The sequence below is a fragment of the Gymnoscopelus braueri genome (genome assembly GCF_963280865.1).
Source record: "Gymnoscopelus braueri genome assembly, chromosome: 11".
Classification (NCBI taxonomy): Eukaryota; Metazoa; Chordata; class Actinopteri; order Myctophiformes; family Myctophidae; genus Gymnoscopelus; species Gymnoscopelus braueri.
In genome coordinates this window covers 7,104,214-7,220,267 of record NC_137613.1, presented here as the reverse complement: position 1 = coordinate 7,220,267, position 116,054 = coordinate 7,104,214, and the positions used below count along the sequence as shown (strand labels likewise).

Sequence of the window (116,054 nt, the reverse complement as noted above, 5' to 3'; positions counted from 1 at the left end):
CACACACACACACACACACACACACACACACACATACAATGTCAATGTTCTCTCCCCATCACGGTGAAATAACACGGATTACAAGTCCGTAAATACACAATATTTTCGAGCTGCGTTCGCTTCCAGCGTTCGCGCGTCTTACTTGTTATATTGTGGTATTGCTACTTTTGAGTACTTCTGAGTACTTCTTCCACCACTGTGTGTGTGTGTCTGTGTGTGTGTGTGTGTGTGTGTGTGTGTGTGTGCGTGCGTGCGTGCGTGCGTGCGTGCGTGTGTGTGTCATGTGATTTAACACCCTCCATACAGCAGATCTGTAGACACACTGGACTCTAAGGTGTACATTAGCTCACACCCTTCCAGTTGGCTTGTAGATCTAAGAGGGGGAAGGAGGGGACAGAGGAGGTTGTTCTTGGATCCGTTTCTGGATGCCACCCAGGAACTGGAACTCTCTGGTCCTTCCACATTAAACAGGAGAGCTACTGTGTGTGTGTGTGTGTGTGTGTGTGTGTGTGTGTGTGTGTGTGTGTGTGTGTGTGTGTGTGTGTGTGTGTGTGTGTGTGTGTGTGTGTGTGTGTGTGTGTGTGTGTGTGTGTGTGTCGGAAATGAACCCTCTGCCATGGTAACCATTGCCAGGTCTATACGGACCCTTAATACACACATGATCACCGTTAATTTAAGCTCAAATATGGCTGAACCCATTAAGATGCATCTGTGTCATTTTAAGATTTATTTGGCTATTTCTTTTTTATCAAGAAAATTTGAATATATATATTTTTAAAGGGAACATATTTGACTCATATATTTGCTTCTGGGGGTCCCTATTACAAAATATTTTGAGATGAGCTTCATATTCATATTAACACTGAGAATTTTACAATGTGACTATTTCACCTCTAACAGCTATGTGGGCGTGGCCAAAAAAACACAAGTGACGGTTTTGTATTCAAACTTAATATTTAGTGACTTGTTGGACTGGGCTGTATTTTTATGTCAAGGCCTCCACAACATGAAAATAATGAAAAACAAATAAGAATGCACGCAGATGCAAGTTTATTTATATAGAACATTTCAATATGACAGGCAGAGACTCAATGTGCTTCATTTATGCATTTATTGTCAACTATATATGTTTTTGGTGAACTATCCCTTTAAGGCTTAAAGGGATAGTTCACCAAAATAAATATATATTTTTTCCTATTGATTAGTCACCCCATGGAGACTTGAATTCATGTTTTAGTTTTTGTCGCATTCCTAAGCCAATAATTTGATGACCAGTGGACCGGTAGGCAGCGGTTCCGGTAGGAGACACAAAGGAGATTCTTTGTGTCTCCTACCAGAACCGAACCGCTGCCGGTTCCGCCAGGAGCCGTAGAAAGTACTCATTATACAGTTCCCAAAAGTCGTTTTGGGGGTGAACTATCCCTTTAAAGCTTATCAAAACCCCTATCATAACTCTATCCATAATTGAACAACCTGTGCTGTGTGTTAACCCATTCAGACCGGGAACGCATCTGTGTCATTTTTTGATTTCTTTGGCTATTCAAAAATATCAGATATACAAGCTCATGACGCAGCACTCGTTGCCGTGCTACGAGCTTGTCAATCTGCTATTTTTGAAAAATTGTCAAAATTTGTGCAAATCTTTGAATATATATACAAAAAAATGTTAACTCAAATCTTTGCTTCTGGGCTGCATGGGGATTCTACATGGGAACAGTTTTCTGAAAAAATGTTCCATGTCAGGGACCACCCAAAATGATGTTGTATTTGGCCAGTGGACCCCAGAATATGTTGTTCCAGGGACCCCCTAGAAGAAGCACAGATCGGAGTTAAAAGAATGTTCGCTTTAAAACATATATGGGGTAGAGTGGCCGTATATGAGGGTAGAGCGGCCGTATATGAGGGTAGAGTGGCCGTATATGAGGGTAGAGTGGCCGGGTAGAGTGAACTGGAAACCGCAAGGTTCCCAGTTCGATCCCGGGCTGCCTGGGGCGCTCCCCCAGAGTTAGCGTGGAAGTGTCCTTGAGCAAGACGCTGAACCCCTAACTGCTCCCGATGAGCAGGTTGGTGCCTTGCATGGTTTCCTCCGCCATCGGTGTGTGAATGTGTGTGTGAATGGGTGAATGGCACAATCAATGTAAAGCGCTTTGGATAAAAGCTCTATATAAATGCACCATTTACCATTTATATACATATATATATTCAAAGATTTGCAACAAATTTTCCACGATTTAAAAAAAAAAATTGCAGATCTGCAAGCTCATACCGAAATCTTTAAAATGACCACAGATGCGTTCCCGGTCTTAGTGGGTTAAGGGTGTGTGTAGAGAGCTGGCCCCTCGTATACAGAGGGTTCATTCCACAAACACACAGTAGCTCCCCTGTTTAATACAAGGAAAGGGACCAGAGAGTTCTCCTGGCTGGGTGGCATCCAGAAGCAGCTCCAAGAACAACCTCTGTCCCCCTCCGACCCTCTCTCTCTCTCTCTTAGATCTACTGTATACATACAACCTTATAACTGGAGAGGTGTGAGCGGCTAATCAGTGGTGGAAAAAGTACTCAAATGTTTTTACTTAAATAAAAGTATAAATACTGCAGAAATGTAGAAATATACTCTGTTACAAGTAAAAGTCCGGAATTTACTTGAGTAAAAGTACAAAAGTGTTGGTATCAAAATGCACTTAAAAGTACCAAAAGTAGAAAGTACTCATTATGCAGAATGTCCCGTTTCATAAGTCATCAAATTTCTAAAATATTGTTTCAAATGCATTTTAAACAAATGCTATTTGAAAATAGCAGATCTACAATCTCACAATGCGACGCATTGTGAGATTGTAGATCGGCTGTACATTTTTAATTCTGGACTTTTATTTGCAACAGAGTATTTCTTTACTGCAGTATTGATACTTTTTACTTAAAGGGATATTTCACTTTCAGAAAAACTTTTGGTCATTTTATCATCTACTCAAGCCTTTGTGAGCCCCCCAGACAGTTTTTAAGTTGCTCGATTCAGTATTTAGATATTTGATTTTCATTTTATCAGACACGCCCCCTTCCTATACAAACCCATTGTAACTACAAACTCCATTTTAACCATGTTAGATTCATCAAAAATACCCATCCTTGGTTCTAGTGAATCACCCTGCCCTCCTAATGCGTGAGGGGGCCGTGTTTTTCCGAGATTCTTTTTCATTTATTATTATTTTTTTTTTATTGTATTACATTTTTTTCATTTTCCCAAAAAAATATAAAAAATAAATGAAAAAAGTAATCGAAAAAACACGGCCCCCTCGCGTATTGGGGGGGCGGTAGGAGACGGGTGAACCAAGGACGGGTGTTTTTGATGAATCTAACATGTTAAAAATGGAGTTTGAAGTTACAATGGGTTTGTATAGGAAGGGGGCGTGTCTGATAAAATGAATATCTAATATCTAAATATTGAATCGAGCAACTTAAAAACTGTCTGCTGGGCTCACAAAAGCCTGAGTAGACGATACAATCACCAAACGTTTTTTTGAAAGTGAAATATCCCTTTAAGTAAAAAATTTGCTTTCTTTTTTCACTGCCTGATCGTCCATGCATTGTGTGATCCATATCTTTCAGCTCACGTTGTATCCTCTGTGCTTTGTTGTTGTTGTTTTTTACAGACGTCCCGTGCGGTGACCCCCCGTCCTTCCCTAACACCCGCCTGCAGGGTCACTCGGGGTTCCAGATGGGGGACGAGCTGCTGTACGTGTGTGTGCCAGGCTACCTGATGCCCGGCGGGCACAGCGCCTTCAGCCTGCTGTGTGACAGCTGTGGAGAGTGGTACGGACTGGTGCAACTCTGCGTCAGAGGTATACGAGGGGCATTAAAGTGTATATGTGTGTGTTAGGGGTGTGGCGATATATCGCGATACGTTTTCGTGGCGATATATATAGTTTTTTTTCTTCTTTTACAATAATAATAATCAGGCATGCAAAAACAGCCCCGGGGTGAAAAGGGTGACACATTTTTTTTCGGGTCAGGTGTCACACTATTGCCCTATTTGGATTCAAAACGGCTATTGTAGCTGAAAAGCTACAAGTTCGCATGTCTGAATAATGCAAAAACAGAATTATTTGTTTGCATTTGCTTTTTATATATATTTTTCATAATAAAAAAGTGCGTATCGTATCGAAATCATATCGAAGTTGTGAGCCAAATATCGTATTGTATCGTTTGGTGAAATTAGTGTATCGGCACACCCCTAGTGAGTGTGCGTGTGTGTGTGTTTGTGTGCGTGTGCGTGTGTGCGTGCGCGCGCGTGTGTGTGTAAAGGTTATTATAGTTAACGAAAACTAACAAAATAACTAAAACTAAAATTGAACGCCTATACCTGGGCACCAGGTAGGCGTTCGCAGCGCGAGGCGTTGTACGCTTGTAGATCTGCTATTTTAGGCTAATGTTCCCCCCATCACACAAAGATTTGGGCGGACCCCCTGTGGTTACTCTGAGGACCCCCTAGGGGTCACGGACCCCCCCGTCGAAGACCCCTGCTTATTAGGCAGGATGCCTCGAGGTCACTTCCTTGTCCTTGTCTGTGTAGTTTGGCCTTAATTCCTGGCTTTAGCAAAACAGTCTTTGGTTGTAAAGCTGGGATAAAAATGGCTGCCATGACACCTCAGTGCAACATGCCATGGTGTGGCCCACTTCATGGGGGGGGGGGGTTGTGGTAACCTAAGCTCTTGTGGAACTCGTTTGTTTCTGCTACTGTGGCGGTCAGCGTATTAATTCACATATTTCAAGTGTGGTCATTATCACAAAGTGACAAATCTTGCTGCGCAGACACAAACAACAAGATATCAAAGAGATTCCAGTCACAACAGAATGTGCATCGTCACGCTATGAGCTTGTAGATTTGCTATTTTTGGTGCGCGACACCGGCGTGCAACTACGTTTAAGTCAGGTTTAACTATTAAGATATTATTATTATTATTATTATTATTATTATTATTATTATTATTATTATTATTATTATTATTATTATTATTATAATTATTATTATTAACACAGTGGCCCACGTGGGGCGCTAAAACGAAACTTTGACATCACCCAAGGAGTTTCTGAGAAAAAGAGGCTGGATGTGGCTCCATGTCAAAAATCCTTCCGGTCGGCGTTTTCAATGTTATCTCCTTGACTAAAAGCTTAATATCTCCATTTCTTTTTAACGTGGTGGAAACGAGCCGTTTTCGATCGGCGATCACGCTGCAATGGAGGATCGCGTTGGAAATATTATTGTTCCAGGCGTTAGTCGGGACCCTCCGCCGTCTCGCACGCACGCTTTGTTTACATGCACTTCCGCGTCGGGCTTCTACAGCACGAAACGTATAACGCAAGTGGATGGAAGAAATGCAGGCACTCAACGTATAATATTTTAATAAACCTCTGGCACCCAATGTGTTAATAATTATAACTGATCAAATGTCTTGCTGTGCCTCCACACAGATGAGACTGAGACTCACGTGGACTATGAGGACAAGTTCACCGACACCTACGGCGAGGAGGAGGGGCCAGAGGAGGCTCAGGGCGAGGTGTACGAGGAGGAGGGGCCAGAGGAGGCTCAGGGCGAGGTGTACGAGGAGGCGCAAGGAGGAGCAGTAGACCCGGAGGAGCCCAGGGCTGAGGAGCAGCAGCAGGAGGAGGCCGTCTTCCACGTGGTGAAAGGAGGAGAGGAGGAGGAGGAGGAGGGAGCAGAGGAGTCACTGGCGGAGGAGGAGGAGGAGGGCATGGTGGCAGAAGGAGAGGCGGTGGAGGGGGAGCAGGAGGTGGAGGAGGTGGCAGGGACTGCTCCTGCGGCGGTGACAGATCAGCCCGTCTCGCTGCTCTCCCAGAAACACCTCTTCTGGTTCCCCTCCGAAGCCTTCCAGGAGGAGGGGCATCCTGGCCCCACCCAGCCGCCGGCCACGCCCACCACCACCACGCCCCCTGAGGGCGAGAACCGCGTCAGGGCGTCAGGTGGCCAATCGGAGGAGAGTAAAGAGTACGACCAAGGCCAAGGAGGCCAATACCAGCACCCCGCCGAGCTGGACGACCACGTCGGGCGAGAGCGAGACGACGACGACCGCGACGACAGCCGCCCCGACGACAGCCGCCCCGACGACCTGGACGAGCACAACGACAACGACAGCCACTACGACGACCGGGACGTCTACGGCGACAGTCGCCATGACGACGACCGCGCGGCCGGCGGCCGGGACGACGAGCACGACGACACGAGTCGCCACGAGGACGACGAGCGGGACGACGACGATCACGTGAAACACTACGTCGTCCCGTCTCAACGCGAAGAAGAGGAGCCGCCGCGCCGCCGCTACGAAGACAGCGACGAAGGCCACGACGACCACTACGACATGGGCGAGCACGAGGACGAGCGGCGGCGCGATCGCGAACGCGACGATCGAGACGGAGGTAGGCCTGTCACAATGATTACATAATCGTCTAATCGATATTATTTGAGATAATCGCAATTATTTTTCCATAATCGTTTCCATGTTGAAAAAATTTCATACATTTTCGGCCTCATCGATTTCTGCTATGTATAAAATTATTAAATATGTCGATAATTTATTTGTATATTTAATTATTTGTCATATCTACCCTGTACATTTTTTGATTACGAGGCCTACAAGGTAAACAGAAAAAAATGTGTTATTCATAATTATGTTCCAGTGTTCAATGGCCAAGCAAACACACAATTAAATCGTTAATCGCAATTATTTGTGAGACAATTAATCATCAACTTGTAATGGTGACAGGCCTAGACGGAGGTCACGATGACCACGACCACGACCATGACCACGACAGCCACGACCACGACGATGCCGCCGAAGACCAGAGCGAGCAGGTCGTCCACGAGGAGCGTCCCGCCGGGCCAGAGGAGCGTCCAGACCACGACGACCGCCACGGCGGCGAAGAGCATTACGACGAGGACGAACACCACGACGACCGACACAGCCACGATCACGACCGCGACCACGATGACCACGATGACCACGATGACCACGATGACCACGACGACCACGATGACCACGATGACCGTCGACATCGTGTGGTCCTTCCTACGGCCACCGACCAACCCCAGAACGTGACCCGTGACGCGGGGCAGACCGCGGCCACCACGGACGACACCTGGCTGGACGGTTACCCCGTCATCACGGACGAGGCCGAGAAAGGCGGCTCTACGGAGGAGGAGGAGGAGGAGGGGCCGACGGCAGAGGACCACCAGGAGGAAGGGGGCGTGGTCGTGGTCGTCAGGGGGACGGACAGCCCCAACGAGGTGGAGGTGAGCCGCCCCGCCCCCTACACCACCAGCCTCCCGGACATCTCGTCCACCCCGGGACCAATCACAGAACAGGGGCGGGGCGAGGAGGAGGCATGGCCCGGCCTTATTATGCCCACCGCCGGCCCAGAGTCGACCTCCGAGTCGCCCTCGTACCCTGACGACACGGGCGACTACGACGTGTACCCCGCCGCGCCCTCCACCCGCTCCTGGGAGGAGGACGACCCGACCGAGCGCCCCTTTATCCTGGACCGCCACGGCCATGCCCCCGCCGCTGCCCCCACGACCGAGTACGACCCCGCCGACGTCGTCATGACGGGGCCGTGGGGAGGCAGCAGCGGCGCCGCCGCCGCCGATGGTCAGCACAACCTGACCGGGCTGGCCGGGGAGAGGGGCGAGGTGGAGGGGGAGCAGGGGGAGGCTCCTCCCCCGCCCACCGCCTCGGGCCGCGGGCCCACGGTGGCGGCGGTCATCGTGGCGGTGTGTGCGGTGGCCGCGGCGGCCGCTGTGGGCGCCTGGTGCTACCGGCGGAGGCAGCAGAAGCTCCGTGTACGAGATGAACGGGAAGGGCGGCGGCCAGCAGAGTCAGAGTAGACACGGTGCCCAGCAGATAGAGATGCAGCAGAAAGTGTAAGAGACGTTGGACGAGAGAGCATGAGAGAGAGAGAGAGAGAGAGAGAGAGAGAGAGAGAGAGAGAGAGTGTGAGTGAGTGAGTGAGTGAGTGAGTGAGTGAGTGAGTGAGTGAGTGAGTGAGTGAGTGAGAGAGAGAGAGAGAGAGATGGACAATGAAGGGCTGCAGAGACACTGGGGTTGACCACAGGATGGAGATGAGGGATGTGGATTTTGAAAGAACTTTGATGAACGGGGGGGCATAGCGAAGCCCCTCATGATCTCACCGGACACTTATACAGATCTGAAGACTTTGGATAGGTATGAACAGATGTGCCCGTGAAGACTTAGCATAGCATGTAGCATAGGTACGTACGTACACGTCTAACACCTTTGACAAGATGGCCACCGCGGTTCCCCGCCCACTGAGGTTGCGTTTAGAGGCGATATCGCCTGTTTTTGCTTCTACCTGTCCTATCCAAACAACTGTTTCATATCTCCAATACTATCGGGGTGGGAAGGTCAGGTGATGATGTGGTCATTTGGTGAACTATAGGCTCACATCCACGACGAGGGGGGGGGGGGGGGGGGGTTTGGACATACTGTACGGGATAACCACAGCAGAAGATAATTTCTGCCTAAAAACAAAGTGGAGACTTCAGCCTCTAAAAGCCCTGGGACATGGTGGACATAGATTCTTTTGTTATTTCGTCTTTGTCTTTGTTACGATGTTGTCCAGTGCTCTGTCCATTGAGTTAATCTGTGTTGTTGCTGTTGTTGATGATGATTTCCTGTCTGCAAATTAATCACCTGCGGGCGGTTTTGTGTTTTCGAGATTATGTAGATTTGTTTTTCTTTTCTTTTTTTTCCAACTCCACGACAAAGAGTGCTGAAGTTTTCAGAACACTTCCGATTATTATCACAGTTACATTCCGGGCCTGTTGCCCAGGAAACCAACGACCCGGCTTCTTCTGTCAAACTAGCACGAGAGAGAGAGAGAGAGAGAGAGAGAGAGAGAGAGAGAGAGAGAGAGAGAGAGAGAGAGGAGAGAGAGAGAGAGAGAGAGAGAGAGAGAGAGAGAGAGAGAGAGAGAGAGAGAGAGAGAGAGAGAGAGAGAGAGAGAGAGAGAGAGAGAGAGAGAGAGATGGGGGGGGAGAGAATAGGGAAAGATGCAAGCGAGAGAGAGAGGGGTGAGGGATGGCGAGGGAGCCATTTTAAGACTTCCTGACTGTAACCATGGGTTGTGTTGGTTTTGACAGTTGGCTGGTGAGACGAGGAGGGGGGGGGGGGGCAGGGTCCAGACTGCAGACTCAGCCCCTGTGTGCACGAGCATGTGTGTGTGTGTGTGTGTGTGTGTGTGTGTGTGTGTGTGTGTGTGTGTGCGCGTGCGTGCGTGCGTCTGTGTGCGTGTGTGTGTGTGTGTGTGTGTGTGTGTGTATGTGTGTGTGTGTGTGTGTGCGTGTGTGTGTGTGTCTCACGCCAGTGTGAGCTGCCAGTCAGCGGTGGGACGTTGTTTGAAGGTTTGTGGTGAGGAGTCAGGAGTCTGCACTGAGCGCTGAGCGATGCCCATGGCACTCACACTCAGCACAGATCAAACCATCCAACGCTGCCTCGGCAACCCAGAGAAAGATAGCGTTAGATCTAGATGTTACGGACAGACACACGCCCACAGTTTGACTCATAATCTGAACGAGCGGCGTACGTACAGTAGGAACTGCTGTCGCGTCAACTTGAGCCATTTTGTGTGTTCAGGTCGTTTCCAATTGAGTTTTTATTGATACTTTAACCCATTAAGACCGGGAACGCATCTGTGTCATTTTAGATTTCTTTGGGCTATTCAAAAATAGCAGATTTACAAGCTCGTAGATCTGCTATTTTTTAGAAAAAAAAATACATTTGTGCAAATCTACAAATGTCTTCTAAATCCTAACAGTTTTTTTAATTGATTTATGTAGCTATAATATCAGTGGTCCTCAAACCCTTTTCATGTCAAGGACCCCCAAAATGATATGTATTTGGCCGCGGACCCCCATCTCAAAATATGTTGTTCCAGGGACCCCCCCAGAAGCAAAGATGTGGCTTTAAAAAATATATGTATTCAAAGATTTGCTCTCATTTTCACGATAAAAAAAACATTGCCAAAGAAATCTAAAAATGACACAGATGCGTTCCCGGATTATATGGGTTAATACATCAAAGGTGGTTTGATTACATTTAACTTTAGTGAATGAGAGATGTGTGTATGTAGGTCTGTATTCATATCTGGTGGCGTTTCCATAGCATCCTCTACCGTTTTCATTCTAATGTACACAAACAGATATTTGACAAGTACGGTCACTTATTTAAACTGAGAATCAATTGCAATAACAGCATCTAGTGAAGGTAAGTATTTCCATGTGGCCTGTTGTTCTTACAGGTTGAAGTTACAGTACTGTATAAAGATGACGTAATGCCAAAACTTTTGCAGATTCAACGGTTACTAACATTTCTTTCCTTAAAAGTGGGTGATGGCTGGAAGACAAGGACAAACTGTGCCAGACTGATGTTTGTTTGCTTTTCTTATACATTTCCTACTGACACCATAGCATAAACATTGAGTTTTTTTCTGTGTTGTTTTGTAAATCCGTTTTAGCATTGTATATTTCATAGCATCACGTTTCAAGGTTTTAGTGGGATTTTTCTTTTTCTTTTCTTTTCTTTTGTTGTTGAAGGGGTGGGAGCAGTAAGCTTCGGTCAATGCTGTTTCCAGCATTATATTCAAAATAACAAAGCAATAGAAAACAATGATACCATAAACAAGAACAGAAAAACAATATCCGCCAAACCAATTGCAGTTTTACATCCCTGTCTGTTCAGACTGATAGTAGTGAAGACTTTAATAATAGTTTAAAGGGATAGTTCACCCCATGGTGACTTGAATTCATGGACATTTTTTTTGTTTGTCACATTCCTAAGCCAATTATAATAATGACCAGTGGACCGGAAGGCAGCGTCTCCTACCGAAACCGCTGCCGGTCATCAAATAATTGGCTTAGGGATGCAACAAAAAAATACCCATGATTTCAAGTCTACATGGGGTGACTAATCAATAGGGGGGAAAAAAGTCATTTTGGGGGTGAACTATTCCTTTAAGTGCTTTGTGAAGTCACAGTGACCTTGACTTTTGACCACCAAATTCTAATCAGTTCATCCTGGAGTCCAAGTGGACTGGTTTGTGCCAGATGCCATGACTTTGCCTCCAGGCGTTGATTTCACAAGATATGAGATATGAGACTACTGGGGGCAGATGTGAGGTCATATTGACCCTTGACCTTTTGACCACCAAAATCTTCATGTCATCATTTTATTTGGCAAAACAAAACAAAACAATGTGGTCTGTGAGAGGTCACACTGATCTTGACCTTTTGTCAAGTTTCGTTGACTGTTTCAAACTTAGAAGAAATTCCTTCAAGGTGTTGGTGAGATCTCACCTTCACAAAGCACGAGAAGGACAGACGGACAGACAAATACCTTCTCTCAACTGAAACCGAATTGACCCAAACTCTGCACATGTATGTGGGGGGGGGGGGGGATCGCTCAAATTCGGTTGAACTTTGTCTGTAAATATGAATCTCTGAGAATGTATTAACCAGTTGTAAATATCATAACCAGTGAATGAGCAACAGAACAAAACTCCCTTTCTCTTTTAGCAGTCGGTCGCTCTTGGGACGATATCAGACGATATACCTCTCCAGGTATCACACAGGATCAGCAGATCTCTGCTCTATTCGACATATATATCCCCCCGTATCATGATTAACACACTTATAGCTTTCTGCTTGACTGGGATGAAGCCATGAAAGACGCTATTGTCGAGGAGTGAACGATCTTGGCCTCCATGCACCACTATGCCAGCTTTGATGTAGCACTGCAGCGGTGTGTGTAGGGAAACATCTCAAACTAGGGCATGATGGTTGGAACTTGGAAAGACTTGGGTTTGGAAAAAAAACGAAAAAAAAAAACCCTTGCAGACACGTTGGTGTTTGCAGGTAAACTGGGCTGCTGCCACGCAAACACACTGGAATATCTCACTGTCTGGTTCACCACCGTCTCAAGCAACGTGCTGTGTGTGTGTGTGAGATGTTAGGATGAAAGTGTGTATTGTATGTGTTTCCTCCAGGTCATAATAAACTCCTAAAATCCGTGCCGCCGTGTCGCTTATTGTGCCAGATCTATATCGATGCAGATCAATGATCTGCATCGATATGGTGGAAAAAGTACTCAAATTCTTTACTTAAGTAAAAGTACCAATACTGCATTATAGAAATACTCTGTTACAAGTAAAAGTCCAGAATTAAAAATGCACTTGAGTAAAAGTACAAAAGTATTGGTATCAAAATGTACTTAAAGTACCAAAAGTAAAAGTACTAAAATATTTGAAAATAGCCGATCTACAAGCTCACAACGCGTCGCATTGCGACGCGTTGTGAGCTTGTAGATCTGCTATTTTCAAATAGCCTATGTATAAAATAGGGCTAAAGTGGTTAATGTATGTATCATAATATCATAATTTATATCTGAGAAGTAACTAGTAAGTAAAGTTTTCAAATAATTGTAGTGGAGTAAAAGTACAATATTTGCCTCAGAGATGTAGTGGAGTAGAAGTAAAAGTATTGGAAATTGGAAATACTCAAGTAAAGTACAAATACCTCAAAATTGTACTTAAGTACATTACTTAAGTAAATGTACTTAGTTACTTTACACCACTGCAGATCATGGACCGCTGTGGCTAGCGCTGTTGCTGCCTCACAGCAAGAAGGTCCTGGGTTTGACCCTGTCACTGTGTGGAGTTTAGATGTTCTCACTGCATTCATGTGGGTTAGGGACAATCTGACCTTGAGTACCTACCAATGCATCATCTGGTGACATCTAAAATGCAATCTAGAGAGGCTAGAACAGTGGAGAAAGCCTCTGTTGACAAGTCTATGCCTACTGCTTTGAAAACCAATACTGATACCATCCCAAAATGAAAGATTGCTCTACATCTCTTGTTTCCAGCCGGTTCAAACCCTTACATTGAATTTAGATGTCAACCGACGTATTGGTAGGCAGAGATCTCCAATACTGTATGTCTGGCTACGCAAGACTAGGGATATTATGCCAGTGCCCTTTCCCCCAATTGTTATTACTCCACATGTTGCCCCATACAGTATAAACTACGGCCACCGTCACTGCTGTCAAACCCATTCTGCGTAATGACTACTTTCTACTTTAAGTACATTTTGATACCAATACTTTTGTACTTTTACTCAAGTAACTTTTGAATACCGGACTTTCGCTTGTAACAGAGTACTTCTACACTGCAGTATTGATACTTTTACTTAAGTAAAAAATGTGAGTACTTTTCCCACCATTGCCTGTGTGAGAAAAAGACAGTAGACAAAGAGAAAGTGACTGACTGACTTTTGTCACGTTGTGACTTTGACCTGCGACCTCCACACTTCTGACAATCAGCACTTTACCCCCAAAAAAAACCTGGTGAACTTTGACCCCTGAGGTCACCAGCCCTTTTGTCAATGAAGTTCTCAAACAAAGAAACAATGTTCTGAAAAGTCAACCAATTTCAGCCCGGCATCCCGCCATGGCATTATAGGGGAACACCCCCCCCCCCGCCCCCAAAAAAAAGTGAATAGCCGATCCACAAGCACACAACGTGTAGCATTGTGAGCTTGTAGATCAGCTATATTACCTATTCGTTAGACGACAAAGTACTTAAGGACTTAAGTGGCTAACTAACTAACGAGAGATGGAAATGAAAGGAAGGGAAGAACAGGAAAAAAGTTTGAGGACAGACGAGAGAGGAACCAGGGCATCAGAGAGAGAGAGAGAGAGAGAGAGAGAGAGAGAGAGAGAGAGAGAGAGAGAGAGAGAGAGAGCATGCCTTTAGACAATGTTCCCCTGTGGGTTTTTGACACGGCGGTGTGACAAACTGCACAGACACTCAATGTTCAAACATTATTAAATGAGCCAGTGTTTTCTCTGGCTGCGCTCAGCACCGATCCAGGCCCGCTCAGGTTTCACCAGACGGACCCACCAGGCCAAACCCCCCCCCCCCTCCCTCTCTAGGATAGATTTATAAGCCACTGAAGGTTTTATAAATCAATTGGTGTGGACCGAAATGAATTCATTCCTGCTGAGTAACTTTCACTGATACAATACATGCTAATAGACTGCAATGGGCCGTGCTGGAGAGACAGCCATCTCATCACAACATCCTCTTGTCTCTCCTACACTGTCTCCCTCTCAGCTTTCCGTCTGTCTGTCTCTCTCGTACACTGTCTGTCTCTCAGCTTTCTGTCTGTCTGTCTGTCTCTCCTACACTGTCTCCCTCTCAGCTTTCTGTCTGTCTGTCTCTCCTACACTGTCTGTCTCTCAGCTTTCTGTCTGTCTGTCTGTCTCTCCTACACTGTCTCCCTCTCAGCTTTCTGTATGTCTGTCTCTCCTACACTGTCTCCCTCTCAGCTTTCTGTATGTCTGTCTCTCCTACACTGTCTCCCTCTCAGCTTTCTGTCTGTCTGTCTCTCCTACACTGTCTCCCTCTCAGCTTTCATACTGTCTGTCTCTCAGCTTTCCTACTGTCTGTCTCTCCTACGCTGTCTCCCTCTCAGATGGGTAAAATCTTTAACGGTTCTTATTTATTGATGATGGCATGGCATACAGGTTATGGATTTGATGTGGTGGATTGATGGAAACAGTGATTTTAAGGTCAAATAACGCATTAAGGGGAACTCAGGAATAACTAAACTAAACTAAACAGGTAAACAAAAAAAACTCACTTAGAAGTCCTGCTTTTTAAAGGCCCCACTGCAATCAAGTGCAGGTGGTGCTGATCACAATAACATTCAGGTGTGTAGGGTAATTAAATCCTCAGCCCAGAGCTTCTCCTACCTAGGACTGGACAAGAGGGGATTTTCTACAAACAGCATGGGGTAAAACATTGATCTAAATCCATTGAACTATTACAGTGTTATAAATATTAGTGTGGTTCATGTTTATATCACATTACAGTGTGATAAATGTAATAGTGTGTATTAGTGTATTAATGTGTATTAATTGATGTAATCGTGTGTTCATGTTTATATCACAGCAGCACTTGCAAAGATCTGACTTCGTGCATCGGTTTTTATTCAACGGCCTTTTGTCGCCCTCGTGTGGACAAAAGTGGAAGTCGTCAATAAATCCAGTGTTCACTCAGTTAAATAAAATATTAAAAACGAGGTGACAGCGCAGGCGCAGTGGTTCTCAAACTTTTTCATCAAGGACCCCCAACACATGATATGTATTTGGCCGCGGACCCCCATATCAAAATATGCTGTTCTAGGGACCCCCCAGAAGCAAAGGTTTGAGTTACAAATGTTCGCTTTAAAATATAAATATATATATTCAAAGATTTGCACAAATGTTCACGATTTATTTTTTTTTTGCAGATATACAAGCTCATAGTGCCGTGCTATGGGCTTGTATATCTGCTATTTCTCAATAGCCAAAGTATAAAATGTGGTTAAAATGATTGTGAAGCTAACTACTTTAGCTGGGGACCCCCTGCATCCTCCCAAGGACCCCTGGTGGTCCCCGGAGGCTCGGACCCCACTTTGAGAACCAGTGGTCTATACAATATAAGCTATTAGAATCTACAAGCTCACAATGAGATGCATTGTGAGCTTTTAGATCTGCTATTTTGGGCACACCGTAAAACAGAGCATAAAATAAACAATACAGCCATTTATTTTGAAAAACAGCTGGAGCGCTCGCGCTGCGTTCAGTGTGAAGCGCGACACTAAATGTACCTTTATTTTGAAAAGAAAGCGGAAGTGCTCACGTGATTGATCGCGTGTCACTTGACGCACCCTGAGTCAGGACGCCTCTATTTCTATTCTACGCTCTTTGTCGCCCTCAGGTGGACACAATCAGCAACAGGCCTACAACCACACAACTTCTAACTGGTGATAAAGTTGTTTTGTTTGTTTTGACTTAAATTAATTTCATTTGAAGGTTAAAGAAAGTTATATTTTAAAATAGGGTTAGCTTTAAAATATCTATAAGACAGCCCACTCAATGTACCCATTGAAATAACTTTAAAAGGCCAATATATAATCCATGAATGATTATTTCATTATTTCATTCCATAGGGTTATATAGTTCATATATTATAGCCCACCCAGTGCAATTTACCTGTTGAAATATCTTTAAAGAAGCCACTATAATAAATTTTTCCACCTGCCACCAGTTTCTGCCTCAAAATGACTTGATTTCATTCTTGAGGGTTATGTTTGAAAACATTATAAGCACCAAACATAGCTGTAAATCCTGGTTGGGGTTAGAAGTTAATACTTACCTTTACTTACTTAACCTAAGTATTTTTAAAGAAAATACTCCAGTGGCCTACTTTATCAAAAGTACAATTTTGACTGACCAACTTTCATTTAGTTGAGTAATGTTTGACCAGGAGTATCTATACTTTGACTCAAGTATACAGTAGGCCTACTGGGTTGAGTATAACCTACTTTCCAGTTCCATCACTTTCTAAGCAAACGAAAATTAAAGTGTTGAATTGATTTGGGGTGAGATTTGGGAGGCAGGCACCTTGGCAGCGAGTGCTGCAGCTATGAGCTTGTAGATCTGCAATTTTTTTTAAATCATGAAAATATGTGCAAATCTATATATATATTTTTTTAAAGCGAAAAATGTTTTCCAAATCCTAACAGTATGTTGCTATATCAGTGGTGCTCCAACTTTTTCATGTCAAGGACCCCCAAAATGATATGTATTTTGTCCGCGGACCCCCTTTCTCAAAATATTTTGTTATAGGGTTAAAAATGCTCACGTTAAAAATGCTCACTTTAAAAAAACGGATTTTATAAAAATTTATCTCGATAAAAAAGTGCTATTTTTGAATAGCCAAAGAAATCTTAAATGACACAGATGTGTTCCCGGATTGAATGGGTTGATGGGTTAATGACCCTGGCAACTGTATTCTGGGTCATTTCTTGTACTGAACCTGAACCATGAGGTCACACCTCTCTGCTCCTGTTATTAATTGTGATGATCATAAAGATACAGTATATAAACCAACACATGGGAATGGCTGATTTTACATGCATGCATGCTGAAAATAGCAGATCTCCAAGCTCACAACGCGTCGCAGCGTGACACGTTGTGAGCTTGTAGATCGGCTATTTTCAGAGCGTAACACCCGAGCGCAACCAAACATAAAATGACTTGTCTTTTAGTTCTATTGGATCTCTTCTCACTAACATTTTAGTCTAGTTTTCATTTGTTTACAAAAGTGTCAATATATTTAGTCTCAGTTTTAGTCATAGTATCGTAACTTGGTTTTTATCTAGTTTTCGTCAGTGAAAAAAAGGTAGTCGACGAACACTTTTCGTCATAGTTTTAGTCGACGAAATCAACACTGCTGCAAACAAATCATATGTTGTCAAAGATATCAGACCAATGAACCTTTTTATGTCACGTATCATGTCAGAGCAAACTCTGAGATTCTCGAAAATGAAGAAATTCAGATGCTGTTGTGGGACTGGTAGGGTGAAGGGTGGCCAGACATGATCAGGAAGGAGAGGGCCCGACCAAAGGGAATTAAAACAAATTAACCAGGGTATAAATTGTTGGTGGGTTGTCAAGTTCCCTTGTAACATAGGGCTTATTATTGGAACTCTCTGGGTGTGTGTGAGTGTTGTTCTTCAGGTATAAAATTCTTTGTGTTTGAACACTAGGACAACGCTCCGCTTCTACATGGTGCAGGCTGCACTGAAATGCTGCTAAACGGTAAGCAAATATAATTCCTTTTGGGCACACCTGCTATAATACATCATGACAGTTGCAGACAGTTCGTTCTGTGGTTAAACCACACAGTCACATTGTGAACGAGTGAGTCTGGGTATTTTTTTTAGAACATTTCCTTTCTGTAACTGCAGCTGCAGAAATGAGAACTGTCTCTAAATGTGTTGTTCAGGTTCATATTCAGGTCGGATACTGTGGAAGCTGAGTGATTTTAATTCAGCCATAAGATATATAACCAAGTGTGCCTTATATATATTATTATTATTATGTATTATTTCTCTATATCTACATGTATGTAAGCATGCACTAGGCTTTGAAGCATTAGCTGAGCTGATTAATGTGGTTTGAACACATGGTCTAGCATAGTTATGTGCATCCAAAGAGCAGACTTGTGGATCTATGTATTTGATGTTATCAGGTGTATGGGTTTTACACGTCTAGCCTGTTCCAAAAATAGGTAATTATTAGAATCTGCACTAAACCCAATGACATGCTTTATGAGGGTGGGCCAGGAAACAATCTCTGCTCTAAGGGCAAGGCCTCCCTAAGGAGCTGGAGCCGGTGTTGAAAACTATGACGAAAAATATTCATCGACTACCTTTTCTCACTGACGAAAACTAAATAAAAACTAAATGAAAACTAAGCTATGATGACTAAAACTAAGACTAAATATATTGACAATTTCGTCAACAAATAAAAACTAGACTAAGTTAGACTATGTTAGGGAGAGACGAGTGGAGAACAGATCCAGTAGAACTAAAAGACATTTTGTGCTTGGATGCGCTCAGGTGTTGCGCTCTGAAAATAGCAGATCTACAAGCTCACAACGCGTTGCAGCGCAACGCGTTGTGAGCTTGTAGATCGGCGATTTTCAGCATGCAACCAGTGTAAAATCGGCCATTATGACGTCATCAAGGCACCGCCAAAATACATTTTAGTCGACTAAATCAACTGTAGATTTAGTCGACTAAAATCTTATGATATTTAGTCGACTAAAACTAGACAAAAACTAAAAAAATTCAGGTGACTGAAACATGACCAAAAACTAAATGGAATTTTGTTCAAAAGACTATGACTAAAACTAAATCAAAATTTGCTGTCAAAATCAACACTGGCTGGAGGGAGGTACCATAGTTAGCAGGATGAGTACGAGACCTATTGTAACTTGTCCGTTCTTCAGCTCCCCTTAATTAGGAGGATGTGGAATTCAATGGGTTACAGAATACTGTTGTGCTGAATAGACAGGACGTGTTGACAAGTCTGTAATGTCAAGGCCCATTTCTTGTGTTTCAAATATGACGCAGTATGATGCTCAAAGGGCGTATTATAAAGGCATGTATACTTCCTGATGTGGAACTCACTTTGATGCAAAGTCTGCACCTTGAATCAACTCACTGCAGCCACTTGAATGAACCCATGTTTCAGCGAGGATCCTTCGTCTCTGTACTGGTTTCCTGAAATCACTTCTCTTCAATATTTGGTTGAACCCGATCTGCTCGCCTGTAACAGAAAGGATCATCTTTCCCATTGCTTCTTCTGGGGCATGTGAACCTGGCTGGACTGAATCAACCCAGTGGTACCCATAGCATAGAGAGAGGTAAGCGAAGCCTTTTTCATTAAGAATCTGCTGTGACTTCATGTGACTGATCTGTCCGTTTAGGTTTGTGGTGACGAGCAGACTGTGGTGGAAAGTGACTAAGTACTTGTACTCAATACTGTACTTAAGTACAATTTTGAGGTATTTGTAGTTTAATTGAGTATTTCCAATTTTCAGAACTTTTACTTCTACTCCACTACATCTCAGAGGCAAATATTGTACTTTTACTCCAATACAATTATTTGAAAACTTTATTTACTAGTTACTTTGCAGATATAAATGATTATATTATAAAACATACATTAGCCACTTTAGCCCTGTTTTATATATAGGCTATTTGAAAATAGCAGATCTACAAGCTCACAACGCGTCGCATCCCGACGGGTTGTGAGCTTGTAGATCAGCTATTTTCAAACATTTCAGTACTTTTACTTTTGGTACTTTAAGTACATTTTGATACCAATGCTTTTGTACTGTACATTTTGATACCGATGCTTTTTGTACTTTTACTCAAGTAAATTTTGAACACCAGACTTTGGCCAACTCACACTGGTATTTTCTCCTGCAGGGCCGCACGCACGCACGCACACGCACGCCCACACACATTCTCACGCACACTTATACACGCACGCACGCACACGCACGCACACACACATTCTCACGCACACTTATGCACGCACGCACGCACGCACGCACGCACGCACGCACGCACGCACGCACGCTCACTTATTATACTGCCCACACCGGCCATCGCTCCCTCTCTCACACACACCTCTCTCTCACACACACACACACACACACACACACACACACACACACACACACACACACACACACACACACACACACACACACACACACACACACACACACACACACACACACACACACACACACACCTGCCCTGGGGTTCTTTTCACCCTCCCTTCTCTTCACCTCTGTGCCACAGTCACATGACACTCTGTGCAGGGTGGCCGACTTTTTCACTACGTTCTGTAATTATTAGTGACTACTGTGTACTTCTAGATTTCCTCGGTGGCTTATGTGTATTTATAACTTCACGTTCACGCCTACTAATCACCGGTTGAGGTGATAGGCACTGCTGGGCCTTTTTTTTCCTTTTCATACTGCTAAAGTGCTAAAATGTTTGAAAATAGCAGATCTACAAGCTCACAACGCGACGCATCGCAGTGCAGTGTGTGCTTGTAATGTCCAGTTTTACACTGTGGAGTCCTTAGTGTCTATTCAATAAGAGAGAGATTGAGTTGTTGTAAATGAGAATTTTATCGAATAAAACATTTTATTATTCAATAAACATATTTGGCAATTAGACTCCGTTAACATTTAACGTACATATGCAACGTACATATGAGATATGCTGAATAGGGAGAACCCCCCCCCCCCCCCCCCCCCCGGAGTCTAGACAGTGCAGAGAACCCCCTTTCTTCTTAACTCTAGACGATTGAGGCATGGTGGAGTTTGGGGATGGAGGTGGGTTGCTTGTTGCATGCTGGAAAGAGAATGACATGTCAGAGGCAGTGATATTTAATCAATCAGGCAGTCTGCCTGATTGGCTGACTGCAGATTGGCTAGAAGTGCACACACTTAGCTGTGAATGACAACTCAGAGATCTTCTTTATTGAATTTGCGATTAGAGCTACATTAGGGCACGGGTTGCCCTGTGACACTGATGTTGAAGCGAGATGAGTTGCCTTGTTAGATGTGACTATAACTGAAAATAATAACAATACAATTGTGGAAGAATATCCTTTAATTCATTATTTTAACCTACAGTACATGTAGCCAAATGCAATTTAAGTTTTACATGTTTTGCTTTGTCACATTGTAGCACAGTTAAAGGGTGCATGAAACCCTAGGCTGATTTTGTAGTTTGTTTTCCCATACAGATTAAAAACTATAGCAGATTAAAAACATTGGCAGGGCCAATAAGCGTTGCACATGCAGCTAATAATGCAACTAGGAAAGTGTGGCCCTTGGAGCACATATCTCCATCAGGCCGGGTTGCCTACCCAGGGCTGTAACAGTTGAGGGGTGCAGCCGTCATGCAAGACATGAGGAATCTTCCGGGTAAGAAGAGTTTGTACACCCCCTGCCAGCAGAAGCGAAAGCTATTTTGGAGGTGAGCTCTAAAGAGGCCCCTCAACAATCAAAGGCAAACAATATGGAGTATCAAACCCCTGTTTGGAGATTTTATATTTAACCAGTATTGGATGGAGATGAGCTTGTGAGCACTGCCTGCTAAAAAATACTGAACTGTAAGTTCCTATACTGTTTGTAACCTGCCTGCACGATCCGCCTGGACTCGTGTCTTTCCAGCGATACACCTGGTGAAACAGGATCCTAAGTCTACAGGTATCCACTTCAGCTGCTAAATGGTAAGCACACACCGTGACAGTTGCAGACAGTTTGTTCTGTGGTTAAACATGAAGAATGAACTTGGCTCTCTCACACTGTGGCATTGTGACAGAGTGACTCTGGGTATTTCGGCGTTTCCTTTCTGTAACTGCAGCTGCAGAAATGAGAACTGTCTCTAAATGTGTTGTTTGCTGTCGGGGAGAAACCTCTTTCGTGACCTCTAGGTAAGCGAAGCCTTTTTCATAAAAAATCTGCTGTGACTTCATGTGACTGATCTGTCTGTTTAGGTTTGTGGTGACGAGGGTATGCTGCCTAAAATACGCAACTAAACAGAGGGAGTGTACCAGGATTCTTTTCTTTTTCTTTTTTTCAAGTTTATTTCGTGGTTGTTTACTTATAGTGGGAATTGAGCCTGTTTATTTCTGTGTTTTAGTTGTAGTCTGAATATTGTTAGACAGGGACTCCGACATTCGCCGTTTAGCGGGGGGGGGCCTTAGTTGGCTGGCCCCTGGCTTTGCCAATAGTGAACAATGGTTTCACTGGCAGTACAGCTGTTTGGGATCTCCCTCTTCCTCACCGCACTGGGTTATACCGGGGGCCAGTCATTCCAGTATACCTGTGGTGTAACCAGTGGAGTAAAGTAACTAAATATATTTACTTAAGTACTGTACAAAGTACATTTTGAGGTATTTGTACTTTACTTGTGTATTTCCAATTTCCAATACTTTTACCTCTACTCCACTACATCTCAGAAGCAAATATTGTACTTTTACTCCAGTACTACAATTATTTGAAAACTTTAGTTACTAGTTACTTTGAAGATTTTGTTTACAAAACACACATTAACCTCTTCAGCCGTATATACATATCGGCCATTTGAAAATAGCAGATCTACAAGCTCACAATGCGTCGCGATGCGGCGCATTGTGACACACATTTAATCATTTATTTATGTCCACAAAACAATACAAGGACACAAATATTACAAGGTGCTGTCAAAAATGTACAGTCAGCAAATCATGGACAAATACTCCCACACCCTTTAGGGGTACAAATAACAGCGTCTTCGCCATATTTGGCGGCTACCGATAGTAGAAGAGATTCCACAGAATTTTGCAAGCCGTTTAGCTGCTTTTTTTGGCATCCCAAGTTGTTGGAAGCCTCTTAAAACCAACCTATGTACATGTCCTAGGCTGCCAAAGATAAACACAAATAGATTGCACCTATAACCTAGCTCTGTGATGGTATGGAGGAGCGGCTGGTATTTAATGACTTTGGTCATAAAAGCTTCCTCTACTGGGAACTGATCTGTTTCCTTCATTGACAACAGCAACATCTGGTGCTCACATTATTGTTTCAAACAATGTGAGCATGATGATAGAAAGTGTGTGTGTGTGTGTGTGTGTGTGTGTGTGTGTGTGTGCGTGTGCGTGTGTGCGCGCGCGCGCGAGAGTGAACATGAGGGGGAGGACCCTTTTTGCATTCCAAGGTTGAACCGTAAATGACCCCATGCCTGTTGCCCCTCTTCAAGCCCCTACAGATGCTATAAAACTCTTCTCTTTAGATTTATCACTGGTCTAATCTCAATGAAAACAAGGTCTGCTGGTCCTCTCTCTGTGGAACCAGACCAACACTGTTCTTGTATGTCCAAATCTGTTACTTTTCAGGAAATGGGGGGAAAAAATAGAATTTGTGTTTCAATGTACAGTAGTTATAATTTAATTTAATTTAGTCATGATAATATATAATATTAGAGAAACAACTAAATGTATCAGACAGACAGACAGACAGACAGACAGACAGACAGACAGACAGACAGACAGACAAAAACACAAACATCAATATTGATTAAAAACAATATTCCTAAAATGTCCTGATGATATGGGGGAGTCTATAATATGTAAAGTGCATTGTAGGTGATTTATTCCATGAATGTGGGGCACAAACAACTAAAAGCGATCTTTATTCAGAGTTGGAAGTTGACCAGAGGAACATGATGTCATCATGAACTCTGGTCTGCTTATTTTAGAAAGAAGAGGAAGTCCGCACACTGTTGACGCTCCAGCGACCACAATTTTCACAGCACACAACGTTTCAACCCCTTCGGGTCTTCATCAGGTATATGTTTATTTTAGCTACGGTCGTGCAGCTTAATTCCCTGACTTAATGCACTGTCACTTGACTTAATGCACTGTCACTTGACTTAATGCACTGTTACTTGACTTAATGCACTGTCACTTGACTTAATGCACTGTCACTTGACTTAATGCACTGTCACTAGACTTAATGCACTGTCACTAGACTTAATGCACTGTCACTAGACTGAATGCACTGTCACTAGACGTAATGCACTGTCACTTGACTTAATGCACTGTCACTAGACTTAATGCACTGTCACTAGACTGAATGCACTGTCACTAGACTGAATGCACTGTCACTAGACTGAATGCACTGTCACTTGACTTAATGCACTGTCACTTGACTTAATGCACTGTCACTTGACTTAATGCACTGTCACTTGACTTAATGCACTGTCACTTGACTTAATGCACTGTCACTAGACTTAATGCACTGTCACTAGACTTAATGCACTGTCACTTGACTTAATGCACTGTCACTTGACTTAATACACTGTCACTTGACTTAATACACTGTCACTTGACTTAATACACTGTCACTTGACTTAATACACTGTCACTTGACTTAATGCACTGTCACTTGACTTAATGCACTGTCATTTGACTTAATGCACTGTCACTTGACTTAATACACTGTCACTTGACTTCCTGTTCTTGTGAAGTAGGCTATACGTCAGGGGTGATGCAACTTTGACGATGTAGAGGGCCACTATATTTCCACACTCACTCCAGAGGGCCACAGTGCATGTACTGTCGGGCCAATCTGGGAACCCAGAACCAAATGAGAAGGAAAAACAGCGCCCTCTGCTGTTTGTACTATCTCACTTGGCTCTGGGACAATGACGACGTAGCACCCGTGCGCAAGGAAACCGGGGTTTTGGTCTGCCTTCAGCGTTTCACTTCCGGTGGTGCGACTATGTTTTCATTCCCACTAACAATATGTCTACACGGAACACTAACACCACTTCTCCCAGAGAACATGGATCGTTTTGGTTATAAGCCCACTTGTTTCTATGATAAAAGAGCAAGTTAAAATGTGAATATCTTTTCGTGGTTTTGTCTGCTCCGCGGACGCTATTGTTAAATTAGTTTCGGTTGGTTTCGAGTGGGGAATGATCGGCGGACACGTAAATCCCGCCCACTACATTTGATTGGGTAAAGCGCGGCCTGCTTCCTGATCTGAAGGCACGCCCACTTGTAGCCCAGTGTGTACACGTTATGACGAACCTTCACGACATATTCCAACGCAGAGCAGAATCTGTTCTTGAGAGATTACTGTCGGGCAGACTTATCTCCGTATTTTAACTTTTTTATCGTAATTAATGCTGTACTTCACCATTCTATGTCACACAAAAATAGCATATCTACAAGCTCAAAACGCGTCGCAGTGCGACACGTTTTGAGCTTGTAAATCTGCTATTTTTGCTATTTTTGAACCAAGTACAAGTTTTCTAAGTATTGAGGGTTTACTGTAAGTGGTTAACTGTGTTAAGATGAATCCAACACAACGCTACACAAGTCTATGAGAAGCTTCCTATTATGAAATCTATGAAAAAGTTTAATCATGCAGCACGATTAATATTTATACAATATGTAGTGGGGGTCCCTGCTTCATCTCTCTCTCAGCTAAGGGGTCCCTGCTTCATCTCTCTCTCAGCTAAGGGGGTCCCTGCTTCATCTCTCTCTCAGCTAAGGGGGTCCCTGCTTCATCTCTCTCAGCTAAGGGGGTCCCTGCTTCATCTCTCTCTCAGCTAAGGGGGTCCCTGCTTCATCTCTCTCTCAGCTAAGGGGTCCCTGCTTCATCTCTCTCTCAGCTAAGGGGGTCCCTGCTTCATGTCTCTCTCAGCTAAGGGGGTCCCTGCTTCATCTCTCTCTCAGCTAAGGGGTCCCTGCTTCATCTCTCTCTCAGCTAAGGGGGTCCCTGCTTCATGTCTCTCTCAGCTAAGGGGGTCCCTGCTTCATGTCTCTCTCAGCTAAGGGGGTCCCTGCTTCATCTCTCTCTCAGCTAAGGGGGTCCCTGCTTCATGTCTCTCTCAGCTAAGGGGGTCCCTGCTTCATCTCTCTCAGCTAAGGGGGTCCCTGCTTCATCTCTCTCTCAGCTAAGGGGGTCCCTGCTTCATCTCTCTCTCAGCTAAGGGGTCCCTGCTTCATCTCTCTCTCAGCTAAGGGGTCCCTGCTTCATCTCTATCAGCTAAGGGGGTCCCTGCTTCATCTCTCTCTCAGCTAAGGGGGTCCCTGCTTCATCTCTCTCTCAGCTAAGGGGGTCCCTGCTTCATCTCTCTCAACTAAGGGGGTCCCTGCTTCATCTCTATCAGCTAAGGGGGTCCCTGCTTCATCTCTCTCAGCTATGGGGGTCCCTGCTTCATCTCTATCAGCTATGGGGGTCCCTGCTTCATCTCTATCAGCTATGGGGGTCCCTAGTTGGCCTGAAAAACGTTGAAGGGGGCAGTGGTGTAAAGTAACTAAGTACATAATACTCAAGTAGGCTACTGTACTTAAGATTTTTACTTTCTTCAGTATTTACAATTTTCAATAGTTTTACTTCTACTCCACTTCATCTCTGAGGGAAATATTGTGCTTTTACTCCACTACAATTACATACCACTACAAAACTTTAGTTACTAGTTACTTGATTAACACATTTAAACCACTTCAGCCCTATTTATATTCCGGCCATTTGAAAATAGCAGATCTACAAGCTCACAATGAGTGGTGCGTGCTACCATTGTGAGCTTGTAGATCAGCTATTTTCAAAATATTTTAAATACATTTTGAACCTCTACATTCTGCACAATGTAGTTAGTACTTTCTACTTTTACATTTTGATACCAAGTAGACTCTCATACATAATCCTCCAAAAATAATATACATAGATATAGATAATAAACATAATACAAAAGAAAAACTGCCTTGTTGACTATCTATTTTGTACTTTTCCTGAGGTATATTCTGAATTCCGGACTTTTACTTGCAACAGAGTAGCTATTTCTACATTGTGGTATTGATACTTTTACTCAAGTAAAACAAAAAAGTTAATAGTACTTTTTCCAACACTAGGAGGTGGGGGGAGAGGGGGGGCACAGCCAGGCTCCTCCTCGATCGATCCCTCCTCCTTCTCAAGTCATAAAAAACAGTCAAACCGTTACGTTTGTTTACAGTAATGTATTCTGGATACATGATGGTCCGTTTGAGTTTATAGAGAGCAAAAGGAACGAGCAGTATTATGGTATTAGTTTGATCAGTGCAAATCGTTTAAAAGAGTTTCATCTGATCAGCTTCATGTCGGATCCTTTTAGAAAGTAGCTACTTTCTCCCCCGGATCACTTTGGTTGGATTTCTGCAGCATGTCTTTTCCAGAGCTGTTATCAGGTAGGCCAACAGATACGATATGTACATAAGATATATACAAAATAATAAGATACAATCTGGAGAGACTGGGAGACTCCTGTTGAACAAACACTCTATATCAGTGGACCCCCAAAATTATATGTATTTGGCAGCGGACCCCCATCTCAACGTTTTGTTCCAGGGACCCCCAGAAGCAAAATATTTGACACATTTCACACATTTTCCACAATGTTTAGAACAATAGCAGATCTACAAGCTCTTATATCTGCTATTCTTGAATAGACAAAGTATACAATAATGGTTTGAGTGGTTAAAATGATTGATGACGCATTCACTTTCGCAGGGGACCCCCTGGTACCCCGCCAAGGACCCCTGGGGGTCCCCGGACCCCACTTTGAGAACATTACTATCAGAATATCTTTAACCTTTTAACAAAAAAACAAAATTTGTTTTAAACAATACATATCACTTACCTTAAATGCCCTGCTAAAGTAGACAAAATAGCCAACGTTTTTTTAGCTTGTAGATCTGTTATTTCTGAATTTGAATCCTTAAAAGTAACAGTTATGGACATGTGAGGCTTCTATCTGACAGACAGCAACAGATGTGCATTCCATTAGAAAGGTTTCACGTCTCTGTTGGTTTATGAGGAGATACTGCCACCCCATGGACATAATGAGTAATAGCAGGCACACATTGCCTTTCATAGCAGTTAATAACTATCACTTTGTTCATATGATCCAAAACCAGTGGTGTAAAGTAACTTTAGTACTCAAGTACCCAATTTTCGGGTATCTTTTTTTATACTTTACTGGAGTATTTCCAATTTTCAGTACATTTACGCCACTACATCTCGGAGGAAAATATTGTACTTTTTACTCCACTACAATTATTTGAAAACCTAGTTACTAGTGTAGGAGCAAGTAAGGTTTAAAACAGCGCAGAGGCTGTAATGGTAGAAACCGTAGACACATCTGGATATTCTGTTAGGGAGGACCACAGATGTGCGAGGCAGACAGACAGAGAGGAGAGTATTGCACAATTGAGGAGAAGGAAGAGAGGACAGATGAACATTCCAAAGTAGGTGGAGAGAACACACTAATCTTTCCCATGGTTGTGAAGGAGAGAGGGGGCAAGGGGTTGGATGAGGACAAGTGAAAAGCCCATACTAGCATGAATGAAATAATAGCAGAAGTGGGGGTAAAACTAGGGGAGAGGTGGGTTTGATGTCAAGCGAAGCCGTCCAAAATGTCAAGGAGAGATTAGCCAAAAGATTAAGATAAATATTTTTCAATAAGAGAGAGATTTAGTTGTTGTAAATGAGAATTTTATTGAATAAACCATTTTGGCGATTAGACGTGTGGGCGCTAGAGGTCCTTGATCACCACTTCGGGTGGGTAGGCATAAGAACGTGCGTCCAGTCGTGAAGGTTACATCATACAAAGGTTTATTTAGAAGAGAAGTTACAGTCTCAGAAGGTTAGCAGGCAGCATAAGCAGCTATCATGTGGTCCCAAATCTCTCTCTCCTCTCTCCTCTGCGTGGCCCTTATTGCGAACGCGGAAGGAGGCCCCGACCAAGTGGAGCTTACTATATCATCGTGCTTGCGTTGTGTGTGTGTCTGTCCCATATTTATGGTCTTTCCGTCTGTGTTCACGCTCTCATTCTCTCATTGGCTCGCGCCCCCATGTGACTCGAAACTCCGTGCTGAAATGCCAGCAGCTGCACTGCCTGTATACAGCCGGCAGAGTGCGGCAGAGTGCACTACTACAGTGTGGTTGAAATATGGCAGCCACAGTCAATCTGCGTTCGCCTCCAGCGTTCGCGCGTCGTACTTGTATATCTTTCTTACCACAATTATGTTTCCCCATTGTTTCTAACTCTGGGCATACAGTACGCTATCATAAGGAATGTTTTGGTGCTCCCCCAAACCATCTCTTCCTGCCCAACACAATTTGGTGTTCCAATCTCACTGCCCCAATCTCAGCCTTCATATCATTTAAGGCAGGGGAGATTGTCTGTGCTGTTTAACCCTTAATTCTCCCACAGACGCCGTTAACATCTATCGTACATATGCATCGTACATATGTATAAGATATGCTTGATAGGGAGAACCCCCCCCTGTACATAAGTATGAGATATGTTTAATAGGGAGTATCCCCGGAGTCTAGACGCTGGTGGTGGCAGTGCAGGGAACCTCCTTCCTTCTTAACTCTAGTCTAGACGATTGAGACATGGTGGAGTTTGGGGATGGAGGTGGGTTGCTTGTTGCATGCTGGAAAGAGAATGACCAGTGTCAGAGGCAGTGATATTTAAAGGCGGAGTCCAACTGCCTGATTGGCTGACTGCAGATTGGCAGATTGACTGCAGATTGGCAGATTGGCAGATTGGCTAGAAGTGGTGCACGCACATTTGTGTGCTTTCTGTGTTCCACTGAGAGTTAGGAAAGAACAAATGTGAGAGAGAATTCGGACCACATAATAGCTGCTTATGCTGCCTGCTTATCTTCTGATGCCGTGAACTTTTCTTCTATAATAAACCTTTGTATGATGTAACTTTCACGACTGGACGTACGTTCTTATACCAACACACCTGAAGTGATGATAATGGAGTACCTCTAATTACCTACACTAGTTAATTTGCAGATTTTGATTATTTTTACAAAACCAATTCAGACCTATATATTCTTTGGCAATTTTAAGATAGCAGATCTGCAAGCTCACAACGCATCACAAAGCGACACATTGTGAGCTTGTAGATCAGCTATTTTCAAAAGATTTGTATTCATTAATTTTAAAACTTACTTGAAACGGGACCTTCTGCAAAATGAGTACTTTTACTTTTGGTAGGCTACTTTAAGTACATTTTGATACCAATACTTTCGTACTTTTACTCGAGTAGCCTACATTTTTAATTCCGGACTTTTCCTTGTAACAAGACTGTTTCTACATTTCAGTATTGATACTTTTTCCACCACTGGTTTTAAATGTCACTGACTGTCAGTCACACGTGCGCGTTTGTTTTGTTTTTCCCCCCGTTCTGCAGGTCTGCTGTGTGGAGTGTCACCATGTCAGTGATTTCAAGCGACGTCTGATCTGTCAGAAACATCACCTGGTATGTAACAACAACTATTAATACAGAACATTATATCTATATGATCTGTCAGAAACATCAGCGTGTATGTATGTGATAATAACTATTAATACAGAACATTATATCTATATGATCTGTAAGAGACATCAACGGGTATGTATGCAATAATAACAATTAATAGAGGACATCATTATCTGGAGACAAACTGAGTTTGTATGTTTTTAGCAAAGGGTTCTGCTGAGTGAACTGAAGCTCTATTCTGGAGCAGCACTGTAAAATGCAAGGTCTATTTGAATAAAATGCTGTATCTAACTATAAGTAATATGTAGTGTAGTGTATTTAGTGTATTTTGCATCCTATGAACACACATCTATGTAGAGCAGTGGTTTTCAACCACTTCAGGCCACGACCCCCCAAAATAATCACATTTGAACTGGGGACCCCACAAAATAATCACATTTGAACTGGGGACCCGACCCCACCCTGACAAGCACTTGGAATTGTAGTTCAGGCATTACATTTAGTTTGACTCGGTTCCACTGATAAATATGCGAGGCGCTGTGAGCTTGTAGATCAGCTTTTTTCAAAAATGTTGCCTCTTTTTTTGAAGTATTAGAAGTCCTTAAATTGTCACTTTACTGTCATCTTGGGACCCCCAAAGAAATCATGTGGGGATCCCCCTGGGGGTCCCGACCCACAGGTTGAGAACCACTGATGTAGAGAAGTGTAGTGAGCATCCATTTGAACGCATGTGATCAGGAGGGTTTAGACTTAGGTCATTGGAGTGCTAATACTTAGTACAAAAATAGCCATGCAATATCATACATGTGACATAAATGCAGAATATACACAGACACCAAAGGTGGGTGGGTGGGTGTGTGTGTGTGTGTGTGTGCGCCGCGCTCGAACATAATTCGACCCTCTGCCTTGAGTCGCACTCAATATGGAACGCAGTGGGGGTAACATGCGTCTCGTCTGCCCTTTTCAGTGGTGGAGAACGCTGGATTTGGATTTAAAAATGTTATCAGTGTTCTAGAACCATGTTACAAAGTGCCATGCAGTGTGTTGCCTGCGATGTATGAGAAATGAAGGCAAGAGAAGAGTTACTGAAGGGCTGAGCCATGTAGAATTGATTGATTGCCTTAACTAGAACAGTGTGCTCCTCCTCAGAGTCTAGCCAGGGCCCGCAAACTTTAGGAAAAAAATCTGAACCTGTTAACTAACCTTCTTAAAGAAGAAACTGAAAATGTCAATGACAGTTGATGAAACCCAAAGTTTATATTATTTGTATTAATATGTTAAACGTTTTATTATTCTATATTCTCATTTGTTATTTATAATTATTATTCAAGTTATCTATTGAGAAACAAATGTTTTTCTTTACAAATTAAGAGTCGATAGCCTTGTAAGAGCCATTTGGGCCATTTCTATGATTGTTGTTAATTGATGATGTCACCGCAGTGCTTGCTCAAGGCCAAGTTGCCTAGGTACTTAACAGGGCTGTACTCAGCAGCAGGTGTTGCCAGTGGCAGAGGCAAACAGTTTTCGGCTGTGTTACATGAGAGCTAGAGGTCTGTGTGCGTTAGACTGTTTATTGATTTATGTATTTATTTAACGTATGCTAAAGTGATTGGCACGACTACGCTACCAAGAATAAATATATCTTGTTTATGAACTCAATGGACACTTGTGGACATCATTTTGTATGGAGCACACGTCAGAACTCCCTCGGCAACCAGTGTAGTGCCAAAAGTATAGGACTCTTGACACGACACTTAATAGTACACCCAAGTATAGGACTTGGGCGCTACAAGCCTAATAATTTAAATCAAATAAAACCTGTACTACTGTCTGTCTCTCCTACACTGTCTCCCTGTTAGCTGTCCTACTGTCTGTCTCTCCTACACTGTCTCCCTGTTAGCTGTCCTACTGTCTGTCTCTCCTACACTGTTTCCCTGTTAGCTGTCCTACTGTCTGTCTCTCCTACACTGTCTCCCTGTTAGCTGTCCTACTGTCTGTCTCTCCTACACTGTTTCCCTGTTAGCTGTCCTACTGTCTGTCTCTCCTACACTGTCTCCCTGTTAGCTGTCCTACTGTCTGTCTCTCCTACACTGTCTCCCTGTTAGCTGTCCTACTGTCTGTCTCTCCTACACTGTCTCACTGTTAGCTGTCCTACTGTCTGTCTCTCCTACACTGTCTCCCTGTTAGCTGTCCTACTGTCTGTCTCTCCTACACTGTTTCCCTGTTAGCTGTCCTACTGTCTGTCTCTCCTACACTGTCTCCCTGTTAGCTGTCCTACTGTCTGTCTCTCCTACACTGTCTCCCTGTTAGCTGTCCTACTGTCTGTCTCTCCTACACTGTCTCCCTGTTAGCTGTCCTACTGTCTGTCTCTCCTACACTGTTTCCCTGTTAGCTGTCCTACTGTCTGTCTCTCCTACACTGTCTCCCTGTTAGCTGTCCTACTGTCTGTCTCTCCTACACTGTTTCCATGTTAGCTGTCCTACTGCCTGTCTCTCCTACACTGTTTCCATGTTAGCTGTCCTACTGCCTGTCTCTCCTACACTGTTTCCATGTTAGCTGTCCTACTGTCTGTCTCTCCTACACGTCTCCTTCTCCTTGAGAAAGAGAGCAAAAATGATTTTTAACTCCCTGTACAGATTGTTCAAACCGATATTGCACAATGTACTGTATACAAGGTCTGTACATTATGACTTATTGTATGTTTTATTATTATGTTGATGTTTCTATTGCTGCTATAGTATTTAGCGATGCTGTCAGGCAAAAACCTCATATCTCCATATTATATATATTAAATTATTTTTCGTAAATGAATGCCCTACTTCATCATACTCCAGTGTCACACAGAAGTAGCAAAACAGACCAAACTACAACACACAAAGCGTCATCGTGACATAGTGTTTAAATGTGTATTTCAGTACAGTAGAGTTTAAAAGTCTAATTGTTGTATTTCTGTCTTCCTCCCGCCTATCTCTGTTGTTCTCTTAGGTGGTTAAAGTTCGCCATCTAGTGGACAATTTGTGGAATCTCAGACTGTAAATCACAGGTATGTTCTTAATGCTACATTTGGATATTTGTACAAATCCTCTTCATACAAGCCTGGTCAGTTAATGTGTGTGTGTTCCATCTAATGTAACATTATGCACAGTAGCAGTATTTAACCCATTTTGGGCGGGAACCCCTTTTTGTAACTATACCCTTCAGGTTGGGAACCCCTTTTGGGGTTCCTGTTGCTATGTACAGTATATACTGTAGCAACATACATTTTTAATTTTGAAATTTTGAATAAATATTTCAGGTTATTCAGAAAACTTAGGTCAGGATTTAGAAGGCGTTTTTAGAATCGGCCTCAGGTCTAAATGGGTTAATGAGAATGGCTTTACTTTCATTGACCTATGTGTGTCTGTTAATCCAAAACAAATCCTGACATCCCTATGTTGGGCCTGTCATTATAGGTGCAAACCTTCAAACGTAGGTGCGTAACTTAACAACTAAAGCTAGTGTTTAGTCTCTTCCCACCCAAAGCTTTAAGAGAATCAAGCTGAGATGTAATAACACCGTCTGTTTGTACCAGGAATCAGCCATGGGGAAACAACGAAAGATAAGGAAACGTATATTGGCTACTCTGGAGTGGCTGGATGAAGATGAGTTCATTAGGTTCAAGTGGCATCTGCAACAGCCTGGTAACGTTGAAGGCCTCCGGCCGATCCCAAGGAGCCATCTGGACGCTGACAGGATGAAGACTCTTGCTATCATCATCCAGTTCTACTCCAGTAAAGCAGCTCATATCGTGGTGAATGTTTTGAAGAAGATCAACAGGGAGGATCTACTGGAGAGGTTTTTAAATCTACCCAACGTACATAAGGTATGTGCACTGTCCAGAAAATAAACGCAATGGTTGTTGTGTCTGAAAGTGTAGTCACTAGTTCAGTAAACACACTGATGTTCACGAGCACAACTCTGCATCACACACGCACATCCATCCACGCACGCACGCACGCACGCACACACACACACACACACACACACACACACACACACACACACACACACACACACACACACACACACACACACACACACACACACACTAAAGCAGATAAAAGGTTAAAACATGGAGGAAATTGAAAGGAGTAAAAGTAGGCAAATGGTGAAGAAATGCAAAAAAATACCAAACACACAATTATAGGGGTGTGACAACTTCTTGGTATAAGGCAATAAACACTATGACGGGTTGGCATAGAACATAAAAAATATCTATAACATAAATAAATAGTAAAGCTAAATAATGCCAAGACAAGAATATAACAAAACAAATAAAACGACTGCATCAACAATAAAACTAAACAGTAGTGGCAGTCGGTGTAATTAAGTAGGTGAATAAGTATACATTATATATTCACACATTAAGGAAGGCTCAACACCTGGAAGCGGGGGTCACTATAGAATGGGACATAAAGGACATCAAACCGAGGGTCAGACACACAGCAGATATGTCCTCAACTTAACATCTAAAATGAACACCCACTAGACTAGAGCATTACACATAACAGTTACAACCTGTCGTACCAGAGACCAGAGGAAAAGCTGCATGTTAAATGAAGCTTTTATAGTGAACCATACAATTTGGAAACAAGGAAGTAGAAGGTGCTATAATAGACTGTCTAGCCATACTCACAAGGGACATTTCCTTATTGGCTGACAAAGTAATGGAGCTCAGGTAATGGTTAATGTTCTGAGCTCATCTAATCCCCGCCCATCTGGGGAATTGTGTTTTTGGCATTGAACATTGGAACATATGAATAAAAACGTAATTTCTGTTCTTCGCAATGAAAAATAGCACTGAGCAAATATGACAGATCACTTAAATATACAAAGAAATGATTGACATTTAATCATTGTATACTTTCAAAACATGTAAAAAATGCTGAAATAACTGATCTACAAGCTTGTTAAGGTCCTTACACACCGGGGCGATTTTTTTAATGCGAATAATACGTTTTTTTTAAAAACCTTATAAAGTCAATGCAAGCGTCCACACCAGTTTCGCGGAGCGAAAAAAGCGTCTTTTAATTATTCGGAACGAGTCCGAATTTTGCGTATATTCGCATATTCGCCGGTGTGTAACCGCCTTTAAGCTGCTATTTCTGCTATTTTTGGAAAATGTTTGAAAATATATGATAATTTTTCAACACAGAAACGATTATGACGATTATACAAAATGATTGCGATTATCTCAAATCATTTTGATTAGACAGCAGTGACAACACACATAAATGTGCGTAGGGAGGAAATAATTGTCATAAATAATTACTAAATTGGCAAGAAAAAGGGGATAAAAAAGCATGGTGTCTGTACGTTTCAATAATTGTATGGCCTTCTGTTATAGCAACTGATCCAGGGACCTGCTTTGTCCTCATCAGTGGACGGTTCCTCCTACATAGAGGGTAAGTTTTAGTTTCAGAGTCAGAAACACTATTCCCAGAATTTTATGACCTGCTAATGTCATTTTCTCCGGAATCCTCTGAGTATAGGCTTAATGCCTGGAGAGCAGACTTACAGGAGGACCTAACAGTGGAGCAATGGAGTACAGCTTGTAAACTGGCTCAATCCCAGACTGGGAATACACGCCTAAAACTCCTTCAATACAATTGGCTTATGAGAGTGTACATCACACCTGTGAAGCTTAATAAGTTTAATAACAATATTCCGGACCTATGCACCAGATGCGGTGAAGATAGAGGCACATTGTTCCACTGTTTATGGTCATGCCCAAGATTGATGGACTTTTGGAGGGAGATTGGGCAGGAAATACAAAGGATACTTTTAATTAACATTGTACCAGAACCTAAGTTCTTTCTGCTAGGCCTCTATCCAGTTGGACAAAGAATAAAGCGCAATGAGAGAATATTCATAGATATTTGTCTTTTACAAGCTAAAAGAGTAATTGCATTGACCTGGAAGAGGCCGGATAGACCAAGCATTGCACAGTGGTTCAGGGAATTGTCTTTATGCCTACCTCTAGAAAAAATCACATACATACTTAAGGACAAACAAGAGATGTTTCAGGAGGTGTGGGGTCGTTTCATACAATATATGGAAAACAATAATCTGCCGCATTTAATGGAAGAATCTGGAGAGGAGTAGTGCTGATGCCTATGTATGTTTTTTTCCCCATTGATTGTCTTGTATGATTTAATGTAATTGTCCATTTTTGTTTTCTGTTGTGTTTGTAATATAATGTTGAAATATTTTGTGTAAAGAAAGAAAAAACACTATTCCCATATTGGGCACATTGAGGCACATCCCAGGCACCGCCAACTCAGCGTATAAGTAAGGCAAGGCAAGGCAAGTGCATTGTATAGCACATCTAAACAACAAGGCAATTCATTGTGCTTTACACAACAACATGGTTTGGTTAACTAAAACCTGCAATAAGTACTGGGAGCTGACTGGGAGGTAGGTGTGGCGCTCCACATCAGCAATCCATCTCCTGGGGGTCTTACGAGTTGAAAAGGGGATAGACGGACGGACGGACGGGGGCACGGTGGCACAGTCGGTAGCGCTGTCGGTAGCACTGTCGCCTCACAGCTAGAAGGTCCTGGGTTCGATTCCCGCCGGGGACGCTGTGGGTGCTGGGGGCGTGTCTTCTCCTCCTCGTCATCAGCGCCCATACCCTAGGTGGGGTTGGCGAAAGGGCCTACTCTGTGTGGAGTTTGCATGTTCTCCCCGTGTCTCCGAGGGCTCCTAAAAACATGTAGTAATCCTGGTCGCTATACCACCTCCCCCATGACAGCCGGGGCGCCTGATGGAAGGGAAAGGAACTGGTTGGAATAACGTGTTCCTTCCACAAGCTACGTCCAACCGGGGAAACTCCCCCCTGTCAGGTGATAAGAAGGTCAGTTGGCTCTCATGCATTGAAGGAGGCATGAGCTCGGCTCTGGGCTCCCTAGGCTGGCGGGGGGAGTGTAGTGCCCAGGATCACTTAGATAATTGGCACCGGGTGAAAAAACGTTGCAAAACCTGGGATAAACACCCTCGTTCTCAGCCAATACCGACAATAAGCCACTCTGATCTACTAACATATTCGTTTTTTGAAAATGAAGTGCTCCAGTAAAGTAAAAAAAATTACTTAAAGGTAGGGTAAGTGATATTTTTTGGTTAAAACAAAAAGTATGTATGCAGTCCCTTGATGGCTCTCTCATTGTACACACTGTTAACGCATTCTCTGCCAGGTATTCATTAATGAATTAATCCGCTGCTGCCAGCGTTTTTTACCTTTTATATTGACGATCTTTGGAGAGACGCACGCGGAAGCCACGATGTACACACGTAAGTAAACAAATGCTGGGGGTGGGGGAGGGTCTCGTCTATCCACCGGAACAATCATTTTGTAACCGCGATTGGCCATTTTGTTGCGATCGGCCGTTGAATAAGGCCCATTTCCACCAAAAAAAGAAGAAATTTGGAGCTAGATGTGTTTTTCTACAACTCATAACATAGGAGTGGACGGAAGTGACATTTTTTGGGATGTTGTCACATCTGTTCGTACCTTCTCTCAGAGTCGAGGGATCGTTCCCAAGTTGTGTTAGAGCGCCCTCTTGTGGAATAAAACAAAAAAATCTCTGTCAATGGCGTTCAACGGTTGGATTTGAAATGACGGAGATCTCCGTCAATGCCAGGGAATGTGTTAAGAAAATCTCTCCTATGGACATTTTGTTTTCCACTAATTTATGTAAGCAGTCAGTTCAGTTGTTTGATCTTCTCCATCATGCTCTCTGTGTGTTGACAGACTTAAGGAAAGAGAAAGAGCTCATTGCTGAAACGTTGCATGGACTCGAACCAAAAGCTCCTCCTCAACCTGCAGATGCCCTGGCTGTTTCTGAGGTGACCAACAACATCCAAGTAAGCCCCATGCATCCATCCACATCTGGCGGTCAAGCCCGGGTGTTACGACCCTTGACGTCTAGGGTAAGAGTCGTACCATAATTGACGGAAACAACAACATTTGCAAAAAAGTGAATTTGTTAACCAAAATAATTAATGATAGCTGTATGGTACAATGGCTTTGAAATAAGGACTTAAGAATAATAGAATGAATGAATAACCAAACGACAGAACACAACAAAGGAATTAAAGCAGACTATCCGATAACAGAAGATAACTATAACTTAAACAAAAGAAGGACTTCCCGAAGGGATTTTCAAAGCACCATAGTCGTTTGGTAGGTATTAGGTTGAGGGGGAAGGAGGAACAGAACTCCGCTCGCACGTAGATAGTGCTGGTGTTTCCCCCGCCGGCTGTCAGATGCAGACTGAGCTTTTATGGACGAGCACCGGCCGCTCATGGAAAGTAAATCAGCCTAATCCCAAAATACAAATAATAATAATAACCATAACGGCCACCGGCCGTAACACTGGGCAAGTGCACTCATCTCTGATGCCCTGGACAAGCCATTTAATGCTAATTGAGCCACCAACTAACCAACCGTGTCACCCGCAGGTCACTCCAGATGCCTCCATGGACCTCACAGTTACAAACACACACGTATGGCGCTACCTTAAACTTGAAGGAAGAGAGCCAGTCATTGGTCAGCATACTCTCTCATTTAACTTTGTCTTGAAATATCTGGTTTATAACGACAACCACAGTTCTAATAACACTAAATATATACTGTACACCGGCCTATGCATACAGTGTGCCCATTAGGCTTGTATGCCCCCACAAATGTAGACCAATTAGAGCAAACTACACAGATAAGCTGAAGCTGCTACACCAATCACAACGACAAACATTTTGCCGTTTTCTCTAGAGACCCAGAGAAGTCACACTGTTGTCACAGTTATTAGACCCTGTGTCTTGTTTTGGTTCAGTTAACGTGTGATGAGCATTCACTATCATCTACTTCTTGCCGTTGTTGTGTTCACTGTGTGACATGTTCTGTGACACTGTCTGTCGTCCAGGTTTGAGTATGATGACAGAGTACCGGTCGCCAGACGGCCTCAACTATTTCAATTGTCGTTGCTGTTCGGAAGTCATCGCCAGTGCCCTATACTTGTGTAACTGTCACCTCAAATCCGCCAGTCACCGCTACAAGTACATAGTGAGTATGGGAGCCTGTGGTGGCTAGGAAATGCTTTCTAATGCTTAACTCAGGGGTGTTCAACAGGGGGTCCGGGACCCCGGGGGGGTCCTCAGAGATACTGCAGGGGGGGCCGCCAAATCTTTGTGTGATAGGAACTTTAATTTTTTTTTTTTTACATTAACCACCTGAACCCCCACATCCCTATTCTTTCATTTCCATTCGTTCGCAGTGCTCGCAGAAACCAGGCTGCAGGCCCATGGTCGCGTGTAGCAAGCCCAGGCATCTTAACCCTTGCATTGTGTTAGAAACCTGCATCCACTTGTGGTTTGTCAAATTGGTAAAATTTGACCCGTGATTTTACTTAGCCCAAAAAATATTTATTTTCATTTATTATTTTCTCCTAGCTCATAGCTGACTTGTTATGCATTCATATCCATGTAAATACTTTTTAAAATAGTATGTTGGGTTAGGGTTTCATCTTTCAATATATCTCGTTTTCAATTATAAAAACTAGTCCCGACCTTGACCTTCCAACCTCACGACCCACCTGCTGTCAAATAGAAGCCTTTCTTCTCAGTGGTGGGACCGTCATTGGGCCGCCTGTACTGTGGGTAACCATGGCCATCATGAGGCAGTCGAGTGTTGTCACTGGGCTGCTGTCCTTGAAATATGTTCATTAGTACGCCGTCACTCTTTGAGTTTGCCGTATTTGTGATAAAGAGGTCAAACTTCCTGTATCTGGTTGCTATGGCAACCTGCCAGATCAGGCTGAGGGTCTGGCAAATCAGAGAATCAATCAGGCCGAGAGTCTGATCACCGATCGAGGTGGGGTAAGAAGCCTAAATATTAGCCAGAGCACTGATCAACAGACTGTGGCAAGTTTGGAGGCAAGTGGTACGTACTTTTACCCCCGACAAACTTTTGGAGGTCATTTCAATTATAGTAGTAGGATGTTAAAATTCACTTATTACATTTCCTATAATGAAGACAATGGATAATGATGTTATCTGGCTATAATAGACTAACATTAGAACACACTTAACGAAAAACTTAACTTTGAAAAATGTTAATATTATGTATATATTATTAATTATTAGTGACAATTTTTGACCCGCATACCATAAACGGTAAAATGTCATTTATATTTCATAAACTAAAACTTTATTTTACTTTACAAATGCTAATTGAGGACAAGTCTCTCTCACTCTCAAACATGTAAACATTGAATATTGACAATTTGGGGGTAATTGAGCCACACTTCTTTGCTGGGTCATTTCGGACCCTAACACCAAAAGTGTCACTTTTTTTTATAGAGACCATCAGAATGAATTAAAATGATGATAAATAATTTTGTTAAGTTAAAATGGCTATTTCTGAGGGTATCATGAAGCCTCGTTCCAATAAAGAAATGTAAAGGGTACTTTTTACCTATTTGAACTTGAAAATGGGTCAAAAATGATCCTAACACAATGGAAGGGTTAAGCAGCGAGTATGGGTGTCGAAGCCCGACATTTTGTTTCCACAGGGGCACAGCTTTTGGCCGGGCTTCTTCGACCCGCTGGCTGTGGGGGAGACGCTCTTAGCCGCTGCGTTCTGGGAGGAAGGTGGGCTAGACATTTTGTAACACGGTTCGACTTCTGAGGTACAAACGTGTGAGTTTTTATTTCGGTTTGCCGTTCGCGGCTCAAACTGGGAAATGTGTAATTAATTCAGCTTATATTTCGCTTGAATTATTACTTTTTTGTATGTTCTTCTGAGGCTTAACACAGTGTTTGTTCTTAGCTTTTGAGGCTAAACACAACATAACAACATAAGCCTAACCCCCAAATCTCTGAGTGCACAATCGGTAACGCTCTTGAGTCCAAGATTTGACACTTGTCTCAAGTCGAGCTGTTAAGCTAGACGATGTCCGTCTGAGAGATAAGGTATGCTCTGTGATTAAGAGAAGGGAAGTGTGAATGACGCGGCTGGCACTCATCAGTGCTTATAAAGGCACGCAGGGGGTGGTACCTGCTGATGACGCCAGCCATAGATATATATAAAGGCTAGATGACTCACCCGCGCTGCTGGCCAATGGAGTACGACGTTGCCACATGGCGGCCATCTTGCGACAGTCATTCATAACATTATGTTTATGGTGCATGTACTATTGAAATAACCATAGCGTGCTCAATTTTCAAACTGTAACCAAATGTTTTTTGTTAAAAGGTTAAAGCACTTTATTCTTATAGTCATTTTTGCGTTTGTTCAGTAACAGGGGTCTCTCCAGCTCTTTAATAAACAGAAAATACATTTTCAGGTAGGTGACAACATTTCAGCCAATCAGGAGAGAGTACCCATTTATCGCCTTCATTCTTATAGTGTTCCTGTTCCAATGTTGTCTGCTCATTTCTTTGTCATCATTTCCAATTTCACTTAATCTGCATCCTGACTGAGTTCTCTATCCTGAAAATTACTCTTCTGTTTATCAAAGAGCTGGAGAGACACGGAGACTCCTGTTACTGAACATACACTCTATAGCAATGAGTACTATAAGAATATAGAGCTTTTTAACACTTATTTTAACCAAATAAAAATAACTTACCCTACCTTTTAATGGACAAATACTAATTTCTCTACACTGCTTTTCACCAGATGACCGGCAGCGTCACTTTTAAGGACGTTACTGCAGGACTAGTCCTTATGAACAATGAAGCCTTTCTGCCTGTTTAGTACCTCCATTGAGGCCAGCCTAGACCTCTCCATTAACAATATATACATGTCTTATGATGTTACCACCTATTTACTGTAACTGTGTATTGTGTTATTACTGTACATAGTATATGCTTTCTGAATATAAATGGTTGAATTCCAAGAACAGCATTTTCTCATTCAGCCTGCTACTCTGTCTGAGGTTGATTTGTGCCCACTTACAACTGTGTCTGAATGAGTAACAAGAAAAACACTCATTTGTATATAGGTATATTATATTGATTCAAACCTATAAACAGTGACTTACTCACAGGGGCGTCAGCGTCACAGGGGGGGTGTAAGTGGGACTGAGTTACTAGGGCCCCAGGTAAGGGGGGCCTAATTTTTTTTTTTAAACTTATTTTTTAAAGAGAAAAAATCATTGGGGGGCCCACAGTGAATCTTTGTCCCCAGGGCCCAGAATTTGGTGCTACGCCCCTGCTTACTCCACATGCATAGGCGGCGGGTGAGCTTGACAATTGGGAAGGCTGGGGGTCGGCCGCGCGGCCGTTTCTGGGCGGATTGTGTTAGTTTCTTTTTGGTTTTTGGTTACTTTATTTCGGTTTTAGGCTTAGGGTTAGGTTATTTAATTCAAATTTTGTTGTTATTTAATTCAATTTTACTGATTTATTATCAAAAAAGTAACTAAATAATGCTGCGCACATATATTATATATAATTTGCACAATTCCTAGAATTTCCCAGCATAACATTTGGGAAGGCTTAGCCTACCCTAGCCTTCATTACCCACCGCCTATGTCCACATGTTTGTTTGTTTGTTTGTTTTGCAGAAAATGGCACATCCTCATACAGTCCAGTATTGGCCAAGCAGTGTGAACCCTAATGTACTAATGTACAGTAGACAGCTGAGATACCTGGCCCAACTGCTGGAGAAAGAAGAGGGATGTGGAAGACTGACGGTAATTGTTTTTTACCTTAAATGTTTTACCAGCATCTTTTAATAAATCTCGGATTAACCACTTAAAGCCAGGGCAACAGATCATTTAAAATGCTGGCTATTCAAATAATGACAAAACGGAACGCATCCGTGTCATTTTAAGAGGTCTTTGGCTATTCAAAAATAGCCGATATACAAGCTCATAGCGCGGCACTCGGTGCCGCGCTATGAGCTTGTAGCTTGTAGATCTGCTAGATCAAACCCATAATATTCCCAAATTTTTCTTTGATACTTAACTCATTCACTGCCAGAATAAATAAATAAATCATCCCCTGCCAGCGTTTTTTGATTTTCTTACCTTTTCAAGTAGTCACAGAATATTTATCTCCAGTATGATCGATCCCCTGATGGTTGCTAATCACTGAGGGTTTCACTGTGCTTCTGTAATAAAAAAGAAAAAATTTCATCGCGACCTCCCGTTCGCTTGTTATACGCCGTTGAAAATAGTATGAAGTGAATGGAGCAGTAAATCTTGGGATCACGTTATCTCCTGGTTCTGTGTGAGAATTAAAAAAATTAATAATACTACTAATAATAAATTGTTCTCATAAAAAACACAAAGTCGTCAAAGTCTTCCTTGGCGGTGAATGAGTTAAAGATCATCTATGCAGGCATTAATTTCACTGAACCCCGTCTGTGACGTAACTCCCCCTGTAAAAGACGATGGAAGCTTATTCAGTCCAATAAGGGTCTTTTATTTAACTCAGTAACAGGTTAACACAGGTCTCAAATAAATCAAATAAGTCTCTCCATCTCTGCAAGCGACAGGTCCAACTCTTGTCTCAAAACCGATTTTATTATGCCCAACATCATTGTATGAAAATGGCAAGTATCGCCCAGGCCTAAAATATATATATATATATATATATATAATATATATATATATAATCACATACCATGCACAAAGCACCTTCAAGCACCTCTAAGTGATATACTTTGCTCTTTTTCTCACTATTGTTGCTATTCTTTATTATTGCTTTGTTGTTGTGTTAGTGCCGCTACAATCATTTTACTTTTGTGTACTTGTATAAGAAGTAACAATAGAAATATTCAATCTTCTAAGCAGGATTCTGAAAAGCTTGAACAGTATTGGAAATGGAGGGGAATTGTTCACTTTTATAGCCAACCTAGTTTTCTGCTTTGTGCAGAGTTAAACAACGGTTACTAAGCCCAAATGAAAGGGCAGAGAGAGGAGTGGAGTCTAAGGCATTACTCGTACCAAATGTCTTTTAAGGTGGTTTATTTTACTAATCACACATACAATACATTTAGGTAAATAGTTAGGTAATAAAACCTGGTAAGAGAGAAAGCAAGCACAGAACATTCACAGTATTAAGATATGACTTCATCCCATTATGAACACATCAAACATACAATCATTTACAATGCTTTACTTACTATTGACTTTCCACTCTCTTCCAGATGATCAATGGGTCACTCAAGAACCCATATTCGAGGGACAACCCATGGCCAGTTACTTATCGAATCTGAAGTTTGTTCCTAGACAGGCTCCTTTATAAACTTCTCACACAGTGCCCTCCTTCAGGGAGGTTCAAGCAACCGGAAGTTCTGTTTACCCACAAAGCCTTGCGATTGCCTGCCGCTTCCTGTCACACTCTCTTCAGAGCTCCCCCGCTCGGAGTTGCTATCTCTTTTGTTTAGAAACCCACCACCTGATAGCGAGACCTGTTCCCTATCTTCCACACAAAGGCCTATTGTCTCTGGTATGCAAGAAGTCTTTGAAGCTCAGGAGCACAGCAGGGAGCCTGCCTCTGCCCACTCTGTACCACTAGGCTCAACTCAAACAGTACATGTTTGCTAACTCCTGCAGGACAATAAAAGCACATTGCTGTTGCACCAATAATAATACAGTTATCTTTCATAATCATGGATTATTCCACACCTGCCACCTGTGATAACTGAACCCTGTTCAGTTCTCTCACAACCAACCTCTACTACCACCATTCACTGTGAGCTTTTTTGGCTTCTTAAATCATGGCTTAGGTCAGTATTTGGCGAAAGTATGGCGGAAAAGTTCGATTTCATCTCTGTAAACTGCTCTGATCCCACACTCATACAGGTTACATTCTCAACACAATTTTCACTCATTGTCTTTAAGTGGCTTCAATCCCATATTTTGGAATAATTTACAGTTCAACTTAACTTTCTCAATTTGTAATCTTTAAACTTTTTTAGGAATTCAAATTGTTTGGAAAACTTTTCTTCTCCCACTTTTTTCCCTAGTAAGTCAATGTCCTATTTAGGGCATGTTGCCATGACAATTGACATAGTAACTTGGTTAAAGGGTTTAAAAGATTTTAAAATGGCTGATCTACAATCTTACCTTTAAGAAACTTCACTCTGCATTTAAACCGCTAGCCCACATCCCAAAATGCTTTTTATACAATCAACAAATAATCAATTCAAAAAGGCCTGATTGCTCAGATCATGAGTCCACATCAGTACTGAATAATTTTGTTGTTATGGAAGAACCTCCAAATTATTGTTGCATTTTGACTTAGTGGCATATTGTCGGCAGTAAATTAATACATTTCATTATGCAAGTTATTTCTTCTGGTAATATCGTAAACACTACAAATGATACATTCATTTACACAATATCTCTCGAAATTCCTAAGTAAACAGTCGCTCAAATAAGACATTTCGATTTTTTAGACACCACGTTGGCATCTTTTTCGCTTATTGTCCGCACTGCGTACCACTGTCCACAGCTAATAACTGGATAGACCTGTTAGTCAAGCCTATTGCAAAGGCCTAAACCCTTGTCTAGCCAGTCACAGCTGCCATGCCGCTTTCTCATGGACCTTTCCATCTGCACTGCTTCCTTACTCTGAGGGTGGCAGTGCAAATGTCAGTTCGTTCGCCAGCGTCACTTTGCTGGCACCACCAGCCACCAGTGGAACTGCTTTTTTAGCAACATCCAACTGGGGGCTCTTCTCGGCCGCTGCCAAGAAAGAGCGTGGGGCTTTGCTCCACCTGGTGGCCCTCTTCCCCTCCTTCGAGGGTGGAGAAGGGATTGTTAGTGTATCTTTAATCTTCACCTTTTTTCTTCTAGTTATTCCAGCCCCACCAGGACGAAGCATTCTCTTTGCCTGGATCCTGGCGGTAAGAACTGAAATGACCTGACGTAGCACTCCGCCCCTCTCTTTCCGAGCGGGCGCTCGCAGGGACCACACCCACTCAGACTTCCTTCTGAGTGGTTTTGGGGGTGCTGGGTAGGCGCCCAGCCCCCGATCTCGGACAGACCCGACTGGTCTGCTTTCGGCCTTCTGCCTGCCACCTTTCTTAGACGGGCCCTTGGAGCGAACGCCACCCTTGCCAGGCGACTCGGATCCCTTCTTCTCCGTGTTGAGTGGGCTGGCGGCGACGTCCGTCGCAGCAGCGGCGTCTACTGACGCCCTCGCCGGCTTCTCTCCTGGTTCAGCGACCTCCAGTGACTGGCTCCCCTCTGCGTCGAGTGGATTGGTGAAGACTTTCACCGCCGTGGCGACGTCCATTGAAGCTGCCTCCCTGGCGGTCTGCTCATCTGCGACGTTGGCTCCCTCTGGTCGATCCCCCTCGGCTTCCTCCGCAGGCGTCTCGTCCCCAGGTCCAGCTCCATCGATCACCAGTGGCACCTTTGCAGCTGCTCTCTCGATCGCAGCGTGGAATGGGGTCTCTCCTGGTTCAGTGACCTCCAGTCGCTGGCACCCCTCTGTGTTGAGTGGGCTGGCGGCGACGTCCGTCGCAGAAGTGGCGTCCTCTGACACCCTCGGAGCAGCGTGGAAAGGGGTCTCTGCGTTGTCCCTTGCAGTAGTGATGCCATCTGGTTTCACTCTGAGGACTGCTGGCCCAGCTGATCCATCTGTAGGTGTGACATTCCTACCCCCCTCTGCAGCGTCCGGCTTATCTGTATCTGAAGGGGTTACAGTCTCACCTCCTTCAGCTGCTTTGTCCTTTACGACCGGCTCTGCTGCTATCTCTGTGGGGTTAGACAATGGCTCTTCCCTCACAGCAGGGGGATGTTCACTCACTGGGGGCTGTGTGAAGTGGGACCCTCTCTCATCCTGGAGTGATCTCTCCACCTCAACCCAGACCAGCTTCAATGTCTCGATATACTCTAGGACACAGGCATCCAGTATCCTGCAGATCTCAGATGAATCCTTGCCAACTTCTTCTAGTATGGCGATAGAACTAGTAGCAATCTCAAGGAATCTAGCTAAATCGGCTTTTAGCTCCCTTCCCGCTGCACCTATCTCATCTGTTGATAGATAACTAACAATATAGAGTGTGTACTCTGCTGCCATCTCAAAGTCTGACTGCGCTTCCCACACCCTTTCCACTAAATCAGCTAAATCTGCCATTTTCCCCCTTTTACCTTGCCTTCTTGGCTTATAGGACTTTAGGTATAGGCTTTTTCAGTTAGTCTAAATTCAATAGGCTCTGACAGCAATCGTCAGTTATTTTAAGCAAGTAACAGTGTTGTTTCAGCCTTTAGCTATATAACAACAATAATTAATTAACACTGTGTTTAACCTGTAAAATAGCACCCACCCTATCAGCATTCCACGCAAGAAGCCTTTTAATGGTCTACTTACATTAGTTAATTTTGTTAATTAATACTGGATAGGATATATTTTGCTCTACCAATGTACATTCTAGTATTTAACCCACAATGATTACCATTGATCCATTATTATTGTAAACTAATCATCTAGTTACTCATACTTTTAGATCTATCATAAAGTTTAGTTAAACATTGAATTACACTGGTAGTAACCTCCCCCACCCCTTATCAGTATACAATGGCTTTTTAACTTCCAATGATAAGATAACCTCACATTCACTGTCTGTTAGTCTAATTCTTTAGCTACATTGCAGTGTCTGGTCACTCATAAAGCCTAGTTAAACCATGAATACTCTCTTAATGTTTGTTTAATCAGCTTAAAGCAAGCATCTCATTGCTATGATTAGATTATTAACCAAACCTAACTACTCCTCATCTCAAGGTGTGTTAGTATTGGCTGTTAGCTTAGCACTGTATGCTAGACAATAGAATAGTTAGCTTAGCACTGTAAGCTAGCGGTGGCTGTTACCTGAGCTAACTAGCCTCTCCTGTGCTAATATAACCCCCTTAGTAACCCGCGCTAGCTTTGCTACACTAACGGTATCTCAGACAATAGAATTGTTAGCTTAGCACTGTAAGCTAGTGACGCTAATGGTAGCTCTCAAGTCGGATAGCTTTAGCTTCTAAACCCCCTCTGGTACGCTAATCAAACTTTTAACGGTAGCCTAGCTACATAACCTGTGGTTAGCTTCTAGCCCCTGCCTCCTAGCTCCTTATTCTTAGCTCAGTCAATAGAATTGTTAGCACGCAGCGTTTAACAAGCTACAGTCTCTGTTCTCCACGGTTTTCGCAAACTGTGGGGCTTCGTTCATAGCAACCTGAGTGAGTCTTTTTCCCGGAAGGTTCCTCAGTAGGCCCGTACGGTATTCAATGCCTCGGTCCTCGCGCCATGCTAGGCCGCCGGCTCCGTGTATCCCCTTTCGCCTCCGTGGATTCGACCTTCTGCAGGCTGTGGTTTTTGGAGACCCTTTGTCCCCACACCGACTCTTTTCGGCGCTGATTTCCACTCTAACATTAGTTCATTACGCCAGTGTTAGTGCTGTTAACCTATTTTAACCTGTCCCATAACCAGGTCTAATAGATACTTTATTTCGTTACAACTCACTTCTCATCTTAAAGAGACAGTGCGTCTTTACTCCTAAGGCTATAGGAGATTTTTATGCTATGTTATCTCACTAGATAACACACATTAAATCCAGCCTCTAATGGTTTTCACCATCAGACTATTGGCAGGATCATACAATTATGTGATCCGCTTACAGGACTGACCTAATACCTTTCTAGAATCACATAGGCTCCAAGGGTTCATAATTGTTTAATTACTCTGTAACACTCAATTACTATGTAATTTTACTTTAATTACTGCGTAACACTTAAACTCGAAAGAAATCTAGTAGTTTAATGACTTGGTAATTTGACTTTAATTACTGCGTAACACTTAAACTCGAAAGATATCTAGTAGTTTAATGACTAGGTAATTAATACTTAAACTCTGAAGGCCTTATTAAAAACCAGCATAGTTTAATAAATGCGTAATTAAACGCTTTAAACTCAGTAAAGCCTCCCACAGAGGCATTAATAGTTTAATAACTCTGTAATAAGCGGAGTTCAAACACAGTGTCATTCGCTTATTAACTCTAAGATGCCCCCCACGAGGACACTACAGCCTTATTACCGTGTAACAAGCAGAGTTCCAATTACTAAACTCAGATAAGTTTCCCTGAGACTATCAATAGTTTATTACTGTGTTATACCACGTATAACACGGTTAATCAATTTAAACTCATAGATGTCTCTCTTAAGAGACACTACAGTTTAATCACTTAAACTCTAGCTAATCTCCTCCGGAGATTACGATAGTTTTATTACTGTTCACTTTTATAGCCAACCTAGTTTTCTGCTTTGTGCAGAGTTAAACAACGGTTACTAAGCCCAAATGAAAGGGCAGAGAGAGGAGTGGAGTCTAAGGCATTACTCGTACCAAATGTCTTTTAAGGTGGTTTATTTTACTAATCACACATACAATACATTTAGGTAAATAGTTAGGTAATAAAACCTGGTAAGAGAGAAAGCAAGCACAGAACATTCACAGTATTAAGATATGACTTCATCCCATTATGAACACATCAAACATACAATCATTTACAATGCTTTACTTACTATTGACTTTCCACTCTCTTCCAGATGATCAATGGGTCACTCAAGAACCCATATTCGAGGGACAACCCATGGCCAGTTACTTATCGAATCTGAAGTTTGTTCCTAGACAGGCTCCTTTATAAACTTCTCACACAGTGCCCTCCTTCAGGGAGGTTCAAGCAACCGGAAGTTCTGTTTACCCACAAAGCCTTGCGATTGCCTGCCGCTTCCTGTCACACTCTCTTCAGAGCTCCCCCGCTCGGAGTTGCTATCTCTTTTGTTTAGAAACCCACCACCTGATAGCGAGACCTGTTCCCTATCTTCCACACAAAGGCCTATTGTCTCTGGTATGCAAGAAGTCTTTGAAGCTCAGGAGCACAGCAGGGAGCCTGCCTCTGCCCACTCTGTACCACTAGGCTCAACTCAAACAGTACATGTTTGCTAACTCCTGCAGGACAATAAAAGCACATTGCTGTTGCACCAATAATAATACAGTTATCTTTCATAATCATGGATTATTCCACAGGAATAGTTATAATCTTCTAACTTGTGCTATTTGGCCATTTGAAAGGTATTTGGCCATTTGAAAAGGTATTAAATGAGAAGTCATTTGCATAATAATGTGTGCTAATTTAAAGGTGGAGGCGATGGATGGTGTTTCCAAAGGCAACTCTGTCACAGCCACATCACACACTGATGGTAAAACTACGACAACCTCTGATGCGCCTGCAAAGAAAATCTCTCCTATGCACATTTTGTTTTCCACAAATGTATGTAAGCAGTCAGTTCAGTTGAACTTCTCCATTATGCTCTGTGTGTGTTGACAGACTTTAGGAAAGAGAAAGAGCTCGTTGCTGAACAGGAAACGTTGCATGGACTCGAACCAAAAGCTCCTCCTCAACCTGTTTCTGAGGTGAACAACAACATCCAAGTCAGCCCCACGCATCCATCCACATCTGGCGGTCAAGCCCGGGCAAGTGCACTCATCTCTGATGCCCTGGACAAGCCATTTAATGCTAATCTCCATCCGTCCCAAATAAAGCCACCAACTAACCAACTGTGTCACCCGCAGGTCACTCCAGATGCCTCCATGGACCTCACCGTTACAAACACAGACGTATGGCGCTACCTTAAACTTGAAGGAAGAGAGCCAGTCATCGGTCAGCATACTCTCTCATTTAACTTTGTCTTGAAATATCTGGTTTACAGTTCTAATAACACTAAATATATACACCGGCCTATGCATACAGTATGCCCATTAGGCTTGTATGCCCCCACAAATGTAGACCAATTAGAGCAAACTACACAGCTAAGCTGAAGCTGCTACACCAATCACAACGACAAACATTTTGCCCTTTTCTCTAGAGACCCAGAGAAGTCACACTGTTGTCACAGTTATTAGACCCTGTGTCTTGTTTTGGTTCAGTTAACGTGTGCTGAGCATTCACTATCATCTACTTCTTGCCGTTGTTGTGTTCACTGTGTGACATGTTCTGTGACACTGTCTGTCGTCCAGGTTTGAGTATGATGACAGAGTACCGGTCGCCAGACGGCCTCAACTATTCATTTTGTGATTGCTGTTTGGTAGTCATCAACACTCAGTTTCGCTGTCACCTCACATCCGCCAGTCACCGCTACAACTACATAGTGAGTATGGGAGCCTGTGGTTCATTGTTGATTTCGTCGACAAAAACTATGACGAAAAATGTTCGTCAACTACCTTTTTTCACTGACGAAAACGAAATAAAAGCTAAGCTATGATGATGACTAAAACTAAGACTAAATATACTGACAATTTCATCAACAAATAAAAACTAGACTAAAATGCTAGGGAGGAACTAGTGGAGAAGACATCCAGTAACAAAAGTCATTTATGTTTGGTTGCGCTCGGGTGTTGCACTCTAAAAATAGCAGACCTACAAGCTCAGATCAACAACGCGTCGCACTGTGACACGCGATGTGACCCTGGGGGGGGGGGGGGGGGGTTGGGGGGGGATACTGCAGAGATACTGCAGGGGGGTGTGATAAGACCTTTGTTTTTCTATTTTTACATTAACCACCTGAACCCTTCACATCCCTATTCTGGAGGGAACATTAGACGCGTTGTGAGCTTGTAGATCGGCTATTTTTTGCTGTAGAGTCTAGACTGTAGAGGGGAAAAAAGAGCGGACCAAGTACAGAGCCAAAGGTCAAGTTTACAATGTATATTGAGTTTTAAGTGGTTAAATGAAAACACACATTTAACATGAATCCAGTAGTATGTAGTGGAGGTCCCTGCTTCATCTCTCTCTCTCAGCTAAGGAGTCATTGGCCTGACTTAACTTATACAGTCTCTCGATCTACAAGCTCACAACATGTCACAATGCCATGCTTTGGACCAGTGTTTATTTTAGTAGCATTTTCTCATTCAGCCTGATACTCTGTCTGAGGTTGATTTGTGCCCACTTACAACTGTGTCTGAATGAGTAACAAGAAAAACACTCATTTGTATATAGATATGATTGATTCAAACAAACCTCTAAACAGTGACTTACTCCACATGTTTGTTTGTTTGTTTGTTTTGCAGAAAATGGAGCATCCTCATATAGTCCATAATTGGCCAAGCAGTGTGAACCCTAATATGTTCATTAGAGACCTGAGAGACCTGGCCCAACAGGTGGAGAAAGAAGAGGGATGTGGAAGATTGAAGGTAATTGTTTTTAACCTTCAATGTTTTACCAGCATCTTTTAATAAATCTCGGATTAACCACTTAAAGCCAGGGCAACAGATCATTTAAAATGCTGGCTATTCAAATAATGACCCCCCCAAAAAAAACAGTACTTAGTACTATGTTACAATTTGGCATTCTCATAAACAATAAATATGTTTTATAAATGTTGTCTTCATATCCCCTGACCACCAGACTGAGCAGCTTTACTCTGTGAAGCAAGCATGACACATGTGTGGCACAAGGGCTTTGCACAGTGGTCCCTGGTGCTCTGCACAGTGGTCCCTGGTGCTCTGCACAGTGGTCCCTGGTGCTCTGCATGTACGTGACCATGGGTCATAAGGGCCACCTGGGCATTGTGAAGCTAAAACCTGGTGTGCTGTAGGAATGGGACGATATGAAAATGTCATGTCACGATTAGTGTGACCAAAATAATTGCGATTCACGATATTATCGCGATAATCAAAATATGCTTAAAACTCTTAAAATGTCACTTTTGTTAACCACTTGAACCCCAGCATCCATGGTCTGGAGTGGAACATTTGCCAAAAATAGCAGATCTACAAGCTCACAACGCGTTGTGGGATTGTAGATAGGCTATTATTGGAGATTTGGTAGAGATTGAAAAAAAGACTAACAAGTACGTTCTTTACAGGTGCATTTGACCAATTCTAGAGGGTTTAAGTGGTACAGGATATGCAGCTCTGCAAAGGTGAATTGATCCCAGTGTATGACGGAGGACAATTTCACGATAAATTTAAATTTCTGCGATAGGATTATTGTGAGCGTTCTTTATCACGATAAACGATAATGACGATTTTCGTCCCATCCCTAGTGTGGTGGCCGGGTGATAGACAGTAGACATTGAGGCCCTGTTCAAGGACTGCTACGCCTGTCTAACATGATGCTGTGATATTGTCGCACCAAGCACAGGCCCTTGAGTTTTGAAATGGAGCCGTTGTTTGATTAGAGCAGACATTATCATTAAATCGATCATTTTAATGTTTCACTTTTGGCGTCTGGGTAAAACCCATAATATTCCCAAACACAAGAGGTTCTGTTTTTCTTTGATACTTAAAGATCGTCTATGAAGATGGTAAAACTACGGCAACCTCTGATGCGCCTGCAACCAACGCAGAACTTGCCATCAGGTCCAAAACTACTGCAACCACATCCAGACCTGTAGACCCACGTCGTGCTGCAACCATCTCCACCGCAACCACTTACATGACCGCAATGCCACCAGTCCGCTACATGACCGCAATGCAACCAGTCCGCTACACGACCGCTACAATCATGCCGAGCCTACGCACATCATCCCACCAATACAGAGGCTCCAACTACAGTCTCCAAGCCTACTACTCGAAACCGACTCCAGCCATCTCCAAATCCATAGCAACCATCTCCAAACCTGCTACGTCCATGATCCCCTCCAAACCAAATACATGTCCAGCCACCTCCGAATCTCAGTTAGATCTCTGGGAAGATCTGGACGCTGCCTTAGAAAGTGGAGCTGCTTTTGAAGCCACGAGGGTTTCGGGTAAAGCTACCGCCACAAGCCAGTCATCCGCAAGCCAGTCCCCGAAAGCTAACGCCAATTCCCCTTTGAAAGCAGATGACGCAAGCAAAACAACAGATGTTTCTGTTGAAAGGAATGGAGACCTCAAAATGACTGTCATGTGCGAGACTCGTGCTGAATCAACTGAACTGTCCAAATCTACTGGAGCCAAGTCACACCTGACCCAGACGTCTAAACCAAGTACCAATCCATCCGTCTCTGAAGCTCCCTGGGAGGCTCGCCGGGAAGAACCTGAGCCTGCCGTCGAAGCTACGAGCGCTTCAGGTGAGTTGCTGCAATTTCAGCCAATCAGGGGAGAGTACCTATTTATCAGCTTCAATTTGATAGTGTTCCAAGTTCCAGTTAGTTGCTCATTTCGTTGTCTCATGACTTGTGTGAGTGTGCGAGTTCTCTCTCCTGATTGGATAGAATTGGTATCCCGACCGGCAAATGCATTTTCTGTTTACTGAAGAGCTGGAGAGACAGGAAGGCCCCTGTTACTAAACAACCATTCTATAGCAATAAGTACTATCAGAATAAAAAACTATGGCCCGGGCGCCTAGGCTCCAATGTAGGCTGACAGCGTGTCGCTGGTGCGAGTCCTGATCCCGACGGCCTTTGCTGCGTGTCACTCCCCATCTCTCTCTGCCCGTTTCCTGTCTAAACTTCACTTCACTTTAATCAATAAAGGCATAAAAAGCTCAAAAATAAATATTTTAAAAAAGGAATAAAAAACTATTTAATAACACTTATTTTAACAAAAAAAAATCACTTACTCTACCTTTAATCATCTTACTTGTTGAAATTGTCTTGACAAATCCTTCAGACTAAGCTGAGTATCAGTGTTGGGCTTGTTACTCTTTTATTCATTTAGTTATTACTCCTTGCCAACAGTACACACACACACACACACACACACACACACACACACACACACACACACACACACACACACACACACACACACACACACACACACACACACACACACACACACAGAGAGAGAGCCATATAAAATATCTTTGTATACAAATGTGATTCAGCAAGTTATAGGGCATCGTACCTGATATTGATGGCTGGTTGACACTTCATACCTTTTTGTTTTAGGAGGAATGTCCCACACAATGGATTCTTTGATTGAGCTGAGAAATGTTGCTGTGGCTACGAGGGTTTCGGGCAAAGCTACCGCCACAAGCCAGTCATCCACAAGCCAGTCCCCGAAAGCTACTGCCAATTCCCCTTTGAAAGCAGGTGAATTAACCGAACTGTCCAAATCTACTGGAGCCATGTCACACTTGAGTCCGACTACCTCGGTTGCAACTCCAGCCACGTCTGAATCCACCTCAACCGTCTCCAAATGTACTACATCTACGACCACCTCTAAACCAAGTACAACGGTCTGCCATTCCACTGCAGTCATGTACATACATACAACTCCAAACATCTCCAAATCCTCAAAATCCTTCGTAACCATCTCCAAACCCTCTTTATCTACGAGCAACTCTAAACCAAGTACAACGGTCTGCCATTCCACTACAGTCATGTCCAAGCCTACTGCGACCTCCACAAATACAACTCCAGACATCTCCGAATCCTCAAAATCCATCGCAACCATCTCCAAACCCTCTTCATCTACAACCACCTCTAAACCAAGTACAAATCCAGCTGGGAAGAATCTGAGCCTGCCGTCGAAGCTACGAGCGTTTCAGGTGAGTTGCTGCAATTTCAGCCAATCAGGGGAGAGTAGGCCTACCTATTTATCAGCTTAAATTATAGTGTTCTAGTTGGTTGCTGATTGAGTTGAAATTGAGCTCAGAAATGGTGCTGTGGCCCAGAGGAATGCAGAGTTGTTCTTACGTGTAAGTTAAATACATCTTCAACAATACACTAGTTCGGGGATCTTCAAATGGGGGTCCGGGACCCCTAGGGAATCCTCAGAGTTTCTACGGTGGGCTGCCAAATCTTTGTGTGATAGGATACTTTTTTTGCATGAACCACTTGAACCCTAGTATCCCTATTCTGAGGAGAACTTTTGCACGAGGCGTTGTGAGCTTGTAGATCTGCTATTTTCGGCAAAGAGGTTTGGTATAGAGAGTGAAAGGTTAAGTTAAAGAGGTGGTGCCATGGTTTTGCACTTTTTCTGTTTTTCATGTGTCTATGAGGTTGATAGAACTTCATTAAGCCCCCTGGTGTTGTTTTTATGGTGTTTTATGTCTTCTCTGACTATTTTTAGTTTCTTCCTGGAGGCTGAAACCTTGAGGGTCAAAAGTGCCAATAGAAAAACAGCGCTTTAGTGACACAGTAAAATTATACCCTCCCCCTCATTATCATAACACAACAGGTGTGGGCATGGGGAGGAGGAGGGACTAGGACAGGTGGGTGGTGCTAAGGTGGTGGAGGAGGTGCTAAGGTGAGAACCAGGTATACTTAATGAACTGGAGGCGTGTCCACAGAAAAACTATTTTAACGCTTTCTGTACACCTTTTTGAAAAAAAATCTTCCTCCTAGTATAACCATAATACCTGATGATTATGTTCTTTTGGGGGGGGGGGAAATCACTGAAAATCACGGCACCCCGTCTCTAAGCATTGACATTTTAAGTGGTTAAATGTCTGAAAATACACATTAACATGAATCCTACACAACACTGATGACAGTGCTGTCAAACAAGTCAATGAAGTGTTCTATGAAACCTATGAAAAAGTTAAATCTGCAACACAATTTTATACAAATATGTAGTGGGGGGGGTCCCTGATTCGTCTTTCTCTCAGCTAAGGGGTCCTTGGCCTGAAAACGTTGAAGACCTCTGCACTAGTGGCAGCGACTCACCGCTTTATTGTTTTTGATGGATTGTTTCCTTCAGCCCAGGGTCGTTCTCAGGCGCTTGCGGTCACAGACGCCACCAGCCACTCGGGGACCCTCGCAGTCGCCCACACCCCACCACCAGTCTGCGTCCAGCACAGCCACACATGGTAGGCTTGCAGGCAAACAGGTGGAATCAAGAATCAAGCTATTTGTGGGGTATTTTCTCAATCTCGATTGTTTTTCTGTCGTTTTAAAGCTACTGCTGAGCCCCCTGGTGGTGAAATGACAGAACATCATCCCACCAATACAGAGCCTCCAACTACAGTCTCCAAGCTGGAAGAAGGTGTGTGTGTGTGTGTGTGTGTGTGTGTGTGTGTGTGTGTGTGTGTGTGTGTGTGTGTGTGTGTGTGTGTGTGTGTGTGTGTGTGTGTGTGTGTGTGTGTGTGTGTGTGTGTGTGTGTGTGTGTGTGTGTGTGTGTGTGTGTGTGTGTGTGTGGTTAAACATCTCTGTAAATGTCCATGTCTTAAGTTTATACATCTGCATACAGTACCATTTTTTTCTTTCCTTCTTTTCACAGCAAAGCATCCAGTCATGTCTTGTGTACTGAGCTGCCAGGTGAATATTAATTCTATTCTCACCACCATAATCTTGGCATCATTACCACACTGTCCTTGCTTCTCTTCTCTATGAAGTATATCTAAGGTAATATTGTACAGATGACGCTTACTTTGACTCGATCAGGTCTGCGGTGTCATATTCAATACTACATTACAATATTTTGCTCACGCGAAAGAAGGGAAACACCAGCAGGTGAGCCATATTTTCATATGTTCACAAGTTAAACTATTAATGAATTGACCTGACCAGAACTTGCTGAAATGTGTCCCAAAAAAACGCCTGTCTGTCTGTCTGTCTGTCTGTCTGTCTGTCTGTCTGTCTGTCTGTCTGTCTGTCCACAGAAAATGAAGACTATCTTTGTGACAGAAGGTACTACAGTAAACCCTGTTATCTCATGGTCTGTTGTTGTCCACATGTACTGTATGTGACATTAATGCATCTTGTTTATTCTTAACCCTCTGTTCTACAATCACAGCAGATGAACTGGAGTATGAACCAGGTATGATTTATTATCATTCTACTTGTTTAATATGTTGGGTTATCAGAGATGCTGTGGAGAGGAATTCCAAATGAGATCTTGTAAACCAGACAATCGTGTTGTAAAGCTTAATTGAAGGTTTCTTTCATTTTTAGGGTCCTTCAGTAGTATATTGATGAATGAATGCCAGTACATCAAGAAAAAGCAGCGGGCTGAACCAGTCATCGGTGAGTTGGGCTGCATTATGTGTTATCTGTATAATCACTATGTACGGGAAAAAAAACAGAAGTCCATGAAAATTAGAAAAATGCTTTTTTTTAAAGGTGGGTTTTTAGTCCATTTTTAAAAGCATCAGTGGACTGTGGTGCTGTCAGGTGGTCAGGGAGGGCATTCCACAGACATGGGGTTGTGTAACAGAAGGCCCGGTCACCCATGGTGCGGAGTTTGGTGTCAGGGACAACGAGTAGGTTGGTGTTGTTGGAGCGGAGGCTTCGGGTGGCGGGTTTTGGGGTGAGGAGTTCTTTGAGGTAGGCGGAGGGGGGGGGGGCGTAAATGCACTGATTGGTGAGAAGGGAAATCTTGTATTCGGTCCTGAAGGAGATGGGGAGCCAGTGAAGTGAGCGGAGGATGGGTGTGATATGATCATATTTTCGCACTCTGGTCAGGACCCTAGCAGCGCTGTTTCGGATGTATCGGAGCCTTTGGAGGCTCTTGCTAGGGATCCCGATGAGTAGTGCATTTCAGTAATCCAGCCTGGAGGAGATAAAGGCGTATCTGCAAATGACTCTTGTCCGTCAATAATAATGAATGGAGCATTTTTCTTTTGGAACAGGTCTTCTTCATATTGTGACATGTGTCTGCACCCGAGCTAGCAGGATGCCTCGGTACATGTGCCTGGTTTGTAAGTGTACGTTCCCTGCCTCCGACTTCAAAGCCCACCTGTGTGATCCAAGACACATCAAACACACTCTGGTGAGTCATTTTGTTTCTGTTCATGTTTGGTTGCACTTGTGCGATGCCCATCACAAAGCATGCCTCTTCGGAACGGGCCGGTTCTAGAGAACCACCCATCATCCGATCCGACTTCTCACTCTACACTGCATTTCCTTGGTTCCATCCTCAGAAATATACCCGGCCAAGAGTTTATGGGCGCATAAAGTACTGGCCCACTACCATGGAGTCTAAAGGGCTTAAATCCACCACAGTGGATCCGGTTTGGCCCACCGTCTATCTATACCAGTGTTGATTTTGACAGCAGATTTAGTTTTAGCCATAGTCGTTTGAATAGAATTCCATTTAGTTTTAGTCAGATTTCAGTCTTCGTCTAGTTTTAGTCGACTAAATATAAGATTATAGGCTACTAAATCTACAGTTGATTTAGTCGACTAAAATGCATTTTGGCGGTGCCTTGATGGCGTCGTAATGGCTGATTTTATTTTCAGAGCGCAACACCCGAGCACAACCAAACATAAAATGTATTGTCTTCTAGTTCTACAGGAGCTCTTGTCCACTAGTCCCTCCCTAACATTAGCCTCGTTTTTATTTGTTATATAATATATTTAGTCATTGTAGCTTAGTTTTTATTTTGTTTTTATTTTGTTTTCGTCAGTGAAAAAAGGTAGTCGACGAACATTTTTCGTCATAGTTTTAGTCGACAAAATCCACACTGATCTATACAAACACAATTGGCCATGTTCAGGGGAGGGAAGGCGGTCACTGCACGGACCCTTACTGGCTGGGAATGTTGAACGGACTGGAGTAGTTGGACATTAGGCAGGTGTTGCTTCTCTGACACTCCGCTCACATCTCCGGGATCTCCTCCGCCACTCATGTTGAGTGTTGGTCTCCCCTAACAATTAAGGGAATGCTTAATTTTACTATTATATACAGTATATATATCCTCCTATATTAAAATTGCTGTGGGTCGACCATGTACAGTGGACGTCACAACAGCAGTCGCAAATTCTACAAATACTTCAGTCAGACAATGTCATTCAACGGTCCAATGCTTACTCTATTGGTTACAGAGCCTCATACCACAAACCGAGCATGGATTTATCAGTGGTAAAATAAGACCATAATATTTGTTCTATTTCATTGGGTTTGTGCTGTAGATGCACCAGAATCCTGCACGACTGCCATTTGCCTGGAAGCTGAACGAGTGTGATTGGGAATCGTTGGCCTGGCAGGAGGAGAATGCTCAAGGACCTGGACACATGGTGGTCAAGGTACAATGGCAAACAAAGTACATTGAAAGTCATTGATCCTTATGTAAGGTTGTGCTATAAGGAGTGTGATGTATTGGAGCCTGTGCTGTAAAACATATTATTATTATTACTATTATTATTATGAACTAGCCTACTCGTGAACAATGCATGTCGGGTACGAAGCAAGCACGAATGCATCCCCACTCAGTTATGCAATACCCGTTGTACCCGTCTGTCTGTCTGTCTGTCTGTGCCCATATATGGAGATTTCTGTACCTGTCTGACTGTGCTCCTTGAAGTTGTGTGTCAGGCAGGCATGCCCAAATATGGAGTCCAGTCCATCATATTGATGACGTCAGGCAGGGTACTCCATATATGAGCATTTGCGTATTATTCGATATTTTTAGACAACCGTCAATGCGACTGACTTCCCACTCGGCACATCACTCCCTCGGGTCCTTGGCAACACGCATGCAGAGTGTGAAGTCGCTCGCTAGGGCGGATCTCGAGATAACGCTGGTGACATTCGCACGCGCAGAGATTTTATGATTCATAGAAGGATCATTTCATTTATTCATTTACTTGTTTATTTTCAGATAATTGATCTCCCGAGCAGGATCTTTTGCCTGTTCAGTGACAACTATGAGCATGGTGAGTACTGGATCGTCATCATATGCATTATCAGAGAGTGACTATCTGAGGCCCACCGCCACTGTCCACTGAACCAGTGGTTCTCAACCTGTGGGCCGTGACGGTATTTCAAGTGGGCCCCAAATAATTGGCAAAACACAAAGATTTTAATGATAATATAACTATTAATATTTATATTACAAACAAATGTGTTAAAAAAAAATTAGAGAGCAAAAAACCTTGACAAAATATTTTTCATTGTGATTTGGCACAAACATGGGGATGAATTAATTCTACTATTATGCCACCAAAATGTGGAACGTCCTACCAGCAGCCATCAAAAAGTCTGACTCCCTACCTTCCTTCAAAACCACCATAAAAGAGCACCTGTCTGTAATTTACAACTGGACCTAGACAAGTCTTCTAGCAAGGAATTACCCCCTGACAGTTTTTCCTGTAAATATACTTGTCTTTTACTGCTCCTAGTATTGAGGATTTCTGGTATTGTATGTCTTTTTTATGTCTTGATGAATTGAACACATACTGTATGTACCACAAAGGAAACAAGCCACAGGACTTTTTGTGTTATCCTAGAATTATTGTAGAACTGTACCTCTTCCACTTTTTGCAAACTGTTAATACAGTATTCAATCAATCAATACCAATAAATAAGAACTTAGACGTTAGTTCCATTGAGCCAAGCCAGAACACAATGGATTGATTGATCATATTGGCTGCTGTGTTTAAATGGGTGTTCCACGGAAATCCAGAAAAGGTTGAGAACCACTCTCCTGTAATAGCATATGACTAATGGTTTCTAATGATTTGTTGACAGCCTGCAAGGTTCTTGAGGAGTACTTCTGCAAAGACTGGCAACACGAAGGTTAGTTCATTTATGCACTTCAGCTCATAACCATTTATTAACCATTTACCATTTATTGCAATGGTATTGCATTCAGTTTGACGGTGTGACTCTGTTCATGTGATATTACAGATTACCTGCGCAAGCGTGACACAGATCTGAAATTACAACCCCCCCCCCGAGCAGAGCATGAAATACAGTTATTACGTGAACATAACATTGAACCTTCAATGCATAATTAAACTACCACATATCATAGTCATAGCACAAATCCATAGAATCACAGTACAATCCACAGAATCATCCTATTAACAATATGAACTAAATGCCACAGGGAGGAGGAACTGACAGCTGAACAACCGCTTTGACAGCGAAGCACGTAGAATGAACAGAGAACAGAGGCTGCTTAAATGAACCGCCTGAGTTGCTCTGTGGGAATGAGGGCGTGAGTGAGTTGGCTTGTAGCCAATGAGAATGAAGTGAGGTTGAACGTACTGACTTGTGGGAGCCTGGGAGTACGTATGAATTAGCTTGTTAACGTATTAATGGGGGGGTCCGGGGAAAGTGAGATAGCATGTAAACCTTCTGACTTCCGTGCCTACATGAACTATCGCTACGCTGAATTTATTTTTAATATAACAGTTCATTAGCTTAGTAAGGTTTGTGTTTCATCATCACATGTTCTGTTTTTGTGTGTATGCATATAGTTCCAAACATCATCACACTTGATGAGCTGCAGGGCAGCCACACATCTCCTCAGCTGGGTGAGTATTGCCGCCACGTAACGGGATGTCCACACCAAGCACGATCAATATAATTATACCTATAACTATAATCATAACTACAGTATTACTATTACTAAAACTAGAAAAGAGTGCTTTGTGATATGTTTTGGTTAAAACGAAAAGGGCTATCAAATTTTAAAATTCATCACAATAAATCATGATTCATCACCATTCGTACTATGCCCAAATCAATATGCCCAATTTCTCTGTATATTTGTTTTGGTAATGGAAAGATACATTTCTCTCTCTCTCTCACTCACACATTAGACGTACTGTATTTCTAACCTCTGGTGGACTTTGTGCAAATTGACTTTGTGCGTGTCTTCTTTCCCTACCAGGTCTGCAGTTCATGGTTCATTACAAAACCGACAGAGGGCCGTCGGGATCCTTATGTTTACTCTGTGAGAGGATGCTGAATGAACTTGAGTTCTCCTCCCACGTATTCAGCTTTGAACACATCAAAGTGTTTCTGGTGAGTTCAATAACGTCCTCAAATGGCCACGTTTCTCCTTTTGTGACAAACGGTGCTAGAGATGAATTCCACAACGATGAAATCCCTTGTCAAAGGTTTTGACTTGGCCTCGCTTATCTGTCTTGTTATCGGCCTGCCCCCCCTAACCCCCTGTTCACCAGATGACCAAATCACATCTTCATGTGTCTGTTTGAAGGATTTCAAGCAGACACATAGTTATATTATAAATGATTATGTTATGTTATATTATAACATAAAGCACTAGTCCGAGGACACACTTTCGGCTTTTGTACGTGATGAAGAAAACTTCCCTCATTGTTTTTGTTTTTTTTGTTAGTTGAGGCCTTCATCTCCTTATAGATATTAAGGTGGGATCAAGTCATATGACATGATCTGACTCATTCAGGAAGGCAGACATAATGGCCAAGAAGTCTATCTGACTGTAACATGCTGTATAAATTCACTCCACGTCAGATAAGGGTCAACATTAATTGCACAAATTCATCCCTGAGCTTGTACCCCACACACACACACACACACACACACACACACACACACACACACACACACACACACACACACACACACACACACACACACACACACACACACACACACAGAGTATGTAACTGCAGTTCATCATCAGTCAACTTTGTAATATGACTCCTCATAGACTCTTATGTTGGCAATTATGGTTTTAAAATACTTGATCCCTGGGGTTGGGGTGTGTGTGTGTGTGTGTGTGTGTGTGTGTGTGTGTGTGTGTGTGTGTGTGTGTGTGTGTGTGTGTGTGTGTGTGTGTGTGTGTGTGTGTGTGTGTGTGTGTGTGTGTGTGTGTGTGTGTGTGTGTGTGTGTGTGTGTGTGTGTGTGTGTGTGTGTGTGTGTGTGTGTGTGTGTGTGTTGCAGCAAAAAGCCCACCCTGGCTCCCTGGACTCTGAAGCAAAGAAAACCCCTGTTTGGAAGTTGCTGGACTTGGCAAAGCAGGCAGCAGAGATCCACTCCACTGGCTGTATTCAGGTACATTCTGCACATCACAAAATCTCCTCCAAACTCCATGTGTACAGTGGTTAGTGGCAGTGGTGTAAAGTAACTAAGTACATTTACTCAAGTACTGTACTTAAGTACAATATTGAGGTGTTTTTACTTTATGGGAGTATTTCCAATTTTCAGTACTTCTACTCCCCTACATTTCAGAGGCAAATATTATACTTTTACTCCACTACAAATATTTGAAAACTTTAGTTAGTAGTAACTTTTTTTTATTTTGATTATTATTACAAAACTTCAGCCCTATTTACATTTCATCCATTTGAAAATAGCCAATGTGCCACGATTTATATAGAAATACTTTTGTACTTTTACTCAAGTACATTTTTAATTCCGGACTTTACTCATTTTATCTAGTATTTTTACATTGCAGTATTGATACTTTTACTTAAGTAAGAAATGTGAATAGTTTTTCCACCACTGGTTAGTGGGACAGAGTCTGTCTCACCCTCGTGAGCCAGATATTAGATATATCATGAATTAAATTCAGAAATCTGTTCCATTTCAACATACTGGACACAAACATCTCTCTATTTTCTGTCTTACAGAAAGTGACATATCACAGCCCCATCTGGCCACCGTATGGAAATGGTGAGTTAATCACTTCTTCCTGCATGGGTCCACAATAAAAGTGTTTCGGGTTCAGAAGTTCTGAATGGTTTCTGTGACAGGCCACGCCCTCTGGCCCAGGGCCACAAATATGCATATATTGAATGCAACTAATTTTACATTAGGGATTTAAGTCTAAATGCACTGAAGTTACATTGTAGACAGTTTTAAATCAGATCACAAAAATCACCTCCAGTGATGCTATTATTATTTATTTTGTGAATTTATTTTAAAGTGAGTGCAACTAGCAGATGGTGTACGTTTCCCTCCCTATAGAGTCTCTCATGGTGTACAGCATTGGTTCTCAAAGTGGGGTCCGTGGACCCCCAGGGGTCCTTGGAGGGGGTCCCCAGCTAAATTAGTTAATATAATGTCACAATCATTTTAACCACTTTAACCATATTTTATAGTTTGGCTATTCAAAAATAGCAGATATACAAGCTCAATGCTATTTTTTGAAAGTTTGAGAACCACTGGTGTACAGTACTGTCTATATATCATTTATGATGGACGTTGGTGTCTTAGCTACACATACGTATGTGTTCCAGCTGTCAAGACGCTGAAAGGGATAAAGAAGAGAGAGGGACATGGGCAGCTTGTCCCTGTTTTACCGGTGGGAGAGAAACTGGGTAAGACAAGTCAAAGGTTTTGGTCTGGTAAATAAAATAAACGGTGCATTTATATACTGTAGCGCCTTTATCCAAGGAACTTTACAATGTGCATTGCATTCACCCATTCACACACATTCACACACATTCACACCCATTCACACACACACACACACACACACACACATTCACACACCGATGGCGGAGGAAACCATGCAAGGCACCAACCTGCTCATCGGGAGCAGTTAGGGGTTTGGTATCTTGCTCAAGGGCTAACAATTTCAGATGACTAAAATAGGACTAAAACTAAATGATGTGTTATACAAAAGACTAAATCAGAATTTGCTGTCAAAATTAACACAGTTTTAAAGAAAATGAAAAATGATGGAAAATCTACTTGGGCAAAGAGTTATGAGCCAAAATATAAAGCCTTCTAGTATAGTGATGGGTTTGACTTCCTTGGCCTAACATTCAGCATGAACAAGCAATTTGGCACTCATCGGTCCAGTAGTTTACAAGATCAGGGGGGAGAGGGGCAAAAACATAGTAGGCATCCCAGGGATGGAAGATAAAAACAGGACTTAAGCTAATCAGAACCCTGCTTTTATTATGCCTTATTTACATAATTTTTTTCTTTTTTTTGTACCTCATGTTGTTTCTCAGTCCCTACAGAAACTCAGAAGGAGATTGACAAAGGCACAAGTCCTGAAATGACCAAGAAGCCAGAGAGAGAAGCTGACAATGTGAACGACCGCACTCCACGGCCCATTGCAGTGCCTGAGAAAGATTCCCGTTTCCATATACACGACGGGAAGTGTCCCGCTCAGAACACCTCAGATACAGGCATGAGTGTGGCCATAGAGACTCTGAAACAAAGTCCTGAAAAGAAAAAGAAAAAGGCAAAGAAACATGTCCAGAGTGGGTCAAGAGTAGGCCAGATACCGACAAATACCAGGAAATGGGGGCGGCTGCCAAGTCGACAGGGAGAAGACAGCATTCTGAGAGACAGGAGGACAAGGCCGGGAAAAGAACCGGTGACGCGGCAGAAGAGGCCGAAGCGGAAAGGGGCAGGACTAGTGAGGACGCCACGTCAAGGGTCGGGAGAGACCTCGGGTCTGAAACGGAGAGCAGGACACCCGGGAAAAGGCAGAGCGGCGAACAAGTCGGGCCAGAGGCAGAGGAGGGCAAAAAGACAACGTGAGAAGACCCGAAGGACGAAGACCCGAAAGAGGTCCATAGAAGAAGGAGACGGAGCAGGAGACATAAGCAGTGTTAACCAAACAGCGGAGGCTTTGAGTCATGTGGCAGCAGAGACAAACTCACGTGATCAATGTGTAAAGCATAAAGGTGCGAATCTGCAGAGTAACGTGATTAATGGTTCTACAATTATCTCTATTGATAGTTCATATAGTTCATGACACAAATGATCAATACAACACATTTCTTGCACGCCCCACAGATTAGGGGTACAACAGTTAATCGAACCAATTGATTTAATCGTTTACTAAAAACATTTTTATTGAATAAAATCATTGATTTTGGGGTGAGGACATGTCTATATAGCTGACAATTGTCAGGACAGTAAGTTAAGTTAAAGTGGTAGTTTGGGATTTTATTTGATTGATTTTTGTCAGGTCCCCGAAATGACCTAGAAGCCAGAGAGAGAAGCTGACAATGTGAATGATCGCACTCCACAGCCCATCGCAGTCTCTAGAAGTGACAAACAAGACATGAAGCTAATCTGATGAAGCCGGCTTTTAATGTGCCTCTTTTGCTTTTTCGGTCAGTTGCCTGTATCATGTATGTATGCCTTGTGTTGTTTCTCAGGGGGCGCGACTAGCAAGGACGCCATGCCACGGGTCAGGAGAGACCGTGATGCAGAAACGCAGAGCCGTGCCGCCAGAAAAAGGCAGAGGAGTGAACACACCAGGCCAGAGGCGGGGGGGAAACGCAGACGCAGACGATGCCCGAAAGCTACGGCCAAATCCCCTTTGAGAGCAGACGGCACAAGCAAAACCACAGCCAACTCCAAAGCCACAGCACACATCCCTGTTTCAACTCCACCCATGTTCAAATCCACCACAACCATCTCTAAACCCACTACGTCTATGACCACCTCTAAACCAAATACGACTTCAGCCTTCTCTGAATCAATGAAAAGTCTGGACTCTGCCCTCGTAACTGAAGCTGCTTCTGATCCTACGAGCGATTCTGGTGAAGCTGCCACCACCTCCAGCAGCCAGACTGTCACAGAGCCAGAGGCCTGTGATACTGCAGCGCCCCCTACAGACCAAGTCACTGTCACAGAGCCAGAGGCCTGTGATACTACAGCGCCCCCTACAGACCAAGTCACTGTCACAGAGCCAGAGGCCTGTGATACTACAGCTGCCCCTACAGACCAAGTCACTGTCACAGAGCCAGAGGCCTGTGATACTACAGCTGCCCCTACAGACCAAGTCACTGTCACAGAGCCAGAGGCCTGTGATACTGCAGCGCCCCCTACAGACCAAGTCACTGTCACAGAGCCAGAGGCCTGTGATACTACAGCGCCCCCTACAGACCAAGTCACTGTCACAGAGCCAGAGGCCTGTGATACTGCAGCGCCCCCTACAGACCAAGTCGCCTCCAAAACGTCAACCCGTCCTGCATCTACCTGTGAGAGCAGCCCAGTGGAAACATCCGAATCCACCGGGCGATCCGAATCCACAACAAATAGACCAGCAGTGGGTGCGTATAACCTTTTTTATCCTTGGCATCCATATATTGTTCATGTCATTATAGGCAAAATTGTTAATAAATATTAAAAATTGCCCATCTACAAGCCCACAACGCATCACAATGAGAGACTTTGGGCTTAAAGGGATAGTTCACCCCCAAAATTACTTTTTTCCTATCGCTTAGTCACCCCATGGAGACTTGAATTCATGGATATTTTTTAGTTTTTGTCGCATTCCTAAGCCAATTATTTCATCAATGGCAGCGGTTGCGGTAGGAGACACAAAGAGTCTCCTTTGTGTCTCCTACCGGAACCGCTGCCTACTGGTCCGTTGGTTATCAAATTATTAGCCTAGGAATGCGACACAAACAAACAAAATATCCATTCACTCAAGTCTCCATGGGGTGACTAATCGATTGAAAGTTTTTTTTTGGGGTGAACTATCCAATTTAAGTTGTTAAATTGTCACCTGGCAATTTTGTTGCTATACTTGCCTTAGCGTTCCTTTAATCAGACCACTGGCTTGTGAACCTTTCCAGGTGTAAAGTTCATGGTTTCAGTCCAGCATGAGGAAAGGTCTACATGGTTCTGTCTATCGTGCAAGACCAAGCTGTTTTGCTACAGACAACACATGTCTGATCCCACACACGAGTTAAACTACGTGGTGAGTGATGAAATCATCTATATATGCTGCAGTGTTTTAGGAAACTGGTTGGTTTTCTGCATGTTAACTGTATGTTCTTCTGAATGATGCATTTTAGAGGATCATGTGCCCAGAGTTGACCTCAGATCTATCAGAAACGGAGTTCCAGAAGATTGTCACTGACTTGGCCAAGAGAGAGACGGGCAACGTGCCGAAGGTGATTGATATAGCTACATGAATTATTATTATTAATTTGTTTCTACATTTTTTTCAGAAAACTTTAATTTAGAAGGTGATATTGAAACTGGATTGTCAGAATAGTCACTCACATAATGTGCATTGTGGTCATTTAAAGTGAATTGAGTTATAGTTAAATTACTATAACAACTCATTTTTCTGGGGACCCCCTGGAACACGCTCAACCTCTGGGGTTCCCCAGACCCCAAATTGAAAACCACCAACCCTACATCACTCTACTACACAGGCACACACACACACACACACACACACACACACACACACACACACACACACACACACACACACACACACACACACACACACACACACACACACACACGTATAACTTCAGCCAGTATGAATGGGCCATGTTTTTTTTAAATGTGATTGTCTCTTATCTTTGCATAGATTGTGGAAATGAGTTATGAAGAATACGAAGAGATGTCTACTGCAAATACACCAACAGGTAAAACCCTGAGCACTTGCTGTGTACTTTGTCTGCCCAAGAGGACAAACCTTAAAGGCAGGGAAAGCATAACAATGTGGAAAACAGTTATAATTTGGCATTCACTGAAATAATAATTCAGTCTGATAACATACATTTAAAGCATTTTATGTATAATTGTGTGAATACTACATTAGATTTTTGGCATTCAGGCTAGCTATATATAACTCCCTGCTCAGCACATTAGAAGACCATTTAAGAGAAGGGAGCAAAGTATTCTCCTTTGTTTTCCTTTTAGTCTTAGATATCGTTAACTATAATAACCTTGGTCTGCAACGGTGTTTAACACATTGCTGTGCTTTTTGATTATTGTGATCTTTCTCCTTTAGCCCTCCTTTATCCCCTCCTGAGACAGCAGAGAAGGTCACAGGCTTCACCTTCTGCAACTCATCCTCAACATGAACCTTCACATCACCCTGATGGTAAATAAATGTACCAACCATCCTCACTGTTTGTAAAAACATCAGCTGAATTCAGCCTTGAACAAACCAAGACAACAACTTTGTATGCAGGCAAACAGCTAGAAGACCTCTCAGAGGACCTGCGGCCCTAAGGGGTGTAAGCAGGGCCCAAAATGTTACCTTTAAGTAAAATAAATGTCCACTTGTCTAAAAGAATACAAATAAAAATCCCTATGGAAAACTACACATAAATGAAGAATGTAAGATTTGATGGAAATTGTGTAAACAAATTACAGACCAATCATATTACTGTACATGTGAAAGACAATCTAAAATGGCTTTCGCAACCATTATCGAAAAGTAATTCCTTGTGAAACAGAGGCTGGCTGCTTTTCAGCCAATGTGGGGTTCACTGACTGAATCAGCATGAATGCAACACGTTTAGCTCTGGACCAGCTAAGGTATGTGGCACTAAGGTCTTTAAGGAATAGGCTAATGGGTGCAAACTGCAACGCAAGTTTTTTGGTTGTCAGCAGTGTTGATTTTGACAGCAAATTTTGATTTAGTTTTAGTCGTAGTCTTTTGAATACAATTCTGTCTTGTTTTAGTCATATTTTAGGCCCCTGAAATGTTTTACTTTTAGTCAAGTTTTAGTCGACAAAAATCTACTGTTGATTTAGTCGCCCAAAAAATACTTTTTGGCAGGCTGATGGCATCGAAATGATTTTCACTTAGCTGCATGCCGAAAATAGCCGATCTACAAGCTCACTGTGAGCTTGTAGATCTGCTATTTTCGGCCTGTGACACGCGCACCCATGATGACTTGTCTTAGTTCTACTGGATCTCTTCTCCACTATAGTCCGTCCCAAACATTTTAGTCTAGTTTTTAAGTCTATATTAAGCCTTAGTTTTAGTCATCGTACCTTCATTTTTATTTAGTTTTCGTAAGTCATAGTTTTAGTCGACGAAATCAACACTAGTTGTCATGTCAGCCCGTATTATCATGTTATCAGTTTCTCCATCTCCATCCGTTTCTGACCATGTTTATTTGCATTCAAACCACGAACCATCACTTCCCTCCATAGGTAATGCAACTCATCAAAGCCCAGATAGTTTGGCCACTGACTCCGAATCCTCACCAATGCACATCTTACCCACTGACACCCAGCCAGAGGGTCCACAGAGCTGTGACGTTAAGCTAGAGAGTTCTGAGGACCCCAGAACACAGCCAGGTTCTCCTCAGGACTCTGTCAAGCAGGAGAACCTTCAGGATTCCAAGGAATGGCAGCAGACTCCTCAGTACTCTGGTACAAGTCAGAAAGCACCTCTGGACCCTGGAATTCAACCACAGGACCCAGAACCGATGGAGGGAAGAAGCATCAAACTAGAGGAAACACAGAAGTCACTGGAACATCCAGATAGACGGCCGTTCTTGGACCCAGACAGTGGACACCAGCAGCCTGTGGTGCAACCGCTGCACCGAAGCCATTCATCAGGTATGTGTGGATTGAGTCATTGCCAGTGGTGGGAAAAGTAGTGAAACGTCTATAGTCCTTGGAAAACCATAAACCATAAACCCACGTAGGCCTACATCTAAATTAGTTGCCATATTTGTTATTGTTTTCTCCCCTGTGGGACTAACAAAGATCTCCCTGTCCCTTGCCTGTCACTTAAAGGGGAAAGGATTGCCAGCCGTGTGTCCTGTTACCTTGATGTGAAGCTGTCAAAAGCTGAGAGAACGCAAGTCGTAGGTGAGTGTATGTTTGCCCTTATGCACATTATGCACAAATGAAACATCCTTTGTTGTGTTGAGATTTGGTTGCAGGGATGTCAAAAAGGATTTGCAAGTATAAACAAGTCCAAGGGCCTTATCTTCCATCCTGCACTATCCCTCGGCACTAGCTGCTACCCGTTAATTACGCACAAGGCAGCTGGCGCTGTCCTAGTGTTGATTTCGTCGACTAAAACGATGACAAAAAATGTTCGTCGACTACCTTTTTTCACAGACGAAAACTAAATAAAAACTAAATAAAAACTAAGCTATGATGACTAAAACTAAGACTAAATATATTGACAATTTCATCAACAAATAAAAACTAGACTAAAATGTTAGTGAGGGATCTAGTGGAGAAGAGATCCAGTAGAACTAAAAGACAAGTCATTTTATGCTTGGTTGCGCTCGGGTGTTGCGCTCTGAAAATAGCAGATCTACAAGCCCACAACGTGATGCGACTGCGAACGCTGCGACGCGTTGTGGGCTTGTAGATCAGCTATTTTCAGCATGCAACTAAATGTAAAATCAGCCATAACGACGCCATCAAGGCACCGCCAAAATACATTTTAGTCGACTAAATCAACTGTAGTTTTAGTCGACTATATCTTATGATATTTATTCGACTAAAACTAGACAAAAACTAAAACATTTCAGATGACTAAAATATGACTAAAACTAAATGGAATTTTATTCAAAAGACTATGACTAAAACTAAATCAAAATTTGCTGTTAAAATCAACACTGCGCTGTCCCCAAACGGTATTCTGTGTATGAAATAGAATTGTATTCCAATGCAATGTCGCTCTTCCATGGGCAGAGAGGGAGAGAGCGTAAGATCACATCGGGGATAATGGCTTGCCTTCTCATAAAGGCAATGGCATCTGGCACATGATTGTTTTTTATGAATGTAACGCCCAAACCACACCTATGCATAATGTAACGGGTAGCGCAGGTGTTTTAGGGATAAGGCTGGTGTCGGAAGATAGCAACTTGGCCACGGAAACGCCCCTTTGCACCATGCTAAATCCCCAAATAGTGGGTACGGTGTCTTGGGCGCAAAATAGGGCCCCAGGTATTTTAGCCTCAAGTATCAATTATGTATTGCATCACAAGTCTCATCAAGTAAGTCCCAAGTCAATGAGCCAAAGTCAAGTGTTTTTTTTTTACCCTGTCAATCAAGTCACACACCCACAAGTGAATTAAAGTCTTCATTCAAGTCATCATAAAGGCTGATGTCAATGTTAATGTATTGTGAAACTGGCTTAGGCAATTGTTGATTATATATAAAAGATCCTGTTTCCATGCCAGTATGAAACATTACCAATAGATTAACGGCTTTCAATGCAAGGGAGAAAGGGTCTTTAGTCACTTAAGACTAGAGTCCTTACCTCAAACTCTGTGTGTGTGTGTGTGCATACACAAGGTCTGTGGTCGGTGTTGGAGTGCCAGTGTGAAGACCTATTGGAGAGACTGGTCCCATTCTACTTGTGTCGTAGCTGTAGATGTGTTGTCCAACAACAACACATCTGTTCACACATCATCAACACCGATCACCAGCACAAGTACATGGTCAGTGTCCTCTCTGGTACTTCTCACATATGACCATTTTTACTACAGTAACACATTTTTAGCTGACCTTATATTAGAAGAAAGCCTATGCACCTGCTTGGTGTAATATTTGGTTTTAATGTATATATTTTAAACCTTTTTATTTTATTATATTTATGTGTACCTTGTTGTTGTCTATGTCATGTCTGTATAACCATTGTTGTAAATGTTCCTTTTGTACACAGGGCGCCATTGAAAAAGAGACCCTGGTCTCAATGGATTTCCCTGAAATAAACGTTTCAATCAATCAATCAGTATGTCTTGATAACCGTTAACAGAACTTGCCCTAAACAGCACTTTTCTAAACTTTCACTGACCCACGACCTTTCAGAAGCTATATCTACTACCATGTCAGGCCTGACCACAGACAGGTTCACATCCTCTCCTGTCGGTGAAGAGCAACTAGCAGTTAGGGGCCCCGTCACAGTTTCCTGCTTACAGTCTCCTACTTATATACAGGTGTTTCCTGCTTACAGTCTCCTACTTATATACAGGTGTTTCCTGCTTTGATAAAAGATGTCTGCAGTCAGATATGTGTTTGTTGTGGTTCTCAGCCTTTTCTGGTTCATGGCCGAGGAACTCAAAATCTTGAAAGCATTCGCGGCCTGGACTCCTTATTTGAGCATGCCAAACACGCGACTCTACACATGGGCATAAAAGGGACACAGACAGACAGACAGACAGACAAATAAATACCCATATATGGGCATAAAAGGGACACCGGTAGACAGACGGGTACGACAGGTATTGAATAACCGGGTGGGACATGCATTTAGTGCTGTCAAACAGGTCTAATGAAGCTATTTATATTTTTAATATGCAAATAATGTGCATACTTGTATTCAATATGGGGGTCCCTGCTTTGTCTATCTCTCATCTAAGGGGGTGCTTAGCCTGACAAAATGTTCCAAGACCCCTGTTTATTTCACCTTTTATAATGCTTTGCAACTTTGTCTGTGATTCAAGTCTCTTGTCTTGGTCATGTCTAAACTCACCAAGAGGTTGGTTAAATATATTTACATAACATTGTCAGAAAAAGAAAATCTAGGGGGCACGGTGGCACAGTCGGTAGCACTGTTGCCTCACAGCTAGAAGGTCCTGGGTTCGATTCCCGCCGGGGAGGCTGTGAGCGCTGGGGGCGTGTCTTCTCCTCTGCGTCATCAGCTCCCATACCCTAGGTGGGGTTGGCGAAATGGCCTACTCTGTGTGGAGTTTGCATGTTCTCCCTGTGTCTCCCAGGCTAGTTAATACCCTCACAAAAACATGTAGTAATCCTGGTCGCTATACTGCCTCCCCCTGGTCAGCCGGGGCGCCTGATGGAGGGGAAAGGAACTGGTTGGAATAACGTGTTCCTTCCACGCGCTACGTCCTACCGGAGAAACTCCCCCCTGTCAGGTGATAAGAAGGTCAGTTGGCTCTCATACATTGAAGGAGGCATGAGCTCGGCCCTGGGCTCCTTAGGGTGGTGGGGGGAGTGTAGCGCCCAGGATCACTTAGATAATTGGCACCGGGTGAAAAACAAAAGGGTTACAAAATCGTGGGATAAAAATGTTAAGAAAATCTTAAAATGTATTCATTATTATGCAAATTAACGAACAAGGCGATAAGCATATTGGAATATTTGTTTTATTATTCAAATAATGCAGTGGCTGTGTTGCTACAGTCTGAAATGTCTGCTGTTATGTTTGTGTTTAGTGGGAGACGCACCCCGGTTTAATGTCTGGAATCAGGGATCAGTTGGATGGGAAACAGAAGATGGATGGCTTTCAAATGGCCGTCAACATGGTCGCCAAACTGGAACAATGGGATGCTGAGGTAACCAGTCTGATTGATTAACCACGAAGTTAATCTCTGCTGTGGGTTCTCCGTTGTGCTACAGGTGGTGGTGAAACTGTAATAGAGCTATACAGATTCAAATGGCAAAAATGCCACCTGAGATTTAAAATGTCCCTGAAATCAGAAGAGAGGCAAACATTTTTGTTTTTTTCTAAATTTCACACAGAACCAGGAGATAACGCGATCCAAAGATTTACTGCTCCATTCACTTCCTGGTTAAAATATTAGGGAAATATTCGGACTCTCTGCTCCTGTGTTTTTATGTGTATTTTTGAGCGAAACATGCTATTTTCAACTGGGTATAACAAGCGAACGGGAATCGCGATGACATTTTTTTTTTCACGGAAGCATAGTGAAACCCTCCGTGATTAGCAACCATCAGGGGATCGATTATACTGGAGTTAAATATTCTGTGACTATTTGAAAAGGTAAGAAAATGGTGAAATCCTGGCACTCTGGGCCTTTTTTTTTTTTTTTTTTGGGCAGTGAATGAGTTAGTAAACATTGTCATAAATACAACTATATATGATACTATATGCTTTAATATTTTTGTTTGACTTACCTATTGTAATGTTTTCTCTTGTAAAGGTTAGAGTGCTTGACAAGAACTCATATCATCGAGTCCGAGTGGCTCCTTTCAGTGAAGGTACAGAAGTTCTTCATCTGTTTTTGTGTCCTCAGCCACTTTCTTTCTTCTTTTTTTCTAATGAACCATATCGGTGTCATTACATCTATTGTCTATTCACAACTATGGTCCTTGAATGTGTGTAACTGTAGTGGATTGATTGTTGTCTGCAGGCATCCACATACTGGAGGACATCTTGAAACAGCAGAATCTGACCTCCTCCTGTCCACAACCACCAGGTGAGAACCTCTCCCATCTAACAGACAAGCTTTATCTTCCACTAAAACAATGTTAGAATGAGATGGACAACATGTCGTCGTTCTGCCTTCTGTTGAACAGACCAGCAGAGTTCACAAGACCCTCCTCACACAGAGGAGTTATCCAGGCCACCAGAGGCAGACAAGAGCAGAGATGAAGAAGGTATACAAGGACCAAACATCACACACAAAATACAGATACATATATGTCCCAGCTAGTGACAGTGTTCATAATCTTATTATCATTGTTTCCAATTCAGACGTGACGGACAACAAAGAAAACGTACGCTTGACAAAGAGTTTGATTGAGACTATTCCGATCAATTTGTCCATAGTGAAGACTGAGCCGGTCCCAGAGCCTCTCTCAACCCTGAACGCTCACGACTCAAACATAACAGGTGTGTGAGGTCAACATTACTCATTACAGTGTTGGGCAAGTTACTTTAAAATAGTAACTTAGTAGTTCAGATTGGACCCCTGATAGCAGACTCCAGCTTGGGCGTGGTCTATTCAACACATTCAATCCGGGAACGCATCTGTGTCATTTTAGATTTCTTTGGCTATTAAAAAATAGCAGATATACAAGCTCATAGAATGCCGTGCTATGGACCCGAATGGAAACAAGACCACAAGGACTTTTTTGGACTGACTTTTTTGGACGGACCTTTTAGACAAACTATTATGAATGTAATTGTGCTGTTTACATTTTTTGCCTAATAAAATATTCAATCAATCAATCAATCAATCTATGAGCTTGTAGATCTGCTATTTTCGAAAGTAAATTGATTTTCTTTTACAGATCTTTGAATATATATATATATTTTTTTTTACCGAGTGCCGTGCTATGAGCTTGTATATCTGCTACTTTTGAAAATCTTTAAAATGTGTGCAAATCTTTGAATATATATATATTTTTTAACATTTGTAACTTAAATCTTTGCTTCTGGGGGGGTCCCTGGAACAAAACTTTTTTTTGGTATTTATACAGTGGCAGAAATTTGTAACAGATCATGTAAATGTCCTCTGCATTCGTAGCTGTATCGAATGAATGTCTGACATGCTTGTGAATTACATTTTGTCTCTGGGTGTGAGACAGTCTGGTATGTACTGTAACTTATATGTATCCTAATATATTTGTCCCCCTTCCCCCCTCCCTCCAGAAATGGCAAAAGCAGTTAAACGTGGTTTGGATGACGTGACATCGAATGGAGATTCAGAGACGGTCAAACGGAGAAGAATTTCAACGTCTCCCGATGGCAGTGGCACGTGTGATGGCCGCTCAGGTCCTTATTTGAACGTCTCATCGACTGCCAGTCCGTGTCCCTCTCTCCTAAACCAAGTGAAAGTAGAACCCAGTGAGTGTTCCACTCCCCTAAAACAAGTGGACACAGTGAAAGTAGAACCCAGTCCGTGTCCCTCTCCCCAACACCAAGTGACCAGAGTGAAAGTAAAACCCACACTAGTTTCTCAAGTGCTGCACTGTGAGCCCTCACAGATGCAGCCTGAGACAGAATTAGAGCTGAACCTTGAAGCCTCAGCTGTATCTACTGAGCCGTCAACCACTTCTTGGTTCACAGGTTCTTCACTGGCCGAACGTGAGTCACAGCCTGACCTTCACGCCACCCTGTCTGGTGCCGAACAAGCCCAAGAACCGCCCTCTAGTGAACCGATAACACCCATCTCATCGACTGCCAGTCAGTGTCCCACTCCCCTAAACCAAGTGGACCCAGTGAAAGTAGAAAGCAGTCAGTGTCCCTCTCCCCTAAACCAAGTGAAAGTAGAACTCAACCAGTGTCTCTCTCCCCTAAACCAAGTGAAAGTAGAAACCAGTCAGTGTCCCTCTCCCCAACACCAAGTGGCCATATTGAAAGTAGAACCCACACTAGTTTCTCATGTGCCGCACTGTGAGCCCTCACAAATGCAGCGTGAGACAGAATTAGAGCTGAACCTTCCCACAAATCCGGCCTCAGCTGTATCTACTGAGCCGTCAACCACTCCTTGGTTCACAGGTTCTTCCCTGGCCCAACGTGAGTCACCTGACCTTCACGCCACCCTGTCTGGTGCCGAACAACCCCAAGAACTGCCCTCTAGTGAACCGATAACAACACCCATCGACATGGACAAGTTTAGACAATTAATATCTTTGGTGCGAGCCAAGCAATTAGAGAGGGCTATCTATCCCGCTAGCCAGCAACGTTCCGATTCCGGCATCAACCGGCTCACCTTATCGTCGGTGAGCCCCTGTAACCCCCTGACAGCTGCAGGCCATTATGGCACCCCAGTTGATCCTTACGGTCAAGTCACCCAGAACTCTTATTTCACACGCGGATGTTCGTCCGGAACTGGGCCTGCGGGTATTCACCAAGCTCCAGACCAGCACTCTGTGTTCTCAGAGAATGTAAACTACACGGATGGCTCTACTGGAGGATTGAACCCAAACCAGACCCCCCTCCCTCAGCAGGGGACGGGACAGGATGTGATTCCTGTAACAGAATTGACTGTTCACCAGCCACAGTCTAATCATGCCCTGCTGTATAGTAACCTTCTGTAGTTCACTTTACTCTCCTCTCGTCTCAACATTTGGTACTTTATTCCACTTCCTCTGAACCTAACCTCTGTAGAACTTTAGATACTGTATAATGTCAGCCTCAGTGTCCACATTCGGACACATTTTTTCTGTCTCCTCGCCTCCCGTCCTCCAGCCGTGAGTGACCCCGGAAATCGATTGCATCATCACGAGTCGTAATTTAGCTTTTCAAAGGAGCCAGGAGAGAGGAGGCTCTGCAATGGCTCTTAATGTGTTATTGGAGTGGTAATGGAGTACGGACATGTTGTTTTAATCCATTAAGACAGGGAATTCATCTGTGTCACTATAGATTTATTTGGCTATTAAAAAATAGCAGATCTATCAGCTGCGCTATGAGCTTGTAAATCAGATTTATTTTTAAAGAATCGTGAACATTTGTGTGAATCTTCGAATATATATTTTTTTAAATATATATATTTTTTAAAGCGAACTCCAATATTTGCTTCTGGGGGGGTCCCTGGAACAAGATATTTTGAGATGGGGTGCACGGCCAAATACATATAATTTTGGGGGTCCTTGACATGGAAAAGTTGGAGCACCACTGATATAGCAACATACTGTTAGGATTTAGAAAACATTAAAGATGTTCGCTTTAAAAATATGTATATTTTCAAAGATTAGCACACATGTTCACGATTTTTCCAAAAATAGCAGATCTACAAGCTCGGCACTCGGTGCCGCGCTATGAGCTTGTAGATCTGCTATTTTTGGAATAGCCAAAGAAATCTTAAAATGACACGGATGCGTTCCCCGGATTGAATGGGTTGAGCAACGACCCACTTGCTGGTTATGTTTGGGGTCATGTCCTGTTATTGTGTTTGTGTTACACTAATGTGTTTTAATGTGTGGTTTACATTGAGGACATGTTACATTGAGGACGTGTTACATTGAGGAAGTGTTACATTGAGGAAGTGTTACATTGAGGAAGTGTTACATTGAGGACGTGTTACATTGAGGACGTGTTACATAGAGGAAGTGTTACATAGAGGAAGTGTTACATTGAGGAAGTGTTACATTGAGGAAGTGTTACATTGAGGAAGTGTTACATAGAGGAAGTGTTACATAGGGGAAGTGTTACATTGGGGAAGTGTTACATTGAGGAAGTGTTACATAGAGGAAGTGTTACATAGAGGAAGTGTTACATTGAGGAAGCTGAAAAGCAGGGTTGAAATCAAGGGTATTATTTGTTTATTTTTCACATAGGGACATAACTACTTTGTTTTATGTTATACTGAGCCTGAGTTACTGAGTTATTATCACAGCATATGTGAATGTATTATGTTTAATATTGTGTATACTTTTTATACTTTATATCTCAGAACTACTTTATTTTTTATATATTTCTTTGTATTTTCATACCTTTTTTTCCTTAATAAAAATGGGCGCTACGCGTGACTATTGCTGGTATTCAGGCAGTACTACTCTAGTTTGATGAGTGTGTGTGCTGGTGTTCACATTGTAGAAAAACTAACTTTTTGTGTTTTTTCTTTTTTTGTAAATGTACACCCTGCTTGATCAGTGTCACACAAAAGCATCAAAAGTAAGAGATCTACTTGTAGATCTGCTACTTTTGACACTTTGAATCCTGAAAAGTAACAGTTTTGGACATAAACGATATTTGATGAGTGTGTGTGCTGGTACTCAGGGCAACAGGATTATGGGTCTGAATTTTGACATTGAAGTTTTTGAATATTTTTTATATTCAATTCATTAATTGTCCCTTTTTAAATTAAATGTTATATTTGGCTTGTGTGAGGAAAATTATGAGGGGTCCTTAGGTCTTCAACTAAGATGGATTGGTAGAATGAAGCACTCTCAAACTTGAAGTAAGTTATACTGTATCAGAAAAGGGTTTATTACAGCAAGTTAGCAAGCTTCAGCGTTACAGCAAACAATGTTGACGCGCTAATCTTCTCCCTAGCTCCAAACCATATATATCTTTTGTCATCCCCACCTCCTCCTCTCATTAGTTATTTTCCATTATCTCATTCTCACTGTCTCTAATTATGATTGAGTTATTATTGCCAATGTTCGTTCTCCTCTGTTGTCCCAGAGGGTCACAGAGGAGAACACAACATGTTATTGCCAGGCTCTTTCCCGTACTGTTCCCGAGGTCACCATAACTTCTCCTAATTGTTAAATCAATACTCTTATTTCTGTGCCCCCTCCCATGTGCTTTCTCCTCACTCTTCCTATGGCAGGGGGTTAGTAGGGCAGGGTGCTCGCTGGCTGCTCCTAACGGCCTTGGCTCTTTATGTTACCACAGTTACCACAATTATGTTTCCCCAGTGTCTCTAACTCTGGGCATACGCTATCATTAGGAATGTTTTGCTGTTTTACACCCTAAACCATCTCTTCTTAATTAATACAATTTGGTGTTCCAAACTTAATGTCCCCATCTCTCCATTTCTTCAATTCTTCCAGTACCTTCCATTTCTTCCTTTACCTTCTATAAGGCCCGGGCAACTGTGCTTGTGTTTGCCCCCACACTTGCCATGCTTTAGTCCAAGGCAAACTACCGTTTCATATCAAAGTAATTGTAACAGAAGATTTTTTTCACCATACATTATTTCTATGATGTGTCCAAAACGCCTTACTAAAAGTCCTAAGAAATCCTAGTTGTGAAATGTTTAATTGGCATCAATCCAAGACGTCCACCAATTATAGTCAAAAAGCCATACATTGCCATACAGCCTGTACTTCTGTTATATTGATTCAGAAATGGGTAAAATGATTAGAAAAAAATATATATATCAACTCAATATGTATTTGGAGTTACCAATACTTTTGCACTTTTACTCAAGTAGGCCTATACATGATGTGAACATGCGCGGTACATCATTATCAGACTGAATTTATCCTTCAACTTCTAGTTTATGCCCCAAAATGACTGGATATACAGGTTTGTAGCAATTTGTATCATTTGTAGAAATATTAGAGGGGGTCTTCAACAGGGGGTCCGGGACCCCTAGGGGATCCTCAGAGCTACTATAGGGGGTCCGCCAAATCTTTGTGTGATAGGATGTTTTTTTTACGTTAACCACTTGAACCCTATAGCATCCCTATTCTCAGGGGAACATTAGCCGAAAATAGCCGATCTACAAGCTCACAATGCCTCGCACTGCAAGGCGTTGTGAGCTTGTAGATCGGCTATTTTCGGCCAAGAGGTTTGGTGTAGGGGGGAAAGGAGCAAATCAAGTACTAAGTAGCCTATTGGAGGTTTAAGTGGTTAAATGTCTGAAATTAACAAAACAAAATCATTTACACAACACTGATGACAGTCTATGAAGCTATCTATGAAATCTATGAAAATGTTTAATCTGCAGCACAATTTTATACAATATGTAGTGGGGGTCCCTGCTTCATCTTTCTCTCAGCTAAGGGGTCCCTGCTTCATCTCTCTCAGCTAAGGGGGTCTCTGCTTCATCTCTCTCTCAGCTAAGGGGTCCCTGCTTCATCTCTCTCTCTCAGCTAAGGGTTCCCTGCTTCATCTCTCTCTCAGCTAAGGGGGTCTCTGCTTCATCTTTCTCTCAGTTAAGGGCCGGGCTCCCTGCTTCATCTCTCTCTCAGCTAAGGGGTCCTTGGCCTGAAAAACGTTGAAGACCCCTGCTTTAGACCATTTCCCCCATTTTTTTTTTTTTTTAACAGTTTCAACAAAAAATGTTACATCGAGGTGCCCAGATGTCCTGTTACCATAATACAGACAGACAGACAGACAGACAGACACAGAGATGACATTAACTGTACTGTACTTCATTCAAACACAGCAAGTGACAAGCCTACTTCAAAGTAAAGTCAGAGAAATAAGTACTCAGTAAAGTACAGATACTTGAAAAAAGTACTTCGTTACAGTAACGAAGTACTTGTACTCCGTTACTTCCCATCTCTGACAACAAGATACCAAAGTTTATTATGTCTCTTTGCCAGAGAGCAATAACCCACCTCATCATACAATACACATAGCTATCAGCAGTAATAAACCTGAGAACAAAAATTATTCAAAACAACATGCAGCAATTTAGGTGTTACAGGAGCTCTCATGAAAAGATTAACAACAAGATACCAAAGTATATTATGTAATAAACTGCCACCTCATCATACAATACACATAGTTATCAGCAGTAATAAACCTGAGAACAAAATGACTCAAAACAACATGCAGCATTTATTCGAGTAGCTTATGTCTGACCAAGTGTGCTTTTGATTCTGTTTGTGAAGATCTTTCCAAGACATTGGGGCATTAAAATAAAAGCCTGTATTTGTCAAATTCAGATGATGGGGTCCAAAGTTCCAATCCAACATCATTGCAAGGTTATAAGGTAACTTTAGGTAGGTAGGTACTTTATTCATCCCGAGGGGGACTTACAGTAAGGTGTTACAGGACCTCTCATGAAAAGATTTACAACAACTACGGTACAGAAATATGTAAATCTTTCCCCCTGAGATACAGGATGTCATGAGGAAAACTTGAGAGAAAATCTGTTTCCATTATAGGACAGGTTGCAAATAACTTTATACATCCCTATTCTGGGTGGAACGTTTGCCAAAAATAGCAGATCTACAAGCTCACAACACATCCCAACTCGATGCGTTGTGAGCTTGTAGATCTGCTATTTTTGGTAAACAGATTTTATGTAGATAGAAAAAGAAAGCACCAAGTACAGTGCAACTGAGGTCTATTTTACAACCTACGGTTAAACTGAAGAGATATTGATGAATTTCAAAGTATTCTGCAGCACCGTGTGGGACGTTTGGGTGGACGACGTCCACCCACACACGTGGCGGCACCCACTTTGAGAAGCCCTGCCTTAGAGTGGGAATCCTTGTAATGGTGGTGGTTTTAGTGCTCTGCTCAAGGGTTCAATGTTGTTGGGTATCATACATCTAATAGCCTACCAAACTACAGTATACAGTTACACATCACCAGATCCTCCTGTCATTGCTCTTACCCTTTAATTGATAGAAATACATTACCTCTAATTACCTTCCAAAGTTTGCAGGATTGGTCAGTTTTGAAGAAACATGCCTCAAATCATGAACCCAGCGTGCAATTTCCTTAAACTTTTGCAAGAAATGACACCTAAAAAAAATCAAATCAGCCTCATGGTGGCGCTATAACAGGCCGATTCGCGTTTTTCACATCTGCCACAACTGCCATTTTTGTTGTTGTTTTTGCAAATGTTTTCCAAACATCACATAAATCGGTACACATTATCTCTATAGTCATGTGATCAACGCGAATCTGTCCGATTGTCCATCCTGATTGGCTAAGATTGGCATCTAAAGTTTGCAGGAGTGGCTCGTTTTGAAAAAAATGCCTCAAATCATAAACACAGCGTCCGATTGCCGTGAAACTTTGCACGCACATTCCCACTAGACCGAGGAAAAAATGCAACTCTTTTCACATTGTCCTGTTATAGCGCCACCAGGAGGACACTTTTTGTGAAGCAAATCTTTTGATATTACTCCTACAAATTTTGTCCAAACATCACACAAATCGGTACACATTATATCTATAGTCCCCCCCAAGTTGTTTTTATTTGTTGTTTAAGCATGTAAAGCGTTTTTGGGTACAGAAAAGTGCTATATAAATTTGAGATATTATTATTATTATGTCAGTATCATGGTCAGTATAATGTCAGTGTCAGTATCATGGTCAGTATCAGTATCATGGTCAGTATCATGGTCAGTATCATATCAGTATCATGGTCAGTATCATGGTCAGTATCATATCAGTATCATGGTCAGTATCATGGTCAGTATCATGGTCAGTATCAGTATCATGGTCAGTATCATATCAGTATCATGGTATCATGGTCAGTATCATGGTCAGTATCAGTATCATGGTCAGTATCATATCAGTATCATGGTCAGTATCATATCAGTATCATGGTCAGTATCATGGTCAGTATCAGTATCATGGTCAGTATCATGGTCAGTATCATATCAGTATCATGGTCGGTATCATGTCAGTGTCATGGTCACCATGATACTGACCATGATATTGATATGATACTGACCATGACTAACCATGATACTGACCTGATACTGGCATGACCTTGACCTCCAACTTCCCAGTAAATCACTACATTGACGTGTCATCATAGCCTAGGTCACACCAGTCATGTTTCTCCACCCAAAAGACTGTGATGGTGTGCTCGTTAAGCTTGAAGAGGCCAAAGCTCTGCTTTGTCTGACCAACTCTGTGGTGTTACTGAGAGTTGCTGTTGTTGTTCACATGATGTATATTCCTCCTCCAGTACGGCCACTGTCATTTCAATGAGTTTGTATTTGGCTTATCTTTGCTCTTCAGAGATGGGGCTTGGACAAAGTCTGTTCATATACTACGGCCACTAGTTTCTCATATAGTTTCTCAACTTGTGTAAAAAAACATCAGAAAAAATAAATAAACCTCCCCTCTGAAGCTGTTAAAATGGGTGTAACCACTCATATTTCTGTCTGACTAATCTGGATACTGTTTTTTTTTCACTAGACACGTGGTTCAATACCATGATAAATATGACACATCAATCTGGAGGGACAGCAGTTCCAGAGAAGAGAGGCAGAAAGGCAGAGCAACTGAGACATCATGAGAGCTATTGCAGTCTTCTTGTTGGTGCTGGGTCACCTGGCTCTCTGTCAGGGTAAGTCACTGACCTTCAGTCCACTTTTTATCTCCTGTCAACATGCATTTTCAATCTTTGATTTTTGAATACGTTATAAAGGATAATTATCATGATGTTGTACTCCTCCCAGGTTGGAAATGCGCCGAGGGCCCACAGCTGTTCGGGGCATTCCAGGTTGATGCTGGCCTGGGACAAGTGGTTGCTGTAGACAAAGACCATCAAGCCTATTTGTTATTTTTCTCATCCTGGATCAGACTGCCAAATGCCAACCTGACGCATATCTCAGTGGGAGCAGCAGGGCCATGGGGAATTCATGTTTCAGACAACATCTACAAATATGTGGGTGGCAGCTGGGCACAAGTTTCAGGTAACCAAAACATTTTCAGCTTCAGCTTCTTAATTTGTACATCAAACGTCATGCAATAAATTATGGGAGATATGATGTGGTATTTGGACTGTTTGTTGACACCATTGCACCATACTTAATATCTTCATATTTTTTTTATTGTTGCCTTTAGGACTCTTGATACAGGTGGATGCTGGAGGCGATGGTTATGCTATGGGAGTTAACAGAGGCAACGATCCCTATTGTCTTAGGGGTGCTGACACTTTCAATGGTGGCACTGCATCATGGACTGGTCTAGGAGGAAAGTTGAAGTACTTCAGCTGTGGCCCATATGGATGCTGGGGAGTCAACAGTGCAGACCACATCTACTTCAATCTGGTAAGATTGTCAGGTTACAAATAACTAACTAACTAACTAACTAACTAACTAGTTAGAGTAGTTCCGGAGAAGCGGACTGAGTGGCCCTGTCTTTCCCTAAGAGGACTGACCGTGGGTAGCTACTGGGACGTAAGTCGGGGCTTGATCAACCCCGGCTGGGTCACCTGACCTGGGCGAGGGTGTATGTTGTTGCGAGACCCGAAACACCCGATGACCCCAGGCTATACAACACTGATGATACGTCCCAGGCCCATCCATGTGATGTTTTCTTTATAGATACTAACTAACTAACTAAATAGATACATTGAAAAATCGATTATTAGATAAATAGATAAATAGTTAAATAATGATTTATTCCTGTAAAAGTAAGTTTTAAAAAGTAATTTAAAAGAAGAAAGAAAGGTACGATCAACCTTTGTCTTCAACAGTCAGCAGGCTCAGTACACAGGCTTATAAGAGTAAATACTATATAAACATAGCTTCATTATCCAAAGCACTTCACAATGAGCATTACATTCACCCATTCTTACACCAACGGTGGAAGCAACCATGCAAGGTACCAAACTGCTCATTGTTAGGGTCAGTCATCAACGTATTGCTTTGTGTTTTTCTTTTTTAATATGTAGCTCACATCTGCAGCCACCTGCTCATTCGCTGACTGGAAGCTCATTGAAGGATCACTCGCAATGATTGAGGTGGGGAGTGACGGCAAGGCCTTTGGGGTAAACGGGAACGGTCACGTTTATGAAAGGTGAGCCAGAGCAAAATTTACACTTTAAGCCTCCATTGTTTTACCGTTTTTATTTTTCATAATTTGTTTTATATTGCATTTTTATTTTTTGTCTGTTAATTTTGTATTGTAAACCCCTTTGAACTGCACTAACCTTTATGAATAGTAGTTTATAAATACAACTTACTGCAATGTAGAAGCACTCCGTTACAAGTAAAAGTCCGGAATTCAAAATTTACTTGAGTAAAAGTATTGGCAATATTTTGAAAATAGCAGATCTACAAGCTCACAATGCGTTGCGAGCTGTGTAGATCGGCTATTTTCAAATGGCCGAAACGTGATAATAATCTAAATCTACAAAGTAACTAGTAACTAAAGTTTTAAAATAATTGTAGCGGAGTAAAAGTACAATATTTGCCTCTGAGATGTAGTGGAGTAGAAGTAAAAGAACTGAAAATTGGAAATACTCTTGTTAAGTAAAAAAATACCTCTGTACTTGTACAGTACTTGAGTAAATATACTTAGCTACTTTACACCACTGAATCCTAGTAGATAGGTTTGAACATTACGGGCATCAATATAAGCCAAATGCTTTCTGTGGACACGGCCCCTTATAATACATTGGTATTGGTATAGACATTGGCTTCATAGGAAGTGTTACCTCCATGTACCCAATACCATGGTATGTGACTAACATTTATACATCAATATTGTGTCCTAACAGAGTTGGCATTACCAAAGCACTTCCGGATGGGAGCGGTTGGCAGCAGATTCCTGTGTGCTTGACCATGAGACAAGTCTCATATGATCTTGGTACTATTTATGGTGTGTCCCAAGGTGGAGTCGTCATGAAGTGCACTGCATGAGGTGTCAGCTGTGCAGCAGACCTCCAGTTCTCTTCTACTGCCCATCAAATACTTATTGAAAATAAAAAAAAAATTAGACCATCACACTCTGTCATTAGGGATGTGACTTTTTGGGAGGGGTAGGGAATGTTTCTCTCTTCTGTGTTTAATCAAAATCTACAAGTCATTCAATAAACTTCTTTTCATCATCAATAAAAAAAATAAAAACACATTCAAACTCTTTATTTTTGACTACCTCTGCCAAACTTTGGCAGGTAATCCTTGTCCGTCTGGTTCCGCATGGGCGCGCATGTGTGCGTTCACTTACACAGCTGTCACTTAGCTTTGTTTTTTAGCCCGTTGTCTCAGTCACTGCTATAACTACCGTATATCACTTTACACATTTTGTTTATTATTAAGAAGAATATTATATATATATATATATATATATATATTATTATATATAGTATTTATTACTTTATAAAACATAAATTAACCACTTTAGCCCTATTTTATACCTAGACACGCTAACAGCGCAACGCGTTGTGAGCTTGTAGATCTGCTATCATCACAAGGACCCCCAAATTGATATGTATATGGCCGTGGACGCCCATGTCAAAAGATGTAGTGCCAGGACCCCCCATAAGAAAGATTTATATTTATAACTTGGAGGGGAAAAAATAAAAACATTTAAAAAAGCCAAATAGAATCACAAAAAAGGCATAAACATTATATCTAAGCTAAACTAAATCATTTTAACTGCATATTTTGATATCTATTTTGTTGCAGTAATTAAGGAAGTGAAGGGACAGTGGAAGTTACAGTGGTTCTTCTTTAATCTGAAGCATGTTTTAAACACCACACTTAAAAGCACTAAAGAAACATGTGGAAATGTGTGGAGGTGCCATAGGCAAGCGAGTTCTGGCGTGGATACCTAGGCGACCTTGTAAACAAGGCCAAAGCAGGTTCAAGTCCCGCCTAGGCACTGAAGCACATACTCATCGATGTACTCTGTTACCCCTGGTGTACAGGGATGCAGTACAGTGGGGCCGGGGAGCGGTTTAGCTCCCCGGTGTTTCCACACAGTAAAACTAGGTGGTTATGGAAAAAGAAATCACACCTATCTGAACTTTTATGTAACAATGACAATTAGGTGAGGTCACTTCCTGAACTGCACTCATTCCACCTCACTGTTTGATGTCTGTGCTGCTGCCGCCCTGTCTGCTGACAGCTGAGCTTTTCTAAGCTTGTTTATTCACATTGTGATTTATTGAATATTGCTACCCACTGTTAAATATTGGAATGCAGCCAGTCCAGTAGATGGCACTCACGCACTAGGGTTACATTCAGCTCAGTGATGTTGTGTGTTGTGTGATAGGAACCTGTGTGTGTGTGTATGTGGGCCGGGGGGGAACAGTTTAGGTGACGGACCATTCATTCACAGCATCTGAAGCTACTGAAAGAATGTCTACTCTAGTCTGGAGCAGCAGCAGCAGCAGTAGCCCTAGAATGTCTGTGATCTTACATACATTTCAAGTATTCCAAATACACAGTCATAGATCTCTCTCGGTCCCCCACTGTAATTGGCAGGTGATGATTCATTACCCCGCACCAATCACAAGCACCTGTCAATTGTGTGTCCCAAACATTTGTGCGTCCTTAAGGAAGTTACGTATATTCAGTGCTGCAATCATTCCTGGCCCCTCGCGTCGCACAGAACTCTTCCGTGTGCAGCTCGTGAATAAGTGGAGATATTTGACTAAACACACGTTTTCTGGCAGAACTTTCACATGGATATGAAACTAGAGGACAAAATATGACTCCACGTCTTAGGAATTAATTATTGGGTGAGTACAGACGGAGTTTAGAGCACTTTTATGGCCGCGCAGATGGGCACTACACAGTGGGGGACCGAGAGAGATCTATGACTGTGTATTTGGAATACTTGAAATGTATGTAAGATCACAGACATTCTAGGGCTACAGCAGCAGCAGCATACAGGTAAAAGTGAATACAGTGGAATACGTTTTTAGATCGACCTGGGATTTTATAATTGTGTACTGGGCTGTGTGTAACCTGCAGCTTGGGCTTAAAGCTAACAACAGCTGTTGTTAGACAAATGTATATGATTCATAAACATACTCACTGATCACTATCATGCTCCTTAGAATGTTTAGCTTAGTTTAAGGGTCTGATTTGTTGAAAATAGCTGATCAACAAGCTTGTAGATCAGCTATTTTCAAATAGCTGATGTATAGGGTTTATAGTGGCTATAGCTGATGTTGATGCTATATAAAAATTGTATATTGTGTGATTACAGGTCAATCACTAAACACCGAAGGAGAGCTGTGTTGGTAAAGCCAGGTTATTCATATCTTTTCATTCATTTTCATGCAAGTATGGACATATTGTGTCAACATGGCAAAAAAGCGCTGGTAGTCGGTACACCTGGTTTCTGCTGGGAACAGGGTTCGATTCCCTGCAGTGCTGTGCTTACTGTTTCACCTTTGTCCTGTTGTGTATGTTTACATTAAATGTTAGCACTCAATTCATTGATTTCATTGTGTACATTGCACTGTAAATGATGTCCCACAGTCAGAAAGTAATGCTCACTCATGCACTTTGATGTCATTATTGAATACACGTCATCCTGGCTTGAAACCTCGAAATATAGGAACATTAATTCATTTTTTATTTATCATGTACAATTATTTCATTCATTTAGACCCATTTGTGTTTGCTATTAGCCTACAGCCTATATTATGTGTGCAGTGTGCTTGAGAGATACATAGGGTGTATATTTTGTAATAACCTAATAGCACAATATTTCTACAGCTGTAGCCTATTGACTTGTCATATTATGGAGTCAAGCAAAGTTGAGCTTTTTGCAAACTGAAACATGAAATGATGAGAATTCAACAGAAGTAGCTATTGCATGCAAGCAATCAAACTCATCTGTGTCACATATTTGGGATCCATACTCCTCCTTCTTAGAAACGCTCGTTTTAACATTTCAGTGCTTTTTGAAAATATTCGGATACATAATTGCTTGCAAGCGAGGATTTTACATGAAGCTGAGTTAGAATTGCATCCATTCCCTTCTCTCAATTTCTCTACTTTCAGTCCAATGTTCCCCAACTTTAGCTCACAGAGGAGCAGTTGTGTCTAGTTTAGAGACACCCAGACGCACTCGGGTCTTGAACCTGTGACCTTCTGCTCACCAGACAGTCACTCTGCCCATTCACCTATGGCTGTCTCTTTGATCACAGTGCTTCTCAAACATTTTCATGTGAAGGACCCCCAAAGTGATATGTATTTGACCGCGGACCCCCATATGAAAAGATGTAGTGACAGACAGATTTATATTTAAAACTTTTTAGAAAAATTGTCAAGGAACCTTCTTTTTTTGTTGTTAATCAAAGCAGAATAAAGACTGTAAGAAGACTGAAGTGCTGAGAGTCAGCGAATAGCTCAGCCTGTTAAGAGGCTGTCTACATGAACCAGAGGACGTGGGTTCAAACCCCACTCTACTCTTTAACCTGAGGCTTTCCTTTGCAGGCTGACTTCCAGGAGAACAAGTTCAAAGAAGCACAGAAAGCAGTGTGAAGTGCGCTGGACCAGTGGCGCAGCGGACTAGTCTGCAGGATACCTTGCCGGTGGCTTCTCCACCGCCCGGTTCAAATCCCGTGTCGGGTCCTGAAAAATAACCCATCGATGCGTAAGCAGTGGGGGCGAGGGGGGCCGTGTCCTCCTCGTTGTTTCCAGATAATAAAGTGGTGGGGTTATAGCGAAAGAATACACAGCAGCTGAAATATTATAGTAGGATTAGAGAGAGGAATGGGTGGGGTTAGATAAAGGAAGAGGTGGGGCTTAGAGAGAGGAAGGGGTGAGGTGAGTTAGAGAGGGGAAGGGAAGGGGAGAGGAAGGGGTTAGATGAAGGAAGACAGAGAGGAAAGGGTGGAGAGAGACAAATTATAATAGATGAAATATAGATGATATAACAACTATTATAATAGATGATAAATTATATCTAACTATTATTATAGATTATATCTATATAACTCCTCTATGATATAGATGACATGGCAATGTATGATATCTATTACTGTAATATAGATGACATGGCAATAATATCTATTATAATGTCATGTAGTTATCGAGTAATATATATCATCTATCATAGTAATATGAAAGAAAATCTTAAACGATGTATGGTTTGAAGGCGTGGTCTGTGCTAGTGAATGAGTGAATAAGTACATAAGGTACAACATGTTCTTGACACTTGACAAAACCATAGGCATAGTCATCATACAAAAACCAAGGAGGGACAAGGGTTTTGTTTCTCAGTGCAGCACAATTAGCTTATAGTGGTGACACAACTGTGCAATTACAATTTACAAAGTAAATGATCTCTCAATATTCTCCCAAGTCTTTCTAAGTTTCTCACAATACCAGAAGGCATTGATGAGGGAGTCCCTATGTGTGTAGCTCTGCTACTTCTCATTGTGGAGCCTTGCATTCTGTCAGCCTCACCATGACAGTGTGTTTGTTTCTTTACCCATTTTAAATGTGTAGTTTTTCTGAGTAAATACAGTTGTTTAGTTGTTAGAGTTTAGTTTAATCCCTTCTGCTTTGCAAGCGAAATGTTGAGCTCCGTATTTAACCCCTTAAAGCCTCTAGTCTTAGTGGAACTGACCTTTTTGATTGATTGAATACGTTATCAGTCAGAAAAGTAAAACAGCACGTGGTGCAGTCAGACAGTAAGGCTACTGGAGGATAACACAAACACATCCTGAGGACTTGAGTTACAACTGTACTATAGGCCTACTGCTTTTTTCTTTTGTCTAAACAGGAGGGGGGGGGGGGGTGATAAAAAGATGATACCGTAAAAGAAAAACATGTCAAGGAGACATCTACTACACATGGTGGCATAGACCAGCAGGTACAGTATGATGACAGCACGACACGTTGTCAGCTTGTAGATCTGCTATTTTTTGGCAAAGAGGTTTGGTGTAGAGAGACGTCTTGATATTATACTGTTTAGACTGAGGAAAGGTTCTTGGTTTACCTATGATCCTAGTTCACTATTTCTATGCATTTTGATGTATCACCTCGTGTTTACCTTGCTTACTGTGAGTCGCTCTGGATTAAGAGCGTCTGATAAATGCCTAAACTGTAGAGAAATAGGAGCAGAATCATGTACAGAGCCAAAGGTCAAGTTTTCCTTGAAGTATTTGATGAGACACAAAGGAGACTCTTTGTGTCTCCTACCGAAACCTCTGCCGGTCATCAAATTATTGGCATACGAATGCGACAGAAACAAAAAGCATATCCATGAATTCAAGTCTCCATGAAAAAGGCCTTTTTATTTGGGTGAACTATCCCTTTAACATGAATCCAACATATTGATAGAAAACATGATACTGTCATACTGACTCAAGGGAGGCAAACAGACTCTCAAAGCTCCTGCACTGTGCATTTAGGGGGAATAAAATGGACCGTTGCAACGTACAGCATTGACTGTACCTCTGTGTACAGCACAGAGGTACAGTTATACAATAAATTAAACATGTATATCTGCTATTTGTAGGATTTGAACCCAGGCCAGAGGCTTGTTTCCATTGTGCTCCATTAACATTCAAACATCTAAAGATTCTAGACAAGGCTGACAAGCAACAGCACAATATACCAAAACAAAAATCTGCAGTTTGTTTGTATCGTTGTTGTCACTTAAAGCAGAACACAAACTGGGCTGGAGCTGGCAGCATGGTAGCTCAGCTCACTGTGTTGAACATTGTCTACATGATCCAAAAGTCGTGGGTTCAAATCTTCCTGCTCCTTTACTCTGAAGCATGTTTTGAAGACTTAAAGGGATACTTCACTTTCGGCGGGGGGAAACATTTAAAAAATATATTAAAAATAAATGAAAAAAGTAATGGAAAATTCATGGCCCCCTCACGCATTAGAGTGTCCTACTAATGTGTGAGGGGGCCTTTATTTTGCCATAACTTCTTTCATTTTTTTTATATATATATTCTTAATGTTTATTTTATGTGAAAGTGAAGTATCCCTTTAACATCCAGGAACTACACTTGAAAGCACTAAAAGAAACACATGTGTAAATGTGTGGAGGTGCTGTAGGCAGGCGGATGGTTCGTGGACACCTCTGTGGTCTCTGCAAACAGGGCCACAGGTTCAAGTCCAGCCTAGGCACTGAAACCAACACTCATCGATGTACTGGTGTGTGTGTGTGTGTGTGTGTGTGTGTGTGTGTGTGTGTGTGTGTGTGTGTGTGTGTGTGTGTGTGTGTGTGTGTGTGTGTGTGTGTGTGTGTGTGTGTGTGTGTGTGTGTGTGTGTGTGTGTCTTCACACATTTATTGAATATTGCTACCCACGGTTAAATATTGGAAATGCAGCCAGCCCAGTAGGTAGCACTCACTAACACAGGGGTCGTTGTGGCTTGAAAAACGTGTGTTGAAGACCCCAGTTACCTTCCACTATTTACATGAAGAACGCACACACACACACACACATACACACACATACACACACTAGTGTCATTATCATTAGTGTTGATTGAAAGCAAACTGGGATCCATTCCCTCCAGACTGGATGTGAGCAGTGCTTATTAGATATAAATAGAAGGCAGGTGAGAAATGCCAGGGTGGATCACTTCAGAATGGAACATGTCCCCTCTGCTGCAGGTACATACAAACTGTTAGAATGATATGAACATTAGTCTTTTTAGCCTGAATATTTAACATTATTGTTTAAGAATTGGGTTTGTAGCCTAAACTATAGTCTACACCTAAACTACAACTACTAAAACCAACTCAATCAGTCGTTTTCAAAAGGACTCCCATCAGACAGGGACCCCATAAGGCTACAAGATTTGTGTTGTATTCCAAACAATTCCAGAAGTCTGTGCTTTCATGTAGATTTGCTATTAAAAAAAACAATTCAACTCCTGTATGTGGGTCCCTGGCACATGTTTTCAGATGGGGTCTGTGGCCAAATATAAATACATTTGTGGGTCCTTGACATGTAAATGTTTGAGAACCGTTAGCTGTCTTAGTTGTATTTCTGATACTGTGTGAAAGACTAGGCTCGGTAGTGAAGGCTTCCAAAATGTCACCCTGTAGGCCTACTCCAGTGGTTCTCAAACTTTAGGCCCAAACCTGTGGTTCTCAAACTTTCATGTCAAGGACCCCCAAAAATATGTGGTTCCAGGGGGGGGTGTGTGTGTGTGTGTGTGGTGCACACATTTTCACGATTTTTCAAAAATAGCAGATCTACAAGCTCATAGCGTGGCACTCGGTGCTGTGCTATGAGCTTGTAGATCTGCTATTTTAGCCAAAGTATAAATTATTGTGATGCTGTATTAACACATTTAGCTGGGGACCCCCTGGAATCCCCTGGGGGTCCCCGGACCCCACTTTGAGAACCAATGGCTTACACAACTGAACCGTTTTGTCTTTCTTTCCAGAATCTGAAGTTGACCAGAAGAAGACATCTTGAGGACATGCAGGTGGCTGGAGTGACAGAGGAAGACGCAGATGGAACCCCCCCCCCCCCCCCCCCTCTGTGCTGTTGCTGCAGCGTATGCAGTGAAGATGGCAGGAAGGTAGGAACTATGATGCTGTTGCTGCAGCGTATGCAGTGAAGATGGCAGAAAGGTAGGAACTATGATGCTGTTGCTGCAGCGTATGCAGTGAAGATGGCAGAAAGGTAGGAACTATGATGCTGTTGCTGCAGCGTATGCAGTGAAGATGGCAGGAAGGTAGGAACCATTTTGCCTGTTGTGCGCTGTCTTTACTGATATGTCATTCATGCTTTTGTCGATTTTCGCGTCATTTACGTTCCGTCATCTGAAAAAAATTCTGCGCCACTCATCATTTACAGAAGAATATGAAGAGAAGAAGGCTCAAGGTAAGAACTGTTTCTTTTGTATTCTTTGCGGCTGATGGTTAGGGTTAGGGAGGTCACTTGCGTTACACCATTTGCGTCATAAAAAAAAAAACTAACGCAACAAACCAAAAATAAGGCACTTGTCTGGTTCTCCTGGTTTTACTAGGACAGGGTTCAAATCCCTGTGGTGCCCTGCTCATGGTTTGCGTTGCATTTACATTTCCCTGGTTTATTGGCACTCGAGTTGATTGGTTACATTGTTATGGGGGGGTACAGTGTTAAAATGTGTCATATAGGAGGGGGGAGGTACAGGTTAAAATGAATATGCATTACTGCATGCATTTTAATTTTTTCTAATCTTCAGTCCACCAAACCTCTCCCATCACCTGCAAGAAATGCACTGCACCTTCCATCACCATGTCCTGAGACACTTGTTCAGACCTATAGTCTATTCTGTGTTCATAGTAACTAAGTCAACGCAGGCTACTAGGTGTAATGGAGTTAACATATCATTTCTACAACCTCAATATGCTTTAGTTTTAATGTACTGTATAGTTCAAAGCCATCTGCAACAGTGCAGCTGCAACTGAAGTCCCTTTCCCCACACTTTCTCAGAGGAAGTGACAGCCAGACATGATGTTGGGGTGTGACTTGAACCTGTGACCATCCACTTACCAGGCAGCCTCTCTACCCATTCAGCTATGGCTAGTCACAGTAGTTCTCAAACAAGTTCAACACAAGGACCCCCAATGTATATGGCTGTGGACGCCCATGTGAAAAGATGTAGTGCCAGGACCCCCCCATAAGAAAGATTTGTATTCAAACCTTTAAAAAAAAAAGTGTTCCAAATTTGGCAAGATGTTGGGGACACCTTGACAGAACCGGGATTCAAACTTGCAACCTCTCGGTACACAGGCAGGCGCCATTACTCAGTGAACCACTGAGCTTTTCAGTTTAAATCCATTTCACTGTATACCATGTTATTGTCTCTTACACCAGTATGGATACTATACTAGTCCTGTGTAGTGGAAGAAATCTGGCATTAAAAGTGAAAACTATTACTAAAATTGATACGTATTGGCCGCAGACCTCCACCTGAAAAGATTGTGCTGGGGTGGCCATAATAAGGATTTGTTTAAAATGTCAAGAGTCTTCAAAATGTTGAACAGTTATTAATGGGACTTGAACTCAGGACCTTGGCTTTAGGACATGTAGAGAGCATCTTTTCACAGTGAGCTATTGTGGTGACTGCTAGAACAGCCAAATAGATGTAATAGATTCATCACAAAAAAGACTTAACTGCATATTTTGATATGTATTTTGTAGCAGTAATTAAGGAAGTGAAGGGGCAGTGGAAGTTACAGTGGTTCTTCTTTAATCTGAAGCATGTTTTCAACACCACACTTAAAACCACGAAAGAAACATGTGGAAATGTGTGGAGGTGCCATAGGCAAGCGAGTTCTGACGTGGATACCTAGGCGACCTTGTAAACAAGGCCAAAGCAGGTTCAAGTCCCGCCTAGGCACTGAAGCACATACTCATCGATGTACTCTGTTACCCCTGGTGTACGGGGATGCAGTACAGTGGGGCCTGGGAGCGGTTTAGCTCCCCGGTGTTTCCACACAGTAAAACATGGTGGTTATGGCAAAAGAAATGACACCTATCTGAACTTTTATGTAATCACAATTAGGTGAGGTCACTTCCTGAACTGCACTCCTGCATGGGTAACCAGATTGTATAGGGACACACATGGGGGTGTAACGTGTTGTCATTATTCTAGGAGGTAATAAAAGCAACTGTTAGGGTTAAATAAGTACCCTATAAATAGGGCTGAGCCCAAGAAAGCGAAGAGATGGTTTTAATTCTAAGACCCCGAGATTTGACCAGTCGACATAAAGAAATGAGAGTCAGACAAAGGCGAATGTAAGTCCAAGGATGAAACAGTTCTGTATTGCCTGAGCGTGCTCACTAGGACAGTACAAGTTACAGACGTTAATAATAATCACACACTAACGTTACAAATACAGGCAATAGTATTTATACACAAGTTGGAGTCCGGACATCAGATATGAGGTGGATCCTAACGATTGGTTAAGACCCTCAGACGTCAGATCATATCTGATGAGCTGTCAGGCATCAGGGTGTCATCATAATAAGTTGTTGTTCATCTTATAGTATCCTTGTGTACAACTTATGGTGCCATAAACAAGTTGACAGGGTGACAGCTGACAGAGTAAATTAGTGACGATGTCAGGTCATACAGAGATATAGGTCATCGTACAGAGATACAGGTCATTAGGACATTAAATCACAAAGCGTTGACCAAGACATGTTTTTACTGATTGAAAACATATGGAGCCGGCACCAGATAGCAACTATGGAGCCAGCTACATGACCTTGGTAGGGAAAGTATAGTAGAGTTACAGAAAGCATGTTTAAAAGACTGAAGTACAGGCCCAAAAAGACATCACTATATTAATTTGACTGGTTAGATTGATATTTCTAGATCATATCAATCTGGTCCACAAAACATATCCATCAGCAACTAAAATACTTGCTTTGTGTCTTGGTTTAATTCAGGTTGTTGCACACTAAATATTTAAGTAACACGTTGACACACAACAGTTGTTACAACATGTGTGGAGATAGTGGTAGGAACCTTTGTGTGTGTCTGTTTGTGTGGGCCGGGGGGAACAGTTTAGGTGACGGACCATTCATTCATCACCAACATCTGAAGCTACTGGAAGGATTCTGGTCTGTTAACTAAACACATTCATAGAGTTATTAAACACATTAGTAATGAATAGAGCCTGTTACATGGAGGCCTTGAAGAAGGACGGTCACAACGCTAACTTTAACGAACAATCGACCTGGGATTGTATAATTGTGTACTGGGCTGTGTGTAACCTGCAGCTTATTGGGCTTAAAGCTAACAACAGTCCATGTTAGACAAATGTAATGATTCATAAACATACTCACTGATCACTATCATGCTCCTTAGAATGTTTAGCTTAGTTTAAGGGTCTGATTTGTTGAAAATAGCTGATCAACAATTGCTTGTAGATCAGCTGATGTATAGGGTTTATAGTGGCTATAGCTGATGTTGATGCTACATCAAAAATACAAAATAAAAGTCTGGGGACCCCAGTCTGAGAATCACAGTGCTATTGTATAGTGTGATTACAGGTCAAATCACTAAACACCGAAGGAGAGCTGTGTTGGTAAAGCCAGGTTTAATATTCATATCTTTTCATACATTTTCTTGCAAGTTTGGACATATGGTGTCAACATGGCAAAAAAGCGCTGGTCGTCGGTACACCTGGTTTCTGCTGGGAACAGGGTTCGATTCCCTGCAGCGCTGTGCTTACTGTTTCACCTTTGTCCTGTTGTGTATGTTTACATTAAATGTTAGCACTCAATTCATTGATTCATAATACCTGAATGCACTTTTTATTATAATATATCAAGCAGATAGCCCTGTGATTACCTGTGATTACATCTTTAGCACATACTCCTATGTCATGGTGTATTAGTCGGCACAGTGGATTAATATCTAGATGGATCTGGGATGTTAAAAACTGTGGTCAAGTCAAACATACTGACCAACACAGAATATTCACCACATGCTGACTGCATGTTTTAATTTCATTGTGGTTCAAGCATAGGCATAGGATGTTGCTGTGCATTTGATCACTTGGATCTGGGTGTGCATGCTTTCTTTATTATATATTTGTATTTATTGATGGAATAATAACCTCCTATCCGTGGCAGCAGACCCAAATGATGGCGATTTATAAAATACCTTGAATTAGATATGTACATTGCACTGTAAATTATGTCCCACAGAAAGTCATGCACTTTGATGTCATTATTGAATACACGTCATCCTGGCTTGAAACCTCGAAATGTAGAAACATTATTTTGTTTTTATTTATCATGTACAATTATTTCATTCATTTAGACCTATTTGCGTTTGCTATTAGCCTACAGCCTATATTATGTGTGCAGTGTGCTTGAGAGATACATAGGGTGTATATTTTGTAATGACCTAATAGCACAATATTTCTACAGCTGTAGCCTATTGACTTGTTCCTACTAAAACGATCTGTAAGAATAATCTGTAAGGAGTCAAGCAAAAGCTTTTTGCAAACTGAAAAATGAAATGATGAGAAATGTGTATCAACAGAAGTAGCTATTGCATGCAAGCAATCAAACTCATCTGTGTCATATATTTGGGATCCATACTCCCCCTTTTTAGAAACGCTAGTTTTAACATTTCAGTGCTTTTTGAAAATATTCGGATACATAATTGCTTGCAGCAGGATTTTACATGAAGCTGGGTTAGAATTGCGTCCATTCCCTTCCTTTTTCTCAAAATGTCTCCACTTTTCCCTTCTTACAGTCCAATGTTCCACAGCTTTAGCTCACAGAGGAGCAGTTATGGCTAGTTTAGAGACAACCAGACACACTGCAGTAGTCGGTCTTGAACCTGTGACCTTCTGCTCACCAGACAGTCACTCTGCCCATTCACCTATGGCTGTCTCTTTGATCACAGTGGTTCTCAAACATTTTCATGTGAAGGACCCCCAAAGTGATATGTATTTGGCCACGGACCCCCATATGAAAAGATGTAGTGCCAGACAGATTTATATAAGATTTATATTTAAAACCTTTTAGAAAAAATGTCAAGGAACCTTCTTTTTTGTTGTTAATCAAAGCAGAATGAAGACTGTACGAAGACCGAAGTGCATAGAGGCAGCAAATAGCTCAGCCTGTTAAGACGCTGTCTACATGAACCAGAGGACGCGAGTTCAAACCCCACTCTACTCTTTAACCTGAGGCTTTCCTTTGCAGGCTGACTTCCAGGAGAACAAGTTCAAAGCAGCACAGAAAGCAGTGTGAAGTGCGCTGGACCAGTGGCGCAGCGGACTAGTCCGCAGGATACCTTGCCGGTGGCTTCTCCACCGCTCGGTTCAAATCCCGTGTCGGGTCCTGAAAAATAACCCATCGATGCGTAAGCAGTGGGGGCGAGGGGGGCCGTGTCCTCCTCGTTGTTTCCAGATAATAAAGTGGTGGGGTTATAGCGAAAGAATACACAGCAAGCTGAAATATTATAGTAGGATTAGAGAGAGGAATGGGTGGGGTTAGATAAAGGAAGGGGCGGGGTTAGATAGAGGAAGGGGTGGGCTGAGGAACCCTTAGAGAAGGGATTAGATAAAGGAAGACAGAGAGGAAAGGATGGGAGAAACAAATTATAATAGATGAAATGACAACTATATCATCTATTATAATAGATGATAATCTATTACTATGATAGATGATATATATTACTCGATAACTACATGACATTATAATAGATATTATTGCCATGTCATCTATATTACAGTAATAGATATATAGATGATATAACAACTATTATAATAGATGATAAATTATATCTAACTATTATTATAGATTATATCTATATAACTCCTCTATGATATAGATGACATGGCAATATATGATATCTATTACTGTAATATAGATGACATGGCAATAATATCTATTATAATGTCATGTAGTTATCGAGTAATATATATCATCTATCATAGTAATAGATTATCATCTATTATAATAGATGATATAGTTGTCATTTCATCTATTATAATTTGTTTCTCCCATCCTTTCCTCTCTGTCTTCCTTTATCTAATCCCTTCTCTAAGGGTTCCTCAGCCCACCCCTTCCTCTATCTAACCCCGCCCCTTCCTCTATCTAACCCCACCCATTCCTCTCTCTAATCCTACTATAATATTTCAGCTTGCTGTGTATTCTTTCGCTATAACCCCACCACTTTATTATCTGGAAACAACGAGGAGGACACGGCCCCCCTCGCCCCCACTGCTTACGCATCGATGGGTTATTTTTCAGGACCCGACACGGGATTTGAACCGAGCGGTGGAGAAGCCACCGGCAAGGTATCCTGCGGACTAGTCCGCTGCGCCACTGGTCCAGCGCACTTCACACTGCTTTCTGTGCTGCTTTGAACTTGTTCTCCTGGAAGTCAGCCTGCAAAGGAAAGCCTCAGGTTAAAGAGTAGAGTGGGGTTTGAACTCGCGTCCTCTGGTTCATGTAGACAGCGTCTTAACAGGCTGAGCTATTTGCTGCCTCTATGCACTTCGGTCTTCGTACAGTCTTCATTCTGCTTTGATTAACAACAAAAAAGAAGGTTCCTTGACATTTTTTCTAAAAGGTTTTAAATATAAATCTTATATAAATCTGTCTGGCACTACATCTTTTCATATGGGGGTCCGTGGCCAAATACATATCACTTTGGGGGTCCTTCACATGAAAATGTTTGAGAACCACTGTGATCAAAGAGACAGCCATAGGTGAATGGGCAGAGTGACTGTCTGGTGAGCAGAAGGTCACAGGTTCAAGACCGACTACTGCAGTGTGTCTGGTTGTCTCTAAACTAGCCATAACTGCTCCTCTGTGAGCTAAAGCTGTGGAACATTGGACTGTAAGAAGGGAAAAGTGGAGACATTTTGAGAAAAAGGAAGGGAATGGATGCAATTCTAACCCAGCTTCATGTAAAATCCTGCTGCAAGCAATTATGTATCCGAATATTTTCAAAAAGCACTGAAATGTTAAAACTAGCGTTTCTAAAAAGGGGGAGTATGGATCCCAAATATATGACACAGATGAGTTTGATTGCTTGCATGCAATAGCTACTTCTGTTGATACACATTTCTCATCATTTCATTTTTCAGTTTGCAAAAAGCTTTTGCTTGACTCCTTACAGATTATTCTTACAGATCGTTTTAGTAGGAACAAGTCAATAGGCTACAGCTGTAGAAATATTGTGCTATTAGGTCATTACAAAATATACACCCTATGTATCTCTCAAGCACACTGCACACATAATATAGGCTGTAGGCTAATAGCAAACGCAAATAGGTCTAAATGAATGAAATAATTGTACATGATAAATAAAAACAAAATAATGTTTCTACATTTCGAGGTTTCAAGCCAGGATGACGTGTATTCAATAATGACATCAAAGTGCATGACTTTCTGTGGGACATAATTTACAGTGCAATGTACATATCTAATTCAAGGTATTTTATAAATCGCCATCATTTGGGTCTGCTGCCACGGATAGGAGGTTATTATTCCATCAATAAATACAAATATATAATAAAGAAAGCATGCACACCCAGATCCAAGTGATCAAATGCACAGCAACATCCTATGCCTATGCTTGAACCACAATGAAATTAAAACATGCAGTCAGCATGTGGTGAATATTCTGTGTTGGTCAGTATGTTTGACTTGACCACAGTTTTTAACATCCCAGATCCATCTAGATATTAATTACCCTGTTCCCAGCAGAAACCAGGTGTACCGACGACCAGCGCTTTTTTGCCATGTTGACACCATATGTCCAAACTTGCAAGAAAATGTATGAAAAGATATGAATAACCTGGCTTTACCAACACAGCTCTCCTTCGGTGTTTAGTGATTTGACCTGTAATCACACTATACAATAGCACTGTGATTCTCAGACTGGGGTCCCCAGACTTTTATTTTGTATTTTTGATGTAGCATCAACATCAGCTATAGCCACTATAAACCCATATACATCAGCTATTTGAAAATAGCTGATCTACAAGCTTGTTGATCAGCTATTTTCAACAAATCAGACCCTTAAACTAAACTAAACATTCTAAGGAGCATGATAGTGATCAGTGAGTATGTTTATGAATCATTACATTAGTCTAACATGGACTGTTGTTAGCTTTAAGCCCAATAAGCTGCAGGTTACACACAGCCCAGTACACAATTATACAATCCCAGGTCGATCTAAAAACGAATCCACTGTATTCACCAACTCACCAGGTTATTTGAGCATTAAATCGTTTGCTTTACTATGTTATAAACTGTCTCACTGCCTGCTCTCACAGTCAGTGAGACAGGTCTATGCTGTCACAGTCAGTGAGACAGATCTATGCTGTCACAGTCAGTGAGACAGATCTATGCTGTCACAGTCAGTGAGACAGGTCTATGCTGTCACAGTCAGTGAGACAGGTCTATGCTGTCACAGTCAGTGAGACAGGTCTATGCTGTCACAGTCAGTGAGACAGATCTATGCTGTCACAGTCAGTGAGACAGGTCTATGCTGTCACAGTCAGTGAGACAGGTCTATGCTGTCACAGTCAGTGAGACAGGTCTATGCTGTCACAGTCAGTGAGACAGGTCTATGCTGTCACAGTCAGTGAGACAGGTCTATGCTCTCACAGTCAGTGAGACAGGTCTATGCTGTCACAGTCAGTGAGACAGATACAAATCCAGGTCTTAATGTCATCAAACGTTAAAGTTAGCGTTGTGATGCTAACGATGCTAGCTAGAGCAGATAACCGTCCGTTTTAGTTTCCAACAAACCGTCCTTCTTCAAGGCCTCCATGTAACAGGCTCTATTCATTACTAATGTGTTTAATAACTCTATGAAGGTGTTTAATAACTCTATGAATGTGTTTAGTTAACAGACCAGAATCCTTCCAGTAGCTTCAGATGTTGGAGATAAATGAATGGTCCGTCACCTAAACTGTTCCCCCCGGCCCACACAAACAGACACACACACACACATAGGTTCCTACCACTATCTCCACACATGTTGAACTGTTGTGTGTCAACGTGTTACTTAAATATTTAGTGTGCAACAACCTGAATTAAACCAAGACACAAAGCAAGTATTTTAGTTGCTGATGGATATGTTTTGTGGACCAGATTGATATGATCTAGAAATATCAATCTAACCAGTCAAATTAATATAGTGATGTCTTTTTGGGCCTGTACTTCAGTCTTTTAAACATGCTTTCTGTAACTCTACTATACTTTCCCTACCAAGGTCATGTAGCTGGCTCCATAGTTGCTATCTGGTGCCGGCTCCATATGTTTTCAATCAGTAAAAACATGTCTTGGTCAACGCTTTGTGATTTAATGTCCTAATGACCTGTAACTCTGTACGATGACCTATATCTCTGTATGACCTGACATCGTCACTAATTTACTCTGTCAGCTGTCACCCTGTCAACTTGTTTATGGAACCATAAGTTGTACACAAGGATACTATAAGATGAACAACAACTTATTATGATGACACCCTGATGCCTGACAGCTCATCAGATATGATCTGACATCTGAGGGTCTTAACCAATCGTTAGGATCCACCTCATATCTGATGTCCGGACTCCAACTTGTGTATAAATACTATTGCCTGTATTTGTAACGTTAGTGTGTGATTATTATTAACGTCTGTAACTTGTACTGTCCTAGTGAGCACGCTCAGGCAATACAGAACTGTTTCATCCTTGGACTTTCATTCGCCTTTGTCTGACTCTCATTTCTTTATGTCGACTGGTCAAATCTCGGGGTCTTAGAATTAAAACCATCTCTTCGCTTTCTTGGGCTCAGCCCTATTTATAGGGTACTTATTTAACCCTAACAGTTGCTTTTATTACCTCCTAGAATCATGACAACACGTTACACCCCCATGTGTGTCCCTATACAATCTGGTTACCCATGCAGGAGTGCAGTTCAGGAAGTGACCTCACCTAATTGTGATTACATAAAAGTTCAGATAGGTGTAATTTCTTTTGCCATAACCACCATGTTTTACCGTGTGGAAACACCGGGGAGCTAAACCGCTCCCAGGCCCCACTGTACTGCATCCCCGTACACCAGGGGTAACAGAGTACATCGATGAGTATGTGCTTCAGTGCCTAGGCGGGACTTGAACCTGCTTTGGCCTTGTTTACAAGGTCGCCTAGGTATCCACGTCAGAACTCGCTTGCCTATGGCACCTCCACACATTTCCACATGTTTCTTTAGTGGTTTTAAGTGTGGTGTTGAAAACATGCTTCAGATTAAAGAAGAAGAACCACTGTAACTCCCACTGTCCCTTCACTTCCTTAATTACTGCTACAAAATACATATCAAAATATGCAGTTAAGTATTTTTTGTGATGAATCTATTACAACTATTTGGCTGTTCTAGCAGTCACCACAATAGCTCACTGTGAAAAGATGCTCTCTACATGTCCAAAAGCCAAGGTCCTGAGTTCAAGTCCCATTAATAACTGTTCAACATTTTGAAGACTCGTGACGTTTTAAACAAATCCTTATTATGGCCACCCCAGCGCAATCTTTTCAGGTGGAGGTCTGCGGCCAATACGTATCAATTTTAGTAATAGTTTTCACTTTTAATGCCAGATTTCTTCCACTACACAGGACTAGTATAGTATCCATACTGGTGTAAGAGACAATAACATGGTATACAGTGAAATGGATTTAAACTGAAAAGCTCAGTGGTTCACTGAGTAATGGCGCCTGCCTGTGTACCGAGAGGTTGCAAGTTTGAATCCCGGTTCTGTCAAGGTGTCCCCAACATCTTGCCAAATTTGGAACACTTTTTTTTTTAAAGGTTTGAATACAAATCTTTCTTATGGGGGGGGTCCTGGCACTACATCTTTTCACATGGGCGTCCACGGCCATATACATTGGGGGTCCTTGTGTTGAACTTGTTTGAGAACTATTGTGACTAGCCATAGCTGAATGGGTAGAGAGGCTGCCTGGTAAGTGGATGGTCACAGGTTCAAGTCACACCCCAACATCATGTCTGGCTGTCACTTCCTCTGAGAAAGTGTGGGGAAAGGGACTTCAGTTGCAGCTGCACTGTTGCAGATGGCTTTGAACTATACAGTACATTAAAACATAAGCATATTGAGGTTGTAGAAATGATATGTTAACTCCATTACACCTAGTAGCCTGCGTTGACTTAGTTACTATGTTTAAAGTAAGCTTGAATCAGACATAAATCCATTTAAATAAAGTGAATTCAGTGTTTAATTTAGAACATGAATGCGTCCGAGTCACAAAAGCCAACAGGGACAAAAGTACAGGGAGTGGCACTCCCCTCTAACCTAGTGTGCTTAACATAAAATTGCTGCATGTGGAAATGACCCCATCATTCCAGGTTTTAAAAAAAATGAACACAGAATAGACTGTAGGTCTGAACAAGTGTCTCAGGACATGGTGATGGAAGGTGCAGTGCATTTCTTGCAGGTGATGGGAGAGGTTTGGTGGACTGAAGATTAGAAAAAAATAAAATGCATGCAGTAATGCATATTCATTTTAACCTGTACCTCCCCCCTCCTATGACACATTTTAACACTGTACCCCCCCATAACAATGTAACCAATCAACTCGAGTGCCAATAAACCAGGGAAATGTAAATGCAACGCAAACCATGAGCAGGGCACCACAGGGATTTGAACCCTGTCCTAGTAAAACCAGGAGAACCAGACAAGTGCCTTATTTTTGGTTTGTTGCGTTAAGTTTTTTTTTTTATGACGCGAATGGTGTAACGCAAGTGACCTCCCTAACCCTAACCATCAGCCGCAAAGAATACAAAAGATACAGTTCTTACCTTGAGCAGTCTTCTCTTCAGATTCTTCTGTAAATGATGAGTGGCGCAGAAAAATGTTCAGATGACGGAACGTAAATGACGCGAAAATCGACAAAAGCATGAATGACATATCAGTAAAGACAGCGCACAACAGGCAAAATGGTTCCTGCCATCTTCACTGCACACGCTGCAGCAACAGCATCATAGTTCCTACCTTTCTGCCATCTTCACTGCATACGCTGCAGCAACAGCATCATAGTTCCTACCTTTCTGCCATCTTCACTGCACACGCTGCAGCAACAGCATCATAGTTCCTACCTTCCTGCCATCTTCACTGCATACGCTGCAGCAACAGCATCATAGTTCCTACCTTTCTGCCATCTTCACTGCATACGCTGCAGCAACAGCATCATAGTTCCTACCTTTCTGCCATCTTCATTGCACACGCTGCAGCAACAGCATCATAGTTCCTACAAAACGGTTCAGTTGTGTAAGCCATTGGTTCTCAAAGTGGGGTCCGGGGACCCCCAGGGGATTCCAGGGAGTCCCCAGTGAAATGTGTTAATACAGCATCACAATAATTTACACTTTGGCCATTCAAAAATAGCAGATCTACAAGCTCATAGCGCAGCACCGAGTGCCACGCTATGAGCTTGTAGATCTGCTATTTTTGAAAATGTCAAGGACCCACAAATGTATTTATATTTGGCCACAGACCCTATCTGAAAACATGTGCCAGGTAAACACATACAGGAGTTGCATTTTTTTTTAAATAGCAAATCTACATAAAGCACAGACTTCTGGAATGGTTTGGAATGCAACACAAATCTTGTAGCCTAATGGGGTCCCAGTCAGATGGGAGTCCTTTTGAAAACAACTGATTGAGTTGGTTTTAGTAGTTGTAGTTTAGGTGTAGACTATAGTTTAGGCTACAAACCCAATTCTTAAACAATAATGTTAAATATTCAGGCTAAAAAGACATACTGTTCATATCATTCTAACAGTTTGTATTTACCTGCAGCAAAGGGGACAGGTTCCATTCTGAAGTGATCCACCCTGGCATCTCTCACCTGCCTTCTATTTATATCTAATAACCACTGCTCACATCCAGTCTGGAGTGAATGGATCCCAGTTTGCTTTCAATCAACACTAATGATAATGACACTAGTGTGTGTGTGTGTGTGTGTGTGTGTGTGTGTGTGTGTGTGTGTGTGTGTGTGTTTGTGTGTGTGTGTGTGTGTGTGTGCGTGCGTGCGTGCGTGCGTGCGTGCGTGCGTGCGTGCGTGCGTGCGTGTGTGCGTGCGTGCGTGCGTGCGTGCGTGCGTTCGTTCTTCATGTAAATAGTGGAAGGTAACTGGGGTCTTCAACACATGTTTTTTCAAGCCACAACAACCCCTGTGTTAGTGAGTGCTACCTACTGGGCTGGCTGCATTTCAAATATTTAACCGTGGGTAGCAATATTCAATAAATGTGTGAAGATGAAGAAACAAGCTTAGTTAGAGAAGAACACACACACACACACACACACACACACACACACACACACACACACACACACACACACACACACACACACACACACACACACACACACACACAGTGTACAGTGTACAGTGTGCGTGCAGCGATGAGTGTTGGCTTCAGTGCCTAGGCTGGACTTGAACCTGTGGCCCTGTTTGCAGAGACCACAGAGGTGTCCACGAACCATCCGCCTGCCTACAGCACCTCCGCACATTTACACATGTGTTTCTTTTAGTGCTTTCAAGTGTAGTTCCTGGATGTTAAGTCTTCAAAACATGCTTCAGAGTAAAGGAGCAGGAAGATTTGAACCCACGACTTTTGGATCATGTAGACAATGTTCAACACAGTGAGCTGAGCTACCATGCTGCCAGCTCCAGCCCAGTTTGTGTTCTGCTTTAAGTGACAACAACGATACAAACAAACTGCAGATTTTTGTTTTGGTATATTGTGCTGTTGCTTGTCAGCCTTGTCTAGAATCTTTAGATGTTTGAATGTTAATGGAGCACAATGGAAACAAGCCTCTGGCCTGGGTTCAAATCCTACAAATAGCAGATATACATGTTTAATTTATTGTATAACTGTACCTCTGTGCTTTTTGCAAACTGTTAATAAAGTATTCAATCAATCAAAACAATCTTGAAATAATTGTGACAAAGTTTGAATACTTTTGAAAGTACTTTCTTTTGGGGCCCCCTGGCATAAAATCTGTTCAGATGAGGGTCCGCAGCAAAATACATATCAATTTGGGGGTCCTTGATATGCAGAATTTGAAAACCACTGTATAGTTCAAAGGAGTGGGCATAGTTGAATGGGTAGAGCGCCTGCCTTGTAAACAGAAAGCCCTGGGTTCAAATCCTGGGCCTGGCAATGTGATTGCGTCCGTGAGAAAGACACTGAGCTCCTAGCTGCTGCTCTGTGGGTAGCAATCAGCTGGGTAAAACCGAATTTGCCCCGTGGGATCAATTTGAATTGATATGAGAAGGGTGGGGGTGTGACGTTGCAATGGTCCATTTTATTCCCCCTAACTGCACAGTGCAGGAGCTTTGAGAGTCTGTTTGCCTCCCTTGAGTCAGTATGACAGTATCATGTTTTCTATCAATATGTTGGATTCATGTTAAAGGGATAGTTCACCCAAATAAAAAGGCCTTTTTCATGGAGACTTGAATTCATGGATATGTTTTTTGTTTTTGTCGCATTCGTATGCCAATAATGTGATGACCGGCAGCGGTTTCGGTAGGAGACACAAAGAGTCTCCTTTGTGTTTCATCAAATACTTTAAGGAAAACTTGACCTTTGGCTCTGTACATGATTCTGCTCCTATTTCTCTACAGTTTAGGCATTTAGCAGACGCTCTTAATCCAGAGCGACTCACCGTAAGCAAGGTAAACACGAGGTAATACATCAACATGCATAGAAATAGTCATCTAGGATCATAGGTAAACCAAGAACCTTTCCTCAGTCTAAACAGTATAATATCAAGACGTCTCTCTACACCAAACCTCTTTGCCAAAAATAGCAGATCTACAAGCTGACAACGTGTCGTGCTGTCATCATACTGTACCTGCTGGTCTATGCCATCATGTGTAGTAGATGTCTCCTTGACATGTTTTTCTTTTACGGTATAATCTTTTTATCACCCCCCCGGCCCCCCCCCCTCCTGTTTAGACAAAAGAAAAAAGCAGTAGGCCTATAGTACAGTTGTAACTCAAGTCCTCAGGATGTGTTTGTGTTATCCTTCTAGCCTTACTGTCTGACTGCACCACGTGCTGTTTTACTTTTCTGACTGATAACGTATTCAATCAATCAAAAAGGTCAGTTCCACTAAGACTAGAGGCTTTAAGGGGTTAAATACGGAGCTCAACATTTTGCTTGCAAAGCAGAAGGGATTAAACTAAACTCTTAACAACTAAACAACTGCATTTTACTCAGAAAAACTACACATTTAAAATGGGTAAAGAAACAAACACAATGTCATGGTGAGGCTGACAGAATGCAAGGCTCCACAATGAGAAGTAGCAGAGCTACACACACAGGGACTCCCTCATCAATGCCTTCTGGTATTGTGAGAAACTTAGAAAGACTTGGGAGAATATTGAGAGATTATTTACTTTGTAAATTGTAATTGCACAGTTGTGTCACCACTATAAGCTAATTGCGCACTGCACTGAAAAACAAAACCCTTGTCCCTCCTTGGTTTTTGTATGATGACTATGCCTATGGTCTTGTCAAGTGTCAAGAAGCATGTTGTACCTTATGTACTTATTCACTCATTCACTAGCACAGACCACGCCTTCATTCACTAGCACAGACCACGCCTTCATTCACTAGCACAGACCACGCCTTCATTCACTAGCACAGACCACGCCTTCATTCACTAGCACAGACCACGCCTTCATTCACTAGCACAGACCACGCCTTCATTCACTAGCACAGACCACGCCTTCATTCACTAGCACAGACCACGCCTTCATTCACTAGCACAGACCACGCCTTCATTCACTAGCACAGACCACGCCTTCATTCACTAGCACAGGCCACGCCTTCATTCACTAGCACAGACCACGCCTTCAAACCATACATCGTTTAAGATTTTTTTTTTATTTAGAAAAGAAGGCGATGAACCTGAAGAGAGAGGCATCCATCTTGACAGTAGTTTGTGGAAACACTAATCACTCCGAGACCCCCGCCTGGAACCTGAAAACTAGGATAGATCAGAGAGTACTGATGAGGAGGAGGAGGAGGAGGAGTTGACTCGGCTACCATGGCGATTGATTGAAGGTGTGTTACCTGAGGAGCGAACCAGGAATGGAGAATAGAGCATGGGAGTAGAGTGAGGAGAAGCAGGGTAAATAACCATTATTGTTTGAATGCGTAGTCTTCCTCCTGAACATACGTTGAACCGACTATATATAAAAAATATATTTTAATACAAAAAAGGAGTATTGTACCAGTGTGAGACAAGAGGAGAATTAACCCATTCAAACCTGGAAGGCATCTGTGTAACCACTTTATCCACATTTAATACTTTGGCTATTCAAAAATAGCAGATCTACTTGCTTGTATATCTGCTATTTTTGAAAAATCTTGACCATTTGTGGAAATAACTGAATATATATATATTTTTAAAGGGAACATTTGTAACCCTGGAACAAAATATTTTGAGACGGGTGTCGGCGGCCAAATACATATCATTTTGTCTGGTTCTTGACATGAAAAAGTTTGAGAACCACTGATATTATTATCAACCCCGGCTGGGTCACCTGGGCAAGGGTGTATGTTGCGAGACCCGAAACACCCTATGACCCCCAGGCTACAACACTGATGATACGTCCCAGGTGCATCCGATGTATTCTTTATAGTTAGTGACTCTATTTATAGTGGATCATAGGAATTAGACTACGTGACAACCAGGAATAGTTTGGTGACCACCGGAGAGACGGGTGACAGCCGGAATGCAGACTGCATACCGGGAGCAGTATGGGTTAGCGCCCCCAGGCTGTGTCTTCCGTGAGGAAGAAGCCCAACAAACCCACAGTGAGGCCTTTAGGAGGGCCATTCCAGCAAACCGCAAGTGGAGCTAATACCATTAGACGGCCCAATCTAGTGGTATCGACCCAAGGAACCATCACGCCAGAAGGAAATGTTTGGATCGGGGCGGTGCACCGGATCTGGCGCAGCGCTCAGGTCCTGGACCTGGTGAGACGAAGGAGGAGCCCGGCCAGGAGACAACCCACAGAGCCTAGTCCCTCCACGTGCCAGAGCCTCCCCGTGTTCAGGCAGAGTACTTCCGTAGAAGCGGACTGAGTGACCCTGTCTTTCCCTATAGGACTGACCGTGGGTAGCTACCTGGGATGTAAATTGGGGCTTGATCAACCCCGGCTGGGTCACCTGGGCGAGGGTGTATGTTGCGAGACCCGAAACACCCTATGACCCCAGGCTACAACACTGATGATACATTCCAGGTGCATCCATGTTAGTGCTGCACGATTAATCGAAAAAATATCGTGATCTCGATTCAGACACCTATGCGATCTCGATTTTAAATTATGACGATAAAAAAAATATATATATATATATTTTTTTTTTGCTTAATATTTTTATATTTACAAGAGAACTTTGTGAGAATCGTGTGAGAATCGTGATCTCAATTCTTATGGAGGAAAATCGTGATTCACATTTGAGCAAGAATCGTGCAGCACTAATCCATGTGATGTATTCTTTATAGCAACATACGTTTTTCAGAAAACTGGATTTAGAAGACATTTGTAGAATCCCCCAGAAGCAAAGATTTGCGTTACAAATGTTTGCTTTAAAAACCTACAGATCTACAAGCTCGTAGCGCGGCACTCGGTGCCACGCTATGAGCTTGTAGATCTGCTATTTTTGAATAGCCAAAGAAATCTTTAAAATGACACAGATGCGTTCCCGGTCTTAATGGGTTAATCAAACAACAAAAAAGTATCTACAGTAGAGCATACGATGGCTGGTGAACAGTAAATGCCAAAGTACCTGGGAATGCACTCCCCAAAACTCTCAGAGATGCCCCCACCCTCCAAACCTTCAAAATCCACGTTGCATGTTCTCCCCGTGTTCCCTGGGATTACAGCTTAGGCATTGGCACTGGGTGAAAAAATGGGTTACAAAATCGTGGGATAAGAATTTTGAGAAAAAAGAAGAAAAGAAAAAAACCCTTCAATATCGTTTTAGCCCAGCTAACCCCCCCCCCTTCTTCATTCCACTGTTTTTATTGATTTTATTCCTTAGTGCTTAGCATTTGCTAGTGTTTTCCCCCCCCTAATAATGTTGTTTTTCTATATAAATTCAAGATATTATTATTAAAGCACCAGCGGGTGTTAACACATTGAATGCCAAAAACGGTCCGGACCGTTTTTGAGGGTCCAAACGAGAAGTGCCGAAAACGGTCCGGACCGTTTTTGACCCAATTCTATTTTTATACATGTGGGCCACGTGGGGCGCTAAAACGAAACTTTGACATCACCCAAAGAGTTTCTGAGAAGAAGAGGCTGGATCTGGCTCCATGTCAAAAATCCTTCCGGTCGGCGTTTTCAATGTTATCTCCTTGACTAAAAGCTTAATATCTCCATTTCTTTTTAATGTGGTGGAAGCGAGCCGTTTTCGATCGGCGATCACGCTGCAATGGAGGGTCGCGTTGGAAATATTATTGTTCCAGGCGTTAGTCGGGACCCTCCGCCGTCTCGCACGCACGCTTTGTTTACATGCACTTCTGCGTCGGGGCTTCTCACAGCATGAAACGTATAACGCAAGTGGATGGAAGAAATGCAGGCACTCAACGTATAATATTTTAATAAACCTCTGGCACCCAATGTGTTAAAAGAGACACTGTTTCCCAGAACATTATTGCGGCTGCCGTTGACTTTGCACGTTAAGCCAGGCTTCTGCAGGTGGATTGGTGGTGTAGGTGGTATAGGGGCCTCCAAACATCACATCCTGTCCTGTCCCTTGCTGAGGGGGAGTCTGGACTGGGTATAATCCTCCAGTAGAACCATCAGTGTAGTTTATATTCTGTGAGAACACAGGGTGCTGCTCTGGAGCTCCTGGCGTGAACTGCCGGTTCTCGTAGTTCCAGACGTCATCGTCCGCAGGCTTCGGGGCTGCCCGTTTGCACGAGTCCCATCTCGTCCATCGTATCCCGATGCCCTCCCATCGCATCCCGGGCTTCACGCGACCTACAGAGATTTGGCCGGATGTTGACCGCATGGTCACAATCTCAATGGCATTTTCGGGGCTTTCTCGACTGGGCGAGACATCCTTCCCTGATTGCTTGGCTCGCACCAAAGATGCTTTGTTCATGTCAACGATGGATGTTATGGGTTCACGAGAGGGCAGGTCTTTGTTGGCTGGAGGGGACAGGGGCACAGCGGTCACAGAGGTCAACATCAGCGGTGGCGAGGCTGGTTTAGCATCGGACGGGGTGGACGGGGGGGACTGAAGGTCGGGCTGTGACTCACGTTTAGCCAGTGAAGAATCTATGAACCAAGGAGTGGTTGACGGGTGAGTAGATGCAGCTGAGGCTGGTTTTGTTGGACGGCATTCAAGGTTGAAGTTAGAGGACGCTAAGGTTTTAAGTGAGTTCAAGACCAGCTCTAATTTTCGCTCAGCCTGCATTTGTAAAGCCTCACAGTGCTGCACTAACTGAGAAACCACAGCTGTAGGGACCGATGTGGTTTCTACTTTCACTCTGGCCTCTTGGTTTCGGGGAGAGGGGCACTGGCATTCAGGGGACGAGTCTTTTGAACACAGACTTGAAGGGCCGTCACGCGTCTTTGAAAATCGTCTCCGTTTGACCGTCCCTGCATCTCCAATCGATGACACGCAATCCACACCATGTTTCAACGGTTTTCTCATTTCTGAAAAAACAAATAAGAAAAGACAAATACTGTATGTTAGGATACATTTTAAAATGAAAGGAGGAAGCAGCTGCTTGATGAACACCTGAGAGGTCGACGAGCGCTGGTCAATCTGATTGTCTGTAATTTAGAGAATACTATTTTCATTGAAGACGGAGTGCCTAGGATTTCCTTTTAGTCTGCAGTCTGTACCACTGCATGGGAAACAAAGCAGCACTTCTTGGACTTTGTGTCATGTTAGGCTACATACCAGACTGTCACACACACCCAGAGACATATTCATTACACAAGCCTGTTAAACTCTCCACACTGAAGCCTCTGGATGCAGTCTACCACAGTGCTTTGCGTTTTATTACTGGCGATGATTATCTCACCCATCACTGTATTTTATATGATAAAGTGGGTTGGCCATCTCTCGCAGTTCGTAGAGAGCAACATTGTATTTTATTTATTTATGAGGCCTTGTGTGGTAAACTTCCTTTATACCTAACCTCGCTTTTGTAACCAAAGGTTACTGGTCACTCAACACGTTCACAAACACACATTAGATATACCAGTCCACGTAAGAGCAGTGAACAAGGACAAACTGCATTCATGTATTATGCTCCACACAAATGGAACAAACTTCAGGACTCTCTGAAACCGGTGCGATTGGTCTCAATAGAGACATTCAGGGTGCTTCTTGAGGACACACTACATAGTGACTGTACCTGTTTCATGTAACACTGTTTATGTGCATCTGATTTTTAAATCTCTGTGTTGTTATCCATGTCCTCACTGTATTGTCTGATTCACCGCCTTTGCGATTATATGCTTCTGCTTTTCTTTTTTGCTTTATTGTTAAATTAGTTGTGACATTGTTATGTGATTGAAATGTTTGTTATCAGGGCGTCCTTGAAAAAGAGAGCTTGCTCTAAATGGGGTTCCCTGAATAAATAAAGGAAAAAGACAGAAAGAAAGAAACAAAGTCAACCAGGCTAGTAAGATCATTGGAGACAAACAACTGCAACTTCAGGACATATACAACCGCTATATTAACCAAAAGGGCAATTCAGGTTTACAAAGACTCTACCCACCCTCTTCGCCATCCCCTCTCATTCCCTCTCTCCTGCGTGTGCACGTGACACATGCACACACCTGCACGGGTCCATTTGGTAACATTTGTACTCGGAGAGTTAAATTAACACTGTGAATGTGTTACTGTGTACTGTATATCCAAGTTAACAAAAAAGTGCCAGAACTATTATTTCTTTCTTTCTTTCTCTTTCCTTTATTTATTCAGGGGAACCCATTGAGAGCAAAGCTCTCTTTTTCAAGGACGCCCTGATAACAGCATCTAAAACAAATGAAATGCATACATAATGAAAAACCATAACAAACATTTGAATCAAATTACGATCATCACAGATACAAATAAATATAGTGTTACAT

General features: G+C 42.5%; 2 protein-coding genes across 5 annotated transcripts; both read left to right on the top strand.

The window, feature by feature from the left end:
* The first annotated feature begins 19,129 nt into the window (after nucleotides 1–19,129).
* Nucleotides 19,130–79,842, top strand: LOC308095153 (uncharacterized protein). 4 transcript variants are annotated; one of them, XM_080442098.1, is made up of 47 exons: nucleotides 19,130–19,344; nucleotides 30,251–30,319; nucleotides 33,305–33,362; nucleotides 33,891–34,181; nucleotides 35,706–35,763; nucleotides 38,109–38,221; nucleotides 38,819–38,906; nucleotides 39,280–39,419; nucleotides 42,922–43,050; nucleotides 50,493–50,553; nucleotides 50,682–50,827; nucleotides 50,927–51,014; nucleotides 51,371–51,501; nucleotides 52,421–52,543; nucleotides 53,643–54,405; nucleotides 55,228–55,829; nucleotides 56,984–57,092; nucleotides 57,182–57,268; nucleotides 57,504–57,541; nucleotides 57,668–57,736; nucleotides 57,886–57,913; nucleotides 58,020–58,043; nucleotides 58,178–58,249; nucleotides 58,855–58,994; nucleotides 60,137–60,250; nucleotides 60,826–60,880; nucleotides 61,695–61,742; nucleotides 62,429–62,485; nucleotides 62,845–62,978; nucleotides 63,886–63,996; nucleotides 64,575–64,617; nucleotides 65,184–65,264; nucleotides 65,907–66,590; nucleotides 67,071–67,970; nucleotides 68,499–68,623; nucleotides 68,721–68,819; nucleotides 69,251–69,308; nucleotides 69,677–69,769; nucleotides 70,834–71,244; nucleotides 71,425–71,499; nucleotides 72,946–73,091; nucleotides 74,826–74,945; nucleotides 75,555–75,612; nucleotides 75,765–75,830; nucleotides 75,931–76,011; nucleotides 76,109–76,246; nucleotides 77,009–79,842. In XM_080442098.1, the coding sequence occupies exons 4-47, from the start codon at nucleotides 33,900–33,902 to the stop codon at nucleotides 78,397–78,399; spliced, it is 8,379 nt and encodes a 2,792-aa protein (XP_080298224.1). In that variant the 5' UTR covers nucleotides 19,130–19,344; nucleotides 30,251–30,319; nucleotides 33,305–33,362; nucleotides 33,891–33,899; the 3' UTR covers nucleotides 78,400–79,842. The 4 variants fall into 4 exon arrangements, with proteins under 4 accessions (XP_080298224.1, XP_080298225.1, XP_080298223.1 ...); XM_080442099.1 differs by having other exon boundaries at nucleotides 38,109–38,263; nucleotides 76,184–76,246; XM_080442097.1 differs by having other exon boundaries at nucleotides 38,109–38,263.
* A 5,146-nt stretch (nucleotides 79,843–84,988) lies between these two features.
* On the top strand, nucleotides 84,989–87,429 carry LOC308094984 (fish-egg lectin-like). Its single transcript, XM_080441820.1, has 5 exons — nucleotides 84,989–85,079; nucleotides 85,192–85,428; nucleotides 85,580–85,785; nucleotides 86,412–86,536; nucleotides 87,240–87,429. The coding sequence occupies exons 1-5, from the start codon at nucleotides 85,025–85,027 to the stop codon at nucleotides 87,379–87,381; spliced, it is 765 nt and encodes a 254-aa protein (XP_080297946.1). The 5' UTR covers nucleotides 84,989–85,024; the 3' UTR covers nucleotides 87,382–87,429.
* The last annotated feature ends 28,625 nt before the right edge of the window (nucleotides 87,430–116,054 follow it).

What these genes read in the sequence shown, in the direction of transcription:
- LOC308095153 (XM_080442097.1), top strand. Translation starts at nt 33,900, where the DNA reads ATGGGGAAACAACGAAAGATAAGGAAACGTATATTGGCTACTCTGGAG. An exon ending in GTCACCGCTACAACTACATA is followed by an intron (nt 51,502 to 52,420) that starts GTGAGTATGGGA and finishes TTTGTTTTGCAG; the next exon opens with AAAATGGAGCATCCTCATAT. An exon ending in CAAAGACTGGCAACACGAAG is followed by an intron (nt 61,743 to 62,428) that starts GTTAGTTCATTT and finishes GTATGCATATAG; the next exon opens with TTCCAAACATCATCACACTT.
- LOC308094984 (XM_080441820.1), top strand. Translation starts at nt 85,025, where the DNA reads ATGAGAGCTATTGCAGTCTTCTTGTTGGTGCTGGGTCACCTGGCTCTC. An exon ending in TCACCTGGCTCTCTGTCAGG is followed by an intron (nt 85,080 to 85,191) that starts GTAAGTCACTGA and finishes TACTCCTCCCAG; the next exon opens with GTTGGAAATGCGCCGAGGGC. An exon ending in AACGGTCACGTTTATGAAAG is followed by an intron (nt 86,537 to 87,239) that starts GTGAGCCAGAGC and finishes GTGTCCTAACAG; the next exon opens with AGTTGGCATTACCAAAGCAC.